This window comes from Cygnus atratus, chromosome 10 (assembly GCF_013377495.2).
Source record: "Cygnus atratus isolate AKBS03 ecotype Queensland, Australia chromosome 10, CAtr_DNAZoo_HiC_assembly, whole genome shotgun sequence".
In the NCBI taxonomy this organism is placed as follows: Eukaryota; Metazoa; Chordata; class Aves; order Anseriformes; family Anatidae; genus Cygnus; species Cygnus atratus.
The window spans coordinates 3,230,113-3,374,291 of NC_066371.1; the positions used below are offsets into that span (position 1 = coordinate 3,230,113).

At 40.8% G+C, this 144,179-nt stretch overlaps 1 protein-coding gene across 2 annotated transcripts; it reads right to left on the minus strand.

Moving 5' to 3' along the window:
- Positions 1–25,746: 25,746 nt before the first annotated feature.
- Positions 25,747–107,966, minus strand: CHL1 (cell adhesion molecule L1 like). Of its 2 annotated transcripts, XM_035546875.1 has the most exons (26): positions 107,801–107,966; positions 80,083–80,272; positions 77,832–77,937; positions 76,201–76,391; positions 67,516–67,638; positions 66,348–66,518; positions 64,713–64,760; positions 62,695–62,815; positions 60,168–60,352; positions 54,392–54,523; positions 53,815–53,952; positions 53,005–53,116; positions 52,084–52,250; positions 50,593–50,758; positions 49,432–49,556; positions 47,190–47,291; positions 46,783–46,980; positions 45,720–45,790; positions 42,895–43,117; positions 40,543–40,658; positions 40,175–40,379; positions 39,816–39,938; positions 38,611–38,790; positions 30,486–30,617; positions 29,759–29,831; positions 25,747–27,850 (listed from the first exon to the last, which is right to left on the minus strand). In XM_035546875.1, the coding sequence occupies exons 2-26, from the start codon at positions 80,171–80,173 to the stop codon at positions 27,634–27,636; spliced, it is 3,516 nt and encodes a 1,171-aa protein (XP_035402768.1). In that variant the 5' UTR covers positions 80,174–80,272; positions 107,801–107,966; the 3' UTR covers positions 25,747–27,633. The 2 variants fall into 2 exon arrangements, with proteins under 2 accessions (XP_035402768.1, XP_035402770.1); XM_035546877.1 differs by lacking the exon at positions 29,759–29,831 and having other exon boundaries at positions 26,410–27,850; positions 107,801–107,947.
- Positions 107,967–144,179: the final 36,213 nt, after the last annotated feature.

A 144,179-nucleotide genomic window follows, 5' to 3' on the forward strand; every position in this document is an offset into this window, starting at 1 on the left:
TTGTTGCACACATTACAATGGGGTGTTTACGCTAGGAAGCAATCAGAAAAAATCACTAACCGTTACACTGAGGAGTGGAAATGAAGAGTTGATGACTTCTTTATCTATTGGTAATCATTTTAAATAGATATCAAATTCCTGCAGCAGGCAGGGACCCCGTCTTTATGTGTGACTGTGCTCCACTCAGCACAGTCCCCCTCGAGCAGAGTAGGGACAGCTCACAAAAAAAAAAAAAAAAAAAAAAAAAGCAGCTTAATGGCCAGGTCAGGGCTGGGAACAGGAGATTTTGTGGTTATGGACATGAGTAAGACCCTCATGCCAGGGCTCTGAGTACCCTGGTTTGTCAGCAGCACATAGGGATCAGCATGTATGGCCACAGCCTGAAGCCAGTCTGATACTTGAACACCATTCTTAAGTGCAATGTCAGTATTAGTGCTGATTCAGTGGCACTAACGTCTGCAAGCATTGCTTTTGGGAGCTAACGTTTAAGCACAACGGTAGTGCTGGCAAGGTACTACTTGGCAGGATAAGAGCGAAAAGTTTGGCAACTATGGGCCGACATGGGTAGCAGATGTTTTTAATGCCAGCTTCCCTCTAATTGTAGAGCAGCAGCAACAGCACAGCATGAAAGGAGAATACCATAAATCTCCAACGTAGGGACTAGTCTGTGAGCACATAAATTCTGCCACTTGTTAGCAGAATTTGCTGACAATCTCCATGCTCCGCTTAAAAATGCGTGGTGTGCAGTCCCGTTTGGCTTCCTAATAATAGGCACAGCGAGCTGAGGCTGGGCTTTGAGACACAGGCTACTGTGCTATAGCACACCACAAGAATCACGGGGGCCAATCTGGAGTACGAGGCTGAATCTTGCATAGGGTGAAGCCTTGGTGCCAGGCATCTTCACTCAACAGTGGAGGATTAACACATACAATCAAAGCTTTTTTGGTTTTCAGGCTGCAGTGGTAGTAACAGGCTTTTCCCCTTGCCTGTAGATAAAACTCAAACAAGCTGTAAGGGTCAAGCCTTTGAAAAGGTTTTCACCCCATGAGTATAACTTTGGCTTTGTGCCCTCACTCCCTGAATGCAGCCATCTAACATCTGTTTTCCTCCATGGCACTGTAAAAATCCCAGCTCCCTCGTGGGACAGTCAGGGCCTCGTGGTGGGGGGTGGCTCCCTTAGGGACAGCAGTCATCAGCAGTCACTGCTGGCTGCCCTCGCCCTAGGTGCTCAACCTGTTAGGATGTGCTCTCATAGCATTCGGAGATGCTCTTTGCTCCTGCAGGTTTTTGTACAAGGAAACCCGTGTGATACTATTCCTCATCCTCAAAGCTGGGTTACCAGGCTTGCATGTTTTTGTCCTGGAAGTGTTAGTGATGTGACTGCTCCCAACAGGGACACCTGGGAGCACGTCGCTGCTCCTCATCCAATATAACTGTGCTGCTTTTGTTAAACAGCAGGGGTCAAACCACAAACATAAAAATAGTGATTTAGAGCTGACCTGGAAAGCAAATTTATGAAACATTTATTCACTGTTCTGACATCTGGAGGGAGATACTTCATTTAGGTCATGAATTTTTCTGTTTGGATCCAGGCCGATTGCTTGTGGTGACATCTTCCACCCTCTGCTTCTCTGCATCTTCTAGCCCACAAATAAGTTAAAACAGAGAAGGCTGACTATTAAGAAGACTTGCTAAATAGGCTGTTTCCTTTTCTTTTTTAAGTGGTGGGAAACAAGACAGTTCTCATGAAGAGCAAATGTAGGTAATGTTTGAAGAGTGAAGCATTAATCTGAAGGAAAGAAAACCTTGTACATTCATAAAAGTAGAATGAAGAAGTGTCCTCTTGAACCTTGCAGTCAGAGCAATCTGTTCTGAATGAATCAATCACCAAACTACTGATAGGGAAAGAAATGGCTGGTTGGCAAGCTGCTTGCAATGGGTATAGATGGACAGCCTAACATACCAGGCCATTTTTAAACAATTAAGGACAGACTGCCAGCTAATTCAAATCCATAAAGCACCATCCTAATCAATACAGCTGAGGTCCTCAGGCTACAGATATTGCTTGTTCAACTTTTATTGTCCTTAGTTTCAAAATTAGAGAATATGGGCTCGACATACAGTGGTCAATATTACTCCAAGAAATTTTGTTCCTTGGTAGGCAATGCACTTCTCAGCCCCCATAAATGTTCGCAGAAAACTGGAAGGGTATTTTGCAAAGGAAAGGGTGAAAACAGCCAAAGAAGTCAAAACCCATACTTCTGTCTATTACAGTACTTCCTAAGACAAAATCCCCTGAAGGAAGAGACTGTGTGAAAACCGGAGCTGCTTTTCTCTCTTGACAGAGAATGGATTGACAGATTCTGTATTTATTTTTAAAAAATGCCTAACTAAGCAGCATTAGTCACCCATCATCCATATTCCTATCTATAAATGAGAGTGCATCAAGTTATAGAGTCTCCAGAGAAAGAAATTACAATATTAATTTCAACTAAATGACAACTAGGAAAAAGAAAAAAAAATCAGCAAGTTTAAGGAGTTTGGTTCTTTTAGATCCTGATTATGAGAACTACTTCACAAACACCAAAAAACACCAATCACCCATATAATCTTTAAATGAGATCCCTGGAAGGCACTATGAAGAGCAATTTCCGTGTAGGAAGACATTTCAGCAGTAATGAATGTGCAAGCTTTCAAGTCTGTCAAGCTGCAAGTTTGACCGTAAAATAGGTTAGATCCCTGAGGTGGGTGAACCAGACACACAGGCAGCCCATTTACTTAGTTAGCTTTATTGGTATCTTTGCACTGAAATTCAAGGAGCTATAGTTTATGACCCAGCTCTATGGGCTGTCCCATGCAACTGGGTGTTGTTCAAAGCCTTGGTGAAGCCCTAAGTGACTCTTGCCTTGAAGGTTTCATGGGTGCATAGAAATTTTTGCTGGAGTGAACCACAAGGGATCATCATTTCCCCACTCAAAGTCAGCCATGAATTTTTCTAAATAATTTTTTAAAATCTCCAAGGATGGCAATTGTGTAGCTTCCTGAGCAGCTGGCTCCACTGCTGCTAGAGGAAAATTTAGGACAAAGGGCTCCCCATCCCTTCTCAGACTGGAGACCTGAAAGAAATCTTGTAACTTATTCCAGCTTTGAAAGAGGATAGAGGCAAAGTCACAGCAAGACAGTCAAAAGTCCCAAAGGGCTCTGGCTGTCTCCTCATCTTTACTCACTGCTAGCAAGGTCAGGCCAGTAACCTCTACACTCAGCTCCACTGCACTGTGTGACCACTTCAACACCAGTGAGAGCCTTTGCCCTAATTCAGATTTGAGGCCAAATTCTTCTGATGAAATGGTTTGAGATGACGCCAATATAATGATTGTCTAGTCAATTTACTTAATAATGGAAACCAATTATATACCAAGAACACTCACCTTGTGAGCTATTTTTCTTCTCACCAAATAGTCCTATTGGAAACACATTGGCCTCTCATCCTCAGAGTATCACAGAGTATTTTATCCCACTTGTACAGCTGCCAAACACACGCTAGAATGTGCTCCTGCCAACACTGGCAAGATTGATGGGATGTTGTGTTCTAACTACACTGGCTGTTTCTGGACATAGGTTTAGCTTTTTTTTTTTTTTTTCCTGGCAAAATATTTCACGTTAAAAACTGTAATAACACAATATTATAAATACATAAAATTGGAAGGGATCTTCTGAAAAATTCCAAGGGACTTCCTACTTCAAACCATCCTCTTAAATGGAGTTCTTTTTGTGAGAAAGGGGGAGTTGGTGATCGCCAAAGCCAGTTTAAAAGTTGTCTTCAAAAGAAAAAAAAAGAAAAAATCCTCCACTCAATAAGCTTCATTAACTTCTAAACATGCATAATTTGTCACAGAACTAAGTCTTTCTTCAGAGGGCTGTGAACACACCTATGTGCCTCTATCTGATGGGCTAAACTACACCTTGTGGAACAAAATGTCTGGGACATCATGCAGCTGGGAGTCTTTCAGAAAGACAGTATTTTGCAGAAGCTGTGTCATATTTTCTGTTGACTTGGAAAATAAGTGAAAGTGCTTCATTCTCTGTCTTTATCTTTGTCACATAGATTCACCCAAATGAAGATATGAATATAAGGAGCCAAATAGAAGCTGTATCCATTTTCTTGAACTTCTGCCTATGCTTTCAGATCTGACAGATTCAGGTTTCTGACCCCAGTTAAGCAGTTTCATCTCCATTCTTCAACCTAGGAAACAAATAGGTAGAAGGGACTCCCATATGTTTTGGTTTTCAGTTCATTAAATCCTTGATTGTGCAAAACCTTTTAAGAGATACTACCCCATAAAACTCACACAAAGCGATATTTTTTTGTTGTTTGGAAGAATCTTATTAAACACTTTCTCCAAAGAAATATTCCAACCTTTTGTGAATCAGCATGACACTTAAATGAATTATTCATGCAAGGCTCTGCAAGATGGGCAAGTTTCCTGCCAAGACTTGCACAGTGAGGGGTGTTATAAAACTGAAATTGGAATGTGGAGAGAACTGATGGAAAAGATTTCAAAGATCATCCCTGTTGAAAAAAATTATATATATAAAAACAAACTAAGACAAAAAAAAAACAAAAAACTTCAGACCTTTAAACTTGCTTCTTCACAGGAGAGAGCCTTTTAAATGTCCTGCTTCATATCCACACCCAAATTCTTCAGTTTTAAAATGTCCTCTCAAGCAGATACACACTTTAAAATGAAGCTGCTGAGTGATGTAAGTGCAATTTCTGAGGATCATTGCAACATTATTCATTTCAGCGATCCTTAAATGAGGCTTCCTCTCTGAAAACTCTTACAGTAAGATTTCCCTTGCCATCTTTATGGAGGTGCTACCCACTGATGCAGTGGAGATCTTCCTAAATTACCAAGTGCTGGACAAACCAAGAGCTTCCCTGTGCACACATGTACCTCCCTTTTCCAGCCCACCCACCCCCATTTACTTTGTCCCCAACAAGTGCACTGCATTGAATAACTAATAACTAAACCACATTTTAAATAATAGAGCACACACAAGAAGGGACTACTATCATTAATGCAAAGCTACTTTCTACCACCAAACACTGTCTTTGTGGCATTTTCACAGGGGAAAAAAAATAAATAAATTGTAAACATGGAAGCTTGACATAAGCGATTGTTGAGCGCATTTAAATAATTAATTCCACAAGTAAGTGAAGTCTATTTTAATTTCACCTTAGACAGCATTGCTATCTCAGTGAAGTAAATTGCAAGTCCTATTCTATTACCGTATCCAGCACTGACACTTTGGAAACGTTACAAAAGCAGCAGGAATGTAATGAAAAATATATATAGTGCTGAGATTTCTGAGCTATCCAAAGAGCTCTTTAAGATCCTGCAGATAATCTTCAGGGAATAATCCAAACAGCTCTGTTGTATAAAGTTACATTAAATGACTGTACATCATGCTGTGATTGAAAAGTCATGCCCCAAAATGCTGATCAGTTTGATTGGACATAGATTCAGTTCCAGCTCCTTAAAAGACCTGTAAAGAACAGCTAATGAAGAAAAATAACTAAAACCACCGAAGTGATCATCTTTGAATGTTTCAGTATGAAACATAATAGAATTATTTATCTGTGAAAGGAACTCCTAAGAGGGTCAGGTGAAAAATAAATAAATAAATAAATAAATAAATAATGTGTAAACCTCTGTCTCTCCTGAGCTAAGATAAAAGCTGCTTTGTCCTGTGCTTTTACTCCTCAAAAGTTTCTATACCAGTATCCCTATGGAAAATGCCACAATACTGCTTTGCAAAGCCCTAACAGGGATCAGTATTTTGTACAAGAAGAATCTCAGCCACAATGAGCAGGAGAGGTGCATGCTTCTGATAAGTGAATGTTTGAATTTACCCAGCTGCCTCCCACACAGTAAGGGTTTGAAATGCATCCCAATTTGGGGGTTAAATGTAGGCCCTCTTATCATTTATATGTGGTTTGATTTTTTTCCCCCCCTGCTTTCTTCCAAAGAGACTGGATTTCATCTTGGGAACTCTGGCATTTCTTCTTATCTCACACGTGACTCTACCCCAACGAGGAATCCCTGCTCCCTGGGGCTTTGTCTGCACAGGGGGGACAGCAGCTTCTTTAATGCTTTACTGGAGGAAGTTCTCTCTCAGATCAGAAGGAATGCGCTTTTGGAAGAAAGTTCAGACTTTTCATAAGTATTAGTTCTCAAATGTATTTCTCTGGTACCTGAAAATTCATGGCCCTATTCCAGCTTCGACAGAAGAATTACTGTGGATACAACATCCATGATGTATGTTTTACAAGAAAAGCTACTTTGCCTTACAATTTCTTTGCATTTTGAACAAAAAGGACTTACAAACAATATAACCCAAGAGACTGACTTATTATGTTGCATCAGGTACACATTTTATGCCTGCTACTCCGAAATGCTACAATTTGAAGTTATGCTCAGACCGTGCTGTAGATCTGCATACTTTTTCTGAGATAAGACCATTGGGATTTTTTGCAGATCAAGTCTCACAAGAAGAAGAGATTATAAACACATGTTACAGAGTTGTCCCAGCCTAAAGTATATTCAGCAAATACATCTTAAGGTTCTGTAAATAAGGTTACTACACATAATCCCACAGGTACCAGTATTATATGTACATAATAAAGCTTAAGATCTTATTCAATTTTCAGGTATTTTATGAGGAAAGATACTGACAGATTCTCAAGGGCCAAATATTTCATTCAAAGGCAAGAAGATATTATCATACTTTGAATAGATATAGTAGTTAGTTTGTACAGCATCTCATAAAAGTGTAATTTGCAGACTTCAGGAGAAAAAGAAATGCTTTAAGGAACACAGGGAATATTTATGTAGCTACACAAATTACTTGGTTGAGTGGGGTTGATTCTTCAGAATGATTTTAGAAACTGAAATTACTCCTTGCAATATGACTTTTGCCATTATTATCATCTCTTGCACTTAAAGATATTAAATCCCTGACTTGAAATTTGGTTCATGAACATGCAATTATGATTAAAGCACTTCATCTTTTTGGCCCATTAATTCATCACAATAACTAGCCAAATTCCACTGCATGCAAATTCTAGAATAAATGGAGCTGGCTTAGGCAACCTCAATACAATGTAGCAAATACAACCACAAGATGAGCACATTCCCTTTTTCTTCCAATGACAACACCTCCTCTGTCTAAATATGTATTTTTAAAGTGTAAAGAGTTGGTGTGAACAGCAATCTCAAAGTAATGACCCCCAAACCTGTAGCTAATAAGTTAGAATCCTGTTTCAACAAAGGCTTGTCATAAGACGGAAATAGGACTCAAATCTACAATAAAGTGCCCAAACACATTTGAGTATGTTTATTGCTATGTCATGCACTGAAGCCAATAATCACCCCACCACAAACACACACACTTGATTGCTACTCGTGCTCGCACGGGAAAACAGTGATTTGAAAGACTCGTGGGAATGTATCACATAACAACCAAAGCACAGAACAGCCATCTAAGAAAGGGGCGCTACCTAGAAAAAGGGAGATAGGGATTTCTGAGGAAAATAAGCAAAAAAGTTGCAAACTGAAAAGGCAGGGCTGTTTTCTGTAAATTAAAGGGTTTGGGCTGAGCATGTACAGTTCCTATGAAGTAGCACCAGAAAACAGCCAGGTGCATGTCCAGCTGCTGAGCCTCTGGGTCTCTCTCACTGATGCCAAGGGGTTCACCTGTATTTCAGGCAATATGCAACAAATAGCAGATAAACTGGGTTATCTGGAAAATGAAGTGACTTTCACATTTTCCAACTAATTGTGAAAATAAAATTAATAATATATTATTAATATGAAAGGGAAATGTTTTTCTTGCGCTCAGACAAAATTGCTCCAGAAGGTAGTTTCCTTCCTTCTCTGCTTTCCCTGAATGAGCTGTCTCTCAGACCTGCATGAAACATGTTAGGCTGAAGATGATATTGTTGGAAAACGTGTATTAGATAAGACTGTAAGATTCAAATCATGATATTCAGAAGGGCTCTAGGACTTGAGTGTTAGTATGCTCACTTTATTATTAAAGTTAATGAAGGCCATTGCTTCAGACAAGAAGATATGCCTATCACACTTGTATCTTATCTATCATCACTACATTTAGTCAATAGACAATGATGCTGAACATATCTGTGCAAACATACCTAATTTTTTACCCTGAAAGCTAATCAATAATATTTCTGTTAGCATACCTGAGCTTAAATATTGGAAACAATTGGCTGGAAACATGTAACTGGTATTTCCTCCTTGTCGCATATTTGTGGATACTAAAACCTTATTAAGATGACTTCTAAGCCTTGTAATGACATCTTTGTGTCATGGAAAAAAATAAACTAAAATCCTATTTTGCTGCACAAACATCCCCACTCTTCCACTCCTGTTCCCCTAATCTGTCGTTTATAGCCCCAAAATATCAGGGATACAAAGGTCATGACAGAGAGATGCTGCAGGTGGTCCTCTGTACTCTTCTGTGACTTACACTACTTTGAAAATCATGTACTGAAAATCATACTCTGCTAAGAAACCTCTGTTTTGTTTGTTTCCCCTGGCTGTAGTTCCTGATATGTATGCATGATGTTAAAAAAGGAACAAATCTGCTTATGTGATCAAAATTTCATATTAAGTTTCTGATACTTCACTCCCAAGGGACTCATACAGGAACCAGAACCCCTAAATGAAATTACAGCTCCATGTAATTCATAGCCATTTGCAAGGAACATGTTAGCACTAACACCAATGAAAGACAGCTTGACAACACTCAAGATATGTACATATTACAATAAGGAAGACTTCATTAGAAGCCTTGTAAAAAGCGACTTCCATGTTTCACAAAAATTGGATGTTATCTGCCCATTGATTGTGGTTTTGCTCAACTATGGAAAGGACATTTTTAAGTATTAAAATGATTAAACACTATATTTTATATTTTTGTAGGACATGGAAGCTGAGGACAATCTGTCAGCTGACCAGAAAACACATTTTTACCCACTGTAACTCCAACTGGCTATCATTTGACAAAACGAAATCAATTAATAATATTCTGAACATCGTTGATCTCATTAAAAGACATTGCAGTTGCATAGACACCCACTATTGTCAGTAGTTTCTTTAGTGGCAAAAGCAAAGAAGCGCTCATAATAAAAAAAAATGTTGATTTTCTTATTGTTAAGACTAAAGAGATAGCATATTTAAAAGGCATTCAATTAAGATCTGTATAAATGATGCATACTCAGGAAAAAAATATATTTTTTAATTGTTTGGGGTTGAAAGTGATGCTATTCTACTAGTTATATTCCATTGAGTTGAATTCTGTTGATTAGAAGTTAACCTGTAAATCTGACATGGTTCCACTCAAATCAACAGAATTCCATCAACTTGCTAGAGAAACATTGATAATCAGGCTCATTAACTTCAAATGAGCAGAAATTGATTTACCAGTCATGAGGAAGAACCAAATCAGACTCCCAAATATATGCTAATTCTAGTAGACATCCTCACAGACATTTTGTGCATGAAGATATCCAGTAAATATTTAAATAATCTTACAAATACAAGCAAAGTTTACAAGTCCTACTGTCCTGAAGAAAGAGGAGAAAAAAACAATTTAGTAAAAAGGGATAAAGAAAGTTAAAGGAAAGTCTGTGAATTTCTGGAAACAAGCATATTCTAGAGACTGCAGCAAGATGTAACCTCAGCACAGCAGGGGTGAGACGAATGGGTTGTCAAAGCCGTTAGGAGCCATTCATACTTTCAGAAGAGCCGTGTACTAGGATGATTTTCTGTTGCACTGAGGGACTTCAGACTTCAACTTCCTGAAGTGTTTTTTTATGAGTAGCTATGTCTAGAAGACAAATATTGGCCTATTTTGTGTGAAATATCAATATTAAACTTTACCCACCCAGGAATTAAATGAATGGTAGAAAACTTAACCTAGTGCAGAATGGTAAAAAAAAAAAAAAAAAAGAGAGAGAAAGGAATTATTCTACAAAATGAGAACTATAGTTTTCTCCTAGTGTAGGATTTGAAGGATTTCATTTAGTTGTGATCTTTCAAAAATAGAGGCTATCGATTTAAATTGCAAACCGAAACGTTTATAATTTAAATACTCCAAATTAAACCTTCACTTAAAAATAAATAAATAAATAAATAAATACCTGAAATGCTTATATTAATTGGGAAATTTGTCAAAAATATCTTTGTTCCCACCACAGAATATTATTTCCACATCTCCTTAAATCCAGGTGGAAATCAGGATAGTAGTAACCAAGACTGCTCTGCAGCCTCCAGAAGTCCTTCCAAACCAAGTTCCTCCAGAACTCTAGGAGATTTGTGACTTCTTCTTTTTTTTTTTTTTCTAAAGACATTTGTGATTATTTTTTCACATAAATACTTTATCAATGCAGCATAAATGCACAAATTGCATTGGTAGTGCTGCTAATGAAATCAATTAATTCAGAGAAGAAAGGAAGTTAGAAAAGAATCTGGACTGTGCAGGATTTCAGTCATTGTTTAAAATTCAGGAAGGTTGTGAGCAATAATTTAAAGAATGCTATATCTAGAAAATATTTTTAGGTTTTGCAGAGTCTGTAGACACCTGTGCATTCTGACTTCCAATGGAGGTGCTAAAAATAGGCTTCAAGGTAGATTTATACTGAGCCTTCAAAAATAGCCTTGTAGCTTGCATGGCTGTTTAGACAACTATAAATAATAGAAGAGCTTATGTAGGAATCACCTCCGAGTGTGGTGGTCAAACACATTTTGGAAACCCGAAGGGTCAATTTTCAATTTAATGTTTTATGGCAAACATGTTTCTTGTTCCTCTGACTCCAGAGGCCTTACTGTGAGATGCACCAAGGGGACACCCCCCCCGTGCCCAGGCCCACCAAAGTCAACAGCAAAGCTCTGCTGACCTGCGGTGGCCACCAGCTGGACCCCAGCACGCCAGGCAAGGACAGACACAGACACACAGACACAGATTTCTAGGTTGGAAGAGACCTCAAGATCATCGAGTCCAACCTCCGACCTAACACTAAGTACTCCACTAAACCATATCGCTAAGCTCTACATCTAAACGTCTTTTAAAGACCTCCAGGGATGGTGACTCCACCACCTCCCTGGGCAGCCCATTCCAATGCTTAATAACCTTTTCGGTAAAGAAGTACTTCCTAACATCCAACCTAAAACTCCTCTGTCGCAACTTTCGCCCATTCCCCCTCGTCCTGTCACCAGGCACGTGGGAGAACAGACCAACCCCTACCTCACTACAGCCTCCTTTAAGGTAACTGTAGAGAGCGATAAGGTCGCCCCTGAGCCTCCTCTTCTCCAGGCTGAACAAGCCCAGCTCCCTCAGCCGCTCCTCGTAAGACTTGTTCTCCAGACCCCTCACCAGCTTGGTCGCCCTTCTCTGGACTCGCTCAAGCACGTCCATGTCCTTCCTGTAGCGAGGGGCCCAAAACTGAACACAGTACTCAAGGTGCGGCCTCACCAGAGCCGAGTACAGGGGCACAATCACTTCCCTAGACCTGCTGGCCACACTGCTTCTTATACAGGCCAGGATGCTGTTGGCCTTCTTGGCCACCTGAGCACACTGCTGGCTCATATTCAGCCGACTATCAACCAATACTCCCAGGTCCTTCTCGGCCAGGCAGCTTTCCAACCACTCATCTCCCAGCCTGTAGCTCTGCTTGGGGTTGTTGCGCCCCAGGTGCAGGACCCGGCACTTGGCCTTGTTGAACTTCATACAGTTGACCTCAGCCCATCGCTCCAGCCTATCCAGATCCTCCTGCAGAGCCTTCCTGCCCTCGAGCAGATCGACACACGCACTTAGCTTGGTGTCATCTGCAAACTTACTGAGGGTGCACTGGACGCCCTCATCCAGATCATCGATAAAGATATTAAAGAGGACCGGCCCCAGTACCGAGCCCTGGGGGACACCACTTGTGACCAGCCTCCAACCAGATTTGACTCCATTCACCACAACTCTCTGGGCCCGGCTATCCAGCCAGTTTCTAACCCAGCGAAGCGTACGCCAGTCCAAGCCCCGAGCAGCCAGTTTCTTGAGGAGAATGTTGTGGGGAACGGTGTCAAAAGCCTTACTGAGGTCAAGGTAAACCACATCCACAGTGGGAGGACCAGCCAAGGTCCCTCCCAGTTCCTGTGATGGAAGATATTTTTATGAAACAAACAGATTGTTGCAGAGAAATCCAGTGGTGGAAATTTGCCACAATCTCAATTTATCCGGTCAGTAATTAATGACCCTGATGCAGATGAGCTTCCCAAGTCCAAGCTGCAGCCACTACATTTTCTGCCACTGTTATCCCAGAACATATTGTCAGAGACTGACTGGGGAAGTCCTTTGCCTTTCCTCTGCAGCATCAACAATACCATTTTTTAATGGCTAGCCTGTAAAAAAAAAAAAAAAAAAAAAAAAAAAAAAAGTATTCTGCTATTTTTTCCATGAGCTTCCTCCAAATTTCAGGCAGCTTCACGAATTGTGGACACCAGACCAGGACAGCCGCATTGCTGCCGTGGCTTCCCCAGAAACAGCGAGAAAGCAAGTTTCTCCACAAACTTATTCAGCATTCTCCTATTGTATGCTGCTCAGGATAAAATTTCCTATCCTGCAAGTATCAGCTACCTTCATTATTCTTGGATATATGACCTTACATTTGGTGGTATGAAACACATATTGATTGAATGCTCATCTGACAGGCCTGTAATTACTCAGGTCATCCCATTTACCCTTTTTAAATAATGGCAGAGCACGAGCTTTCTTCCAGCCTATTGAAGCTTCCCTAGTGATCCAAGACTTATTAAAAATAAACATTAATGATCCAAAGAGTAGCTCAGCTGGCTCTTAAAAATTTTAGGTGCCAGTTACCCAGACTTACCAATTTAACAGAGCCCGACTGCAGGAGCTGCCATTTTACTGCCTGCTAATCACTGCTGGGATGTAAATTATTCCCTCCTGCGATGCTTCCCCCGGGCCGGGAAGGACAGGAGCTCTGACAGCAAATGACTGGTGCATTTGTTAAACTTTTTTTCACTCCTGTCATACCTAAAGGACATTATAAAACAGGTTTAAACTTTCTGGCCGTATGTTTTCTCATGCCCTTTCACCGATCAATCTCACTATGCCCAACTCCCTATTTGTATTCTCTGCTATACGTTCCGAACTCACCTTTTGGTATAGATTATTTTGCCACAGGCAGGGGGGAAATTTGGGGAGGTTTGTTGTTTTCATCTCTGTGAAATTGGATCTTCTGGAGAACAACTAATAAATTACTGAGACTTGTTTTCCCCATTAGCACATGCTCGATATAATCAAATCATGCCTCCACCAAGCAACCACTACCTTTTCCTTCAGTGATCAATTACCCTCTTGCCATGGAGACGAGATCTGACATAGAGTTGCCTTCTTTTGGTTGCAATGCACCTACAGCTAAGGAAATGTGAACCATAGTTTTTAAGAAACACCCAGAGCAACCTCATCCCAACACTGGAGCCCTCCCACCTCCGTGTCTCGGAGGGGAGGACCCCGCGATGCCGGAGATCTGCTCCTCCATAAGCCCACCTCCCTCCCACCCTGCAAGCACGCACTGCAAAACAGAGTTAACAGGACTCTGGGAGATTTGTTTTCCTAGCAGACATGGCCAAGTGCCTTATGTCGTATTTTAGCTATTAGAAAACTGAGCTCAAACTCTGGTGGCTCATTTGTATTAATTGTGTGTGACTGAGAAGGGTAATGCACTCTGGTCTAAGTGCCATTTCCCTGTGCCTTCTGCCCGCTTCCTTCTTCCAAAAGAGCAGAAAGAGCCACTAATGGTTATATTCAATACTCTGTATTTCCTGCAAGCTATACCAATTTAATTAAATTTACACAGTTGTAAGTGACCAGCTACAATTCCTCTTGTCTGTTTATACAGGCCACTAGAATTGATATATCTCCACTTCATTGCTGACATCTTCATTTTAAGTGCTCCCTCAGTCCTTTACTGTGACCTTCTTTTTTTTTTTTTTTTTTTAAAGAGCTGTTTTCTTATTTTCTGGCCTTCACATGCAGCTACTCTCACTGCCCTAGCTGAGGCTGCTTGAAGTGGAGATCCTCTCCTTCCAGAGGAGGCACTGGGAAGTGCCTCTCTTCTAAAGCCATTCACAGGTGAAACCAGAGGCTGCAGTGCCTCAGCAGAGACCATCATCATCATCACTGAAGCCTGCTGAGACAGCACTGTAATGGCACCACTCTCCAAAACACAAGAAAACTGGAAAAAAAAAATATTCTGGTTTTAACCACCACCTCTTCAAAGAAGCAGGGGTTGCCTTTGAATGGGTGGAAGGAAAGAAACAAAACCAGGTTTTCAGCTGTGTATGACAGGGGGATGGGAGGGCCGTGGCCAGGGCCGGCAGCTCCAGTGGCTCTGCCCGGGGCAGCCTCAGGGCCCAGAGGGATGTCGTGGGACGGTGCCGCTCTGCTCCTGACCGTGTCCTGGGGGATGGCCAGCGCTGCTGCCCTGCCCTCACCCTCAGTCAGACCACTGCTTTTGGGCGCCTAAAGCTGACTGATGTCTCAAGAAGGTGACAGTTTTACAGGCCAGAAAAAAAGGGAAATTCTGTTTCACCGGAGCAACAAGAGAAAAAAAAAAAAAAAACGATGTAAATGGACATGGAGACAGGTTGAGGCCAATGTCACTGCTGGAATACTGGGGACAAGAAGCCGCGTAGAAAGAAATCTGGCTGTCCTCTCTTATCTCCCACTTGCCTCTTATAAGAGCTCATACCAGAACCCTCACTTCATCAGGGAAAGGCATGCAGCATCATCCATGGAAAATTTCTGCTTCGTGTATCCTGCCAAATTTCTGAACATAGTCATTAAGAAAAAGAAAAGTATAAACACTTTAATTTCAACATGTACTGATAATGAATGCATTGTGAGTGGACTTCTATTTTCTGTGGAAAGAAAGGAAGAAAGAAAACAAGGGAAGAAATCCTTTTCTGAAGAGTAAACAATAGTAAACTTATTGAAAAAAAAAATCCACACTCCTGAGCTGAGAGATACGCAAACTGACAATGAAAGTGCAGCTCAAATTAAATATATTGTAAGAATCCCTTTAGAGTTTGTGCCATGTCTAATTCACCTTGAATTGAAGTCATCACTTTTTATTTTTCATGAGAAGTGTAAGAAAAATAAAGGAAGTTTGGCTTTCTACGAAAATAGGGCAAATCTTTAGCACAATGGTAAATTATTTCTAATTCATTGCAAGAGAGTCATAAAATAAATGACACAGCTGTCAAGTAAAATTTATCTAAACAGCTCTACAAATCTCAGAGGGAAACTTCCTTCTTCTCAAAATATAGTTACAAGGAAGTTAGTCAGCTGTATAAATCTGAATGTAAATTCCTCAGTATACCATGACTGAATGAAACCATGAGGAAATCTCAGTTTGAATATCTGAATTGATTTATCTCTAATGCAGACAGCAGACTTGTAAGATCTGCACTAGAGGCAAACAGCTTCAATATAAGGACTTCTTAACATCAAGCAAGGGGCTGATGTCAGACCCTGATGCAGAAATCAGAAGTCCTCGCATCTAAACTGACCTTGACTTTGGACCAGCAGAAGATGGAGGATCTTTGACTCTCTCCAGGCTTGACTTGGATTCCCAGAGCATCTTTCTTCATCCTTACTTGCCAGCTGGATCCCAAGGTATGGATGTTATGTACAAAACCCAGCTAAAGGAAGATATATATATGCATTCCTTTATATATATAAATTCATATATATATACACACACATTTTAATTGCTGTGGTCTCGTTGCAGCTCTGTGCACACCTGACCTCTGTCAGAGCAACCCTCAGGCTATTCTCCCCAATTTCTGCTGCAGCTACCACGGGAGGTCTGCAAAGGCAAAGCACTGCAGGGGCTTGGGCCACTTTCTTCTCATCAGACAGCTTTCTCCTGCACTACCTGTAGCAAGGAGATTGTCTTCAGAGTCCTACATTCGCTGTGAAGATGCATTTGATATGGAGTGAAAGCTAAGCAGACTGATTATACCGCTGTTGCCATGTGTGTTAAGTCAGAGACAGAACTCAAAGCAGCCAAAAGGCAAATCTGGCCCAGTTTCTCCTCTTTCCCTCTGGGGAGAACTCAATCAAGAATTGATTAATGCTTGAATTCTCATCAAGAATTAATGAGTTCCTGATGTGGTGAAAATGAATAGTCTCAGAGAAGCAGCTAAGCTTGTTGTTTTGTACAGGGGAAAAAATATATTTGGCAACTCCAATGCAATGGCTAAGCAACAGAGAGGGGGAATTCTGAATTCCCCAATTGTTTATGTTTTTTTAATAACGTAATGAATGAATTGACTGAAGGCCAGTTCTCACAGATCACTTGGAAGAGATGGTGTTTCCACCGCTGATTTCTCAAGCTCATGTATGATGCTTAGACTCCCTGCACACATCTTGGGAGAGATCTGGGCCCATCCCTTTGCAACCATGGCAGAAGCTAGATCTTCATAAAGAGGAAACCCTGCAGCTCAAGATACCTTTTAAAAGTCTTAAATGTCATGTCTCTCCAGAGCTTTTGCATTTTACCGCTAGGCAAGAACAGTAACTAATGCTGAAAGAAGACTAAAGGAGGTTTTTTGTTATGGGATTTTTATCTTATTTTTATTTTTATTTTAAGCACTCTGATCTTACTGGCCATCTTCGCTGGTTGGAGCACTTATCCAGGAAGAGCTCTTCCAACCTCAGAGATCTCCAGGATGCACCTCCTGTCCCAAGGTCCTCGCCCCCAGGCGACCCTGTGGGGGTCCAGCCCCATCAGTATGGGCACATCTTAAGGACTGGACATGGTGTCCTGCTGCCCCAGCATCCAGCTGGGTCTGCCATGGTCAAACCTGCTCAACTGAGGCTGTGAGGAAGGAGGCGCAGCTGGCAATCCTTCCTCCACTCGTGCAGGAGGTGCTCTGTACAGTTAAGACTGAGAGCTTTGGGGTACACACATCCAGGAAAGGAACTACAGGGAGACAATAAAATTTAATATTAAAATACAGCTGTGCTTGTATACCTATGGGTGTCAAGCACTTGCAGGTTAGGCCACAGGTAAACAAGGGTTTAAGAATTGGACTGGGATGTGTTAGCTGTTTTGAAGGTCTAGTCTTAAATCCCCAAGCAGCAAGAGTTTCAAGAATAAAAAATAGATGGTGAAACACAGTTGAAACTCAAGAACTGGAGGCAGGAGAGTTAGAGCACACATTATTGAGGTGCAGGGAAGGCTGTCTTTCAGTCCAGGAGGGAGAAAAAGCAGGGAAATAATAATCTCAGGTGATTTCTTACAATCACTATGTCCTCAGATCCTTCCAGAGGACACAGCCAAGGAGGTTATAAAAGTTATTATCTGAAGAGACACAGGAACAAGCAATATCCCTAGCACAATTGCTGCTTGTAATTATCTTGAAGCATTTCCTGGAAGAGTCATCATGCATGTTGCAGCATCTGCCTATTTCCCCGGTGTAACCACAGCAACACTTGCTTTTCTGCTCCAAGTGGCAAAGAACAGAAGGGAGTTGGGATAATAGCAGGGAGCGGAAACGCCAGGTGAAAGCTGCAGAATATGAAACTCTAGAATACATTAGTTTGTATTCAGTAATTGGTTCCTCTTATGAAAAAAAAAAAGTTATCAGTTTGTGAGCATCTGAAATTAAAAAAGCCAAGAACAGCTTCTGTTTGCATCACCAGCAGATGTTTTGGTCTGCAGAAGACGGCGGCATGAAAGATAGCTGTGCTGCGCTGCTCTCGTTGCCAGCCTCAGATGTGGATTGCAAAACTTAGCAATCACAACCGATGATTAAAATTAAGGCAGAACTGAATAAAATACTGCTGTAAAAATAATTAAAACTCTATATCAGGTATCTGTTACATACAGGGGGAGGTTATTTTATTTTACTGCTTGCTGTTCATCTTGGAGTAGAAACCTGAAAGCAGATTTCTGTTTTATTCCGCTCATTTTCTTCTGTTGGTACAGGAAGACTCATTTGTGTACATGCAACAAACTCATAAACATATATTCCCACACAAACTCACATAATATGCTGAATTTCCATGCATAAAATGTGCAAAGGGGAAAAAAATACGCAAATGTGTGGGAAAGGAGATTGGGGCAGGGAGGGAAGGGCATACCGAAGCCCACTAGAGGTGACCGCTGCCTCCTGTCCCAGCTACTAAGCAAGCAGTGCCACAGAAAACAGCCAGTCTCCAGTCAGGGAGTCCATACAGGGCTTTGTTTCTCTTTGACAAAGGAAAAAGATGTGCCTAAATAGTTGATAAGTTGCAAGACAGAAAAGACATTTATATTTAGCCCTCGCTGATACGCGTTTTCTTTCATTCACATGAGTAAAATCAGAGCCGAAACTGCTGCGTAAATCCACTGCTCTCGCTGTACACAGAGCAAGGAACAAATAAAGCTGCACACGTTTCTGCATCTTCGCAGGGCTGTGGGTGTCAAAGTCAGCACAAATATTTCTTTTCTTCCAGCCCCAAAAACCATGTCCTCGCCATTTTGTGTGGCAAGCGTTTCTTCTAACAACGGTCTTGGAAACCACGTGTCCTTACCTCTGCCTTTCTCCTGCTGGAAAGCGTGGGTACCACAGAGTAAAGGGGTCCAACGCCTGGCCTGCTTTTTGCTCATGGATTTTTTTCAGGGACTTCACTACAAGAGGGTATACCCATGAGCAAACGTGTTTTCTTAAGCAGCTATGTGGAGACGCTGAAAAGGTGGTGAGCAACGCGAGTGGTTTATATTTTGGGAATGCCATGGGTACCTCAACCCATCACACTAACATCACACATCAAACCTGTGCTGTGAGCACCAGTTTCTTGAAGAGCTCCCCACAACCTTATAGGATGGCCCTAAATAGGCCTCCTTATATATCCCTAAGTATTCCTCCTTATAGTGGAGCCCTAAAGCAGAAATCTCCTTTTTGAGCCCCAGCCCAGGCTCCCAACCACATTCTTCAAGGCAGGGCAGTGATGTGCGTCCATATCCAAAAGCATACATTTGTAACAAAACGGACTGAGCAGTGCCCCAGCCTGACATGAACAGCTCCTTTTGGGAGCATTTAGGGTGCAGCAGCTCAACCACAGCGTGCAGAAATAGCCAACGTGCTTCTTGTGTCCGAAAATAGCTGTGGTCTACACCATTGCAGTAAAGCTCATTCCGTTGCCCAAGGAAAGATTCACAATATGGTGAAAATAAAGAAAACCACAAAACCAGTCAATAATTTTCTCATCAGAACCTCAATATACCTGTATAGAGTGGTTAAAAATGAGTCTCAGTGTGTACAGTAGGAAAGTGATAAAGATAAGAAATATTTAGTGACATTCTTAGTACCTTCTTCAGCTGCCTGGATAACTCAGATACCTCCCCACACCCCACCTCTACAAAAAAAAAAAAAAAAAAGAGAGAGAGAGACATGAAGCTTTAAGACTAATTGAACCAATAATCAAAGGCTGTCTCTAATTCCTGGACTAGGAGGTCAATTACTGAAATAAATTTGACAGCGGATAGATGGTAACAGTGTGCAATTACCATTTAAAGACTTGATAATTATGGCAAGAATTAGTCTGTATTTTCAACTGCAGAAAAATCCATCAGTTTTTAGTGGTTATTATCATGATTATAAGAAATGGCTCAGCTATGTCTTGTCAAACTGACAGAAACCTGAAAATACAATGGGCACTGATAACAGGCTGATGAAATGAGCTGGTTCAGTTTAAAGTTTCTTTTCCTAAAGTGGAAACTTAAATTGCAGATGTGAGAAAATTTTAATGTTCAGACCATTTGGCAGGGAGGGATGTAGACAAATTTACACTCATAAATAATAGGATTGAGAAATGCATATTTTTATGAGCTTTGCCAAAATTAGTCAGAACATGTGCTGCTCATTCAGAGAAACTCTCAATTTTGAAAGCCAGAGCCACAGTCACAGTCCTGCCTGTTTGAAGAATTCATGTGCTGCTCTTCCATTCCCCTCTGCTTTTTGAGCCTTTAGGCTGTGCTCTCAGGGCTCCCCAAGCTTGGAGATTAGGTGTGGGTTTTGGTTTTTGGGGTTGACATTTTTTTTTTTTTTCTTCCTGTTGAAACAAACCCAAAAGAGAAGAGTTAAGCTCTCCCTGTTATTCACGGATCCAAAGTCCTGGGATTCCTGGAGCTGGGAAGTTCAGAAAAGTCAGAGGCAAACATACCCACTTACAAAAGCATTCCTTAGTTCTCCTCCCTCCCTTTTCTTTACTTAAAAAAAAAAAAAAAAAAGTCCACAAAAGTTCAGAGATGTTGACCCATGGCACTGACTTTGAGCATGTCAGAAACATTGCCTAGGTCTTACTGAGTAAGATTTCAAACCCGCAGAGCTCATGAATTTCAGGTGAATAGGGCCGATGAGTGGGGCTGGTGGTATTTCACCACAGGGACGAATGAACGCCGCTGCATTTCAAGCTCGTTAACAGATGGTAAAAGTCTAAAAGTAATGACATTTTATTGTACTATTGAGGACAGAATATAAGATTTTAACATCAGAAATTATGCTCTGCACTCAAAATAATACCAATAATGGCAAATTAGTATTAAAAGCAAAACACCAAAGCCAAGAATTATCCCCTCGAGCCTTTGCTGGGGATGTGCAGGCTGGGTGCCACAGGGGCAGCAGGGCTGGGACCTGCAACCCAGGCTCCTGGCGGTGGCAGCCTCCACTTTGTTCTCCCTCCAGTGAAGCACATGATTGTAAGACTTTTTCTCTCCATTATGTTATTGGGAAAAGTATAAATCTCATTATTCCACAACATGAATAATAATGGAAGTGTGGAATGTCCTTGATACCTTCCTGAAAGGTGAATGCTTGTTAGCACGGTCCTGCTTGTTCCTGCATCTACATTGAAGATATTCAGGAGCTTTTGCAGGTGAAGAAAGCATTAGAAAAGTCCTGAAACCTTCCTGCTAAAGTGAAATATCTAAACACAAGAGAAAGAGAGAAAGAAAGAAGGAAAAAGAGAGAGAGAAAGAGAGAGATTGAGAGAGAGAGAAAGATGAGCATTTCTCTCCCTAATAAATATTCTCAAGATAGTACAGAAAACTCCCCAGGGTTAGAAGGCAGTGAGCAATTCATGTCTCACACTTGAGCACAGACTAGATCTTTCAGATTTCTGCTAAGGAGGTTTTTTTTTTGTTTTGTTTTGTTTTTTTTTTTTTAATGGATTTGGTAGCAACATCAGCTGTTACAGATTTGTCTGATGACTTTTAATGAGTTCTCAATAGCAGTGGTTTTACTGTTTTGGGGGTAGGACAGCTGTGACGCTGCCTGGTTAACTGTTCTCCATGGACAGGCAGCATGGAAATAAAGAAATCATACAGTGCTGAATATTGTGAGAAAACCAACCAAACAAAAACACACACGAAGGCAGGATAACCATTTTAAGACTTAGCAGCAAGAGAACTACAGATATTTTATTTTTCTAATTTCCTTGGGGGGAAAAAAAATCTTAAATTTCTATAAAATAAATACACTTAGATTTCAGACTTTTAGCATAATTGGGGATTTCCACATGGGAAGAGAAGGAAAGAGAGGGAATTACTAGGTTATCAACTCACCATTTGATAATGACCTTTAATCAGAGGAGCAGAGACCAGCCCTACTAACCTCTCTAGCTGGGTTCTACCACGTGTAGCTGGATCAGGAGCTTTCACCTCTGGTCAGGTCTGGTTGTGCTGTGGCCATGCTGTGCCAAATGTGCTGTGTGGCCAAATGCTGTGCCAATGTGGCTGTGCTGTGGCCAAATGCTGTGCCATTTCATTGCTAAGTGTATATTAATACTGGATAATTTTATTCTTGCAGGTATTTCACCTGCCACTTGGGTTAACGCTGTGTGTGCTTAGGAGGTTATGTGATGCTACTGACACAACCAGAGTATATAATGCATAATATACGTGCTACCGTTATAGAGAATGATAATTTGGTCCAGGAAGTTTTCATGCCATGCACCTGTGCCAGCAGTTCAGGTTCTGCCCTGCTTTGCTTTGGTGTGGGTCAGGGCAGTCTGTCTGTCTGTCTGTCTGCAGCCACACAAACCCAGCACAAACCGCAGAGGCTATGTATGGAGACTGGCAAAGAAATATTATCAAAAAAAAAAAAAAAAAAAACATCACCAAAATCACCACCATCAACACACACACAAAAACAAACCAAACCTGCTGATTGCAGCTAAGGCTTTTGAAGATTACATCAAGTCAAACTTTTATTAGCAAAGTTGAATTTCATGTAAAATGAAAATATCTTTTAAAACCATACGTGCACGTATGCATGATACAAACAGCCACTACAGTACAATACGTTTCTCTAAACTTTAATAAATGCACACTAATATTTAGCTCAAAAAGGAACATTAACGGTGACACCACATTTGCTTTGATCTTTTCTCATGAAATTACAAAGTATCTTGTTTAAAGTAAAAATAATAAAAAATGAAACAGACAGAATGCTTTGGCTCAAACCCACGCATTGTTTCCTGCATGACAGCTGAACAAACCAGTGCAGATCACAAAACTCACTTGCTTCATCGTGTAGTTGAAACTTTTACGTGAAAGATACAGAACTGCAATGTAAACATGTACTGGTACTCCAACATTGTTGTACGCCTTACTCTGAAACACTACACATTTAAAGAGAAGCAGCTGAGGGCTTGATCTGTTGTCAAAGAAAGGAAATATTCTTGCCGTGAAGAACCGTATTTATTTATTCATTTGTTTATTTTACTGTCCTTTCAGGTACTTGAACTAATCTAGACTTACCACTCACCTGCAAAATAAAAGCTATAAAAAGTTATAATGAGATTTCCGTTCAGAAGTGTCAAAGGATCAGTGAATGTCACTCTAATTTTAGTTTACAAAACTACATGTGGAATTACCGTAAAAACAAACAAACAAACACCACCCAAACAACCTTTGTATAGAAAGATTGTGCTAATATTTGTTTTCATTTCGAAAAGAATAACGGCCTAAAAAGTTTTATTAAAACCTCTTATGCATTGGATCTGACCCATTAAGTCAATGGAAGCAGCTAGCAGAGAAAAGAGCTACTCATTAAAATTTGTATAATAGAACAACAAAACAGAAAACATTAAATGATATGCTATTTAAATCCATTTTAACTTGCATAACAGAAGTTTTTATATTGCTACACATACAAACATTTTAATCCAGAGGGGAAAGCCATTTTCTGATTTGATTTTTAATCCTGCTCTTGCTATGGATCCAGCCCCAGAGGAGCTTTGATGCTCAGCCCCACATGCAACTCTCTGCTGAAGAGTGGCACAGAAATAGGGATTTCTTGTGATAGGTTTCCAGATTTTCCCATTTTAGTATATATATGTATTGAATAAAAACTTAGGTCTGAAATTACGATCTGTACAAAATCAATGATGCACTGCTCTGTGAATGCAAACTGTTGCTCACTAGCAATGAGCTTGCACAGAGGGTTGTTTTTTTTTCCCCATTAGTTAGGAGGAACTGATTTTATTTGCTTAATCTTATGCACAGTCAAATCCTTACAGCTTTTTGAGAAACATCCGTGCCTCTACTGCTCAAAAGAACTCTGCTTAAGTCTACAAGCGAGGACCTCTGGAGACAGGGAAATGCCTCCTCCTTGCAGGAGGAAACTGCATCCAGGGTTGGCGGAGACATCCAATGTGAAAGTGTCATTTCCCACACTCGTACTGGAAGCAAATTGTAGTGGCACAGCAGAGCCAAATGTAACCAAGTGAACACCCATGGAACCAGGGAATTAATAATTACCTATCCAATGCGGTCTACAGGCTCACACACTGGCCATGGCTGACTTCATCATCCCATTTTAATAAATACTCCTGGCCAGAGCAAAACTATGTTATTCGACTAATAGGCCATTTTGCAACAGCTGTACAGCTGGTGACACTTTTTATTCAACCTGCGTGGCCACATTTCCTCTCACCTGTAACAACGTGCCCTGGACAAAAATTGAACCCATCTCCTGGCAATCACAGAAATCTGCTCAGGAAAGTACAAGATTGCTCTGGTAGATTACTTCTGAAAACAAATCTCTGAAAATCCATTTGTATCCTACACTTTCCAAAATACGCTGTGTGAGTGCTGCCCTTACAATGTAAAATAAAATGACAATAGAGAAAAAAAAAGTAAATGGAAAAGAAATGATTGGAAAAGAGAAAAACGTTCCTGTGAGTTAGACTCCCTGGGAGTTTTAGCCATTTGGTTAATATTCATTGTGCATATTCCTCAAAAGTCAGCTCACACTGCACAAATTCCATTGCACATCTTTTTGTCACTGTATGATTTTTAGGCCCTGAGGCATAATGAAACACTAACATTAAGATTTAAGGATCTGAATTAAAATTTTAATCGAAAAAGCACTCATACCAGCACAGATGAGTAGCACATCATAGGAATGTCATAAACATCTCTTAGCAGCAACGGAGCAAGTGATAGCACAGGGGATTTATTCATTCTTCAATAATTTGACACTCGCTAATATGATTTGAAATTTGTGTCTGTTTAACATAGGTGTTTTCTGGGACAATGAGTCTGGTTGATCTGCATCGACCCAAGTACAAGAAAACACGACCATGACTGCTGATGGGTTGCATCCAGCCTTGCACTGAGGAGGGTCCTGGGTGAGGACTCCACGGGTGAGAAAGCTCTGCCTGTTTCAGCCCCTCGTGAGCTCTGCACAGGGAAATTTGTGAAGCCATGGCGGGGAGCCTGCCCTAATTTTATTCCTTGACTGTCCCTTGAACATCTTTGACTAATGACACTCTCTCAGTGTCCCTCCAGGAAAAATGCCCAGGGGTTTTGTAAGCTTATGCAGGTTTGGGAGATGCTAAGGAAGGTGAGGAGCAATGTGAGATGGAGCTGAATCCTTGGTATGGGCAGACCGGTTTTTTCAGGATCCATTTCTCCAAGGACTGGAGAAAGCTGCAGGTGGTCCCCTTTTCACCACTGGAGATGCCCAGTGGCTGGGAGAGAGAAGACTTGGGGGCTCACTTTAATATTTACAAAGTATCAGCAGAAATATCTCAATTCAAAACACAAAACATTTAAATGAAAATGACTGAGAAAACAAAACAATGGCTGCCTGCAATCAGTGTTGCAGTAGTTTGAGCTAGTGTAGATGATTCCTAGAGGAAATACCTTAAAACCAGAAGAACATTGTAACAGAGGGCGTCACAAGCCTCATCACCTCCTAGTCTTCATCTGGGTTGGGCTACAGCAAGACCAGATGAAGATAAAGATCCTGGTGGGAAATGTCTCTATTGACAAGATGCTAGTTTTCACATTTCTCCAGTTATGCCCTCCCTTCTTTACAAATGAAGGTTTTTATTTATTTATTTATTTATTTTTAAAATGAGAATGACTTTTGGACTACCTCAGCATTTGGACTGAGTGAAACAAACAAAAAAAAGCCTTATAAATAATAAAAAATGAATGACTCAGTCAATTCCTTCACACCATCACAGGGGTCATGGACATGGAACGGAACTGTTTTGGATTCAGGGTAGATTCCTGCTCATCCTGCCATGCTCATACAGTTGGGATTTAGGGTGTTTTTTGTTTGTTTGTTTGTTTGTTTTTGTTTTGAGGTGGCTGTTTGGGGTTTCCTTTTTCAAAATCGAGGCTGCAGGAAAAGGCCTTATGAAAAAAAAATAAAAATTAAAAAAAAAAAGAGTAACAGATATTCAAAAGCACTGAGCACCCAAGACCCCTCACTATGTTCAGAAATCACTGAGCATATCTGACAGTCCAGCTGCCCAGTGAGGATCCCACATGCGTGGTTAGCTGCCTGTGGACCATGGCCTTTCCTCTTCCAGCCAAGTACATCTATCTCTGTGTGTGACTAACAGAGCTTTAGTCATCGGCATTACCTGTAAACCCGTAACCATACGAGTAATCCTTGCTTCCTCTCTTTCTTCCACTGAAGTAATGGAGACCATGAAGGAACCATCAGGGATATTTCCCTAATTAATATCATGACACAAAATGGCTTTTAGGACCTCCTAGAGTAAGTTTTTAAAAAACATTTAACTTGAAGTGATGGTCACTTGTAAGTTCAAAAAGAAATGAAACAATATTAACACTCAACTCAAATAAGCATATTTCAAAATACAAATCTTTTTAAAGAAAATCAGGAGATTCCAATACAAAAAGACCAAAAAAATGTGCTGTACAGCTTTGCTGAGTTAGTGGTGGAAAGGACTGGTAAAGAACAGAACCAGATTCAAACCAGCATTCAGTAAACAAAATATAAAAGAAACTATACCATAATATTTTCTCTTTGCTTTTGCCTTTGTTTATTTAACAGTGAACTGGTGAAAATAAACGATCTCTCAGAAAGTCAGGTAGATCTATTTTATGGGACCGTAGAAGGAAGTAAGACTTATATGACCGGTATACACACAACTCTGTCAAAAACTAGTTTTGCTGGCTGAAACTCATACTGAGAAGCAATTCTATTCCTACACAGCTATACAGACCCATGCTAGCAACATGTCTCATTTCAAAATAAAACAAGGCTAATTTTCACTTGTGTCAATATTAATATCATCTGTACAACGTCTCCATGAAATGTATGCTAGCACACAAATATACAGATATGAGACGGACAAAAAGCGCTTTGCTTAGAAATGCAGCTTGCAGAGACTAAGGAAAATAAAATAAAATAAAATTCTTTCCAATGATGGTGGATGGGAACCCTGTTTCGCCTTGCCACAGGAAAGTTACTGCAGCTTAACTTATTTAAGGAAATAGTGCCAGCTACTGGACAGAAGATTTATCCACAAGGCCAGAGCTTCATCTTTTCAGAGCATATTTTCTGTGGATAAAGTTGCATTTCAAAGTACTGATAATTGCAGTCAGCTGTAACCACTAAAATACTTTTAGAATATCAAAAGCAAAGGAGTTTACGTATTTATGAAAAAAATTATATAATATATAGAATATATTTCTTAAGTAGTTTAAAATATCATTTTTCTCGTTAGGATGCACTGTGTCACTTTGCAGAGTAACCGGCCTTTTTGTCCACTTTCCTTGCTCTGTTCTGACCTCAGTAACGCTGCGGTCATGATACATGAGGGAATAGTATGTATAAATGTATGTACAAAGTGACAACAGCCAAACAAGAAAAAAAATATGCTATACAGAGAAACATATTCCAAACCTAAGAAACATGGCAAAGCAGTTAACTATACATATGTAACACTGAGAAATTCCGTTTTGGTAAGACTGAGTGACACATTTTGTATAATAAAGAATGTTTTGTTGTGTTTCAATTAGAATAAAACACCTGAAAATTAGGATGGAAAAGTCTCAGAAATCATCTCTTAGTGGCAGTGACTTTTTTTTCTATTACCTGGATGTCAGGTTCCTGACTGTCTCAACTGGCAACCTGCTTCCAATCACTTGTGGTAACTGTGGAGTACTAATCAAGATAAATAGCACAATTAAACATGAATCTTCTCACTAGTATTTTACGCGTGCAGAGGAAAAGTTGCCGTAGAGCTCCCAGTGCTTTCGACTGATCCTTTTTCCTTAGATCCAGAATAAGCTCCAATAAATGAACCATCTTCATTGAACATCCCGTGCTCCCCTTCTCCATAATCTACCAGACTATCAGCACTTTCGGTGGCTTTAATGTCCCCGTTAATTGACCGGAGGCTGCCTTTCAGCGGCTTTTCATCGCTGTCACTACAAAACAAAGAAATGCCTTTCCAAAAATCTAGCTTTTGATTGCATGCACGGAAACAGCTCTTCTACTGTGAAAACAGGAGGGAAGACCAAAGGAACATTTCTCTGTGGGTTGTACATTGAGAACAACACGAACATGAGTTCTGCTTGGTCCAGTGGATATCAGCCAGTTCATCTACACCGACCTATTGTATGCCTGAATTTCCCACAGGTATGATGTTCTGATTAACAGAATTAATAAATAACATATTAATCTGCTCATATAACGTATTTGTTTAATGGCAATTTTTTGGAAATGGACAAACCACCAAAACTAAGAAAAAAACAGAAAATTACATTATCTATTCATCCTAATAGCAATGCAGAAGAACAACCAAAGCAGCCTAACCTCTCCTGACTGAACATGACATTTGGTTGACCTTTACTTATCTCTAAAGAATTAAGAAAACGCTTTCAGCTAAACGCCACTTTTAACTTCCTGTTAAAAGGAAGTTAAAATTTTGCAGTGCCTTGGCTCACTCAATAAAAAGTGACAGTGAAACCCTTCTTAACTGTAGAGATAGGTCTTACAGCCATACATGGCCATATGCATCTCCCATGTCACTGCTCGTAATGTTTACCATCTCCTGCAAGGTGCCTTAAGCAGCTTTGGCTGTAACTGATTTCTCTGTAAATTGAAGCTGGTCCCAAGCAGCCCGCCATGGCTTGTATGGCTCCAGCATCCTGCACATCCTGCAGGCTGCTCACACACACGGCTAGAGTCTGTCCCTGCCTCTGCAGCCAGACAGGGGCTGAGGGTAAAGGAAACGTTCCAGATGTGTCTGCATATTCTAAACATGCTTTCAGCTCTCAAAAATAATCATACACAAAGGGGAGGGGGAAGGTAGATTAAAAACAAAAATCAGGGCTCTGAACTAGGTACATAATTACTCAGGAATGGTCCTTGCTAACACCAATTCAGTGTGAAAGCTTTGGTGATGTTATATAAGGAAAGACAGAGAAATGCACCTGAACTTTACCTCTTCAGCATAAAATCAACTACACGTATAATCTATACAGTAAAAATATTTGCTACTTTTCTGCACATGGCATTTCTATTTATAAAAAAGACAAGTTTGGACTTTGAGGGGAAAGGAGAGGGGGTTAAAGTTATTAACCTCAGGACTTTCTTACCTTTCTAAATATTTGTCCCATTAGAAAGCATTAAAAATTAAATAAAGATGAAATTATGCAGAAAAAAAACCTATTCCAGTACAAATAATGTTGTATATATAAGTGGGATTTCATCAGAAATTTCATGTCTTTAAGGCCAGCATAGCTCATAACAATGCTTTTTTCTTCATAACACACTTACATAATATTGTAAGTTTTAGATATTTTAAAGCAGCCAAAGTGATTATTTCAGTTCTCCTACAGAAACTTCTGTAGTGAGGTGTTTTATTTTGTTTGCTCATTTGTTTGTTTTTGTCATCTCTTACAGTATTTCAAACTTTTCTTTGTTTTATTCCACAAAATGAACATCCCCCATATTACATGATTAGGGCCTGACTGGCTTTCAGAAGCCCACTGAAGATATAGAAGTCTTTCTATTGACTTCAGTTGACGTCAGAGCAGGATGCCCAAATTATCAAATATATTTACATTATTCATACAATGCTAAATAATAATAATAAAAAGTGAAAAATGACCACTGATACATCAACATTTACTTATATCTCAACCTGGGCGGATTTAAGTATACTGGATATACCTGTATATCCCTACTATTATCCGCTCCTGTCAGGTTTGCTTTGAAAATGAAAAATAGAGTTACTTGCATGCTAGAAAAGTGTCCTAAATAATGATGACATCTGAAAACAAACAAAAGCCCAACAAACAGAAACGCTTGTTAAAGCAAGTCCTATTTACCTATATTCCCCAAAGATTTCATCTTTTATTGATTGAGCTTCGGGATCTGGATGCAAATCTTCTTTTTCTTTCACTGTACAAATAAAATAAAGCACAGATCTGTATGCTGTGTTCCGCTGTGGACTTTTTGTTTTGCAGGCACAATGGGAAAACCACCTGTCATTACCTACAGCCTAAACCTGAGGGCACCAGCTTGCCCTACGTGTCTGACAGTACCAAACAAGCATGCTTCCACCGAGAGCTTGGTGCCACCACTGAATTGTTAAGAAAGCTGGCAAGTGCTTACACATAAATCCTTACTCGTCACTTTGAAAACTGAAGAATTATGGTTAGCAAAACATCCTGTTGTTCAGCAGTTTGGCTGCACATGGAAGTAATGGCAGTTGTTAAGCAGCATTTATCAGGCTGCAGTGCGCACATGTTCCAGCCAAGGGAGGCTTGGAGGTGCAGCTGGTGAAAAGCCTCTATAGGTGGATTAAGCACTGAAAGATTCAACAAGCAATATCCAGGGCCTGAGCTAGATCTCTGACCAGCACATAGCACTGTCTCATCCAGAGAGCATGGTTTTACTTATATTCATTAAAATCCATTCAGTGGATATTTATCAAAAGCTACAAAACCTAATTGGATGTTTTTGCTTATGGCTTTGCAGCCTCCAGAGATAAAAGTCTGAAGAATGTTTGTTGTTAACATGCGAACGTAGCAGAAGGACAATAAATTCACTTACCTGAATATTTTCCTCCTTTATTTCTTCTGACAAAGCAAATAGTTAGCAGCAGTAGGGTGAGCAATGCAACGGCACACATCAGTCCAATAAACCACCCCTGGGTGGAAATCCCATCGTAAATGCCAGCGTAGGCTTCATGAAACAGAAGAGGAGTTCAAAAAACAAAAACAAAGACATCAATCAGAGGAAAATGGCAACGCCTGCCATTAAATGAATACATAACATTTTCTTCACTGAATCATAATTGAATCAGACTATCACTACTTATCGTGTTCAACTTAAAGAAATACAAGACAGAAATATGTCCAGAGCGTGACATTTTTAGACTTAAGGTGAATGTGCTGTCTACAGGGCACAATATAGACATTTTGGGAAGGTAATTCTGAGAGAGTATTTGACTCAAAGGATTAATGCCAAATAGGAAAGCTGAACAGAGAATTGTTAAGCCTCTCATGCAAAAGCAGTTTTGTGAAAGAAACAGAGTTAAAAGTGCACCTGATGCATGCAAAGCACTGGACTGGCACATTTAAAATGGGTTATATCACAGCAATACCCTTTCAAAATCACATAGGAGGTAAAGCTATGTTTTGTAACGGTTTGTAATTGTTCCAGGCTCTTGTGCTTCAGTTAAAGCACAGACTTATTTACACTCCTATGGGACTCAATTGCAAGAGTCAACTTAAAAACCACAGGACACATGATGCATTAATGTCTTTGGTACACTTTCACTGCACAATGTCACATGAAACGTCAACATTTATTGACATTCAAAAGAAATCTTTGTCACCTTGAAGGGCTTCATTTCTCACCTCTCCCCCTTGTCTCAATTACATCTTCAAAAATGCTATTGTTATCAACCCAATTCTTAGTCACTAGACGAACTGTATATTCAGTTCCAGGGTCAAGTGCCTCTATGGGGTGAAACTTTTGGGTGGGGTTTACTGCTTCTGAAATCTTGCCGATCCCTTTACCTATGGAATGTACATATTCAAGTCATATTGATTAATTGAATTCATTGAACAAAAGGCCCGTGAAATACATAGTTACAAATAATGCAAGAAACACAAATATGACACGTGAGGACTTTTAACGTTTGTCATCAAATAATCTAATTTTCAAAAACAGAGAGTAAACTAAAAAACATTCCCCCATTTGATTTCTAATATTCTATCAGATAAAACAAACAGCAGACTGAAATAATCCTGATGTTTATGAAGGGTTTTGTACATTTCCCAGGATGAAAGTTAATATTGATGGGGGATTATGGATCTGCTTTAACTCATGCGTGCTTAAAAAATTACAACTTGAAAAATGGGCTTGCTTCGTATAGATAATTTGGGGTTTGATGCTTCTCCCATTGAATGGAACTCAGCAGGGAAGCACAGACAGCTTGTTATCTGGAAATGGATTCTTATATGTCTCATGAAAAAAATTAACATTGGGATTTGTAACTCATTTCTCCCCTGACAGTGATTTTCCATGTCCTTTTAAAGTCCACAGTGCCCACAATGCACTGCTTTAGTTACAGCGGAAGCTTTCTTTTAAATCGACATTTAGGTATTTAAATGTTCTTGATGAGTTTATTATTTGATTAAGAGGCAGAAGAGAATTTCCAATAGGTCTCATTTTAGAGCCTCTTTACTTGCAAAAGGCCTGCTGTAACTTTAGTCTGCATTAAGATTGCAGAGTATTAAATATACTTTTTAAAAATATCATTTGTGGGTAACAGAAAGGACTTCTCTGAACATGAGCACTCACTTTGTGAACACCACAAACAGTCAATTCAGCCAGGCACGTTCAGACTTGTGTGTTCACACGAGGAATCTCTGTAGTTAACCAATGGGTACAATACACATGTGCTTGCCCTCGATGTCAGAAAAAAAAAAATTGGAAGCTACCACTGATAAGGGTAGCTCTTTAATTGCATTCAGTTGCCTAATTTGTGTGATTTATCTGGCCATCCTTTTGAAGTCTTTTAAATTAAGGATTGAGCCCACGGTATAATTTGGAAACTACTTGACCAATTAGCACTGAAAGTAAAACGATGCTCATTAATACTTAAACTAGTAAACAAGCAAAGCAAGAAGCTTTGAGAGATTAGGGCTTAGATGACAGCTGAAGGAAAAAAAAAAAAGATTAAGACCAATGTAAGCACAATCAAAGAAGCAGTTCAAGAAAAGTTTTCGAAGACAAGTGTACACGTATTGCAATAAGCAGTTAAATTAGTAGACCATTGGGACCCACAGGGAACACATACAGCTGAAAAACTGCTGATAGTGAAGCACAGCAAATTAGCATAAATTAATCCATCAACTGGTAGTTTTTGCTAAGTGAAGTATATGAAACTCAGACAATTTTAATCAAACTACAAATTAAGCAACAGGATACCACAGGTACATTTTAATTGCATGTTCTGAAATCAAGACATCACAAAAATACATTTAATGGAAACAGTATCCATAAAGTAATAAGAATTAATGTGAACTTAAAACCCATTGTGCATTACACACCATGTAACACATATGCATGCCAAGCATAAATGATAATCACATATTCCAATCTGCAAACAGCATAGGTCTCCTTGGGGTCACTGAATTCCTAGGAAGCAAAATGTTCAACACAGAGCTCAACAGTATACCACAGCTGTGGTTCATGGGCATTTTGTTACACCATTCTCACAGGTCCACATATCCCACCTATTTGCACCCCGCCCCCCCCCCCCCCCCCAGGGAAATGGGGATGTCTTTAAGACTGTCCAGTGATAAGCGATTATGTGATTTTTTTTCCACACGCTTTCTTTCTGGTCTGTGTTAGACAATCAATTTGGCACCTAAAGAGGAGAAAGGATTGCTAATTGGGACAAGTGTGGTAGTTGGAATAGAAAAAACACAGTGTACCATCCTGACAAATAAGGAAAAGCTCAACATACAGAAAGGTCAGTGAGCTGCAGAAATTAGCTTCAGAAAATTGAAAGCAGTTGGGTTAGGTTTTTAATCTACAATACGGGAGAAGCATTAGTAATAAAGGCATATCGCCAGCACTTCTCATCCTCCCCCACTATTTATCAACCATACCATGGGACTTACATGAACATTAAACACTGAACTGCAATTTTACAATATTCCTACTGGGCTTTGAGATTTATGAGAGCAACAGAAAACACTTTTTTTATAGAAGCTTATGGTATAAAGGGAAAAACAATATAAACTGCCCCCAAAGACTTACAAGTGTGCTAGTTCTCCAAAAGTTAGCACATCCGTTATAAAACACGCCTAACTAAATAAGCTGGCAGTCTAACAGCTAAATACTAATTGTGGGCAACATCCTAATTTATAACCATACCTTTCTAAATACATCTGCTGCAATAAATGGGAAGATGAACTTTCATTAGTTTTCCCCTATTGCCTGGCTATTAAAAGTGTATAAATATGCATCACAAGTATCCTTCATCTTCTGTGCTTTTTTAGTGCAGGAAGTAATTCATGCTAAATTGGGAATATTTTGAACTGTAGATTAGCAAACCTGCTGTGTGTAAAATTTATTGAGAAGAATTTATAGGTGAGGCTACTGAGTTAGCAATCAACTGTTTGTAGGAGAGATCTGAGCTCAGACAAGAAGAAAGGTTATAGTTTGTTTCATCTCTTGCTGCGTCTCTTTTGCACTGGCTGCACTGAGGAAGGCTGGTAGCAGAGAAGAAAGGAAGGCACAATACATAGGCAAGGCATACAGCTAACTGCAAATTTGCTTAAAGTACTCAAAGACTGATATATTTAGCATATTACATTTCATATGTTTATTTTTAGGCATATTAGACATCAAGCTTAAAGTGAGAGGGTTTTGAAGCAGTGACATATCACACCCTCCTCCTCCCTCTGCAGCAGGTGCCCCGGCTGCAGCAGAGGCAGCAGAACAGAGAGGCACAAATGATAGAAAAGGAAACTTGTCAGCAAAATTTCAAGTTCTCTTCATTATGACAAAACACGGTATGCTTTCTCCCAGAATCTGGGGCTTTGGTGGTAACAATGCCAGTGGTTACATACAGCTATGGCAGTTATATTTTTCTTCAGCTGTGCCCGTGGCAAAAGAGAACTAAAACCATATGTTTTGTTACAGATAGTTGCTTTCCTCATCTTATGATGTGTGCTGAAGGTTAGTACTTCTGGTCAAGATTCTCAAAAAGCCTGGGGGAGTTAAGTGCCAATTGCCATTGAAATATAATGAAACTGGTGAACTTCTATTCCGTGACTTCTGTGCAAAATAAAGCCACAGTTGTGTAGCTTCCTCTGGATGAAATTTTCATTAAAGCTTGCAATTTTGGACACACAGTAATCATTGTTAACATGTAATACATATTTGGTAATCCTTCAGAAACACTGGTAGTTCTAGATAAAAAGAAGCTTTGTGTTAAAAAAAGAACCGTTATATTAAATGATTTTTTTTTCATATATGTAAGACCATTATTTTGTGTTATACTTCTGAGAGCTAATGATCATTGGGAAATCAACATTTTCAAGTGGAAAATTAATTAGTTTGTAGGTCATTTAAGAAATACTGCCTGAAAATGAAAAATTAGAGATAAAACATTTTCTAAAGACAGCATACCTTCATCTCTGGAATGAAACCAAGATAAGTCCACAAAAATTAAACTATTATTTATTTTGCAGTACAATGCAAATACCCCTTTGCCCAGGTTCTTCGTGATTGCCCACAGTATTTTATCAAAAATAGATAAAGACCTTTGGTTCTATTAGAACATTTCATATGTGAGTAATTTTTGAATAAGTTTAAGATACTTCATAGGAAAGTGGTATTTCAGTTAAGGGAGTTTGCATTAGCTGCCAATGTGCGTGGTGTTTGGTCATGCAACAAGGATGCTATAAATGAAAGCTTTTCTATGGCCTACTTCTATTTCTCACTAATTTCAGTGGGTCTGCATTTAACCCTAGAGACAATATTAAACTGTGGTTTTCCTCTGTTAAATAATTACAGGGAGACAGCACCTTCTGACAGAGGCAGCGCTGCGGTGCAGGGGGTTCTGCCGCTGCTGCCAGGCACGTGCAGGCTGCAGAGCAGCACTGCTCCACCGAGGAATGAAGGAACAGAGATGTGAGCAGATGTTTTTCTTTTCCTATCACACCCACTCACTGACCTTTTGGTAAAGAGTTGCTAACCAAAGGGACGTGTAACTCCTGATCAACAAAAGAAAAAAAAAAAAAAAAGAGAGAATCTGAATAGTTCATTCACAGAAGAAGATGCTGCAACTGTAGTCAGAGAGTAGAATTTATCTGCACAGGGATTTATAGTTATTTAATTGGCAATTTTTAATTTTTTTCACTAAATTCAGTCATTCTTGCCTGTCACTGTCAGGAAATGGTTTACACAGAAATTACACGCTTGCAAAATTATCATTTAGAGCATAATAATTTACCCCAGTCAGACTTTTTTTTTTAGTGTTGATGCATACACACTCACATATGTTCATATAAAAACAAACAAACAAAAAAAAGACTTGTCTCTCAGATTCCAGACTATGCCAATAAGGTTAACTACAAAAAAATGAGACCAATAGAAGTGTTGAAGATCAAGTATATCAATGATAAAATGTGAATGATTTCATTGCTCCTACTTTGACATCTCCACTTTCAGAATGCAGAATGCATTGTGAAATTCTGCAATACCCCTGGCACAGCCTGCACAGGCCGTATCGCAGCAGTGGAAGCTATTCAGAGACTTAAAATGAACAATGAGAACTTTATGTTTTCATTACCAAAAGCGGGATGTACTGGATATGGAATCACTGAATCAAAACCCAAAGCAGCTTGGAGTCCTCTGTCATCGAGTTTCATTTCAGAGGGCACCACATTTTATATCTGTCATTTATGTGGGTCATTTTAAGCGATAAACTTTGACTTTTGAAATCACTCCATTTTTTCAAAGGGAGAGATTGGTTTAATTTTGAGCAATCACCTTGCTTCCCATACCACAGTTTAAAAACCCAAGAAGGTCACTGAAAAGTGTTTTTTTTTTTTTCAGCCTATCGTGTTTAGTTGAAAAATGTCCAAACAATTTAGCCAGCAAATAATGACACAGAACTCTAATGGCATTTCAGTGACAGATGCAGTGTCCTAACTTAAGGTGGCTTGAGAACAAGCAAATTTGTGCAAGGAGCACACATTCATCACAGAACTGGACCCTTGCAGCTTTTGCTAACTGTACTACTCTATTCTACATGTGTTCCACAGGAAGCAGTTGTTGCCTCTGCTGAAACAAAGCCTTAGGAAAGAAGAGAATGAGAGCAAAATGAATGGCACCATTATCATCATTTTCAACATGTCATACAGGGATGTCAGAAATCTGACAAGGTTACTTAAAGAAATAATAGACTTTCAAGTTGCCAAAACACATCATTCTGAATGCCCAATGAAGACCAGAAGAGGTACCTAAGAAAGTGAAATTGTATATTTTTAGCTTAAAAAAAAATCTTTTACTTTCCTTACTAAAGAATAATGTTAACCCATGCTCATTTTAATTCCTACCACAAATACCTGTATATTACAGCACGTCTGGAGTCTCCAGAACATTGGGGAAGGAGCTGACTTGTATAGCAAAGAGGTACCAAACAGTCTGCAAGGATGCAGTGCCTCACCTAAGGTGAATGGTATGGTACAGGCAGCCTACCAAGCACAGCCTCTGTAAGAGGGAGGGGATGACTAGAAAGCCTTGCAACAAAGGCAAAGGGGATTTACCATCAAAACAGCAGTTTTCAAGGTCAAAGTCTGTAAAATCTACAGAGAAATACAATGATGTAATTTGGGACTTGGACATTCCCTGGGATGATTTTCCACACAAGTCTCATAGAAACAAGTAGGGAAAGCCTGGCCCAGATTTTTTCACTATGCTCCAGCCTGGGCAGGGCAATTTCCTCAAAATAATATCTGTGGGACTGCAGGTGGAAGGGGAAACCACTGCAGAGGGGAGGAAATGCCTGTGTGACAGGGAAGAGCCCTGCGGTGCCCCTGCTCCAGCAGCTGAGGTGAGCCAGGACATTGATCCTTCAGTTTATGCATCTGTTTGGAGAGATGTGCAATTTCTAACTAGATATGGAGCAGAGAAACATATAGGGTAGCCTAAATTCAGCCAAAAATGGAGGAAAAAAAAAAAACAACAAAAAAAAGAAAAACAGAACAAAACAGAATCTTTGTTCCACCAGTGTAGCAAGCAGACAGTATTTAATGACTGGATCCTGATCTGGGACCTCATAAGTTAAAGTACTTCATACTTGTTTCTTTTGTACAGTTCCAGTCAACGAGGAGATTTTGCAGCTTGGAAGTCTGATAGGACATTGTGCAACAAGGACCATTTTTCTATTTTATATCAACATTGTTCCAGACTGTTATCATTGATAAAAATGATGAAGCCAGGGCTCTTTTGCTTATCACGTTCTCCTTCCCCATGGTAATTGCACAGCAATGGTTTCTGATTAATAGCAAGGACTTGTTCCTTGGTACCATAGAGTTTTCAGACTTGCTGAGTACAGTACATTTTACTTCATTTCAAATGTTACGAGAAAGATGAGCTATGATACAGTGCCTGCAGAATTTCCTTTAAATCACCGATTGTCAATGTTTTAGGATGTGGTAAAAGTGGCACAAAAATGTTTACTTCCAGTCTCTGATAAAATAATATAAAAAAATGGATTAAATACCCTACAGTCATATTTACGTTCGTACGGATTTCCCACGTCACATAACTGTCCCTAGTACACTTGGGAGTCCCCCATTTTCACACAAGGGCAGAATTTCTTTTTATAATATTGCTGAGGACAGATTTAGATCTTCAATTTTCTGTTCACAACTACATGCAATACGCTGATCCTAGTATAGCTTGCAAAGCTGATCAGCAGGGACAGAAACACCGTACTTTCTGGCAAATGGAGCAGATAAGCTCAGCTTTTCCGAAGAGCTGCATGGCTACATTAAAAACTTCACTGGTTGTTCTTATGGCAAGAAAAACAAATTTATTTCCTCTAATTCCAAAGGAAATGTCAAGCCTGGAATATTCTCAATATTGTTTTCCATTATTGTTAAAGCTTCTTCACATGAAAACATATTGCCCATTAACTTACTCCCTTGAGCCATCGTTAGTCCTTCTTCCGTGACCGGCTTTCCGCAGCCCTTGGCTGTGCAGGCCTTCACATAGAACTTGTACTTGGTGCTGGCGCTGAGGCCCGAGAGCCTCCAGCTGAGTGTGGACCGGTTTGCCACACTGATGTCACTCAGAGGCCCGATTTCATGTGTTTCGTTTACTGAAAGAGAAAGGAAAGTGAGGTCAGATCCGGCATCTAAAGCCTGCAAAGCCTCACAGTGCCAAGGGTGCTCCTGCTAGGGAGGCACCTTGTGGCACACCGCAGGGGTGAAGGCTCGATGAGCACACTGCACCCTCCTGCTGAGCACCAAGATGGGATCACTCCGGCCCATGCCAACCTCCCAGCTGCTCGGTGAGCTATCACTGATCTTAAAAAGCTCCCTGATTCTAGATATGCACACAGTGAGTGGGCACACAGTGAGTGGGAGGGAAGAATTACTGTCTCCTAGAACATTAATTATATACGAATTGCTTTTCGCTTTGCTTCCAAACATCTGCAGACTTTCACCAGCAAGTTAATGGTGGCTGTTGTGCCTCATTGAAGCTGGCAGCAGCAGCAGGAGGGGCTGTAGCTCCCAAACTGCCTGAATAGTTGGTCTGAAAGCAAGCCTTCTGTACATTCAGGACTTCAGATCTTACTCAATAACATGACTCAGGTGGCAATTACCTGCATTTCTGCCGAGCTACTGAGCAGGGAAGAGGTGCCTACTGACAAGATGTGAAAATCTTAATGAACACGGCCAAAGCGTTCTCACTATAAAGTGTTTTGTGTTGAACAAATTTCAATTCAGTAAAAAGCACTGACAATTTATTGATTTTCTTAACTACCACATTAGGTATAATTTGTAAATATGAAACAACTGAATTAGCTAACAAAATGTGGAATAAGGCATGGCAGCAATGTGAGCTTACTTGTATCAGTAACATGAACAGAAAACCTTTTGCTCTGGAAAATGACCTTGCCCTGCCCTCTAGCAGGCGGCGTGCACATCACAGCTCGAAACAAGCTGCTCGGATGCTGTGGCTGTTACACAGATAATGGAAACAGCCTTTCTCATCAGCCTCTGTTTTATATAGTTCTGCACATACAACACCCACCCCCACCCCCTTATTTTATTTTATTTTTGAAGAAACTAATAATGTTTAAATTCTAAAATCAAAAATCAAAGCAAAACAAGCACATACTTATCTGGTACTGCAAAATGTAGCCAGTAAGGTGGCCGTTGGCCTTCTTGGGAAGTCCCCACGACAGAGTGACAGAGTCCTTGTCAAAGTTCAGGATTTTCAGAAAACGGGGTTGTTCAGGGACTGAAGACACAGGGATTAGTTTACAGAGAGCACTGCACAGGTCTGTCTCTACATGTGCTTGTTAAACGAGAATATAGTTTAGCTCAATACCTGAAGTTCCCCAAACTACAGTTCCCCTTTCTAGTGAACAGTTTTATGAACACTGGCGATTTTACAACCACTTTAATTTACGGAATCAAGTTGCTTTGTTACATGGACGATTTCAATTTACTCCCTCCCATCCCACTTTTTCTTACCTCCTTCTGGAGTTTCAAACACCACAGGAGAGCTTTCCGGTCCATCGCCCTTGGAGTTGTAAGCCAGAACAGTCAAGCGGAATTCACTGAAGGGCTCCAGACCAGGAATCATCCCATAGTTTCTGTCTCCTACAAACGTTAGGAAGTGTTTCTCTGGGTGATGCCTTTTCCCATCCAGCATGCTTTTTGTTTTCCACCAGCTGACCTGCATTGAGATTGGCATTTCTATAACAAATTACCTTTGATGGGGCTGAATGCTATATTGATTTCTCTCATCTTCCCAGAAATGAGAGATTGTCATCTATCATTGACAGAGGATTCATTTAATAGTTTGTTAAACTGCATGCAATTAAAGAGAAATTCATAACCTTATAGCCACTTAAATGTCCACGAACTCTGTCCCTTGGTATTCCAAACCAGAAGACTTTGACCAGCGTGCTGTTGACAATATCCACTGAGACGCCGGAAGGAGCAGCATCTGGAGCTGTAAAAACAGGAGCGATGCATATTAACGATGCTTACGGGAGCTCAGTTTCACACCATTTGTATGCTACAGGGCTTGGCTTTCCAGCTCAAGCTGTGCCAGCTCATGCAGTCTTTCTGCAGGCAAGAAAAAAGTCATACCACCTGCATCCAGTGAGTGAAACAGGCCAATAAAGATTATTTTGCGGTATCAGAGCTTTCTGCTGAGGGCTGGAATACAGGTGCACTGGGACATATGAATTTCTACACCAGTATTTATGATTTCCTGTTTCAAGTAATGCTTACAGTAGTGAGAAGAATAAAAAAAAAAAAAAAAAAAGATTAACACAGCATTCAGAAAGGCAATCTCATAGTGTTTTTTATTTTTTTACAATCAATTTCATTTTATAGCTAAACTCATTAAACAGTAGGATTTTAATCACTGCACAACAGAGAGAGCTATTATAGAGCCTAAAAAAAGGGGGAAAAAAGAAAAAAAAAAGGAATCCACTGACAACTGAATAGTAAGGAAGATTTTCCACTGATAGAAGCAGATGTAAAATTAGATCCACCCTAGACACACAAAGCAAACACGCACGCTATGGTGTCTCTTTATTCTCGCTATCCTCCACCTCTTCTGTGATCCAGCAAATGGAGGAGAGGAAATATCACCAGGGCTCCCCAGTGTCTACCTCTCGCTGGGCAGGGGCTGCTCTCCAGCCCAAGGCCATCCCCAGCGCCAAAGCGTGATGCTGGTGAAACACTCAGGAGGTTTTAAAATCAAACTGGAACTTTTTGACCATTTGACATCACTTCGGATGAATGGAGCCACCTCACCACAGCTGCTGCAGAAGCTGCAGCAAGAGGAGAGGTGGCTGCAGCACCCCCAGTGACCACGGCAGTGGGAGTGCTGGCTGCAGGAGATGGCCGATAAATGCAGCTCATGGCCGTCTGGGCATCTCACTGAGCATAAAACACATGCTGGTCTTAGTAGGGTAAGCCACTGTAGACCTTCCAAAGGCTATTCAGTCTGTCAGTTTACTTCATTTTGGGGAAAACAGTTGAAAGATTTCAGATTCTGCATAGGATGAAAATTGTCTGCCTTTAATAAGATTAATTGGCAGATCTGAAAGGCAGAGCTCTCGCTGACACCCCTGCCAACTGTTCCCAGCCTCTGCCACTAAGCGTTTGCAAATGCAATAACCATTTGTATTTGGGATCAGGGAAGCTTGGCACCCCACACTAGCTGGCCACCAGGCTGTTTACTCCGTCAGTGATATAAATCCTTAAATCCTACAAAAAAGGTTCTTTTTTTTTTTGAGGTGGTGGTAGTGCTTAACTGGGTTGCTTCCTAAAGGGAGGTTGGCATTTCATTACTGCAAATGGATACATTTCCAGTCGCCCAAATACCTTCTGTAGCCATGTAGTAAACACCAAAGGGGAAAGGCTGCTTTCAGAAACGCCGGGATGGCCCCAGGAGTGCCATTATCCGGTGTCCCACAGATCATATAAGGGTTGTCACAGCCCCTGTGACACCAGCATTAATTCTATTAGCAGAGAAATCCTCCTTCATGCTCACCTCTCACAATGGGAGATGATTATTAAGGCCCACCATGAAATTGGAGCTCGAAGAGGACATGTAAAGGGTCGGTATCAGAAGTGGTGGCTGTGAACTAGAGCGGCCCAGGCAACTATTATCTGAACGTGGGTAGCAAGGGGAGAAAGCTGCTGTAGTTTGGCCCAGACTATGCACAGTTTGCAAAGCCCAACAGCAGAGGCGGACCAGTGCTGAGAAGCTCCATGGAGAGGGCTTGGAGCAGGAGCAGGCCCAAAGCTAGGCCTTGTGGTGGAAGAAGATTTCTCCAGAGACAGGGGGAGGCCTGTGGGAGGGGGCTGTGCCACCAGGGGGGCACAAAAAGCTGCTGGACAGAAACCCAAGCTAAAGGTTTGTCCTACTGAGCTCAGCACAACTACTGCTGCAATTCACAGGCTTCTTCATGGACTGTGGCCTTCAAATGACTAGCCACATTAAATCAGCACTGAGATGAATAAAATCACAAGGGATGTGTCCACAAAGCTGGAGTCCACTGTGCCCAGCACCAGAAGTGGCTGTGTCTCTGGCAGCCCAGCACTCTCAGCAGTTGTATTTAGGCATTTTGGCCGCAGGCTGCCCAATCTATTGCTCCCCATCCAAACATTTTGTATCACAAGACTCACTCACACAGCACATTTTTCACGGGAAAGTTCCTGTTACTTACTGTCCTCTCCCGAATATCCAGTGGTGACGTTTGGTTCAGGACCAGCTCCTAAATTATTTACTGCTTGGACCTTGATCTCGTAGGGCACGAAGGTGGGGGTGTTCCTCAGGGTCAGGGAGTGTTTCTTCACCAATTCCTCATTCCAGTCAGTTTCGACGCCCCGCTGCCGCCAGCTGACTTTGTACTCCAGCCCTGGCCCATTTCGCTCCGTGGGCTTCAATGGCTGCAGGAGAATGGGAGATGTTAAAAGAAACCCCCAAGTTGTTGGGGTTGGTTTATTTTGTTTTGCTTTGATTTTTTTTCTGTGATGTAAACTGCATGCCTTTTAGCGCAACTAAAATGCATATTTTGGCATAAGGCTATTTGTGCCTTTTAGTACAGCTAAAATGCCTTTTATCTTAGAATTTTATGTAGCACAGCAAGTTGGGTCATTAAAATTTAGATTTGTTCTAAATATGCGCCAAATGCTTGAAATTATGCCTGGTCATTTAATGGGCAACTGCTGTGCTATCAGTTCTTACTGATCAGCTGAAGACTTCGCCACAGCATGGTTCTCATCTAATTAACACAAATTTATAAAATATTAGAAGACATATAACAATAGCTTGTCATGAGACATTCTCCAATTGAATTTCTTTCTCTGAAAATGTACCTCTTTAATTAATAATGTTAATTGGTCACATGCACTACCCCAAAATGATGTGTGTGTGTGTGTTGTGGGGAGGTTACTAGTCCATTGAAACATCTGTGGGTATTTTCCACCACATAACCTACTCTTAAAAATATTTAAATGATACATTATACATATCAAACACATAATGCCTGATAGGTAGCCAAGCCACGCACAGAGCCCAGATCAACACACTTTGGTCAGAGAAGTGCAGAAGCCTGAAATGAAACCACGTCGACCGAGTGTCAGCAGAGCACCATGTCCCACCGACCAGCTCACCCGCTGCTTCTCATGCGTGGGGACTGAAGGCAATGCAAAGAGCATCTATAAAACTTGAACAGCCCTCAGCAAGGCATGCCAAAAAACAGTGTTGTTACATGGTGTTAATTTATCCTGTGAGTGGACTCACCAAAAACTCACTGGATTCTGTTCAGCTGTGGCAGGACAATGATAAGCAAACCTAGCTCTGGGGCATCTGCAAATTCCCTTTTACTTGCTCTGAGGGTACAAGGACCAAAGCCATGCACCCTTCCATTTAGGACCTTCAGGATGACTGTGGTGAAAGGTCTGGTATGCCAGACAGCTTTCTAACAGGCAGTGCTGGGTTGAAGCTCCTCCACGGCAAAGATCCCAGGGAATGGGATTTGCAAGAGAAGCTGGAGAAGTAAAAATTCCTACTCAAAAATAACTTCTGGTTTGGAATTAAATTTCAGCACTGCTTGACTCCTATTTTGATCTCCCTTAATGCTGCAAATCCTTGGCTGAAAAGCTAGTCACTAACGCTCATCTGGTCTCTTAATCCAAAGTAGGCAGATTAACATCATTTTGCAGCCTTTGTCTGCCAGAAATAGGTTTTTTTTTTTTTTTTTTTTTTTTTTTTTTAGCAAATTCAGTGCCTAGCATTTTCTCTGGAAAGCGTGCAGAAAACACCATAAATAAATGAACATCCTGTTTATGACATTTAAATGATTCAACGATATTTAACAAAGCCTGTCCATCCCATTCTCTCTCTTTAGCCTCAATTTTCACTTTTACTTTTGCCGTGTCTGAGCTGGGATTACTGGCAGGGAGGGTGGTTCCTTCCCTGCTCAGCCAAGCCTTCAGCCCACTGCTGGTCCCAGCAGCATCACCCACCCGTGGTGAGTACCACCACTCTGCTTCTCCTCCAAGAAGCAGGTTTATCTTCCCTGACCCTGGACTATGGCAGTCAGCAAAAATCCACTTTCAAATCCAAGTCAACAGATCTAGAGGGCCACCTCCTTTTTGGCATGATTATAGCTCAAAGTGCAAATTCGCACTGGGGAAACATTTATTGTTCTTTGCTGCGAGCAGCAGATTGAGAAGTAAATCTCATGTAAATTGTGTTTAATTCAAGCCACAAAAAAAATATGCTTCCTTCCACAGTTGTTGAAGCTTGTGTTAAATGGAGGAATATATATCTGTCTAAATTGTTGGCACAGAAGCTGTAAGCTTAAAAGCCAGAGAAATTGAAGTCTGGAAACCATCCTCAACATTTTTATATGATTCCTTTGACACATGATCAGGAACTGTATCTGCACTCCTTTAGCTTGTGGTGTAGAAATTCAAGCTCACATTCTCTTGGCCAAGGGATCTGAGTCATTTTCAAACCTCCAGGCTCAAGGAGCAGAAACTCTCTGCAAATGGTCCTCACCTGGCCCTGGCTGCTCCTCCTGCAGAGCAGGGTTAGACCACAGCTATTGCAAGCACTCCCTTGAATGCAAGAAGCACAGAAGAGGAGCATACTCTGGGAAATTCTCAGTGTACATGCAGGACCTCTGTATTTCCTTATAGCCTGGAAAGTTTTGTTGTAAAAAATTGCTTTTTGAAACAAAAATTAAACAAGGGATGGAAACTCAGATGTCATTTAAGTCAATGGTAATTTTACCTTTGACTTCAGTAGCATCAATGATTCTACCTAAGGAATTTGCTAGTGTTTCCTAAAAATCATTAACTTTTAATGGGAGGAAGGGGAGATAAAGTCAAGGGAACCATTATTTCTCTCTCTCTCTCTCTTTTAAAAAATGTATTTACATTAAAACAGCATCCTGATAAATTTCATGCTGCCCTCGGAACTGCTGCTTGAAGAGAGGACCTGTTCCCAATATTGTAGAATTGACAGACATGTTTGCATTACCTCCCATTTCATCACCATTTCATTTGGTTCAGAAGCTTCAACTCGGATGTTTTCTGGGTTCTTGTCAGGAGCTGGAACCACACAGATAATAAGGTTAGTATCCATATTTCTGTTTTTATTTGCACTTGTTATTTAAATAATAAACAAATATGTATTTATTAAATACATATTTTAAAACTTTTCTTGTTTCTTTATTACTGAGAGCGAAAAACACCTAAACAAAGAGTGTTCATGAGCTTAATTACTTGGATCAGCAAAAGCTGCTGTGAATGGAATGAGTTGTTTATGCAGTTTTGATTCCTAAGTGCTCCTGTGGTTGGAGCCACCAGCTAACATGAAACTGTGACTTTTGGATTTCAAAGCACCAGATGTAGGGGGATTATTAGGAAAAGCTTTTTCTCCCTGTGGGGATAGTAAACAGAAGGTATATTATTAGTGGGGCGCGCACAGCTGAAAATCTGAAGAAAGACCTGGAATTGAAGTGAAAGGGGAAAAAAAGAAAGAAAAATGCGGGGGAATGCAAATGCCAGGTTGAACAGTTGGCCTCTAAAATGACTTTCAGGGATACAACATTTTCTGTTATGATGAGAAATGCACTGTGAATGAACGCTTTTGACAAGCTTATAGCTGCTGAAAGGCTCCCCATAAATCCTGAAAATTCTCTCCAGCACCTGCTTGTCCATAAATGGCTGCAATGAGCCTTAAAAGCGCAAAATCAGCAGAGTTCAGGAAAGCTTTGTGTTACAGGTATGTGGGTAGGAAACACACTGCTGGCCATAGCAACATAAAATCCTCATTTTGGCATCCCCAGACTGATGTCGGCAGCTGCGGGGGTGAATCCTCTCTTTGGGGAAGCTACTGCCTTGGCATGCAGGACGGCTGGATTTGGCTTTGTGGTGTGCAGAGCGCTTTAGTGTTTCATCTCCTACCATGCCCATTGAGCAGAAAAAGTAGCACAAGCAACCTGACATCTTTATGCCCCTCAGAAGGGAAAGAGGGCAATGCTATTCCTGGTAAAGCATTAAAAATATTCACATAAAAAAAACTAGATGGCAGTGTTTACCAGCTGGAGGCGTTGCATAGCGCAGCGATGGTTTACTAGGCTGGCTCCTTCCAACAGCATTCACAGACACGACACGAAACTGGTAATTCATGTATGGGGCCAGGGTCAGAAGGGCTGTGGTGTCATTCCCCGGGGCTCGGGTCAGCTCCTGCCACCTCCCCGGCTCCCACTGACTCTCTTCATACTCTATAATGGACTCTGGGGAGGAGAGAAAACAAAGCAGAGGAAAACAGGCAGCACCCGTATGAACTGCTTATAAATAGCAGGATGGAAGTGAACTTAGAGCAAATTAACTGTCACAGGAAAACCGATTAAGGACAGCTTTGAGCACGGTTTGATTATTCTGACAGCCGTGATGTGTCATTATGCTAAAGGATGTAAGGTGATGCTACCAAAATCCTTCATACCATTAACAGGGCTGTTATGGCTGGCCCCAGCCTTCCAAGATAGTCGAACACTTCGGTTTTGATGTTCTGAGAGCTGCAGATCTTCTGGTGGATCAGGAACATCTGAGACACAACAAAGAGCTGTCAAGAGCGTGGCAATTATTCCTGTTTATTTGGTATTTTTGAAAGGACTGGAACGGCAAGCTCCAGTGAAGGCAGTTGTAAAACATCTTCTTATTTCAAAGTGGACAGGATTAGGAAAGTAGGAATTGCTTTTAAAGATCCTGCTTTGTTACAGAAAAACACACTGAGTCTTCTGATTCTGCTTTCTCCCCTATAAATGCAATATCCCTTCTACAAGTGTATTTCCATCTACTCTCATTACCTTGCTTGGAGCAACAGATTTTTCTTTGCAAATCATCACTAGGATTTATATAATCACTAATAGATATTGACACTGCTCTCATCAGAAAGTTATATTAGAATCGCTTAGATTTACTGTGGTGCAAACCAGAGTGCTAGGAGGAGGCTTGGCTCTCACAGTTATTGAACCTGGCTTTTAGAGCATGAGTGAAAGGATAACATTCATTATCCCAGCCATGGGGATCTATATTAAAAGGAAACAACAAAATTCATTACTTGCCAGCTCAATTAGTGCTGTCCAGAGAATATATCAAGTCAGTTGTGTAGCTCGTGGTTGGTGTGATAACTGCACTGCACCTCCTGGGGACTATCGTGGGACTACCCAAGCCTTGAGCACAGGACTATCCTGCTGCTGCTCTACACACACTAGAGCTCGCTTTTTATGTACGTGGCTGTCAATTTAAAATCTGATTATATTGGATTAGCTTGGTAATTGGATTGCATAAAATCTGATGTAAAAGAACAATTTCTTATTGCAGGGGGCTGATGGTTACCCCTCATCCCTCCAAAGTCGCACACACTACTCCTCCTTAAACATGTAGTCCTGAACACAAAACTACATTCACCAGGAAAACAATCTCAGAGCTTGTGCAGGAAAGCTTCCTGGGCATGAAGCTAGAGTTTCAAAATCTAAAAAATGTATGGACCAACGAAATGAAATTACACAGCTCTTGATGGGTGTTTGACCTCCTTCTGCCCCAACATTCTAACTACATTTTGGTTGATAATGTCATTTCTTACAGGAAAAGCATCTGGCTCAATGAATAACACTGTCCCTGTCATTGTGAAAGCAATTAGTAGGGACTAAACAGAGTTTTTAAAATAACAATCTTGAGGTTGTTTTTTTTTTTTTTTTTATATCTCAGGGTACATCAAAAATTTTAAAAGATTATGTTTGTGTGCTATGGTATATGGTGCTATGATTTTGTATTTGAAGACAGTGATGGTATATCTTTGAGGTATCCATCTTGCTATCTGTTCATTAACAATAGAACAAATACCTAGAAGTATTCTAACAGAATACATCTTCTGCGCTCATTTGCCCATATTTTCATATCTCCATCTGTTCCATGTTTAGTTCTTTAGTCATCTCACAGGTCTTTCATTGCAAAAGAAGCCTGAATTGTTTCATTTGGAAAATAACAGATATTGTTAATCCACCAAGACCTTTCTTATGTACAATATATAAGAAAAAAACAAGCACAAGAATGTTTTTCCCCTTCTGTAAATCAACTTTTTAAAAAGAAATAAAACGCTTCATGAAATTTTCATAAGTAATGTAACAGTTTACAAACATTTTGAATTATATACTACTAAAGAATACAGTACAGTAAATAATGTGCATAGCATCTTCTTAATTTACTATTTACTAAAAAATACCATTCATTTAAAGTGTGAAAACATCCTGAAGGTCAGATTGTCTTAGCTCCTGTTAACAATCACTGCCAGAAATAAACAAAAATATAAAACAAACAAACAAACCCTGAAATTAAAACAACACAAAACTCTCAGCAAAATAGCATTCTAGTGATTGTCTGATGTCCTTAGGTAAGTGTTAGAGGCTGGTGTTGCAAAGGACTCCACATCACTACACAAGTTCATCTCCTTAATTTTGAGCAGCCCTTCAGGACAGGAGACTGGTGGTAAGGATGCTCAAAAGCAAGGTCAAGCTTCAGACTCTGTGGGTCAAGTCCTTTCTCTGCTATGAATTTGCTGTTTGCCACTGGGCAATAATTTATTACTGAGGTTTGGTAACTGAAATGGGTAAAAGAACTAATTAAACAAAAGTGCACACACTATTGCACCAACCTGACTGCACACTAGGAAAATATTCTCTTACCAAGAACAATTAACCGTGATTCCGCTGCGACACTGTCTAGGGAAGTGCTAGCCACACACGTATAAACTCCTTGATCCTCCAACGTCACAGTTGAAATGAACAGTGTATCCATGTCCATAATTATCCTACAGGACAAGAAAAAAGGCACATACAATTAAAAAAATATATATATAGAAAAATATGTAAGATAAGCATATGTCTGACACTGTTCACTGAAAAACAGTTCATGAAAAAACTTGGTAAGGGAACATTTTGAATAACATAATTGCGTGTTAGGCTTATTATTTTAAAATGCGATTGTAGTTGTATTATACACTGTGCTGTAGACTATTAGTTGTATTTTGTAGCAATTTAGCCTCCATGGCTGGAAGTTGGCATGTCTCCCTTGATCTAAAAAGAGCCACATTGATATGCGTCAGCTGAGGGTTTAGCACATAGGGTTTTGGCACATCATTAATGAGGGAAATACACAGGCTTTATATATACATTTTTAAGAGGGCTGAGTAAAACCCAACATTCCCAGCCCACGTGTGTCACGTCCTATGCACCAGGGGCAGTTGGCCTTAATCCAGGCCCATGGGTTCTGTCAGGGTGAAGGCTGATCTGGTCTTTACCTGGTACTCTCTCTCTACCTTCTGTGGCCTCAGCAGTATCCTCTTCCACCCCTCCTGCACTGCAGTGTTTAGGAAATCACCTTTCTGCTGTGACTAATTAATAAAGACACCAGTGTGCCTACTGTGGGACCTTTCGTATGGAATAAAGTCTAGGCTCCATCCCATTAAAGGGCCAAACAGGTATAAACACAGGAAAATACTAGTTCAATCCAAGTGGAGAAACAAAATCACAGTTGACTACACAGAGTTTAGAGTTATATTTCTGGGTTAAACCAACATTTATACAGCATTATACGATGATAGTGAAAGAGAGTAAACAAAAACAACAGTAATAATAATTTTCCAGTCACAGCTTAAAACTCATACAGATGCATATATATTTATGTAGACAAAATGCAGATCTATTCATATATCGCATGAAGAATTCCTGCAGATATAAATTTGCGTTTCAAGCTATTAAGTTTCATGTTTATTAATACTCATGTTCCAGCACTATACAGCATTATTTCAGCTGAGCTCAAGAAAACTCTTGTTCTTCCCTGCTTACCTGCTGTCTTGCGTGCTGTTGACTGGCAGCTGATCTCCATCTTTCCTCCAGGATAATTTGAAGCTGTTTTTCAAGTGTGAATCATACTCAGACTGACATTTCAACAAAATCGAATGTGATTTCAACACTCGGGGGTTCTTCGGAGTAACGACAATTTTTGTAGCATCTGGTTGATCACAGAAAACACTTTGATTAGGAGAGAGAAACTATTACATCAAATTTTCACCAAGCACTTCATATATAAAAATCAACCTCAGGAGCAATGATCATATCTTCATCTATCTATCTATCTCTATATACAAACATTTCAAGCGGAGGAGGTTGGTTTTGAAATGGAGATTTGACAGGATATAATTTTATATCTTGAAAATTTCTATTTTAGTTCAGTCCCAACCAACATATTCAAGAAACACGCACGCAAACACACAAAGTCACAGGTGAAAATCCTTGTTAGCAGACTGTTATGAAATGGATGATAAAAAAAGCTTGAATATGATTTTTATGTCCAATTGTCATTTGAAATAGGCTTTGGCAATGACCCAAGAAAAATTACAAGCTTATTAAAGTCGAGTGAGAAAAAAATATTGCAATCAAGTTTGTTCTTTTAATTGACTCTAATCTAAATGCAGAAACAGATGAATAAGTAGGAAGAAAGCACTTGGCTGCACTTCTCTTTACAGTGAAATATTGCTTTGTGAGAATTTTATTGTACATTTTCATGTTTATTATAACTGTAAAACTTACAAAGCAAAGAGACTGGCTTGAAATAGAACACAAAAAGACTTTTTTTCTTGAGTTAGTTACAGCAAATCTGCATCTGAGAGTGCTTTTGAGGACTTTGTTAATTGAGTATTGAAGTTCATTGTTTTTTTCCTCCCCCCGTGTTAACAAATACTTGTCAAGCTGATAGTCTGGCAAAGGCCCACTGCAAAGCCCCCTCACTCATCCTGCTACAATGTGCTTGGTGTTTTACCAAGTTTTGGATGTACCTTCTGATCAGCGTGTTGGAAGCAGCATCAGGAGAGGAGGAAGCCCATGGCTATGGGAAAAGCAGCTGGGGAACCTGTCTGTCTCAGCAAGGACTCTACCAAGGTCATGTACATGAGGAGGGCTCTGAGCCCCAAGAGCCACCGAAGAACCTGCTCTGAATGTAACAAGGCTGATGGCAAGAAGGAAGGAAAATCCTTTCAAGATAATAAAGTTGAAGGATTTGGGAAGTAAGCTGCAAGTTTTTGGTGGCTTGTGTAGCTTCCGCAAGTGTCAAGAAGAAGGTAAACATCATGTATGAGCATGGAGAAATCACACACAAAAATAGGGACAATACTAACTGCTACACGTACGTGAGACCTATGGCAATTTTAGGTCTTAATGTACAGAGAATTTATAACCTCATGGAATATATCAGTATCTTGGACTGAGTTTTTACTAAGTACTTATTTAATGAAAAACTGTAAATATCAAAGGTCTTTCCGTTCATAAGTGAGATATTACCTCTTATATCCAGATTCGCTGTGATTGCTCTTTTTCCAACCGAGTTTGCAGCCCAGCAAGCATATGATCCTGAGTCTTCTTTCTTTGTTTCTTTGATCTCTAGGGTGCCATTTTTATTTAATTCGTAGCGTAATGCTGAGAGTGGCTCTATGCTATCATCCTTAGTCCTAAAGAGGATAATAGTTACGGCTTATTTCTGGGGTTGTAGGAACTATTATTCCATAGAAACATAGAATGGCTTGGATTGGGAGGGACCTTAAAGATCATCTAGTTCCAAACCCCTGCCATACATTTTCATATTTCATGGTTTGCAGATAGTGCAGGGGACTCAGGAGTCTGGGGTCAGCAAGTCACTTTACCTACATGCAGGCAAATCATAAAGGGACATAAGATTTCTGCAAACCTAAAATACACTGACAGTGTCTACCAAGATCTTTAAACTACTCTGGCTGAGTCTTTAATCCATAGCTGTCATGTGCAATTCTATTGCACCTGTCAAGTGCTATGGCAATCCAGTGATTTCCAACTGCATGGAACCATTTCCACGTGAACGTGCTCTGTAAGTCATTGCCTTTCAACCCCAGCAATGTGTCCAAACTTTACAAGTTACCAATGTTAAACTAAGACTGATGAAGCTGTAGCAGGATTTGGCTACATAAGGCATGGTTCTGCTTAATGAATATCCCAACACCTCTTCACACAGGTATTGAGGACTTTCATTAACTTTTTTTCCGCCCCCTCTTTAAATCAATGTGGCAAGGTTCTTGAGGAAGAGTACACTTTTTAAACAGGATACTTATACTAAACATAGTTTAGTTACAAATTGGTAATTCTAATTCCACAACATGAGCACATTTTTTAGTGTTTGGGAAGCCTGCATGAACTTGTTTCACTTGAAGAAGTCAGTTCTCAGTAGCTTACCATCTAATATCTGCTGCAGGTGAGGCAAAAATTTCACAGTGCAGGAAGGCACTGTAACCCACAACTGTGGCATAGTTTTCACCATCTGAGGTCAGTATTAAGGGAGCAATATCTGCAAAACAGAATGCAAAACAAGCAGCACTCAACTTCAGAACTGGGAATATAAATACAGTCCCTGCATCACACCCTTTTCCCACTATAGAAAGGTCAAAGGCTTGGTCACTTAGCAGGAATTTCACTGCCTTTTTGCTCCTGCACTGAGCAACTGAGTTCTCATAAGCCTCAATGACAAAGATAACAGTGGTTGACTTCTGGACATGTCAGACCATGAAAGCTCAACTCCAAGACAAAAAACAGACCAGTTTTGCTTCCTCTAGAGACCTCTCTTATTAAATAAATTCCCATAACAATCTGTCTTCAAAGAAGAGGCTCAGAATCACAACTGAAATTAAAGGTTAACAATACACAGTACATTTAATAATTCAAAAACACAGTTGTGGCCACAATCTAGTCCCCAGTGGTCTTAATACATTTGAATTCCAAAGGTTTTGAGCCTAAAACAACAACTACGTTGTTAAAATAAAGAATATATCAATGCTCATGACCGCACAAGCTAAACGTATAATATTGCCCATGATAAGGCTTGTTGCACTAGTTTGGACAACGTATTTCTGAAAATCCAGGGCCAATGCAACAGAATAGAGAGCTGGTTATAATCCCAGAACAATTCTGAAGATTTAAGAGGTATCAAAATGGGACGCTTTAATTACATCTTTCTTAATAAACGTGAAGAGGTGGGACACTACTCACTGAGGACATTCACGTTGGCGCTAGCAAGGATGGTACCATGCTTGTTGCTGGCCTCGCACTGGTACACGGCACTGTCCTGAAGCTGAAGGTTGGTAAGGCTGATCTCTCTGGCAGAGATTCTCCCTCTGAAGGTCCTACCTGGAAAGAACCAGACCCTGTCAATTTTCAGTTAAAACCAAACCAAACCAAACGATATAGGAGTTTCAAAACAGTAGTCATAACACCAACACACCTGGGAGCAGGGCCTGTGCTCCTCAGACTCGTTGTCCTTTGTGCTAATTCTGAAGCACTAAGACCAAGAGCCCTCAAAAGCACGCGTACCACCCCATATCCCAAACAGATGGGAGCAATACAGGGTTAGGTACTCACAGCCACTCCACACCTGCACCGCTTTCACCTCCTTTCAAGTTCATGTTTAAATAGAAGCTTTATTAATTAAATAAATATGAAAATATGTTTAAACAGATGTCACACAAGACATCATTTGGTGCATTAGGCTTTGTGCATTCCAGGGGCACAACACAGACGCGTCCTACCTGACCACCTCCTAAAGAAGGCTGTAGGACCTTGTACTTACTGTCAATGGGCATCCCGTTAAGTTTCCACTGAATGGTTGGCTCTGGGTTGCCAATCGCCTCGCACAGCAGCACAAGGTTTGTTCCTACGCTGTAAACACCACCTTCGGGCTCCTTAATCCACCGAGGAGGCTCTGTAAAGAGGGGACATGGCAGATAGCAGGTGACACAGCAGGACAAGTCTGACTGCTATTACCGTGGTTCTCCAGGAGATGGCAAACGCTGCCAACAGTTGCCACCAGCTCCTAGCAGCCCTTTGTGCACCTGGAGCGTACTTCTTGCAAACCAATGCTACAAAAGGTAAAATTAGCATTAGTATTCAACAATTTCTGTCCTTCAGGCTTTGTAAAATGCAAATGTCAGAGGGAAGAGTGTAGGAAATGGGCAGTGTTTACCGAAGTGGAAAACAAATGCAAAGAAGATGAGAGGTGAGAGGCTGGGGAGGGAGGTAAACCTAATGGTGTCAGCATTTTCACAAGGACCCTCAGATATGAGACTGTGGTCTCTGAAATGACGTGAGACTATTTCAGCAACTCAAACAAGATGCAAATAACCATTCAGCTCGAATACTCAGCAGACATGAGCAAATGGCTTGTATCGGCTTGCCCAGGAGCAGCCGGAGGGCAGAGCATGATGATGCAGAGGTGATGCTGATCACCTCCATCTGCTCATCTGTGGGTGCTGAGGAAATGCATTGTGCTTTTCAATATCCCGGTTTTCCACCCTATATTCAGCCCATATGCTGATCCATAACATATTTAGATATGATGAGACATTTTCTGACCACTGATTGAGGACCAGTCCTGAAAAGTCCCCCACAGGGTGGTGGTAGAGGAGCAGCAGTTTGCTGCTGCATTCCTTGTGCCCTCCTCTTTCCCCAGCACTGCCAGCTAAACCAGAGCAGCCCCTGAGCATCAGCTACTCAGAACTCACTGGAAAAACAAACAAAAAAACCACCGCAACCGTAAGGGAGGGAAGGAACAGAGAGGAAAAATAAATCATTAATCTCATGACAGCTTTCTGATATCTACAGACCAAATGCAGATCCCTGAGCCTGCGTACATTGCAGAGGGTGGCCTTAAAAACAAAACAAAACAAAACAAACAACAACAACAAAAAAAAACACAGCCTTGTATTTGTCATTACCTCTCCCTGAGAAGCAACAAACTTCCACATTTTAGTTCCAGACCTGTCACTACCTCTTATGCTGGCCCTAAGCAGATCACTGGACCCTTCCTCCCTGCCTTCCCTATTTGAAAAGATGAGCTAATGTATGGGATACATGAGGATTCATTAGTTAATGCTCATAATATGCTTTGAAGATTAACAGAGCTGTTGCTTGGTAATACATCTCCAGATGTTATCAGTGTGATATATTAAAATAAAACGTCATAGCTCACACAGATATATTAAAAAATACCTCTGATGTGTGATAAACGAGCTTCTACACAAACTCCACTATTTCCACAGTAGAGAACCCACGTAGAGGCATTGACTAGCAACAGCTAAAGAATGAATTAAATGTAAGACACCAAAGCTTATCAAAAAATATAACATCCTTGCATTTCGTTCACAGTACAGATTTCTTCTACTGCCTTCCTCACTGGAGAGCTGGTTGCCCTCCTGTAGTGCAGCACGTAACATGGCCATACTTGCTATGCTTCCTTTTATTTGACTCCAGGAAAAACCTGCATGCAGCAGAACATTTTGGGTTTGCAGATCTCTTTTTTTCTCTCTCATACATTATACATACATCAGAGAAAGACAGTCAAAGGCATGGAGGTGAAAAGGTTTCTAACAATCCTAATGAATTTTTTTCCCCCAACTACGTCTGCCACAAGCACTGTATTTGAGACAGGATGTTTTGGAGGAGGTGAGACACTAAGCAAAACCTGGATACAAACTACACTATAGATCCCTTCCTATTTTAATTTGTGCATACGCTTTTGAAAGTGAGCTGCAGATATATTACACTGCAGTATGGGAATTGCCGTGGTTGCCCCAAGGAAGTGATGCAGCTATGAAGCTTCAGTCAATGAGATTTTGTCGAGTATGAAATGTAATTTCACAGAAAGACTGAAGAACCTCTCTCCTTTGTGGCAGATATGCTATAGTACTTATAAGTAGATAAAATGTAAGAATAACAAAATATACATATACAGTCTAGCAACCACAATAACCTGTGGTTGGACAGACAAATCTGCAGTTAATCTGCACAAGCAAAATGCTATAGCATATGTTTCACTGCATAATGTGTTCTTCTAGGTAAGAGTTATAGATGTGGGCCGCCCAATCAAGAGATTTATGTCTTTATGGGAACATAATGAGAGGTCTGAAAACAAAAGGGATCTAAAATGGTCATCTAGTCCATACTTCTGCAACAACACAAGTTCACCTACACTTACAGTGTTCCTGATGGATCCAAAACTCCACAGCCTCCTGTGCTGTCTACAGCAGTGCTATCCTTTCGCTCATAACTAGAACAGACTTAATGTTAACCAAATTCACCTCACTGTAGTTTAGATCCATTGTATTATGCCCAGGGGAGACAGGGAATGGTGTGTAACTGTGAAGAAACTTTTGTGCTGTTTGAAGGCTGTTATATGTACCCCGGATTCATTCTTTCCTAAATTAAACATATCTATCCATTTATTCTCAAAGGCCATGTTTTTGAGATCTGTGACTACCCTTACTGATTTTTCTATATTGTCTTGAGTGAACCCCATTCTCAATGTGAAACTGGATGTGTTACGTGAGGCCTTATCAGTTCTCAGTAGTCTTTTTTTTTTTTAAAAAAACAACACTTTTCTTTAACCTTTCCAGGATGATTATTCTTTTTCTGCAAGAACAGTATTTCTGAGCAGAGTTCAGCTTGTGATCCAATACATCCTCCAGACCAGTCTAACCAGACATTTTCCATCCTGTGTTTATGAAGCCAATTAGTGCTGCCTGATGAGAATTTGCACTTGTGCTTACTGAAGCCCATCCTTTTCATTCCAGACCATTTTCCAAATTTTTCAAGATCATTCCAAATTCTCTCACATCTTCCCAAGGGCTGACAATCCATCCCACTTTGGGGTTGTCATCTGCAGATTCAGATACAGTTATCACCTTTCCCAGTGAAACACCGACAACTACAGCTTGAGTCTCATTAAAATAACCGGGCATGTATCTATATCACACTAGTTTTATCTATTTTATTTTTCTCTAACTCAGTAATGAAAGTAGCTGCAAAGGCCCTTAGGTATTCCATCATTACTATAATTAATCATTATATTGCAATTATTTCTATTAAACACAGCCCAGAAGCCTCAGTTAAGATCAAGGTACCATTAGAACAGGCACTATGATAGTGACAAGATGTTGAGATTGTATATACATTTTATATTAGGCTTAGGGGATTATACACAATAACCAAATAAACAAACATTTGAGATCAAGACAATTCGAGAGCTTGTTTTGCCTTTTTTTTTATATATATAGTTGATTCTCTCCCTCTAATAACAATAATAGGCTTTTTGTGCCTCTTCCAGTGTTCCAGGCTACATCTTTCCTCACAGAGAGAGATTAAAATGTTCAAGCAGTCAAGCAATTTTCTGGCTGAATATTTTCATATACTTGGTAATAATTGCCTGAATCTTTGCCTTCAGAGTACTGTAGGATTAGTAAGTGGGCTGCATGAAAATATCATAATTTCAGGCTGTTATTTAGAAGGCTGGGGTGTTGCTTTGAGATCCTCAAATACCAGAAACAAGAACAGAAAAAGTGAAATAGTGCAGGAACAATAACCAAGTCCTCACTTCTACTCCAGCACTAAATGGAGAATAGTTGGTGGTTAATGACTGAGGTATTTTTTCCTTCATATTTAATTTTCTTCTCCCTGCACACATCTTTTGAGAAGTGCCTATCAGGCATAAGGATGTCATACGACAGCATAACTTCCCTGAAACCAACTGAAATTAATGCTTACTTCCACCAGCTCAATACCTGCCCTTGAGTGTGCACACAAGAGTCACTACAAGAATGATGAACATACCCATCTCTGTTGAATGTTAATGACATTTTCTGGTTTGAAATTATTGAAAAAGATGGTATTTTTGCTCAGTTTTACCAAGATAATATGCATGTGATGACCTACTAGAATGAATTCCTGTTACTGACAGCATCCAAAATTAGTTACACAAATGGAAAATTAATTTAATAGGAATTACATAAACATTCTTTATATTGGAATTGTTAGAGTGGTTTTCTTCTTTCTTTTTTTTTAAATAATTGTTTGTTAATGAGTAGGAATAACAATTTGCCCAGAAGCCTTCCTCCCTCTAGAGACTGGGGGAGAAGAGGGGTCAATAATCTGAACTGCTTAATTAATGTTATTTTCCTGGTATTTTGGTATTTGCAGCTCCTGCAATTTCTTTGAAGGATTCAATTTTTACAGGCGAGAAAATCATAGCCAGATTGTTAAAATATTCAGCTAGAGCAGAGATGCTCCAAACCATCTGGAATGATTTCTAGGAGTCAGCACTTCCCCTCCATTGCAGCTGAAAACTTGCCATGCCCTGGTATCCCCCTCTGACTCACTTCCAGGAAGGGAAAGAAGACTACGACACACCAGGCTGTGTCAAGCGAAAGGGGAGAATTCTTCACAAAGTGGGAGGAAAGGCTCTTCCACAGCAACGAGTAAATAAAAAGCAGGTAGCTGAAAGCACGTGTCCTCCCACCACGACTTCTCGTGACCAAAGAGTGAGAAAAAGCACAGATTAAAATGAAGTGGTTGACAGACCCTGGCAGTTTAATATTGCCTTTTTTTTTTTTTCTCCCTCTGCAGAGCAGAGGCTGGAGAATTTTTTCATCAGGAAAGAAAATGTTTTCAGCACGTTTTTCAGCTGTGCTTCAGGATTCTTACTTTGCAGCTATTTATGGGGGGCATTACTGAAAGAGTCATGGTGGCAGTGATATGTCTGCAGGGCTTGCTTGTCCCTGTTAAATCTCACTCAAGCTTTGCTTTGCTCCTATGAAAGGAAGTGCAGGAGAGCAGCATCCACGCCTGCATTGTATGAAGTGTCTGGGGAGCAAGGGAACAGCAGATGGAAGAAGGAGGGAGAACAGGCACCAAGTGCCTCTACCTGCACTATTTGCAAGACACCTGTTATGAAGGTACCTTGGCTGGCTTCATTAATCTCCTTACTTCTACTGGCAACAAAAAAAAAAAGAACTCTTAGCTCAGGTTGTTCCAATACAAAGCTGATAGCAGAACACACAGAGGAGGGCAAGAGAGGAGTAGTACCATAGGAATTTAATTTTGGTGAAAATCAAAGAAAGAAAACTGAGATAAACAGACCTCTGATCTGGCCTGGTATGGCCATTTTCATATTTTTTTAAGAGCAAGTAGAATAATTACACCTTCTGGTCTGACTTTCAGATTAATACAAGACATTTTGTCAATATCTCTGCTTGACTAACTCTAACCTTAATGTATTGGATCTATAATTCACTCACACATTTGTACTTCTGCTCAGTGCTTTGTAAAGCCTTCATGGTTTAGGAAAAAATAACAAAAAAACATTAATTCTATTCAAAACCAAAACAAAACAAGAAAAATGATGCTCTTTTCTGCCAGCTTCCCAAAACTACAAGGCTGGTCCTACTAGCATAAATTGATACAGTTGGTTGAGTTTATGAATTATATCAAGTGATATTAGCAAAAGTTCTTATTTATTTCCCCCTGACTACCTATCAGTGTTCAAAATAAAAAGTTTAGTAAAACGTACTCCGCACCTTCCACATGAACATGGAATTCATGTTTTGCTCTGCCCACGGGGTTGCTTGCCGTGCACTGGTAAGTTCCTTCATCGGCTGCAGATACTTGTTCTATCTTCAGGATCTTCCCAAAATTTTCTGTTACCGGCTTGTCCTTGGGCAAGTTTCCAGTAACTTTGACCCAGCTTAGATGAGGAGTCGGGCTAGTAGCAAAGAAGAAAAAAATGATTTTGAGTTGCACAACAGGATGCTGTTATTTATGTTACAGATTTCATTTTAGCAGAGTCTCTTTAGTTCAGGCACATGGGTTGCAAGGAGAAGTTTTCAGAGTCTTTTGAACTCTTCAAAAAAAAACAAGCTATATTGCAGGCTATAGACTATTGTTAGTCTATACTGTTCTTTGATTTGAAGGACCCCTATGAATAAGTCCTTCACAGCCAAACCCAGTCTATGGCATGGGACTGCATTCCTTGTAAACATTGGCACGAACTGTGTCAGAGGGAATGGGGTTTATTTTGTCCGACTCCAAAAGGCCACTTGAGGACAGACAAGGAGGTAAAGACTTCAGTACAGTGACTTCACTCAGTGCCCTGCTGAGTTAGGAAGACGTCCAGCCATTGGAGATGGCTGAAAATGTTCCTTACATTTTTAGAAAGCAAGTGGCAGTGACACAGAAATTCAGGACAGACTGCTGCATGCACAGTCCCAGCTGGGATTCACGACCCCGACACCATACACTGTGTCATATCTGCTTACTCTTGTGTCCATCTGTCATTGTGGCAAAATGCCCAGGCACAAGCCACTCAAAGCCCTAGGTACCAAGAAATTATGGTTTTCCAAGAGCAGTGAGCATAACAGTACAAATGTCCTATTTCCTGCAAGGGTCCTTTTCCTGCTCTTGTACTGAAGTCAGGCACCGTGTTGCCTCGGTGTTGTACTGAGGCAATGCCCTCCTGACACTGGTGTTAGTCAGAATACAAGTCTTCAGAAACAACAGATTGGAAATGTACTTATTTCCTTATTTTGCAGTTGGCTGCCCCTGATATTAGTTACTTGAAATCTGGTTCAGTCTATCCGCTTCCGTGATTTGTGGACATTTGGTTGGATGGATTGGCAGAGATATAGGCAAAGCTGATCATTTTTCTGCTGGAAGTGGGAAATTGAACAAATATTTTATTTTTGTCTAAATGCTGTGGTTTCAAAGGGTTTCCATGGAAAAATATTAATTCAATGAAAGAACTTGAGAAATAAAGTTCCTCCTGAGAAGAGAAGCTCTCAAAGAAGTACTTTGTCTTCTTTCAAAAGTGACTACTTTAAAAAAAAATGCTTTTTGTTTGAAAAAAAAATACTGGAAAAATTTGAATGAAACTAAATTTTTTTTTTTACTAAAGACAGACTTTTTTTTTCTCTTTCTCTTCTTGTATGTGGTATTAGTTCTTGCACATGAAAATTCATATTTGTGTATTTCCATGGTGATTTGTCTATTCAGTACCTTGACAACATTGTAAACTCATACCCATGGATTTGTGGAGGTTCATGGGCCTGTGAATTAGCTTGATGGGCAGTGAATTGGACAAGGAAGTGCTGAAACAGGGAACTAAAACTCACTGCAGATACTTGGAGCAGATCCAGTGGAGACAAGTAATTCACCTTCTCTCAAAAGATGGCAACCAACTGCAGAGGCATAATCTTGCCAGCCCAAATGAGCAATGCCCTTTCAAGTCCACATGGAAAAACAAAACGTCCTAAACATGTTTGTTCAGGCAGATAAATATCCTGATTTTGGAATTTAACAGAGGGGATAATTGCACAGCCTCTAATATGAGTTATCTCTCTGCTAACCACAGTCTGCATTCACAGACCTGCAGCTCCACAATACAGCATGAGAGCACAATAATTTAAGACTCCATTTAACAAAAAGCTCTATCACAAATAAACCAGAAGCAACTGTGCTTTCATTGTGGGTTTAGTGGTTGCAGAGATTTTCGCTTTATCCATTTCTCTGGTGGCAACTCTTCAAGGGCAGACAATTGCATCTACAAGCAGATAGTAAAATTGGAAAACTGGACTGAGGGCATAGTGGGGCGTATTTCTGCTCTGAGCTACTGCAGCAGGAACAAGGTCCAGAGAGGTATTCACAGCTTCATTGTGAGGACTGCACTTCAATCATTTATTTAGCCATTTGCTTTCTTTACTTACCTTATTTTGTCCTGATACTTACAATAAGGAACAAAATTATCCTGATCCCATTTCCCAGCACATGCCATCTGCATGAACCCTCCCCTGTATTATTACAGTGATCACATCCTCACTGAGATATTCTGCCATGCTTAGGACAGACAGAGCCACAACTAGAGCTGTCAAAACTCTGTGCTGCTTTACAAGGAGTATGCATGCTCTAGAAAAACTTTGCATAAAGGTTCAGTTTAAAATTGAACAGATATGTACATACATTTGTAGGAGAATACTTTTTTCCTTAGCTTTTTCTTTCCTCAACTATGTTTCAAAAGGTGAATAAGTCTGTGCATTATTGTGCATTACTCACAGCCCTTCAGCAATACACTCGAGTAGCAGGACACCTCCCTTGATAACAGTGACTGATGAGCTACTGCCAGCAGATTCAGGAGGGATCAGCAGTTTGGGTTTCCTTTCCTTGATAAAATTTGCTAAAATAAAATAAAAATTAAATAAAAGTTAGATATGAAATCTTAGAGCCTTTGCTTATCCTTCAATACTGCTACAAACATTACTCCTGTCAGAAGGCTTCTGACATCAATTTGTAAATTTTCTTTTTGATTTATATGATTTAAGACCAATCCAGGACTCTCCTGTTTCTCCTTCTCAGCAGACAGAGGTACTAAGGAAGCTTCATTTCCTATGGTTTCATGCACTAAATTCCAAACATTGGCCCCTTTCTATCATACATCTTGGCCAATTTTTGATACACTGGTCATTTCAATCACTGATCTGGTGTGCACCATCTTTCTTAGCCCCTTTGTTCTGCATTGACCCCATTATCTTTTAAATCTCAGGTGGAAACCCATCTTTCCTGAATTGAATATCCCACAGAATTGTCCATCTTGTTATAATTATTAAATCTACAGTAATGGAGATACAATTTGTATCGAAGACTGTTTAAATAATAAGACAAGATTGACCTGCATTTGATTTCAACGGACCATTTGTTCCAGCCAGCCAAACAATGGTTTCACGACAAAATACGCATAGAGTTAAATGGCTATCCAGTTATCACTACAATAACAGTTAACACAGTAATGAATGTCCCCAGATGGTACTACTTCTACAAAAATAGTTCCGGATGATTTGGTGAAAAGCTACATGTATCTTTCTGAAAAATCTTTCGTCTTTTTTTCACCCCCTTGCTTTTTATCTCTACAATTCGGTGTCACAAGCTCCGAGCTTCAGCAGAACACTTTGGTGCCCCTGGACATGCTCACCTGCTTTCCATCTGCCCCCTGCCTCCTGCTGCCAAAGGCAGGCAGGCAGTCCCCCTCCCAGACACAAGAGTTCAGGCATTTCTCTGAGGCAAAACCATTTTTGGAGTGTCAGTCTCTCCACACAAGCCTTGCCTGTTCTGCTCACAAATGGCAGCAGCCTCCATGGGCAAAGTCTTGAGGATTTATCAATGCTTTGAGCTATCCATCCCAAAACACTCGGGAAGGACCCACTTTTCAAAAACTCCAGCGCTAGTCCAGCAGAACAAGGTCTTTCGAGAGTTTCAGATTTGGCATCTTAAAAAACAGACACTCTCAGGAGGAATTTAACCAAAATAAATCATCATCAAAAGTTAAATATGAAAACTCAGACTCTCATTCTTAAGTATTTTTAAACAGAATTAATGGGGTGGAGAACTGCAAGAATAACCACTAGCTGCCTTCTGACTTATCCACATTGTCTGCATAAACTTCAGCATTTTCAGGATATGGCTCCACAAAGAAGTAGGCACAAAACAAGGGAAGACGTGAATCCCCAGGATGAGAAGTGCTTTGCTGGAGCGCTTACCTGTGGTGAATATCAAACAGCACAATATAGAGGCAAACCATCTCACACTCACCCTGCATACAGCTACAGATGTGCACAATTAACATGGAGCAGCTAAAGCTCTGCAAATCCAAACCTTAAGCTTGCCCTGGAGTAAAGCAGCCCTTTTTAGACATGAATTCATGGTTCAGACCACAGCAGCCTAATATCAGCGTCTTCCTCACCACCAGAGGAAGATTCAGAGAATCCAGCTCCTGCTCTGAACTGATAACACAAGAAACCCAGGACGCCAGTCTCCTCCCTTACATTACATTATGAGATATGAATGTTTCTTTCTTGAGTAAGAAAACGACCTCTTTGTTAAAAACCCTTCAAATTTCTGTCAAAAAGTACAAGATGAGCAAATTGTACTCCACAGACCACTTAAATCCATCCCATTGCAATAAAAAGCCTTTTGTGATTTATTCTTTTTTTTTTTTTTTTTCTGAGCAGCACCTCACATTTCATTTCAGCTGGTAGACTCTCAGCTTAAAGGCTAAGTAACAGATACATTCAACTCACCCTTAGTAACCGCAGCATTAGGTGAGCCTGAGTCATTAGCATGCTTAACTGAAATAAATAAAAGTGACAACCAAATACAAACATGCATAGTTGATACAGAATGAAAAGAAGCAATAAAGCAACCAAAACAAAACAATGTCCCCCCCAATAAATTTCTGCCATAAAAAGAAAAAAAGAAAAAAAAAAGAATGTAAATCAACAGATGAACAATGAATTCCTGAAAACAAAGAAAGCCTTTAAATATATGCAATATTCTGCAAAATACTTCATGGGTGATATAGTCATCCTAACTATCAGGTGTAATAAAAAAAAAATCACTAAGCCCGATCTACCAAAAAGAAATTTTTTTTTTCCATTTTTTTTTTTCTTATTGCTTAAGCTTTTTCTGTGTATTTTTTTGGTATAGTCCCTCAAAAGGAACTTGGCCTGGAGCAGAGGGGGCAGTCCCCAGATAAGTTTACAAAACCTTGCAATTGCACACCTCACTTCTACACTTGCACCCGGTCTCAGGGATTCGATGGCAACATGCAGGCACTGCAGTCTTTCCTTCAGAGGTCTCGGAATCAAACCCTGCCCCATTTTTCTCTAATCTGCATGTGCATGGGTGTGGGACTGTAAAAGCTATGAAGGGCAACATGTCATTTTGCTATTTGCCTCACAGTTATTATCCCAAGATATGGTTTAAGCAAGTATTAAGACATACAAACCCATTATTAATCCTTTATCTATTTATCCCAACAAGAAACTCTCAAAATCATACATTAAAAATCAGCCTTTCATTCACAAAGAAAAATCTCCTTTGCTTTCTGGGCTACATAAGCCCCAAAGGTCAGAAGCATTAGTGAAACCGAAGACTGATATCAAGGGCACAGGCAGTCTTAGCTCATGCTACAAGCCTCACCAGAATTTATTACATCCAAAAGAGATTCAAGCGAAATGGGGTGGCTCTCTCCAGCTGGTGTAAGCTGCCTTAGCTCCATCAGCATCTGCAGGGCCTTGCTGATTTAATGCAGCTGAGAGTGCCCAAAAAGCATCCTGTCCTGCTGCTTTGGGCCATCACGGAAGTCACTGCTGCTGCTGAGGTCCCAAAAAGGAATTTACAAGGCTTGCTGCTGACTAGCATCCCATTTTTCGTTGGGGAAAAGGGAAGGGACAGTTGTGCCTTCTTTTTTTGTGATGCATGGTGAAAGCAAAGGCACAGAGGCCTCCAGGGCTGAGCCTGCAGCCTGGTCCCTGAGCGCTGTTCTTCCCGACCTCACCACTGCACCCAGAGCAACCAGGCCTGCACCTAGGGACAGGGAGGCCACAAAGTCCTCAAGACCCACTAAAGTCCCATCAGGGACCCACCGGACCACCGGAGAAGCAGATTTCCCTCATGCACCATCATCTTTTACTGTTGGGAGAGCAGAAGGGACAAAAGGGTGCATTTGGGCCCCCACATATGCAAAAAACTTTTAGCCATTGAATTTAGTGCTAGAACAAGGTTAATAATGCAGGAATAAGCACGGTAGAATGCCTTTTCTTCAGAGGGAATCGCATCAGAGACACAGGGCACACATCTGCATTCACTGTTGCCTGGGGAGCTAAAAAAGAAAAAACAACAGAAAGCAAGAAATAACCCAGCCACAAACTTACAACGGGAAACCTTCAGTGTCATTGGCATTTTCTGAACAATCGTCCTCAGTCTTGGAAATGCTGCAAAGCAACAATAATCACTTCGACTGTCATTTTCTTCCACATTTGCGAAGTAGAGATCTCCCTTAAGGCTCATGGAGACCCTTTCATCTTGCGGAATGTGCTGCAAATCTAGCAAGAAAAAATAATTATGATATGGTAATGATACTGAGCTGTTTCACCAATATGACTACTAATGCTCTCTTGTCATATGTTTGCTTCCAGATACAGAATTTAACTTTGACGCGAAAGAGGCAGAAGGCCCAGCCCAACCCATGGGTTATTTACCAATATTCTATATACAATGCCGAGGGCACGGCTCCTGCTCAGGTCAAAGGAAATGACCAGCACCTGCCCCTGATACAAAGGCCTGCGATGCTGGTACGGAGGTCACCATTTGCAAACGTCCCCTATAACCAGTCTCCCCAGCACTTTGCTCCTCTGTAACTACAGATTAGGGCAGGACAGCATTAGTATGGACCGAGGATGCTGTACTGTCTCCTTGTTGATCCAGCCAAATGCAAGCCTGTGCTAAATATGTATATCAGGAGTAGCGAGGCTGCCTCATAAGATCAGAGGTTTAATCTGGCACCCTGTCTCTGCAACTACTTGGTTAGTGTCAGAAACAAACCCTTCATGTCATGGTGCTACTTTGCTTCTCAAGAGCCAGAAATTCCTACAGAATACAAATGCTGCAGATGTGATAGAAAACCACAAAGAAAGAGTTGTGCATACCTGGCACAGATGTTTTTTTCTTAACATAAATGAATCATTAGTTTATGCAACGAAGAAAATAGTAATGATAGACATGATATATTGACACATTTTACTCTCTGCTGTAAATGCAGTAGGCCTACTTACTGGTAAATTTATTTACTGATATTTAAGCTTTCTGATATCTAGTATTTAATAATATATTGCATCACTGTACTCTACAATTTAACTTTGAGTTATGTAAAAATATAACTCCATTCCCAATTTTTCAATTTTGTTTTCCAATATTCAGATCTTTTTCCTAAGCACTTGCACAATTACCACTCCCATCAGTTATAAACCTGTAATGAAAGTGTTCTGGAAGACAAATGTTTTGAGTCTCCTCATATGAATTGTGTGCAAATTGTTTACTTACCAATATTCATCCAATAGATATGCAAAGGTGGAATGCCTTTTGGGGGGTTACAGTGCAAGATCACAGAATCACCATGCTCCACATCAAGGGGCTCAATTTTTTCCTTTGGGAATTTTGGTACACCTGTACAAAAGCAAAGTTCCTCTTTTATTCTTACCGTTTGAAATTTTCCCCTTTAATATGGTCCTTAATAAGATATTTACCTTAACATCACCTTTTGCATTCTCTGCCTTTAGTTGCTACTATTTTTAACAAGTGATACAGATTAATAATGCATTCTACTAAGAGCAAGATTTTTTTGCTAGTTTTATTCATTCCTGAAGTTTAACATTTGCCTGTGATACCTATGAGCTTTGTTTAAGATTTATTTTAATGCATTTACTTTCAAATGCTTTCTACAGTTCATTTATTTGCACTAAGAGGGACAAGTAAAGGCCACAGAGAACTGAAGTGGGATCCTGAGATGGGCATAGAGGAGAGGGCACAGGTGGATCCCTGGAGATACGAGATCAGTCTGGGAGTACAGCATCTTTTGCGAAGTCCTGGCTACGCAGTAGCTCCCAAGAAGCCACTGCAAGTCAGTGCAGGTGAGCACAGACACCAGGCAGCTAGTCTGCCTTGTGGCAGGAGTCTGTCTGTCTCTTATCCCTCTCCTGAATTAGATGAAGCAGAAGGCTTCTGTAAAGACAATATTGCCTCCTCACCCCCTCAGGTGTGAATTGTCTGCTGTGCAGACCTGCAGCCTTTCTCAGCAAGGCGCAGGTACAAGCTTTGCACAAAGGAATACACAGGGGTGCAAAAGGGAGGCATTATTATTAAATACAGGTTCAATAACTCATGGATTAAGGACTCAATTAACACCTTGAGTAAGCAGACTATTCAAAGCCTGAACAGCATTTGGTAAACCTGATCAACCTGGACAGTCTCGGCAGCCCAAAATGCAACTGGAGCGCATCCGAGCAGAGAGGAAACTGAGCTGGGTTGGAACCCGCCCCAAACCAAGCACTTGGGAGGCTGCAGCTCAGACATTACTGCAAAGAAATTAGTCTGCAGAATGCAACCGCTCCTTAAATGAATTTAGCTAAGACAGTTTCTGGGCGGACACTGTCTTCTGATTTCATTCCAGGCAAGTTTAAACTCGTGAAAGTTTCAGTTCAGACAACCGCATTAAACAGTAAAATTAACAGCAATTAAAAGCTAAGGAATGAAAGCATCCTGGCTGTGCAGAGCGAACTTGGCACAGCAAATATTGCCTTCCTGGTGTTCGAGTCATAAGAAAGAACTCTGATAGCAAATAAACAATTTAAAACATCAGTGGTCCAGCATCACTGCCCGATAGCTGCAGTGTCACACAGCAGAAGTCAAACCAAAGAAAGAGGGTGAGAAACACAGGCCAGGACTCCGAGGAGCCTTTATTCATTTAGGATTAGTGAACACAAAAAGAAGCAATCCCTATAATGCTGATTGCCTGAATGCAGATTGGGCATAGATTTTATCGCCGGAAGGATTATTAATACAATAGGAATTCTTAGGAGAGACAAAATGGAGCTAATGAGCATCACACATTCTGTAGGTGGTATTTCAGATAAGGGAGGGAACAATATGTGCAATAACCTATAATCTTCAACCCTTGCAAAGTGCATCTACTGACTGCAGGGGAGGGGGAACATTTTCCAGTAGGAAAAAGACAATTTGTTGATCTAAAGCTTGCTTACTTTTCCCAAAAGTACACCACTCTCAACAAAGGTAAGAAAGCTGGATCAGGTGAAGGATAAGGGATTTCTAAGGGACTAATACAACAAAACCAGGAGACCAGCAAGTAGACCGATAGGGAGATTACTCATCCAGGGCATTGGAAACTGTTATTCAAACCCATTTTCTGCCTCAATTGGCACAACAACAAAATATGGGTCTCCAATATCCCAATTGGGTGCCATAGCCACTGGCCTTTTCAGTCAGTTTCTGTAGCCAATAATTACCTAATTAAGCAAGAAGATAGTAATTCCCACCAGAAGACAGTGAAAAATCATTGTCTTGGAGTCAATAGCTGGCAGCGCAGGTATTCATCTAAATGTATGGCCCAAATGTCCACTTTGGTCCCTACTAGGTGAAGCAGCACCACGAATCCCAGTGTCTTGTATCTCTAATAGATACTTGAACCATGAGGTGGTTGGGGCTCCTGTTTTTTTCCATGCTGTTTCGTTTCACTTCGTTCGTTGTGAAAAAACATTCAAAAACTTTGATTTTCCCTCAATGCGTAACTTGGAGTGTTTGTTTTGAACTCTTGAAGTTTTGCTAGAGAGGAAAATTCAATTTTCATAACAAATTCCTGAGTCAAACCTCCTGACAAACATATTTACTTGATGGTGCCCCATTGGTCTGAAAGACTAGAAAAATGATTGCTTCTGAATTCCGCATGAGGAGATTTATTAAGACTAAGAAGCTAATATCACATTAGGCTTCAGCTCTTGCCCATTAGTCTTCAGTACATACATGCAGGCAACATATTTTTTTACCATGCTCCTCTGTTTTAATTAGTGGACATTTCAGAATCAATCACTACTGATTTGTGGCCAATCTCAGAAACTATCACAAGCAAATTAAGCTAGAAAGTAGCATACAAGATTAATAGTATCATGAAAATGTTTAATACTGTATAGAGTTATCAATGCAGCACATGGACACTGTAAATTTACAACCAATTGATCTCTTTGCAGTGATACCACTAAAAATGTCGTGTCAATCCTTCATGCAATTCCCAACACACAGATATAATGAGAGAGGCCAGAGAATCCAGCATAGCTCCAAGTGCTACATCACACATATCCATAACACAGGGGAGAACAACGTTATTTAATGACTCCAAGAAAGGCTTGCTGAAGTACAAGTTGGAGGACACTCACGACACAAGCAATCAAGTGGCATGTGTGAAACAGCCACAGGGCAGACAAAACACCTGACTTCAGATATGGAAAAATCTTCTAAAAGCACACCGTGTTATATAAGGTTCTCAAAAAATATTGGGAAAGGCATTACTGCCCAAGTACTTTTTTCTGCCAAGTCTCTATCTTGAATGATGTACAGCACTCAAAAAACATAATCACAGTGCTTTGGCAGCATGTAAACCATGGAAATGAAATATTTTCAGTTTCCAGAGCCATTTGTGTAAGGAACCAGGCTCTGTTAATCCCTGGGGTGACTCAAAGTTTAATGACAAAACCGTACTTGAGATTAGGCTGAAATACCACTGACAAATTAGTTTGGCTGAGAGAAATTTCAGAAAGGAGACTGGGTCAGGTCGCTCCCTCCTATTTCTTATCTGTTCAGAAAATGCAGTATCTCAATGAAAAGCAAACAGGAGGGAGAACAATACAATGCACTATAAAATGTGAATTTGAGTTTAGCTGTATAGAAATACAACAACCTGAGTCATGGTACACAGGCACCAGCAAGACTGCTGCAGATTTATTCACGTATCTATTAGCATGCTTCATCCTATAGCTTAGTTCCTGTCCTACTGCCACAACTGCAGTGACTTCACCCAACTAAAAACGTACTGAGGATGTGAATTTACACCAGTTAGAGAATTGAGTGCATTCAGTCTGGTATTTTACATGTTTCTGGGAAAAGCACTGAGAAGCTGAACTGAAGGGAAAAGCATTCTGCAAGTAACTGTAGAAGTCCTTGGGACCACTGCATCTGGTTCCTACCAGTATCTGATGTAAAATAAGAGTTGGCTCATTATAAGTCAGTAATTAGCATATATTTTGGGAAACCATTGCAGGAAGACAACACTGTATGTGAGGTCTGTTTTTATGACTTTCTCTGTGTACATTGTTGGAGATGTGTCCTGGACTAGATGGATGTTTAGTCTGATCCATCGTGGATGTGAAGTTCTTCTCCACAACTAAATCTTTAAAAGATATAATGGTGAGGAAAAGTAGAAATAGTCAAGAAATTTCTACATCCTGGAAATTCCCAGCTCCTCAGACACTTCATTAGTAGCTAAGCAATTTGTTATACATATTTATATCTTGTGTAGTGAACAGTTAAACATATCAAAGAATTATAAACATCACTTACAATCACCAGCTACATGAGTTATACTGAATGCAGCCTGGCAGCTCCCAATACTCATCTCAGTACATCAATTGTGATTCTGGTCCATGTTGTACAGGCAGTAGTTATATCTGTAATTTTCATTGTAACCTTTGTACAGTTTATAATCTGCTTATTTACATATATATTTTTTTAACTGCTGCATTATGTTGAAAAAGTTAGGAAAGTCTGGCTGTCAGGAAGACCGTGGCTGTCAGTCCACTCACTCTCAATGAAGCTTTTATGATGGAATCAGTGACAGTCTGTTATTCTGTGTAAAACTCTATCACCCTTTCCAAAATGATGGTCACTGGCTACAGTGAGAGTGATCCCAATGATTTAGTTGGCCAGAAAAGTTGTCAGAGGTACAGGACACTGATTTAGGAGGCAGGAAGTTTAAGTTTTAGTCCCACTATGTGAAAATTCTCAGCAAATTTCTCTCTTTTGTTTTCTGTTCTATAAAATGAGTATGCTGTACTGAATGCCTTCACAAAGTGTGTTACTGAGATCTCTTCTTCTAGTATCAACTCAATATCTTCTGATTACTTCACTTTTTTTTTTTTTAATTATTATTATTTCTTATATTAATATAGGCTTGGATTTCCTTTGGAGTGCGAAACTGACACCCTTGCCTTAGCATAGGCTGCCCCTGGACAATTTTATGTTCAGGTTATGTTTCCATCCTCAGATCTTTGGTCTTTTAGAGCAAAGGCTTTAGAAATACTGAACATAAATTTTAACGGTCTACCATGAACAGTCTTTTACACTACAGTTAATTAAAAAAGTTGAAACCCTACTTTTTCTCCTTTTTCTGGCATTGGACCTACTCAGTAATTCAAGCAATAGATTCCCTAAATACAGGAGGAGGGGAGCTGAAGTCTGTGTTCTCACCATTTAAATTCATTTTCTTTCTGCATGTATCTAGTAACAATCTGGACTTTGTAAATCTTGACAATCTTGATACCCCATTTTTCCCCACTCTTCTTAATGTCATCGTGTAGGGGAGGTGTGGTGCTTTCATTATGTTGGTGACATTTAGTGATCATTTCTGCTGACATTTCTATTGCTTTCTTGGAATGATTACTGTGAGTAAACAGTCTTTTGTTCTCCTTTTCAGCAGCAACCTCACTTTCCTTACAGACCCAGTATTCTACTTCTGTGCAGTGGAAATGTTATTTATGAAAAAACTAACCTAGTCTGACTTGCTGGGTTTTTCTTCACTTCTTTGGCATAGTGACTTGCCAAGTAGCTTAAATTTTACTTGAATACAGCTGGCAAGGCACTGCAACCTCTGCATCATTATCATGAATGCATGTAGTGATCTCACATGTACCAGTCTCCACTTCAAAACTTGTGGGTGAATAGAGGTAATTTTTCCCAAACTCTTCTTTGTCTGATTGCTTAATTTACAGCAGTTCTGTGCACCAGCAGATCTCTTTCACTCGAGCAGAGCTGTAGACTATCCAGCACTTTAGAAAATGAAAGGTGTCTTCTGTTCTCCCTGAATCCTGATTTAATTTGCAGTGTCTACATTGCACAGTCAAATGAAAGAATTAATGGCAGAGAGTATGAATAAAAGGAAACGTGCCTTAAAAGGTGTGGGGGTTGGTTAAATACCTTTAATATATTACCTGCACAATCTATTTATTTTCTGGATTTAGAACTTTGCATGTGGTAGCACTGAAAATCCTCTCATATTCATTAACAAACATGTTTGGAACTTCTCAATTTGTTGCATCCTACCTCCAGTATATTTAATATCTATTTAAGCTGGTATAGACAATTTTTTATTAGAAGGAAAAATTATCTGCCCTAGGTACAGATTCAGCAGTCCCAGATACAAACATCAACCAGTTCCTGTTTTCCCTTTTTAAGCATCTGGTGTGGTCTGATAGCAACGGAGCCCTGGGCTGTCAGTGCTGCTGCTGGAGGTGACATACCTCCACTGAAACATGACAAGGAGGTCTTTAACTCTTCTGACAATTAATGAGTCTGAGACACTTTGCTTAATATAAGAAGCATTAACCCCGTTGCCCTGGCCAGGCTCCAAAGTAAATAATTATGTCCTGTCCAAAGCTCTGAGTGTCTGCATTGCTCTCCTGATCCTGCCTGAAAATCCAGTTGTCATCTGGTACATAGCTGCATTGTCCTACCTGTGGAGACAACGTAGATCACTAGTTCAGTAAACTTTAACCTACTGTCCTAAGCCTTGTGCAGCTCTCTTCTGCACCAGGAATGCTAGTCCTTTAAAGCAACTGCAAGTTAGTGGAGACAAAACAATACAGCAATATACATACTCTTAATAATTCCTTACCAAATGTCAAGCATTAGGCAATACTATGCAACACAGTGCAACATGAAATAAACTTCCCAAGGAAAAAAAAAAAAAAAGAACACATTAAACCATCTAAAATGAAAATAAATCCTACCTTTCATGCTCACAACAATACATTTACACATTATGCTTAGCAGCCCTCCCACAGGAACAATCCCAGCCCCTGCAATGTTTTTTACTTTCAGCACGACCACAGTGCCACCACTCCCCCCTGCCTGGCTATGCCTAGAGTACTTCTCAAAATTATTTACAATGACAAAAACATGCTATAAATGATTATGCATGTTTCTTATAGCCCGTTTCATCTGAGCTGAGTTGCTAGACATAGGCTTTTATAGCCAGGTGGCCATCTGTCACTGCAAAGCATGAGAAGGCAGTGGAAATGCGTCCCTGTGTGGGCACACCAACTCCACATGAGCCTGGTGCTTTCAGATCCTTTGGTACCAACATGTTGTAGGAACTTGGAAATGTGTGATCAGTGGGAGACTGAAAAAAAACCTCCCCTGCATCGTTGGTTCTCTCTCACACACCTACACCACATATCTACTTTTATGTGCTTACCCTGCTTCATCACATAGACACTGAAATTTCTTGTCCCTTCTACTCCACTGAGAAAGTACTGCCTTAAATTTTTCTCTTCTAATTTCATGAATTTCTATCCAGAATTTATGACCAATTGTGTCTTTATTGTCCTCCACTACTCCCAAAATACAAGTGATCAAATTTCTTGGTACAAAGCCATTGTAACCATATTGTCCTAACCAATGCCCAGCAAGATGACCTTAAACTTTTTACCAGTAAATTTCATCCCACTTCCATAACCCCAGTCCTGAAAGTCACCCAAATTCCCCTTTGCCTTCTATGCTAACGATGGAAGGACACATTTCTGTGATCAGTAATTTTAACTACTATATTTTTGAGATAATTTCCCATTCACTTCCAGGACTTTAATATTCTCCCCTTAAGTATTTACACCATACCCTGAATGCTACTGACATCGGACTAATGAACTTACAGTTGATTAGATCACTTTCCCCTGAGTTTTCAAACATTTGCATCGCCTGCTGTTTTGCAGTAATATGCCATTATTTCTCCCATCCTCCCCCCGAGCTCCTGATTTCATGTTCCTTGTACTGAGATGGAGGCCATACTGTCTTCCCAATTTCTGGTCACTCAGTCATGGTTGCCAAGCTGAAATATTATAGTCTTATGACTCTTAGCAGCTTTTGCTTTCCAATAAACATTTGGAAAGTAAAAACGTCACACGGTTCCTAATTCTTTATCAAACACATTTCTCTAGTATTAGAAAGATGACTTCAACTCAGAAATTTCCCCCAAATTTCTTTCCTCAATGAGATTTAATTCCAACCAGTTTTGTTTTCACTGACAATGACTTCCTATTCCTTTATTGTTCACTGTTTTTAATTTTTAATGCATTCTTTTCACGATTTCATGATTTATGCCATTCTTTCTTTCTTTCTTCCTTTGTCCCTACTTGTTTTCTCTCACCAAATATTTTAATTTCTATATATTGATGATGTGCTGGCATCAGATCACACACAAATATTGTCTGGCTAGATTAGGTAGAGAATTTATCAGACTACAATTCTCATGAATATTTATGCTTTCTTCTTTACAGCAAGAGCAAAGTATTACATGTGGAAGCATCACAAGAGGAAGTAGAGGCTTTAAGTAAATACAAACTAGAAAAGAATTCTTATGGGTTTTATGGAACAGGCAAAGCAAGTGCTTTATAAAAGCTTTTAAATAGCCAAGTCAAAGCAAATAATTATTTTGTCACTGAACACCCAGTTCTCCTGAGATGGCTATTAAAAAGTTTATGCTAATTTACCCATTAACCCATCCTCTAGAAGCAAACTGTGGTAGAAGATACTCAGAAAGCAGAAGTAAACAATAAATGTTTTCCAAATTAATAGATCTGGGAAAACATACACAATTTACTTAGTTGCTTTTGTGTTCAATAAAGGTAGTAAGGAGCATCGGTATCAGCATTTGAAAACCTGCAAGACCAGTGTTATTGTCTGAACTCCTGCATTCAGATTTTGTCATTCAGATTTCTGGCCTCAAAAACTGGAATGAAATAAAATTATTACAGGGAGGACAAAGTTTTCCTTCCAGTATTCATTGAATTACAAACCATACACGTTTTGCTATATATTGCATTGGTAACTGGTCCTTCCCATAGTTTTTAATCTTAAAAAGCATAATGAAAGTAAAGCAAAAGCCCTTACTTGGAACAATTAGTTCAATTTCTTCTGACATGGCAGTTCCGAGCACGTTGGATGCATAACAACGATATTTCCCTTGAAAATTGGTGATGATTCCATGGTTCTGAATCACAAATGTCCCAGAGTTGTTGAATGTAATTATCCTTGGATCAGACAATAAATTGAATGGTTTTCCATCCTTAGTCCAGTTGAAGCTGAAAAATAATACAAGTGTCACAAAGGACCAGTCACGGTAGAGTGCACTACAGTACAAAGCCACTGGTAAATATCATTCCAACACTGCAGTGTCAAAACAAAAGAAAAAAGCTTGAAATAAAAGGAGGTGGATGGTAAAATGAACTCAGTGCTGCCATAGCTTGTGCAAGCTATTGGGCGTGTCTCTGTTATTGGACACTTTACTTTTGGGTAACTGATTGTGACATGAAATAAGAATAGAGAGCTTAAGGCAAGGACAATAAATGAGAGATGCTATCTGTGAAAGCAAGAGCCACACTGTGGAAGGAAGTATAGGTCTGCAAAAACAAACAAAAAACACAATACAACACCAAATAAAACAACTCTATCTGTAGGATAGTTGGAACTTTTGGCTGGCATATGTAGTAGCTCTTCTCACCATCTACAGGAGGTACCATCACCAAACCCAGGAGAAATTGAGGAGACTACTGAGTTTCTCCTGGTTTTGACATCGAACACACAGTTTTGTTGCTACTGGGGTGTGATTTTGATGAATGCCTAAGTATTGATCACAGCTGATGTATCTCAAAGTCTCAGGTAGCTTGAATGTGGGCTAAAACTGATGGGCTAAACTGATTCAGAATCTGAGACAGCTGGAAATTACAGTATAATAAGCATTTAGTGAAATGTATGTTTGTCAACATTTTTCAGTGTTTAAAAATAGCAACTTAATGCCAACAGAAATGTATATTTTGGCTCTTCAGCAGTACTGGCAATAATGCCTTGCTACATTGCAGAGAGGAATATGGGGTCCTAATGCCTGGTCAACTCTATCACATATATTTAAATACACTGGAGAACTTTTCACTGATCCACTGACAAACAGTCAAAGGAAAAGGAAATGAAGAAAAATTGTTAAGATACAAATCTCCAATCAGAAAGAAAAGAAAAAAAAAGAGGAGGGGAAGGATTAAACAGCAAAAATTACATGCGAACCAGTTGTTAATTTAGCCCATACACCACTCAGTAGTGAAAGTCTCAGGAGGAGCTTTCATTATGTTATTTTTATGTTTTTGTTAATCACAAAACATATTTGGTATTTTTAGGGTTGCTGTGGAAAAGGCAGAAGAGCCACTGCACACCACTTGTCTTCTGCAGCATAGCCCAGCCCAGGCCATGAGTATCATGGGGTGAATTTGGCCTGTGCTGGAGAAGTGAAACACCACCTAACAAGAAAAAGGCATGTTAATATCTAATCATGTAGTGAGTGAAAGAAGAAAAAAAAAAAAAAAAGGCTGAATGGTCTAAATGTAAACACAAAGTTTAACCTCGCCTTGCAATTACGAGCTGGTTCCTGTACACCAGCTGTTCCTTTCCTCCTCAGAAAAGGAATAATGTTTGGCAAAGGCTAAAAGCAAACCCAATTTCTACTTGGTTCTCCAAGTGAAAGCAGTACTTACGTGGGCTGTGGATTTCCTCTAGCTTCACATTTAATTGTAAAGTCCTCATCGAAAGGGTAGGCAACCTGGGTGTGAGATTGCTCCGTGATTGTTGGAAGCTGTGCAACTGAACACAAAGAGGCAGCAGATTAAAACCCCTTTCAAACAAAACTGCTGAAGGCCTTTCTCTGAAAGGTACAATGTCAGAATTGCCTTACTGCTGCAAAGACTGAGGCTTGCTTTAAGTAAAGGATGATCATCATCATCTTCCTGGCTTGACAGTGGTTGACAGCACTCTGCTCCCAAAACTGCACACTTTCATGCCTCGGCCGCATGAGCTGGAGCACTGACTGCACTTGGCCATGCCCTCAGTGAGCACTGCTGGTGTCTGCTTCCACGTATAACCATCCCATCCAAACAGAGAAGAGTTTGGGCCATGCTAATGCCAAATCCAAAGCCAGAGCAGAGCTGGAGAGCAGGGCTACAGCAGGACTGACCTTTCAATAACCAGCTGCATGCCTGACGGTGCAGCTCCCAACATGTACCACACACTTGTTTATAAACACAGCAACTCAACAGCCTGTGGCTTTCACCATATGGAAACTTGTTTCAGTAAGAAATTATGAGGCAGAACTCACCCCAAAAATATCCCCCATGAAATAAGCCCACATGTGTATGAATATCTTGGTTGCCAGAGCACTACCTTGCCTCATGTTTATTCCATGGTGAAGTTAATAGCCGGCTTTGTAATACACAGACTTACAGACACAGATACACACACATGAAGTAGCAAACTTGTCTCCATCCTGGATAAAATTACAAGGAAATCTATTGATAAAATTACAAGGAAATCTATTGGCTGCACAGACGACCTAATGCACCCTCCAGAGCAGACGAGCCACTAGCAGTACCGCAGTTATGCAGTGATGTTTCACTAACTTTTCTTTTCCTAAGGAAATTAAAGTGTTGCAAATGTCTGTGTAACAGAGCTGCAGAAAGGAGGATGCACCCTGCTGTGGAGCAGGGGATAATAGGATCATCATATTGTTATAGGCAACCGGGAAGAAAATTAACATCTTTGGTTTCTCTTTTAAGCCCAAGAAGCTCAAAGCTGAAGCAAACCAGGGTATCATACCATACTGTGTGGTCTCAAAGCCAAGCACTTCCAAGCCCACCAGCTCCACTGATCAGACATAATTCCTTTTTATTAAAACATAAAGTGCTTCATTAAAGTACATTGAGGGCTCAATGGCTCCCCCGTGTAGGTACTTAAGGACAGTGGTTGCCCAGACAGTTTGTCCTGCGCTTTGCAGTCCCAGCTCCACTTCTGCTCTACTGAAACACTGGGAGCCACTGTGGTACCTTCCTTCAAAACACTTCCATCTCCTTCACTGGAGTTTGGGTAGCTTTAGGAAAATATGCTAGAAACCTGCTTGATCATCATCTCCTTTGCAGCCATGGATCCCGGCAGCAAACAGCCCGTGGCAGGCCCACGCAACGCCCTGCAGAGGGCCCATGTCCTGCTCTGAGGCCGCAGCACCTAAACTCCTGCAAAAAGCCTACATTTCCTTCTCCCTCAGCATGCTTCATCCAAAACCCAGTACTGCTGAGTTTTGTTGTACCCCAAAGCAAACTGTAATCTGTAATCCTTCTGGTTCCCCCGGGCTTTGGCATCCACAGGCTTTCACAGGGTTGTCCCATACGAGCCTCGTCCCATATTTCCCGTGTACTGAACACATAACAGCCATGTAAAACAGGCAGTTTGAATGCTTCCCTGTCAGAGATGGATAAAGCCAGTGCTCCCCAGGGTGGTACGTGAGGCATAGGAAATTCTTCTCTGGGGACTAATGTACTCTCTGAGACATACACCTGCTCCTTCTTCAGGCTGAGATGGCAGGTTGTGAGACAAGTAAATAAGGCTGCGTGTACATCATCCAAGCTTCAGGGAGATTTAGAGCCAAAATGAGGAATTTACGTGAAGGACAAAGCAGAACCCTTGGAGCTAAGCGGTGTGTTGGATCTTGAACATCAGATAGATGTTATTAGACAAGTTTACTGCTGCATTTAAACAAGTCCAAACAAAGTGTCTTACATTTTTATCACTTCTGGATTTCCCAAAGGCCATGTTCTGGCAGAATTAAATTCAAAATAAAACAACTGAAAAGTAGGACTTAATATTTTTTTTTCTTCAGGGAAAGGTAAAAATGAAAAAAAAAAAAAAAAGGATACCAAAACACAACAGCAAAGTGTTCAGTAAATAGCTACAACTCACCTGATAATGGTATTTCAATAGCTGCTGCCAAACTCAGTACAAAGAAAAACAGGCATATGGTGATCCTTTTTGTGTGTAATAGCATCTCCATCACTCTTCTGTAAACAAGGAGTCCAAACAGAATGAGAGATACCTTATGCTTCCTCTCACCATCAATTCAAATCAGATGTAAGTATGGGAAATTGGACGTCTAGCAAGGAGAAGAAAGAGCCATATTAGCTTGCAATATTAACTTGGTTCTAATGAGGTTACTAAAGTAAAGCAATGCTTCAGGATTTGCAGCTAAATTGCACAAAGTGGTACAGTTTCCTCTCTTCTCCCCCGACCCCTTGGCTTTGGGAAGGCTCTACATTAAACCTCTAACAAAAAATACTTGCAAAAAAAGTACATATCAATTATAGCACAGAACTATAATTATTTTTTGCTTTGCAATTAAAAGCAGGGATGGCTTAAAACATGGTATATTTGTAATCATTCCAGTTCATAAATTTTTCTAATGAGAGTTGTGCAAGTTGGAAAGTAATGTAACAGACCTAATGAGAGAAATTTAGTACTTTAATGACCTTACTCATAAATCTCATATGTCTTTTATCTTTCATTTATGTCTAAAAAAGGAGGCTTAATCCAATTTAGTTCATTAATAAGGACCAGAATATGAAACCTCCGCTTTTACTCCATAATCCCAGAACTACTGCAGGTAGGTTTTACACAATCCATTGTACATCATTAGGCTCTGCATTACAAGGCAAAAATGCCGGGCACCAGCCAAAGGAGAAAAATTTCAGCTCTAATTAGTGTTTAAGTGCAACTCACAGAGGAGTAAAGGAGAGAGAGCCCTAGAAATGTAGGTGCATGGAGAGTTTCAGTTATCAGCACCATTTGCAATATCTCAGTGAAATATTAATGAGCGCATGGTATGTTTTGTATCTGCTAACTCATAGCACTTACAGGACATGCGTCATGAAAAATTTAGACTTCAGCTGTCAGGATAATTTTGCAGGAGCAGTTTCTGAGACAGGGCTGCTACGATGCAGGGACCACCCGATGCATCAGCTGCACAGCCCCTTCAGCTTGTTCAAGCCAGGGCCCTACAAAGCACAGAGCTGAGATTTCCTTCACCCAGCACATTCCCTCTCATGTCAGCTCTCCTTTCTGCAAAGGTGCTACCAGGATAACTTTTATTCCTTCAACCTTCCTGGAAATCAACATCTTTGAGACCAAAATCCCAGGTTTAAGATTGAAATTGGCCAACGAGAGGACAACAGACAGACATGATAATCCCATAAGCCTCATTTGTGTAGAAATGAGGCTTAAAAACAGATGTCTTATAAGTATCTTAGGCACCAAGCATTCGCTAGTGGAAGAAGCTGCTGACCTGCTCAGTGCCTCGCCGGGCAGAGGGGAAAAGCACAGACAGGGACACGGGGACAGGGACCCACTAGGTGCAGCTAAGGCAGCACCCAGCAGCAGCAGCAGCACACTCTGGTTTGTGGCATTAGAAATTTCCTTTGGCATGATTCCTCCCAGCCCTGACTTGCGAGGAAGAGGCCCTTCCAAAGCTCTGTTACTGCAGCCCAGTGTGTGGTGGGCACACGTGGCCTGGAGGCACCCTGATCCCCCAGGTGCCGATACCTGACAGCTGCGCAGCCTCGGCCTGTGTGGGATTTCCTGGTGCTCACGGACCCTCAGGTCCAGATCCACCCCCGTCATTCACAGTGACACAGAAGCTCTGACAGCAATCCCCCAGCCACACAGCTGCAGTTTCTGTTCACAGAAGTCCGACCAGGCTTGCTGCTCCCAAGTGGAGCACTGATGGCAGCAAGGCCCTCTTCTTCCCTCACATGCTGAGGGTGCTCTGGGGCATAGAGCAGCGGCCACTGACATTGCAGAAGGCAGGCGGTTTGCTATGGCTGCAGACTGAGGAGGAGGAGGGAGTTTCCTTTTACATGAATGGCACAAAGCGTTATGCAGCTACAGATTAAACTCAAGATAAAAAAAAATGATGGCCCTCAGCGGACGGACAGGTGGAGACATCCCTCATCAAGCCAGTAACCTCAGTTAGGGTGACATGCAGGCAGGGCCGGCAGGCACCATGTGCTTTGTACGACAGTCATGGTTTGGCTCTCCCACCAAGCCTCAAGCCCACAGCTCAGATGAAATTGCCAATTCCCTCACCCACTCACAGACCTTCCCCCCCCATATCCAGCACCCAAACACCCCCTCAGCCCCTTCCCAAATCACCAACCCCGGCCATCTCCCAGGCTCCCCCATCCATCCCAGCCTCGAGCGCTGCCACGTACCCAAACAGGCAGCATGATGCTTCGCTCCTATGATGATTAAAACCCAAACCAAAATTTCTCATCTCGTGCCAGTTCCTAGCAAATGAACAATTTAACTGCTTAAGCAACTTGGAGAAATAAATGAGGTAGCTGCACAAGAACTTGGCAGCAAGGGGCAGGTTTCGGTCTCAGTAGTGCCAAAGCACAGCACTCTCCTGGGGGCCAGTGTGAGCCAGATAAAAACCTGCAAAATCTTGACCTTGGTAAAAACAACTGCTCTGCTCTGCAGGAAGCTGGAACAGCCCCGCAGCTTGAGTTGGATACCTGTTTTTTTTCCCAGGAATCCCAAATTCTCCTTTGTTCTCCCTAGGAGTTAGCTGCAGCATCCCTTGCACTGGGGTGGCAAAAGCTGATGGGAGAAAACCTTTCCTCAGCACAATGAACAAGAACGCTGCAAGAAACGTTACATTTCTGATCCCTTCTCCTCCTTTTTCCTTTTCCCCTTCCTCCCTATGTTTCCCTCTTCTGTCAGCCTCAGGCTTAACTCAAGTAATTTGAATTCACTGCATATACTTATCTGTAGTTCCTTACCTGCAATTCATTATTTACTGTGCTGTTTGGTTAACAGTAAATACTGATTGCTCTAAGGACAGCTCATTTGTTTGTTTAATGAGCTGCCTTTTACTTACAGTGAACGAATCTTTCAAAATATCAGTATTTCTAAGGAATGATGCCGTTCCAGATTACATTATTGTATACCATTGCTCCCAGAAACATGCAATATAAATATTGGACAACTAAACAGCAAAAGTAAATAAATAAATAAATAAATCCCATTTATCTCATAAACCTAGTGAACAATTTTCCCTACATGTAATTACTGCATTAAAATTGCTCATAAACAGTAGCAGAATGACAGCCAAAATTCCCAGATTAGAGGTCTAGTGCTTCCAAGAGAAATTACATTGTACTATTAAAAAAGGCATCAATCTCAGCTATTTGTTTCCCTCTTAAAATATGCACGATTTGGTTGCTGTGTAAGTTCTGTAGAGTGCAAATATTAATGAAAGTACTGAATCCCCACAGCTTAATATTTGGTACATTTCTGAAGTGACCTTTTCATTAGCTAGAATCAGATTTAATTTCTCAGTGACATATATATTACAAGATTATTAAATAAAAGCTGTTGGTAATTAGAAGTTACAGCCTTCAGGGGTGGCCCCAGTCACAGAACAGCAGAACAAAACTCGGGAAAAAAAAATATATATATATATATACACACACATATAAATGTTTCCTGGTATGAGAAATGAAAATTTGGTTATTTAATTAGACCATATGTTGCAAGATAAGTGTCTGTATAGCACAGGAGTTTAATTAAGTACGCTAATTCTTGGATACAGTCACAGATAAAAAAAGAATCCCAGCCTGAGTGACAGACTTCCCCCACCTCAGAAGACCAGCAGCTTCTCTAGCTTCCGATTTTCTTTATCGCCTCCCACCAGGTTGGCAAAGCCACCCTCTGGCATCCAGAGCACTGACTAAATCCCACTGGCTGGAAGAACACACCTCTGCGCTCTCCCATGCCCTGAGTAATAAAACCTTCCTGCTTCGCTAGTTAGCTGAGACGGGCTGATATTTATGCTAGTGAAACCTTAAATGTAATGCTACGACTGCAGCGTTTATGCTGCTATAGCGCTTTTTATTTCCCTGAAACACAACAAAACAAACAAAACACAACGAAACACAACACCGCCTGCAGACTCATTCATACGTCTGGATATATTTGGAAAGGATGAGGAGGAATATTCATAAGGACCCATCCTTTCACTTCAGGTGTCAATGTTATACACGGCTTTTCTCCTAAAAGCTTTTGGATGTCTCAGTGCATGTAGCAGTGAGAAGACAACCTTCACCTGACTCCATCCCAGTAGCTTATTTTTGGAAGTTGTTACTCCTCAGGAAAGTAGTCCATGATGCAAATTCTGGAGGTGATTAAAGTAATCATCCAAATCAGAAAGGGTCTTCCTGCTGTGGTAAAATATTTCCCAAGCAGGTACTAGGCTGTAGCATATAGACATGAAGACTTTTTTTAGATGCAACCTCACTCCCAGGAGGTTTAGTGAGAGGAGCCTGGGCATTATTTATCTTGCCAAGGACTTTATGAACATTATTGGACAGCACAGGTAAAGTACTAGCTTTTATTGCACTTAGACAATGTCTCAACTTTATTTTAGAAAAAGCGTTTTGAACATGATTTCAGCTTTTGTGCCTTCCCAATTTTGGAATCTATTAGTCTTTAGATCTTTCAACCACCCAAAATGAAAACTAAAATGTGACGGAATGCATATAAAGATTAAAGAAATATGCACGCAAGGCTGTGAAACGTTTTACAGCAGGACAAGCAGGAGAAACACCGTTGATTTAAGAACCACTGTAAGTAGTACCACAAATTTCCCTGGGACAAAGCTTTAGGAAACAAGTAGGGGTGTGGGGAGCCTGGCTCACCAGGTGCTGTTTAGCTGGAGGAGAAGCCAGGCAGTGGCTGGGAGCGCCAGACGTGATCTCACCGGCAAGGTGAGGCTGGGAAATGCCGCACATGAGCATCTCCTGTCCCACCGCCTCCCCACAGGGGACCATTTTTGCACATTCCCTGTCTACTCCCAGCTGTTTCCAGCAAAATCCTAAAATGCTATCCTCCCAAAGTCTCCGCACAACACACCCTATGCTTGCAAGCCATTTACAAGCTGGCTGTGAATGGTTAATGCTTTCTCTTGGTCATCACTCTGTCTTTATAATTGCCCAGCATCTGACAGCTCTGATTTAATTTGTTTCGTACACCTAGCAGCTGAAGAGCTGTACTGCTAAATCATCAAGTACAGGCATCATATTTCTTAAGGCCTTACACATCTTATACACGCACACAACGACTGGAAACTACAGAAATGGGGCTTCTAACCAGTACATGTGGTCTGCTTGTTGGTAACTGCTTGTCAATGCAAAGCCTCACTTCTAGGATCTAGAGGTGTCTGTGAATGTGAGATCTTCAGGCTTTTCTAAAAAAATAAAATAAAATAAAAAATGATTCCCTATTGCCATTTCACCAATGTGATTCATGTAACTTAGGATTATCTGAATAAATTTTTGCTTGCATTTCCATTGTGCTCTTTGGATGGCTCCCTTCAAGTCTGTATGAGTTTGGTTTTACAACCAGCGTGGAACTGGGCAATACATGGTATTTGAACTGAATAAATAATACATCAGTACCCATTTAGGTCTAGCTGCTGAACCCACCTAACGGTGACTGAACGCGACCTGGCCCTGCAGAGGATCATTTGTAAACTTAAGCTGAGCAACCTTAAATAAAACTCCCCACCCCTGTATCTGCTCTCCGTGAAAATTGTGTAAGCAAGCTTAAGACCCAGAACATTTAATAAAACAACAGAATTGATACAAATTACACAAAAGCTGAAAACAAAGTTCCCGTCTGAAGCTGAGGATATTCATGACAAAACCTACTCGGAAGTTGGCTGCCCTGCGAGGCCTGGGGGAGCAATAAAGGCTCAAAAACAAATGAACAAACAAACAAACAAACAAAACCCACAGAGTGAAAATCAATGTCTAGCTTAGCTTACTCATAAGCAAAGAAATAAGTATTAACTGTGAACAGTATGTTGTTTATGCTAAATACATCATTAAACTTTAGTTATAGCATCATGGACACAGCACATATAAGTAAGTCGAGATAACTGCTGGCGGGGTCATTCCTACAATTAGGTGCGTACAAACCTAAATGCCCCATAGCCAAATGCTACCATTATGGATGTTCTTAAATATGTGAATAAATACAAGCATGTGCACTGACTTATGGAGAGTGGTGGCGTTCACCACTGAGCCGAACTCAGGTGACTCCAAGGCCTGATCCTGCTGATGGGACCACATGGGTCAGCAGCAGCACTGCAGAGCACTGCTCCCCAGGAGCATGCATCCTGCTGCTTCCTACAGCTGTGGAATGACCTTCTGAGACAGGTGGTGCACCTAAACTTTTGTCCATAACAGCTACTAATGGGTGTATCTTCCACAAATTTAAGTACCTTTTTCTTTTTTCTTAAATGATGATGTATTTTGATCCCCATCACCTGAGACAATGAGTCTCTCATTCTGGGCTCTTTCCCCAGTTCATTTTCAAAGTGGGTCACCTGGTTCGCTCTATGTGAATTGCCACGCGTAGTTTTTAGGAGCCTTGGGGACCAGCCAGGAGCATGAGGACAAGGGACTATTGCTGTCTCACGCTCACATCTTCCCATCCTCTAACATCAGCAACCAGGACATGCAACACAGACTTTTATGGCCTGACATAAAAACATTCCTCTTGTGGGCTACAGAATAGCCCTCATTATTTTACGCACTTAGAGCCAAGAAAACACAGAAAATTAACGGTTATGAGTTGAGGGACCCAGAGGGGCCGGGCAGAGCTGAATGGGGACCTGCACGCAATGTGCAGGGCAGAGGCAGCAACTCCCAGCTACAGGAGCACAGGGGCTCCCTGTAACAGGTGTGTCTATAGGGATGAATTTGGTCCTTTCCTGAGTAGGAACCCATCCGTACCTTTGCCCTTAACTCCTTCTAGCCTTCTTCTAGTTTTACTATGGCAGCAATCTCTTTATTTCAAGGGAAAATCTGGATTTAAGATAGTGTACTTGAGCTGTATATACTACATCCTGCAGCATAAATTGCTTTTTTGTAAATGCTTTACAAACTTCTAAGAGATCTACAATTATTTAATTAGCAAGTTTTTATGATATCTAAAGTTAAAATTAAATTCAAAGTATAGGATACTGTAATTTTAGACTATATTTCTCCATCGCATTATAAAGCACAGTTTACGTAATACTTGCACAAGCCATCATAAAATAATTTAAAAATATATAAAATATATAAATATATATATTTAAAATATAAAAATATAATAAATATAAAAATAAAATATAAATAAAATAAAATATAAAAATATAAAATATAAAAATAAAATATAATACAAATTAAAAATAAAATATAAAAATATAATAAAATATATAAAATATGATAAAATTATAATGGTTTTATATACGCATACATTTACAGAGGTAACAGCAGTCTAACCCCCCCCAAGTGTATCCCTTGCATCACCTTTTCCTAAAGGCATGGCCATACATTTATTCAGTAGTTGTTAACCAGTGGAATCAGCGTGCCTACTCCAGCACCAGCAGATAAAGCTGTAAGGGAGGAATGTTGTACACATGGCTTTTTCACAAGCCCACAGACACACAGTGACAGTCACTCCCCCGTGCTGGTAGCAAAACAGCAGAGATGTGAGCTTTAGGGATATAGCTGAAAGCACACCAGCTGGTTAAAAATTAAACCATAGTCTGAAGCTTTTATTATTATTATTATTTTAAACTTGAGACACAACATGTCCTAAATGACCTTACCACATTTCTGGCTGAAACTAGTTTCATATTACTCAAAATTTTCATCAGCGATTAGCATTTCAGCTCATAGGTCAAGCATGAAGCCCAAAACAAAGTACAGTAGCACCAGGGCTGAATGACTGGAAATGACGGCGTGTCAGCCGGGCACAAAGGACATAAAAGCAGGTTGCGGTCTGTTTTCAGATGAGACTGCAGAAGACAGCCTCCTCGAGTGGAGGCGATGCAAATTCTCCTGGTTTCACAATGAATTTGTGGCAAAGGCACTTCGTTCTTTCGCACGCTCATTCTCCTTGTTTCAAAGCGGAGAACAATGGGAAAGTCATGAGCTTTCTCGTGGCAATAGCAACAAATGCCTTATAGCAAAGCAACGCCTCCGGGAGGATCCCTGCCTCACCTTGAGACCCAGCTCGGGCCAGGGGCTCTACAGAGCCCTGGTGGGCTGGAGGCATGGGCAGGGTCCTGCCCCGCAGCCCCAAGGTTTAATGAGATTGCTCATTCCCCATAAAACCCGGGTAAATCGGCACATCCCTCTCCCAGTCTCCTGCTGGGAAGTTACTGGAGAAAGGCTGCACTTTATCAGGTAGTAAAAGAGGGGGGAAAATTTAGAGCACCCAGGAGCTAATGGGCTGTATGAAGAGTGTGGCATGCGCGTGGTATGGGGGCCATCCCCATGGCAGGAAAATCACCTGACGGTGACAGAAACCACTGCAGAGCGATGAGGTTCCCACCTTGTGTAGTGATTTTCACAGCATGGGTCCATGTTTACTTGAGAGTTCCCTGTGCTTGTAGCAAGGTGACAATGTGCACAGGGAAAAAAAGGTATTTAACTGCAAGTGAATTACCATAAAAACAGCAGCAAACAGCAATTATTCCTACTAGATTCATTAGGGATGAATTGTTTCTGATCCGTCCCTGACAGGTGGAACTGCACCATTCCTTCCCTTGCCCCAAGTGTGTTCCCAAGATCCCAAGAGGAGAATCCCAGCAGCTTGCACGCATCAAATCCTAAAACCAAAGGAGAACAACCACAATGATCCCTTCTGAGGCATGTGAGAAACTGACAGGATGAGTTTTTGACTGGGATCTCCAGCGAGGAAGAAGTTCATAATCTTAATGGAAGAGCCTAAGATATTCTACTAAATAGCATAATATTACAATTTATCAGGTCATCATTTTGCTTTGATGGCTTATGTTAATGGAAATGTTTTGTATCGAGGTTTTCAAGGGAACGGGGTTGCTGATAACGTGAGGATTACTTCTGGTCGTGGGCAGCAGGGACTGAAAGTTTTCTGCACTTGCTCATGCAGCGTTTCTACAGTCATACTCTACAACCAGAGGAGTTTTTAGCTGCAGCACTTGCTTCTCTCCATTAATGCCTTTGTTCAGAGTAGTGAATCAAGACATCAATCAACTAAAGTGAAGACAGTTAGCTGACAATATATTGAATGTATCTGCAGCAGCTCTGAAATAAAGGAAAGACAAATTCTGTTTCTCTTTTGGATCCATGTTCATCAGCCCTTTCACTCCTGAGAAGACAGAGAAAAGCAGTTTCCAGTGTCTGCATTATTTTCAGGTGATCACACAGAAAATCTTCATCCAGATTTGAGTCCAACTAAGGTGCCTAGGTACACAATAATGAGGAAGCAAAACACGCAGCACACACACCATCCAGACAGTCTAGAAGCCATTAAATATGTATGATTACCCATCTATTTACCAACAAGTACACGGAGATAAGGAAATTGTGGGTAAACCGAGTCTGTTCCCTCAGCTAGCTGGTAGGAGTTAGGTAAAGCCTCTCCCAAAACCACAGGACAGAAATACAGATCAGAAACACAAAGGCACTGCCCACTAACTACACACAAGTGTGGTTACAACAGTAATGTTCCTTTCTCTTTTCTTTTGGTGTTTTGCTTTCCATGGGAGCAGTAAGATGTATACAACTAAACTGCACTGCCCACTGCCAAATCCTTGTTCCAAAAGCCGGAGCTGCTACCATTTCCCTGGGACATGACTGTACCAATGTCATGCACAAACGTACCATATTTTTCCTTATCCCATTTTTAGAAAAATCTGAACTCCATCTCGCTTAAAATTAAAGCGAATAAAAATAAATTAGAAGTACAATGTAAATAAACATCCATCTGAAATGGAAAATTCTGCTTGAATTATTACAATCTTTTCAAGTTGTATAAAACTGTATGGAGGACCTTAATGTTAAATATCAACAATGCCGAACCATGGCCTTCGTTACCCGTTCAGCCCATAACATGATATTCTTCAGAACAAGTGTGACTTTCGGTCACCAGCCCATCCGCAGATGTGTTGTACTAATCAATTACATGCACATTGGGAATAAGCGCTTTCCATGTTGTGCACGTGAAAACTGTATCATACACTTTGCACAGAGCTTCTATAAGCACCGTCAGCGTTACGCCACCTTTTCCTCTAAAAGCTGAAGAAATCATAAATACTGTTGATCGTGTTGTTTTTCACCTCATTTGTATTGCACCACACGGACAGATCCATCTATTGCCCTGTAATCCTTACCCATAACGCACATCTCGCTATGCACCTTAGAAATGCTGATCAGAGAACAGCTCAGAAAACCACAGAGAGTCAGTTATTAAAAAGACAAGCACTGCAATGTGACCTTCTATGCACTTTATTCTCAAACATCTCTGACTTGGCTTCTGCTTCTTTGTGCTCCCCTGCACCCACAAAGCTCCCTAGGGCACAGGAGAGCCGAGCATAGCTTTGTTCCTTACAGGTCTGAGCGTTTCAAGCAGCTCTCCGCAACACAGACAAATTTTCACTCAGAGTGTGGTAGGGCACTGGAACAGGCTGCCCAGAGAGGTTCTGGATGCTCCATCCCTGGAGGTGCTCAATGAGAGGCTGGACAAGGCCCTGGGCAACCTAGTCTAGTGGGTGGTCTATGGCAGGGGGAGTTGGAACTGGATAATCTTAAAGGTTCCTTCCAACCCGAGCCATTCTACGATTCTAGGAGTCTCTGAAATGCCCCTCCACCCTGTGCTCTTCTTGCTTGTCCAGCACCTTTGGTGTGTTCATCATGTGCACCTCCTTGGGGTAAACAACATCAGTTATTCTATGGCTGAACCGCGTCTTGCAGCCTGAGGAATGCTCTTGGGCATTGACTGAGAAATGCTGATCTATTATAAATAATATTTCGTGTTAGGTGAATAACATGGGTCTTTCAGAGGTGCAGGCCACAGTGTGCAAGGTTGAGAAGGCGCAAAGAAGACTCACTCAGAGACTGCTACTAAATACAGAAATGTGCCCGTGGCCAGGGCAGCTCCCTGGCGTGAGGGCGTGAGGTCGAAGTGGCCACAGGCCCTAGAGCAGGGCTGCGGCTCTGTAGTTCTGTCAGAGAACACTAGAAAGGAGCAAATCTTCTAGCTACTGAAATAGAATACTCGAATAAAACTAGTATTTTATTCCACTTTGCAGAACAGCCAGTGGGAGACTTCCTCATTAGAGCCAATATGTCTAAGGCATGGGAGAGCAGGAGCTGCGGGTGATGTATTGCCTGCCTTCACACTCTCCTCTCTGCTCTTTGGCAGCGGTGTAAAACCCCCAGAGCTTGTGGATATCGTGGTCTTCCAAACAGGCAGGGAAGTTGCTAATGGCTAGTAAAGACATTGCAATGTAAAAATGAAAACTTCTTTTGCAATTACAGTCCATGCCCTTTGAGCTTTCTCCTCCACTCTCCTCTGTCTTTTATTTAGCTGCAGTTATTTAAAGCATTGATCTCTGTTTAAGCAGCTGCTGCCACAACTAGTCAGCCCAAGCAGCTCTTTTAATTAAATATTTGCTGCTGTGCAAGTTTTCTCTCCCCTTCCTTCTATCCTCATGGACATTTGTTCTTGCAGAGTTAACAAGTCTGCTGAGCACCCTCTGCCTGCGCCTGAAAGGTGTCCTGCACTCCAAGCAGCCCAAGTGATGCAGTGTCTCCACAGAAATGAATTTTGATATGCACCCTGTCATTTGCTATCAAGGGGAACCATTAATAATAAGGAAAAGAAATAAAACTTGCTGGGATTTAGTAATCATTATTAAATTATGTCATTTACATAATTATGCTGTAGCTATTACACCAAAGTTTCTCATTTTATGGCATGGTAAATTGGCAGAGTGCTTCACAAAGTGATTTTTTTTTTCCTTCTATCCCGTCTTTCACCTATAACTGCAAATATAAAGTTGACCAGGTAAATGACGCTAAACCACAACAGACACTAAGCACGTTTGCCTACAGAATGGGAAAGGAGATGAGATTCAAAACATGAATAAAAGAATTCTCAAGAACACTAGTTTTCCAGCAGGTTAGAAATTTCTCTCTTAGAGTTTCTTCTTAGTCAGCAGAGCAGGACCCTGTGCACAGCCAGGTACAGCAATGCCTCCATGATGCTTTACGTGCCTCCCAGCCAGGAGCAGCGAGCGCTGGATTCACCCCTGCAGAACTGCCCCATGCGTTGCTCCCACAGGTAACCCCAGGCATAGCACCCGAGGCAACCGGGTTGAACAAATGCCAATAAAAACTTACTTTGCTTGGGCAAAGGCTGCTTTGGGGCCGATGGCTCACAAAGCAGACACCTGCCTTGACTCATCTCTACGTGGTTGAAGCATGACTCAGAGACTCTCACTGCTTGCAGACAGCAGAGCCAACTTGGTGCGACCCCCCCCCCTCCTTTAAGACCCCCCACCCATTAAGACCTCATTTGACACTGGAGATAAAACCGATAAAGAGGAAAAAAAAAATGCTTTCTGAGCCCAGATGTTTCAGCAGTCAGCATGGATGCTCACAGTACCTGTTGATGCAGAAACAAGAGCGCAGCACAGGCTGGAGCTGAAGGGGTGCAGCGCTGTGAAGCCACACAGACAAACATGGGACTTGGAGCATGCAAAGGAGATGGGGAGATAAAAGTTTATGGAAAAAGGAGGCAGCAAGAGGAGAATAGGAAGAAATTAGACCAGACACCAACAAGCATGATAGAGCTATGCGGGGCCTCGAAGCAGCTGCTGTTAGATGTAGATGAGAGAGTGAACAGCTCCTGGGAGAGAGCAGAAACTGTCAGAATAGCAGGGAATGCAGATGAGTTTGGGACCAGCGCTGCACAGAGACAGACAGGGCAGGGGCTTGGGAGAACTCATGCTTCAGGAGCAGGAATGCACTAGGGAAGAACTGAATGTAGCACCAAGGACCACGTGTAGGACCACACAGGTCCCAAAGCACTGCGTGGGGAACAGGAGATGCCGCAGCGGTGCCAGCGGTCTGTGGGGAGGGGAGAGGAAAGCAGCTCACTGAGGCACAGCAGCAAATGTTCCTTCAGTGCAGGATTTCAAACCCGCTTGATCTCTCCAAGTGGAGAGACACAGTGGGAATTTATTTCAAATAGAAAGACTAATGGCAGCAAGAAAATCTCATCTATATTCACATAAATAAATATAAAATGAGAAACATTGTGAAATACAATATTGTACAAGTTGTTCAGTAGCACTTGCTCCAGAGGATGCTGATCTGCACCAGGCTGTATCCTTTGAGGTCAGGATAGAGCTCCTGACTCGCTGCACCTTAACTGGCAAAACCAACCAACCAAATAAATAAATAAATAAATAAATTGATCTGTTTCTATGGGAAACGCATCAAATCCCACTCATGTGTACCAAATCTCTTTCCCAGACTTTCCAGTTAGTGGAAGCAATTAGTAAAGCAAAGCAAGGTTAGGTTAGAGCCAACTTCTGTTACCTATTGTCAGAAAAACCTTTATTGGACAGCGAGTGGAGAGTGCAGATTTATTAAAATTATTTATATGAGTTGTAAAATGTTACCAAATGTCTGCAATTCAGCCTGCTTCCTGAGAGAAACATAAAAGGGCAACGTCTGAAATCGTTGTTTTCCTCTGATTCATTCTCCAGTAAAGCCCAGTTCCTTAGCACCCTGCTGGGCACCAGGCAAGTAAATGCAAACACCACAAACAAGTCTTCCAAATCAGCAGAGTTCCGAGGAGGGCTTGAGAGCTATTATAAAACGCCATTTACATTTAGTAGCAGCCAGAAAGTTAAAAATAAAAATAAAATATTATTTTTTTAAAAAAAGAACAGTGATATCTAAGGGATGGATTCCCACCTCTACCAGACTTTGCCAGACCCTGAACACTGTCGGGCTGGAAGCACCAAAGTCAAGACAAACGAGAAACGAGTTCCTCCTTCAGAGGTAACGCCTTCTGCAGCTGCTAATGAGCCCCACTTAAAAGGCATCTTTCTGTTTCCTAATTTTCTCTGCTTTCTTTTGTAACACCGTTTCCAATTTTGAAACTTTGCTTTATGAGCGTGAAGGTTGTTTCCATTCTCAACTTGTCTAATGTTCAAAGCTGGCTCTCCGAACTTGTTGGGTACAAGGAATACTGCTTTCACACCCAGAAACCAGTGTTTTCCACAAAGACTTTAAGCCTGCATAATCCAGGACAAGTTTGGGCATCCCAGCCTTTCAGAGGCAGCTCTCACTGTCTGCAAAAGCATCTCCGGGGCTGCTACCACCAGGATGCAGCCAGGAGGATCCATCTAGGAGCTAGTTGTTATCTCTAGCACCACTTCTTCTTGAAAGGGACCACCCAGGACTCCACAGCACCCCAGACTGGCACACAGTGTGGCTCCTCTCTTTCTAGACCTAAGGGACTTGCAGACAGGACCAGTGCTGATTAAGATGTCCCAGCACAAAGCAGGCTGGGGCTAACCCAACACCTGCTTAACATGCCAGGTCAGCACGCTGTAAAAAAGCTGCAGGTGCAGCATACACCCTGCAATATTCAGCTCAAACACCCCGCGCTATTGTTTCACCCCTGCTCAGGGGCTAACCTTCTTAACTTGAAAGACTCTCAGCAGCTCTTTCACAGCAAATAACAAGGAGTGAGATTTCAATTTCGTCACAAAGATGGCACCACCTTTGCTCCAGGCTCTGCAGAGCTCAGGTGCCGACACCGAACCTCTGGGAAGGAAAGACCCCAACGGCATCCCAAAGTCCTTCCAGTTCCCTGCTGGAGTCAGAGCTTCCCGCAGCAGGCAGGGCCCAGCAGCCTACATCCTACCCTTGCACATCAATGTGCCACTAATCCTGAACCACAAAAAGGCTTAAAATATCTGTCAATCACGCTCCCTCCACGCAGTCCTCACAGTCTTGCTGGTAGAACCGTGACTGCGGGCTGGAGCGCGGCGCGGCAATGTGCTGCGGGAAATTAAAGCCCAGCCGGGGAAACAATTGCTGCCATAACGCGTGTAATCAGCAGGAGATGGTACGGATGTTTGCAATTCCAAGCCATGGAAGGCATTTTTAAAGTGCTTTTAGTCTCATCCATTCTCCTTTAACAGTAATATTTTGCTCCCTAATAGTTGCATTTTATATCTAGGTCATAATTTTACGAGGCACAAACTTCTATGGTATATGTCAAGCTATGTAGTAAAGTCAAGCAAACGCTTGTAGTAATTACATGCCCAGGAGATTTCATAACGTCACAGAATTAACAAGCAGTTTAGTAAATTATATATCACTTGATCTGCAATTGCTACATCTCCAGCAAAGAGCTCCGCTCCGTCTGCAACGGCAGTGACACGGCACGTCGGCGTGGTGCGAGCCTGTCAGGCGGTTATCGCGCACTAATATTAGCCTCCACCTTATCTCGTCACGTTTCTCTTTGAAGATTTAAGTATGATTTTCTTGCACTTTCTTTTCAAGAGGGCAGTTTGCAGATTTAAGAGCTTCTGCATTGGGAAAATGAGGTTCTGCTTAACAGAAACATAATCCCAACCCGCAGAAAGAGACACATTTCTCACTTCTCTTGATTGGCACTAGAAATTTTTTACACTTTCCTTTCACTACACAGCAACCGTTTAAAGGGACTAGCTCCATACAAAGGTGACTAAGTCTTAATTCAAAATGGGTGTCTTGACACACATAAAGGCTACACGGATAAGCTGAACAGGGACGCAGCCTTCACGCTGGGCAGAGCGGTGTGCCCAGCCAGCGGGAGCAAGGTTCTTGCTGCAGACATGTTACTGAAGTCACTGGTCTGGCACAAAGCTCATTAAGTGCCCCGACAATCATTTTGGTAAAGAATAAGCCTCTACTCTTAGAACTTAAGAGTTCTGCTCTGCCTCTACTCTTGAAAACTTAAGGATCTAGGATGGTTCAAAAGATTTCAAATAAAGAAAATGCGGGATATTTATTTTTAAAACATTTCTTTCTAGACTACTTCAGTGATGCCAAGGTTACCAAAGGGATTACAAACAATCTGTACAAGGACGTATCTGAGCGCTGCAACAAATTGCCCAGGCAGCCATTTCACTTCAGCTCAGAGGTGAGCGCCCTTCACTGTTTGCTTAAAGGGATTTCCTGCAAACCCTGCATCATTTGTCTGACACTAAATGGGAAGCGTAATGCATTTAAAGAACTCACAGATTAATCATCTGTTAATTCTGTTTTCTGAACAGCACAAAGCAGAGAAAGTGGTCCAGGATTGACTCCATTCATAACCAACACAAATTTCAAGGCAGACTACTTTCTGCCTTGCATGTGGCCTACTGGGGCATCTGACCTCTAGACAGGCTGGAGTAAAACGACGGAGTAAAACCTGCGAGGTGGGAAACCTGTAACAATGGTGAGCTCCGTTCTGACACAGGAATTTTATTTTATATTGCTGGCAAATTTGATCGCAATTCTAACCCTGTTGGTTGAATGGCCAATGCACTGGAACTCTGTCTCCAAACAGAGTTGACCTTACTGCTCGTGTATTGTTTTCTTTAGCAAGTGACTAATCTATACTGTGCAGACCTAATACCTCAGCTGTCTGCCAAAAGGTGTACAAACAATCCACATTGTAACCGAGTCTATTAATATGTATTAAAAGTCCTACTGCAGTTGACATGACATTCCTGTACATGAATATGAAAATACAACTACTATATTAAAAAAATTCAACTAATCATGCATCACTGATTTTCTCACTGTGAGTTTATAATTTAAACTTTTAACTGTATCACAGCAACCTCATCAAGCCACGATTTCTTATGGCTGTAGAACCAAGAAAGCCCATTACAGTAACAAGAATAAAAGAAAGCAAATACAAACCTGTTCTTGAAGAAGAAAGAAAGAAAAAGGAAAAATGAAAAAGAGTAAAAATGAAATGGAATTTTACATCAAAGAAAAAAAAAAATCAGTGAGATTGTGCATCTGCTTCCCCCATTGTTTCATATTCTACTGGTCATAATAGGAACGTGGTCTATAGCGTAAATCTGTCTAAAAGGGCACAGGCCAGACCCGGGAAATCAGACATCAGATCCAATCCATCCATACAGCTTTGACTTCCACAGAGGGCAGGAAGCATTACTTAATTCTTATTCCACTCATAGGTTTAAGCCCTTTACTCAGCTCAGCTTGCTTAAAACCTTGGGACTCGAGAGCCTGGAACCTCCAAGCCCTTGAAGCCCAACACAGGAGCAGCAGCTCCCAGTTCTCTCCAGAAACAGTTCCCTCCAGGAAAGCAAGTCCTTCAGGCACTGGACATGATTGAGAGGAGGATTTCAAGCTATTCGGATGCTCTGTTCACATTAATGTCATAAGTAATCTCTGCACAATCTCTAGGGGTAATTTGAAAATCCCAGTGTGGGTTTTGGGTTTTATCTTTTTGGTTTGTGTACTCTCCCCACGCACCGAGGAAGCAGATCCACTTATTAAAGCATTTATTAAATTTGCCGAGCTGTCTTTTTCCCCCATCTCTGAGCTACCCTGTGTGAATGCTAATCATTGTCATTACACAGTTCATCCTCAATGAAATGCTTACCATGATTCCCACACTGACCCCAAAAACAAAATTAAAAACAGCTCAAGAAAGAAAATAAAGAACACAAGCCTAAACCTGGAAAATATTCAACAAAGATTATTTTCCAGAGTTCCCTATCCCTTCCCCTACGGGCCACATTCCTCATTTCCAAACTACTGACCACCTCTTCCAGTAATTGTCTTCAAAAGCGATCCGAAGAGAGCAAGCAGAGCTCTTCCCCTACTGGGTGGATGGGAAACTGAGGCACAGAGGAGGTATTTTTGTGAGCAAACACAGCTTAGTAAAAGTACAAAGATTTCAGGTAGGCGGAATATCTGAAGCCATTCTGCAGACATGCAAGCTCCTGGAGCTCCCCATCACAACAAACACGCACGTGGAGGTAGATAGGCATGGATACATGTAGTTATGTATGCATGAATGTGTAAAAGAGACCGACGTTACATCAATGAACTCCTTCAGTTCACTCCTTATCAGCAGAAAGAGTTGATTTCAGGTGTCAAAAGCAGTGAGGCAAGAGCCCTATCAGGCACTGCTGCTCATCTGCACCCTCTTGCAATCAGCAACCTCTCTGGGGCCAGATGACAACACCCAAGACAAGGACAGAGAGTGGGTTTGAGCTGGAAGAGCTCTCATAAGTACCTCTCAATACACAGGTTGTAGCATGCGGAGATGCTCTCACAGAAATCACACCACTTCTTTCAACATCCCTCACGAAAGGAAAGTTTCCTAGAAAAGTAATGTGCAGGAGAGGGCTGCTGAGTTATCTTGTCCAAGTTTACCTTCTTACCTCCTCCAGACCTTTCTGTGCACCAGCACAGAGCTTTGAAGCTGATCTCATCTTACCTCAAAAGAGCCCTGAGATGCCAGGAATTCTGGTAAAACTAGAGGGAATTGGGTGTGTTTCAGTGAAAATAACAGTCAAAAAAAAAAAAAAAAAAAAAAAACCTTTCCTCACAGTAATTCTATATTGATTTGAGACACAAACCCCCTCTACATGTAAACGAGAGCTCTGAACTTGGAAAATCACTCATGTTTTCCACCCTCTTGCGTGCCATTGAAGCCACGAGTGAATTGCAGCTCCCCAGCTAGGTCTCATCTTCAAAACTCACTGATAAAAAGACCCGCATACGAGAATTTGAGAATTTTGCAGCATGTACAAAAACAGCCTTTGGGGTCCTGGAACTACTCCCCAAGCAAGTGTCTGAAAAGCAAGAGAAACACACACCTCAACCATGAAGGAAATGTTCTTTGTTCCTCTCCTTTTTGTAATGCTGACTGTGATAAATCTGCCTCCTGTTTTAATTATCTCAACAAGGTCTTCTAAAAGGACCTGCTTCCTGATCTAGAGATGCTTCAAAATCTAATGTAGAAGATTAAGTAAATGATAGCAGTAATTAAAGTATTCCATTAATTTAATTACCATTTAAATCTAATTTCTCATATTATACATCTAAATCTTGATATCTTATTCTATTCAATGAACACTTTTAGTGTGTAAACCCATTACAAATTAAATATATGAAAAAATATTTGAAATATATGATTTTTTTTTTCCTAGCAAATCTTTCTCTTGTGTTCATGTGTGTGCAAGTCTGTAATTTCAGAATAAACCAGCTAGAACAACAGTCCCTTACCCTACTGCATCAGGAACAATCTGCTGAAATTTCAGTTCCTTCCTCCCCTCCTTGGCTGTCTCTCAGTTTCTGTGCCCTGCCTGGCAATGAGTCACACCTTATGTGAAGACGGACTCGACTCCAGATGCCGGAGCCCTGGAGGTCAGCGTGTTTGCAGAGAGCAAACAATACACGCTTGTAATGTGAGCCGTAGCAAAACAACATACCACTTACAGGGGCAAACTACAGTGAAAACCCAGATGATATCAAACACGAGCGCCAAGAAGCAGAAGAATTTAAATGCAAGCAAAAGCCTGCGAGTCTCTGGATCCTCTCATGAGTCCAGATTTTTACCCTTGCCTTCCTTCAGAAGTCACTGAATATAGGACTAACTATCAATCTCAAATGCTGCACGAAAAATACTGCATTTAGAGCTGCCAGGAGCTACTAGGAAAGGGGACAAGGACAACAGAATTTTTTTTTCTAAGGACCTGGAGAACTTCCTTGTTTTTGAGACTGAAAAAATTTTGGGGGACTGAAAAACTTTTGAGACTCCACTGCTTGAAACTAGGAGGTTAGAACTACCTGGAAATTAATGTGTGTGTAAGAGTCCAGGCTATAAAATAAAGATGCTTCCTTCCCATTTGCTCATTATTCCAAAATTGTCTTGAGTAGTTTGTGCCCTTCTTCCTCTGGTGACTTTGTACCTGCTACATTTTCCAAAGTGATTTATATATCTCTTAATTTGGCCATTTTCTACTGAATGTAGAAATGTGTCATTTTCCACTCAGGCCACTTCGGACCACGGAGGCTAACATCACACCCAGTTTAGTACAACCAAAAACTTTCAGCTCTTTCCTGTAGCTCCCTGGCCTCTCACTTTAGCCATTTCAAATGGGTAATAACCACCCTGACCTGCAATGCACAGATGATTTGGGACAATTCGCTCGCATCTCCAAATAACACAAAAATATCTGCAGCTGTAGCTGTGATATGAGAAGGCCAGAGGACTGGAAAGGGAAAGACAGAAAAACGAAACAGATGATTTCCTCCTGCAATGTAACAGGCATTGCCCTTAGCAAGAAATGCAGTCCAGGAAGGAATTCAAACATCATATTTCCATACTTGAGATCTATGAATAAAATTCATGAGAAAACTGTAATCTTCCAGCTTTTCGAAGTGTTTATACAAGTTATAAGACTCAAATACTACAAAAAAAATAATCTAAAATGGAGGTGTGCTGAAGGATCAATGGAGAAGTAAAGCTGGAGTAATCACCAAACATCACTTAGTAAAACAAGCACGGGGCCTCTCCTCTTGCTCAGCTCCTACACCTGAAGGAGCACCTTCACCCTCCGATCTCACGCACCCTAACATCACCCGTGGCCACCACCATGACAGGGCACCCCCAGCTCTGTTGCACAAAGCAGCTCCTGAAGTAAAAAAAGCAACTCCAAACGTGGATTAATAAATAAATAAATAAATAATAATCATTTCCTTCGGAATGCATTTTGTTGCAGATATTAAAGCTTTTTCCCTGAATGATTGTAAAAATGTAGATAACACCCAGGAGTGCTTCCCACATCTCTTGACTGACTGCACACTCGCTGCCGTTGAGGTGGGTTACAGAAATCTGTTCTTTCAGGAGGTAGACTCAAATTTATCACTAGGATGCCTCCAGATAGAGAGGTGATACTATGATTAATTTTAATCCATCAGAATAATGTTTAATTATTAACAACTTTCATCCCCCAGCTCACTTGAATTATTAATACTTGATTATCTATTAATTGATTGTATTATTTTTTCATCAAGTGCTGGAGTTTCTCTCTAGGACTATTTTTGTTCCAGCTCTCTCACCACACTGAAATCGTCCATAGCCCTGCTCAGGGTATTAAACACACACCTAGCAGTGAGAAATTAGCATTTGTATCTCATCTGTGTCAGAAGCTAGACTTCTGAGGAAGTCCATTTCTATGAAAAGAAAATATCTTTCATTCCAAGGCTATTATCAGTAGTGGCAGCTTAATTTTATTACTTGGTATACTACTGCATACAGACAAAATCCAGGCCATCAGAGAAAAGCAATCATCTCTTACAAGGCAAATGCCTGCTGTGTTGCAGATGTATCATTGTACAAACTTAACAGTTTGCTTTTCTTGGTAGCAAAATATTTAATCACACAGAAAGTAAAATGTGCAATTTCTTTCAAGGGAGATTGTACATCTAATAAAGAATTCTTTTTAACCTGTATGTGAGGAACTTCATACTTGAATATGCCCAGATGCAACACAGCATAAAGCCATAACATCATAGTATGCGTGTCATTAGAGCTCCAGTGCAACAAACTGCATTTAGATTATTAAAATGAAATTATTATTTCACCAGGATCTTCTGATCACTGCCTTCAGCAATGCACAGGAAATGGACCGAAAAGGGCCATGAGGAATCTCGAGGTATTAAGGGTGGTACTGGGAGGGCAGCAGCTGCTTGCTCAGCATCTGGGATTACGCTGGTGGCAGGCAGAGACCAGGACCTGTGTGCAGAGCCTGTGCTGAGCACTCACTGGTAGCTTTAGCAGGACAGTACAGGTGCCTTCATGCTCTAGCAGCTGAAAACTCAAGACTCCTGATCCACAGGATGCAGCTGGTACATTAAGAAGCTTGAATTACAGGCCAGCTTACCCCATTGTATTTATTCTTAAGTATTGGTTACTCATGAAAAATAAGACCAATTTTTGTATCTTTTCCCCATCTTAAGAAGCACTTTGTTTTCCACACTGATTTTCACTTTCTTAGCTTGTCTTCATCAGCAGAACTAAGACCATTCTTACACAGACATGCAGTGGCTTACATACCCAACAATTATGGTATTTTAGTGTTAGCCAATATGGCTTGATTGTGACTGGGTTCTGAGTAGCACTAAGACACAAAAAAGACTTACTACACAGCCATACCAGTTCAGCTCCTATTTTGCAGAAATGTCACAAAAATGCATACAGCATTCCCATTCAATTCTTATGTAAAATACTTGACTCAGTCCTTTCCTTTCCTCCTTCTTCCAGTCCTTCACCTTCCCACCACACTGGTTTACGTCTGTACGAAGGTGCCCTCCCACCCAGGCTAAGCATCCCTGGGGGCAGACAAACCCACACCCGCTTTATGCTGCCTTAGACCCACAGCATGGCTCACTGGTCCCTCGCGCTTCAATCTACCACTGTCACATTACAAACATCACATTCTCCTTTTTGCCTCCTGGCCACCACAGTGCCATACATCAAAAGCCTCTGGGACACCTCCAGGACACCATGGACCACGTGTGACCATCCTTCTACAGAACACACTGAAAAAGCAATTATTGAGGGCTGCTCCAGCTTTAGAACGAGGTTTGTTGAAAACCAGTGCACGCCAGAAGTCAGATAACGTTCTGATGCAATGTGTACGCCACCCACCAGGACACATGACGACACGTTGCACAACCAGAAGCCACAAGGGAATGAAATGGGCCAGAAGCAACACTTGGATGACCTTTGCACTCGTAAATTAAAATGGGACAAGTAGAGATCAGAGAGAAGACTTTGACTGACATCATATTAAGAGCTTGCTCACGTTAAATTCATAAGAAATAATGAACATTTAACTTCAGTTCATATTAAAAAAGAAAACGTATTCATGTTTTATTTTGTCGTCCTTAGTGAAACAAGAAAGCAGGCTACTGATTCCTAATGATATATATGGTACACCAGCAAAATTACTGGACCTAAACAACTGCTCTCCTGAGTAAGGGCTGGCAGGAGCTGGCAGCTGAGACCTGAGGCGAGCACTGTGCCGAGCATCGGTCTGCATTTCGGACGGTACCAGCTGCATCCACCAACCAGCACTTCTCCTGCACTGAAACAAATGCTTGCAAGTGCAGGATGTGATAGGAAAGCCTATGGGACAAACCCGAATTTCTTATGAGAATTTTAGTAACTTGGGTTCAGCTAACAGAAGTTTTCCTGCAGTGCACTTCCCTGCCATATTTCAGCCATTTACTACAAGACAGGACATATGTGTGCAGATCTACTTTGCATATGCTATTCCTTACCAAGAGCATTTAGTAATAAAACCCTCTGGAGAACATTTTATGGAAGATTATGGACCAATTTGGCCAAAGACATCCCTGGAGAACACGAGTGTTTGGTGCAGGAGATAGACATGACTGCTGCTAGGGCCAAAGATAAAAGCGTCAAGGAGGACCAGGGAAAGAGTTAAAGCTTTTTACACTGGATTCTCTACAGACTAAACCAGTTACTAATCCTTAATAATTTAATTTATTTGCAATACCTTACTATGGAGTCAATATTTGTTTTAGCCAATTGCACAAAATAGTCTGAAGTGTTTCTTCTAAATCTGGTTCAATTTCATACCTTAATGCTAAAAATAAGCTCTATTTTTTTTTGCTTAGATATAGTTCACAGTGTATCAGTAGCATAACCAACATTTCATGCTTATTATTTGGGCTCAGTCTCACAATAATCAATTCTAAAAAAGCTACCACAGGGCCCTAGTCAGGGTGCTTAATCTTCTTTTTTCATATATGTGGTGCACCTCTGGTTTGCAATGGATTTGTACCAAGCTGATTTGTTTCTATTATCATGCATTCACCTTTATGGTAAATTAGAAGAGAAAAATAAATGTATCATTGTCTCTACAAATAGAGTATTTATTTCCTCTCCATCTTAATTTTTTTTTCCCATCTGCACTTTATGCCTGTGAGCCACAAAATACAGAGCAATTTTCAAACATTAAGTTTCTGCATTTAATCTAAATTAAGCCCCATGTCCAATTTGATAACAAATCTCTGGAATGTAAGTATTCGCACTTACTAAATGCAGCATGATTGTAATTACATACCTAAAAGTCATCATGTGATAGTGTTGTGCTTCAGACCAGATTTTTCTACCATTCTATACATAGAATACATCTGATACTTCTATATGTGATTGGTTTGCTTGGCCTTAGGCTAGAAAATACAGTCAATTCTTTCAACCTATTTCTTCTCTTTATAACTGTTTCTACTGGGGAAATTGAAGAGCACTTTCTTTCTCATTTGAAAACCTTTGAATTCAAGTCACAGAGCAAATAAATATCCCTTGCATTTGCTTATTTTCTGGAAATAGCATCTTGGCTTGTACTGCAATGTGGATCACCCTTAGAAGATGATGGGGGGATTGGAGCATCTGTCACGCAAGGAGAGGCTGAGAGACCTGAGCATGGTTAGCTTGGAGAAGACAGAGAGGGAATCTTATCCATGATTCTATGACTCTATGAACGTATATAAACATCTGAAGGGAGAGTGTCAAGAGGATTGGGCCAGACATTTCCACAGGAAATGTGGGACATCGCTCCCACAAGTGCACACATCATGGAGAAAGAATGAGGGGAGCATGAGGGAATGAGGAAAGAATGAGCTTTTGCTGTAGAAGCACACATTTAATTGAATCTGTGCACAATTTACAGCGAGGGTGCTGATACCTGTGTTTTCAGTGTTTTCATCATATATGATTTTTTTTTTGCAAATGTAGAACCAGTGCAAGAAGTCTTAAAACTTGCTTTCTACAAGTAGACATGCAAAAAAAAAAAAATCCTAATTACATCAATGTTCATGGACCATAAGGTGAATTCTTTTAGAAAAAAATAAAAATAAAAATCTAATTTAGCCACTGAATTCCTCACTTCTCTTTTAGGGATATTTGCTTTACAAAAGGCCTGACGTGGCCTTCCACAGATAAATGTCAATAAACCATTGACCTAAAGGCACAAAAATATCTCCATTAATATGAAAACCTACATATGCCAGTGTGGAGAATTTTAAAGATAGTTTTATCCTCCTGCATCTTGTTATCCGAATGGAGAAATGTCAGCAGTGCAGTAAGCAGATAGGAAAGATGAAAGACTCATTAAGCCATATTTATACTAAGAGAACATGCAAAATTGAATGTTTTCCAGGATCATTAAAATAAGACTTAATTACAGAATTCAGGTTTATCTATGTCACCCAATGTCACAATACTTCAAGATGGATGATGAGGGAAAAAGGCAAAAAGATCCTCAACCACCGCATTTAGTGCCACAGCAGCATCTGCATTATTCATCATCACTTGTGCAATGACAGATCCAAAATAATTAGTATTACTCACATTAATTAAGTTATGCAATTCCCCCGCCTAAAAGAAGATTCATAAAGAAACACAAGGTAATTATATGCTGGTCTCAGGCTCTGTTGCTGATGCGCAGCCACCTTGGCCTAACAGTGCCACAGGTGGCTGCATGGGCTGGAGAGCTGCAACACCCCAGACCTCCGGCTTTCACGAAGAAGGAAGACCAAGGCTCATTCACACATTATAGTGACAAAAAATGCAGCTGTCTAAACAAGATAGTAAACTAATTAAAAGTTCAGGTGTGTATTTGCAACTCAATCAAACCTCCTGCCTGACATTTTAAAAGATAACTTTTTTTTAATTCTTTTTAAAATTGTCTCTTTCCTTGATTGCCAAACCTCAAAAACACGCATCTACCTTAGAATATGGAAATTCACCACCATAATTGTCTCTTTCCCTTCTAAAGGCAGCCAATGGAGACTTATTTCCACAATTTAGAGCACTGACCCAGTACTGGAGACGTAGGAGTCCTGCACCGCGCCAGGGAAACCCTTGGGGCAGCACCCCTCACTGCGTCCGTAGATTACCTGACACCATTTGGCAGTGCCACCTTCAGACCCCAGAGCTAGGACAGTCGTGCCTTCATCCTGTCTTTTCACAAAGGCAGAGAGGAGACAAGGAAGAAATCTGACACAGACAGGGAAGGGCTCAGGATGGGTCCATGAGAGCTGCACAGTGCACTTCACATGAGACAGAAAATCACATCAAAAGCAACCAAGAAGTGTAGAGTCTACCATGTGTACATATTCTGATGGTTTTACTGTGTTTGGTACATTTTAATACTGTACTTTTTTTTTCCTGTTAATTTTCCTTCGGCTGCCGTAGACATGAAAATTGACTCACATCTTACAAGCAAGACAGATTTCTGTTTTATCTTGAGATACAAGCCCCGAAGCATTCCTGAATGGGTTTTCCCAGAGAAAGAATTTACCTGAGGCAAAATTACTCTGCTTGTATTTCGTAAAGGAAAATATTGGTTTACCACTGCAAAACACACAGCTGTGGAACATAGAGAACTTAAAGACCTGGACTTGAGGATGGGAGACAGATGAGAATACTAGTCAACTTGTCAGAGACAAAAGTAATCAATGCCTACAGAGAGGATTGATTCTGTGGCTGTAAGTAGAATATTCCCATTTTTCCCCCAAACTCAGGGCAAATAAGGTCACTATACAAACTGTCGAATAAGCCACAGCATTTCTTCTACCCAAACACACCTTTTGAGCCAAACATAGGAAGACCACTAGGGTAACATGAAAGTTAGCAGAAAGATTCACGTTAACTTCAGCTGAGTTTGGATCCTTCTTCCATAAGGAATTACAAGAGACTATAATACAGTATATCCAAAACCTGAAAGCGGATAACTATTCTTTCTTTCTTTCTCCCCTATCAAGGTTCAAAGACAAAAAAAATGAATAATTGAACACAGGAAGCCAAAATATATCTGTACACCCAACCAAACAACAAAAAAAAACAGTAAAGGTTCCTCAAATGTGGATCAGAAGCTATGCAAAAGAACCATGAGAGATGCTGCCTTGATGTGCAGCTCCCTCTGCTTATTGAAAAAGACAGAAAGAAGCTGGTTACACTCAGAAAGAGGCAGGGAGGCAAACAGGCTGCCACTCACAGCCTGGCACAGACCGCAGCCACCGAGCACAAGCTCGTTAGGCATGCTGGCACGTTCCTCCTGGCTTCACCCAGCTGTGCCAGCTGAGGCTGTTCAGGGCTGCAAGTGGTTGTATTCCCAAGTCAGATGAATGCTTAAAAGGATCTGCTTTTCAGCTGATGAAGTTAGTGTTTTCTGAAAGGTGGGTTCCTACGGAGTTCCTGAATTTAGGGTCTTCAAAACTGAAACACTCAGTCCACTATTGTCAGGGAAACAGCAGAGAGAGACTGAAAAAGCAGCTTTATTGGAGAGAGGGGAAAAAAATCTGGGCTGAGAAATAAATTCAAAAATACAGACTGGATAGAAAAAAGATTCTGTTCTCATTGCCAAAATGTGCAGTAAACAATGCTACATGACACAAAACAGCAAAGAGATCAAAAGAATATGGAAAGATAGACCTTGGCACGAAGTAGTTACTACAGTTCATGCATCAACAGATCACAAATATTTCATAAATGTGGTCTCATAAACCCCTGTGCTTCCCGAGCCCTGCCTCATGCACTGTAAGTGGCACACTGGGACAAGAAGACAGTATTCCAGGTACGCTCCTTCATGGTGACCCAGGTAGCCAACCAGCTGATTAGCACCCAAACCCTGCTTCAGATCAGCTTTTAAATCAACTCAGAAATTTCAAACCTTATTATGGGAAGCCTCTGTGTTCCTCCTCCTCTCTGCTCAGGCTGGCGGTAGCAAGGCTGCTGTCACCTCTCTGCCACCCGCTGTGCCAGGACCTCAGCCCTGGGCTGCCGCAGCAGCACTGGCTCTGCAACATGGAGCTTCTACAAGTAATCATTGCTATTTCAGAGAATTTAACCTGAAATGCTCTGCAGATGCAACGAATGGCCATTTGAGTAGTGAGTCACCCCGTCTCAGATCCTTTTAAGGAACTTAGCTGGCATATTTTCAAGGCATATTTCTTAATACTTAGTTTTGCAATTTTCAGGGTGATGCATCCTAGAGCTGGAAATATGGATCATGTGCCAGCAGAGCCACGTTTGTTGGGGAAAAGCATTCAGTACTTTATCTTCCTATATGTGGTACTTGCAGAGCCTGATCTTTAGGACACTTGAGTTTGTCCTCCTGCCTACTATTCGATGAACTCATAAAAGTCAATTTAAATTGAGCAAGAAATATTTTAAATTCCATCCTCCATTACAGCTGAGTAAATTTTATATATATATATATACATATATATATATATATTATATATATAAAGTAAAATGTATTCCCAAACTCAGCTTATTTCTGTCTTTGATTGTCACAGTAATCTCAGGCTTTAACCTTTTCTGTTTTCCACAGCTACCAGCATCCTATATCTGCACACGCTTTCCAGGAGGGCTTCTAGCAGAATCAGCTTCAAAGTGGGACAGTTGGCCAAACAACCTGATGAAACTACTGTATAATTCCTGTAACATTTAATCCAAAATATTATTTTACACTTATTATTTTCCACAGAAAAGTGGCCATTTTTCCAAAATATTTCTCTTCAAGTGACAGCACTGCTCTGATTTGCTCCCTGACGGCACCATCGTCCCCTCCCGCCAGCAGCATTCAGACTGCAGCTGTTGACTCCTGGTGGATCCAGTGCAGCACTTTCCATCAGACACAGCACTCTGAAATGACAGGTCACTTGTTCTGGAAGTGTGAGAATGACTCTGAACAGAAAATGGAGTGAAGAGAAAGTGTAGCTTGAGTTAATCCTTACACTAAGCAACCTTTTCTCACTGGTTTTAATACTTCATACAAGAAGGAAAAATAAAGTTCCAGGTCTGGACACTGCCAGCAAACTACAGGGAGTCCAAAGGCTACAGCTCTAAATGGGAACTTCAAAAAAATATGTCAAAAGCATTAGCAGTTTAGAGGGAGACAAAAGGCGATGTTTGCATTCAAGCCCATTTGCTAAGGAAAGCGTTTAATAATGAGCGGCACCAAGGGCTGGTTTCAGCTATTCTCAGTTGCAAAGTAAGCAACAAAGTTTTGCAAGGGCTTTCTTGATGTCGTTCTTCCCGTGCTTATCACAGCCCTCTGATGATGCCAATGCCCGGGCAGCTGGGATGAAGGCCCTGCTTCCCTGCACGTGTGTTCCCCGGGGATGCATCGCCCCAGGCTCCATCCTCGCTGCCAGCCCCAGTGTGCACCCCTGAGCCCAGGAATTCACCCGCAGATAACACCTCCAGCATAAACCCATCGGAGAGAAATGAAAATCCTCTGTAATGAGCAGGTTTTGAGCAAAAAAACCGCATTTGGGGGATAGAGATTATAATGTTGAAATAGATTGGTTTGATGAGAACTTTCTTTTTTTTCTTTTTTCTCTCTTGGCCAAGAAAAAAATGCCATTTTCTAGGACAGCTTTTTGAGAAAATAAGGTTTTTATACTTTTGCGGTCTGTCCCATCTATCCAAACCCCTCAATCACCGATGAACGGGGAAGTTTCAAAAGAAAAATCTCAAACTAGCACCTCCACTGAGAAAAAGGACACTATAAATGCTGTTTGAGAGCAGCTGAATGGCAAATCCCAATATATTCACTGGCAAGCCAGCCTGTATATAATCTAGGCTGTGACTAACCCAGCATTATCTCCTGCCCATTGGAGAAGACAGAAATTGCCTGAGCGCTGTTCTAAGATGAGCAACGGGCAGTGCAAATCAGTAGGAAACCAAGTCAGGCTTTTGGGTTCAGAGCTTACAGAGTACCTTGTTTTGTTAGGAAGGCTTGATTTTCATTTATCATCAACTTTCTACATAAATCTGAATTGTGAAAAGGTAAACCAAAGCTGGTTACTGGAAAAAAAAAATAAATAAAAAATGTAGGGACAAAACAGATCAACAGATGATCAAAAAGATCTTTTGCATAATTAATTTGAATGATTTCATGATACTGTATTCAAAGGACCTAAGAGTAAGTATTTATTGTAGGCATGAAACATCCTTCAGAAGGTTTATCCCCCCCCAACAAGTAGTTTGCCCAGAACCAGTGCACAGCAACAAAGACTTCCTCAAATATGAAACCAAATCATTAAGCAGAAAGCGCTCGGTGGGAAAGCAGCTCTCGCCTGCTACAAGGGGTTTCATAGCCATCCCATCTGTAGCCTGCCATTTGTTCATTAATTTTCAAATGACAGATTATGAGCATAGACAGTGTGCCTTTGTTCTCCAGCACAGCACATTGCTGACACAACGCAGGGTCCCTTATTAGCGGCTGTCCTCTCGCCCCGCGCTCGCAGACAGAACTCTGGTGTGCCGGCAGGAACCGCCATGACCTCCAGCCGACGCAAGCTGCTTGCAGCCAGCCCACAACAAGTGTTTATTTCACAGCAGCTTCTCCCGAGCTCTGGGTACGTGCAAAATCCCCTGGGGCAGCATCCCTGACAGCCCTTCTTCGGCATTTGTCAAAGCTGCGACACTCGTTGGATGCAGGAAGATGCCGAGCATCTGTCAGGTGTCTGCGTGTGCCACGCAGCACATTACAGAAACGCAGCCCTTCGGAAAAAGCATGCCTATTAAATCTAGAGGAGGGCTAACAGTATCCAAGTTCTTGGATTTAATGAGCCAGCTCGCTTAGGCCTGACTCTTGGTAAATGTATATAAGGGAATAATTCCCTTGTAATGAACTCGTGTGGCAATTGGCTTTGCCCTTTCTGCGTGCTAATAATAATGAATTTCACCCAAATTATTTCAGGCACTGGGTAGCTGGAACACTCTACTTACCTCTAGCCCTGTGTGCGAGGACAAAACAACAACTACACTAAAGGGAAAAAGGTTCATCAGGCCATATAGTAGTAAGGTTTTTTTGTTTGTTTGTTTGTTTTTGCTTGTTTGTTTTTTTTCTCTTCTGCCATGCTTGGACATGATCAGGGATTTTCTGCTGGAATATAAAATACTGAGCTTGGACGGGAAGTGCTTAAAAGGAAACAAACACACACCTCACCCTCCCTAACCCCCCAAAGGTAGCAATGAAAAAACACACAAAGTGGGGTATCTTGAGGAGGTATCTGCCCACTTGGCAATCCTGCCTCTGTGCAGCCGAGAAAGACGACGCAGCCAAATAAACGGATTGCTGAGCAGCAGCTGTCAGCACAGCAGAACAACAATCTCTCTTATAGGTACATAGGAATAACTTCTACTGCAACAATTTTTGAACTAGCATGACAGGATGGGTTTTGAGGAGCTATCTCAATAGCGCAGCAGCATTTAAAGAAAAATCCTAAGTAATCTGTCACGTTTCTGTCAAGACAGATTCAGGTCTACAAGTCATTCTGTTACACATCATCAGATTTTAGAAGTGCAATCGCAACTATTTTCAAGACTGAAATCTTTAACTTGTTGCTGATTTGGTCAGCTAAGGTGTAATTTCGTGAGTCTCCTTGGCGTGCACAAGTGGCACGTAGAGCAGCAGTCGTATGGGCACGTGTCGAGCATCCTCAGTGCACGACACTGACGCGTGAGGAGCAAGCAGCAGTCCATTCACCACTGACCTCTGCAAACATTTCCCCATTGCTACCTTAAGTGGTTGTCACACGCAGGAAACACAAGCACTCTGTGAAGCACATGGGATTTCGGAAGAGAAACCGAGGGCTGAGCCTAACACGAGCTGACGTGCTGCTGTGGCTTGAGCTGCTGAGGAGGGAACGCGCGGGCACCACCTCTGCCCGCTCCTCCTCGGGGCGATCCCTGCGCAGCCTTGTTCTTTTGGGGAGAATCATCACTTCTGTTAATCAAATCAAGGCTGGAGACGGGTGTCAGAAGCAGTTTTCAGACTGTCAGAGGACAAAACAATTTCTCACTCTTTACAGGCTGAAAGAGTTCCTGCCATCTGAAGACAAAGTACTGGCAATAGCAATAACAATATGGTTCACAGACTAGAACTCTATGCAATTATTTTGCTTTATAAATTTCTCCACAAACCACATTTAGAGAAAAATATCATGCCATTTTCCAGACTGATCATCATTTTAATCAATTTAATTTTATCATTTTACCTGAATAGTTTGAGTGGGAACATGATAAAAAAAAAGCGAGTACAGATTTTTTCTCTACAATAACTCTTTGGGTTTGTCCTATTGACCCCATTGGCATATTGGCACATTAGAGTTATTTGTGTCACCTGTCCCCAGACTTTTCCTAAAATAAATGCCAGTTGTAGGTTTATTCTTTAATCCTCTTTATGTCACAGGATGTAAATCTGTATATATAACAATTCCTTGCCTACTCTTTACTGTTAATTCTTACATTTTTAATCACTTTCCATTCTCTATTGCTTACTTACACTAGTCTGTCAAAGAATTAATTTAGAAAAGGAATTTAACACCCTGTCACTTTCAGAAAAATAATTTATCCTTTCATTTCATGGAGGATATTGGTATTTTTTCTAAATATTTTCCTTTATTCCAGACTACAGAACTGTAGGCAGCCAGTTATCAGACCTGCCTCAGAAGCGGCTAACCGGAGTACGGCTTTGCAGAAATGGTGGCTACTCCTCTTAGCAGAAAGGAAAATATGAATACTAACATCTATGGTAGCAGGGCTTAGAAACAGAACAAACTAGGAAGAGCTAACAAAAAATAGGCTGTACTTTTTCAGGAGATAATCTCATTATGTGTAATTTATCCCATCTTTTAAAAACAATTTATTATATTTACTATTTATTTATTATTCCAGTGTCTACTATTATACACTTCTACTATGATGGACAGAAGCCTCAGAGAACTGCATTGTGCTACGCACTAAGTCTACACCTAACTGTACAACTAATGCATTAACTTATTGTGTCCGTATTTGTGCTGTAGCAAAGCTTCAATATTATACACATTCCACACACATACCCCTCACAAAACATAGCATGATTTTTAAGAACGTGCTTTGGAACAATTTTGGCTTTTAAATGTTGGCCCAAACCAAGCTTTTATCATCTCCTCAGAGCAGAGGGCTGGGAAGGACTTGCAGAAGCCTCCTGGCAGATCCCACCATGGCTCTGCTGCTCCGGGAAGTGCCAAGTGAGGGCTGCTCCTACCCTGCCTCAGCACCCTCGGGCTGGGCTGGCTGGCTTGTCATCAGCAAGTCTCTTTCCAATGTCCATCCTCACTTATCCTTAGCAGTTTTTGGACTTCCTTCCTATCCACAATGGAATTTGGCCCTTATATTTGCCTTTTCCACACCTAAGGACTTGGTCCTTCACAACCACGTTTCCCTCTATATATATTTTGTGAAGAACTAATCAGGTCAACCCAATTTTTTTTCTTTTTTTTTTTTTTTTAATAAAAGGATAACTACCCTATCATAAAGGAGTTAGATACATTTTGATTAGCCAAAAATATTCTACCACAGTAAGGCAGATCTAACTTTATTACTTTATTTTTTAACTAACAATAAACACACTCATAGAAGAGCTTTCCACTGCTCACTTCCAAATTGAGAGAAAACACCAGTGCATCTCCACAGGGGCTGCGCTTGACCCAGTTATTCATGAATGACTTTGGTAACACAAAGATACCAAGTGTGGAGAAGCTGTAAGCACTCAGGAGGACAGCACCAGCATGCCAAATGATCTCGACATGGAGGAAAAGCATCCAACATCATGAACACAATTAGGTATAACGGTACACAAAGTCCAGCTTCTTTTGGAAATAATAAAATGCAAACTTTAAGATGTGCTTTGTAAGTAAGAGAACATAGAGGTTAGGAAGGATAAAACCTAAACATGAATCAGCAACGCAAGTCTGCTGCCAAAGAGACAAGTGGTGTTTTGGGAAATATAAACAGATGTTAACCACAGGACATGGAAGGTAATTATTCATATGAGATTTAGAAAACATGACCTAGGAAGGAGGGTATTTACTTGGTCTATAAAAAAATAAGGTCCAAAAAGTAGATATAACAGCTATCTCCCAATATACAACAGACTTTAATTAAGAAAACCACAATTATTTATACTTTGTGAACAGAAGTGAATGGCTTAATTCGCAGTAAGAAAAATTAAGGACAGATAGAATTAAAATTTTCTGAACTATATAGACAGTTAATCGTTTGAATACGTTTTCTCCAAGGAGGCTCTTGGGACCCCATCACTGGAAGCCTCTTAAAAGGACTCCAGATGAACATCGCTCCTGGAAGTTGGCTCTGTGGTGCGATGAAGCAAGTTCATCTCGATGACCCCTCGAGATCCTGGGTCAGATTTGCATCCTAACACTTGTCAACACCACCCAGGAAATAATATCTGCATTATCTCCTCTGGAGCAAAATAACGGTGAAAGTATCATTTCATTTGGCACCACAACTGAGTACTGCTGCTCAGGACATCACCAGCCTCATATTGTCTTTAAAATTCATATTACATACTTGCAAGTGAGGACAAATATGTACATTCAGCTATCATACTTCAGAGTTTGCAATGACTTCTTCCACAAAGGCGCCTTTTATCCCAGTGCTGCCAGTTTTATGTTTTCTCAAGAATCACATTCAAATAAAACTAACGTAGGAGAAGCTACCTCATTACACTTCTGCTTTGTGTCCCTGTATACACTGGTTTCTTAACACAGTCTATCTTTAGGAAAAGGGTGGTATGTAATATACTTCCTTCATTGCAATAGTTTGTGTTGCATATTCTTATTCATTTTTCTTAATTTACTCTGCATTTGGTTGTCCCATATGGTACTTTGCAGGAAAGCTTATTTCAACATCAAAACTGAATTTTATATTTCAATTTACTGAACTAATACATGAACTTTGCTGACGCTGAATTTATTCTACCTTTGTATTTTTACGTAATTTTATTAACTCTACTTTATATAAAGCTGAATCAGTCTCTTACCAATCTGTTTTCTCTATGTCTACATGTATATAGTAATATAGTAGATACATTCGAAATAATAGGAATAACAAAAGTAGCATTATGCACAATTAGAGCTAGTAGCACACAAAATCAGACATTGTTAATAATAAATGGCAATATTATATAAAAGAAATACCATCTGAAAGCTGATTTTACACGGCATATTAAAGACTTGATGGCTCAGGAGATTGGTAATAGAATAAAAAGCCTTTCATCTCAAGGTCATCAATTCAAATACAAGTCAGACTGACAGCAACTGAAAGCCATTTGATGAGAGTGCTAATGAACCTAGTCTCATTTCTAAAAAATGTAAGAATAACCATAGCATTTAGCCTTTTCTCCTGCCTCTGACAGCAGTCAATACAGAAATAGCATGGAGGCACAGAACCGATTTGGCAGGTAGAGCCATATTCCCCTTGTTATATGCTGCCAGCCCCAGGCCATCACTATTTTAGCAGATTCCTAGCAGGTACCTGCTACAGGTACCTGTTTGCTCTGTTCCAAAATTCAGCATTTTCAGTGCTGCCAACTGTGTCTTTTATTGCTTGGAGGGCTGAAAAACCAAACTGGGCTTTAGCTCCCTGCATGACCACGTGATACACAGGCAGAAGTCTGGTCATTTGCTGGTGCCATAACAATTTGGAACACTAATGCATTGCCTTTATTTGATACCTTACTCTTCTTTTTCCGGTATGTATCGAATAAACCAATGCTCCAAAGCAAGGCAATACATTAGGAAAGAGAGGAATCCCAGCGCCAAATAGAGCAACCGTTCAGCTCCCCTTGTCAGCCAGCAAATAAAGAAAACCACATATTGTGAGAATTCACAAGCAAACTCAAAATCTTCTGGTATAAAAGCCCTGGTATCATTTCCTTTGATCCAGTACAATCCCTCAATGCCTATGCAATTTACTACTGGCTGTAGTATTAACATGATGCAAAGCACTGATAAGAAAACAACTGATGTCCTTGTGACTGTCTTTTTGCGCTAAGTGACATTTTTGCTTTTTAAAATCATCTTAGGATGAATTTTGCTTTTATATCTTCCATGGACAAAGTTTGCACATGCAAACTCAGTGCCCAGAACATCTACAAATACTTGCGTGTAGGTGTACACAGGGACATCCAGAAGCATCATTCAGTGAGATATACAGTAAAAAGACAACTTTTGCCCATAATCTGTACTTGGAACCCATTGATTCCTTTCTGAACTGAGGCATCCAGACAACTCCCCCAGGTACCTTCCAGCCCAAATTATTCTACAAATTACCAACCTCACAACTCACGTAACCTCCATCTTCAGTAGTCCCCAGGCTTAGGAGGGCTGTTTGGCTTCTCAAAAGTGACTAATGGATTAATTTTAAAGGTGACTAGGTGCCTAAAGATGCCATTTACAACCAGCATGGGCTTACAACAGCTGGGTAATCAATTCCCTTAATGCAATTTTTCCCCAGTGCAGCACAGGTGCCTAGCAGCCATTACAAAGCCAGTCCTGGTGCAAGGCAGGCAGTGGAAATCCCCAAGCTCTCCTTGTATGGTAAGGCTGTGCTTCCACTCAAACCTTCCCATGGAGCACAGGAACAGCTCCATCACACTACAGAGCATCACGTTTGGGATAGCTCATCTGCAGGTCTGGGAGAGAGAATTTGCTCATGACACATACAAAAGTGAGCTTTACCCAAAAGCTTCAATGTCAGGGAAGCTCTCCATGTGATGGAGGCAGCATGTATTCCTGGACCCCTGTCACACGAGCCGAGTGTGTCCCCACCAGTGTTGTACTGGCCATGGTGCTGGACCAGTAACCTGAATTTTGTCAGGTTTGGACCTACTCCAATTACTTAAAGATAAAGCTGGAGATTCCCTTGTTCCAGCTCAGAGGTACGTCCCATCTTGCCACCTCAAATGCCTCCACTTATCCCATGTCTGTCTAGAAGACTGCCAAGAGTACAGAGATCTGGACTGAAGTGGACTTGGGAGTGTGGAGAGCTCTTGAATACATCAGTTAAGGTCATTAACTCCTGTGACACACCTCGCCGATGTCAATTTTCAGAGATAAGTGTGTGACAATCTGACTGGAGGAATTCTCCTGTAATGTATTATTAATCCATTTATTATTACAGTTATTATAACCTTTTTGTGGAGCACTGTAGCTCAATTTATTCTATGGCAGCTAATGTTTTTAATGAACCCTTTCTTCTCCTCAGGATGGGAGCCTCCTTCACCAGACATTTGGCTTTTAAGCAAGTAGAAAATGACACAAAGGTGTATCCTATTTATAAATGCAGCTTCACATGTCAAGCCCTGAATTTTAAATGCAAAGGAGTACTAACTTTCAAGTCGACAAGTAACTTTTACAAGGTAAGACTTACAAACTCTAAATATATGAAGGCTTACAATTAAATTTATCACACAGTTAAATGCAATGAAATCTTAATGACAATTCCCCTAGCTGAGAAAGAGATGTGTTGAAATGAAAAGGTCCTGTGTACATGCACTTATTTTGCGGGGCAGCTGGGGGGCATACATTAACTTAACTCCGAACCCTGTCTGAATGGGTTTGGGTTCAGATTCTGGTCAGGCCAGGCGAGGGGGTCACGGTGCTGAGCTGGGGAGGAAAGGGCACCGCAGGCAGGGAAGGGGGTGTGTGGAGAGCTGTCAGCCCCAGGAAGGGGAACAGCACATTTCCCAAACATCCACAGCTCTGACGCATGGAGAGCCGAGCGCACAGCTGGTTATAAAGGCTGCATTACTCCGTGACCTTTTCTGCTAAGAGCGAAGGGCAGATATAAAAATCTGCTCAAGTTTGCACTCAGAATGTTACGCCTACACTTCCAGTATTTCTCCTTTGAAATGGCAAAGCCCAGCCCATGCGGCAGCCTCAGGGAGGAGACCGGAGGAGAGTTTTGCTTGTTTGCTTGGTTTTGTTGATGGTTGGTGGGTGGGTTTATTTATTTATTTTTTGGTGGTGGGGTTTGTTTATTTTAGTAAAATGCATGTGTTTTAGGGGGTAAGAAGAAACAATAACATTGTGTGTCCACCCCAGTGGAAACAAAAGCAAACCAAACCAAACAAAAAATGAGTAAACCCTTATTCTCTTTGCTCATGCAAACCTACAAAATAGGGGCAGTCTTCACAGGGTGACCCTTCCAGATGGCTGGTCATGAAAAAAAGAAAGTTTCTAAGCTAACTTGTAGACTGACAAAGAAAGTGAGCTGTTCAGAGCTGCTCCTAAAGGGACAGGAATCAAAACATAATCAGATTTTATAGAGATCTAGATGTACACAGCATCTGAAACCTACTGCTTGATTAGCTGAGGTTCATCAGAAATCAGAAAATTATTCTCTACTTGAAACCATCACTGGATGTAAAGAAAAACATATTTATCAGCTGTATAATAAAGGAAAAAAAAAGTTTTACTAAAAAGAAGTCAAAGCAACATTTAGACAGACTAAATTTTACCAACAACTTTGTCATTAAGAATTTTACAGACCACAAAAGTGTGCAAAATCAAATCCAGCAGCAGATACATAAGAAGGATGTTCTCAGCCCTGCCCTCCATGATAGTAAGAGACAGGGATCAGAATACAGGGAAACAAAAACAACAAAAACTATCTAAAAAACATAATAATGTTAAGGGATACATAATTCACACTATAAACAGAGCTTTAGTCTTAGAGCTCTCATTAATAAAAACTAATGAGAAATGCATATTTAAGCTCTATGCAGCACATACTCCCTGTTCATCAGCCACAAACAAGAAACAAAACACAAAATTATAATTGTTTAGCAAATAGGATTAAATAAATAAATAGACAGAACCCCCTTGCCAGTGTGCTTATTTTCTCCAAGCACATCTCAGGATGGGTCCACAGGCACTGGAATCCCTGGTGGGAAGCTACCCAAGAGAAGCCACAGGCGCAAGTACCCCGAGGCTCCAAGTCCTCCTTCCACTCCACAGATGAATGCATCTCAAAGGCCCTGCTCTTTTCTCAACATGCTCCAGGGCTGCTTTAACTGAAGGCAAGGTCTGGGGCTTTGCAGCCAGGCCCTCAGGTGCCTGGGGCAATGCACTATCACTCCTACCCCGACGGCCACCACCACCAGCTACTGGAAAGCAGGATTGTAGACGTGCTTGGAAATAATCAGGGTAGAATGGTTACACCGCCTTTTCTGTCAGGTTGAAAAATGAAATAGATTTGAGGTTTTTGTTTGTTTGTCTTTTTAATATCAAATCACAAACTACTTAGCAAGAAGATTCTATTACAGGATAAAGCCTAACGTAGTGTTCAGCTATATGTATAATTATTGACTGTACGCTTAACTAATAAAGAGCTAAAGACAAACAAGTCCCATCTGAAGTCCCAGAGCTTTCAGACTTTGAAAGTATTTCTGTATACTTCAAGCAATTCAAATCATAAGGAATTATTCCATAGCTAAATACATGCATAAATATATGTAAATGTTTATGCTATTATAGAAAGCATATTCAAGATACAAAAGATATCAAATAGGTATAAAACAGTTATAATGAATTTAACTGTTACCATTCGGAAATAAAGACATTAAATAAATAAATATATTCTAACCAGTACATGCAGCTGTTTCTTCATCAATGCATGGTCGATTTGCAGTTTCACACCTGAATCATTCTCCCCACCTTACTGCATCTAGAGGGAAAGAGAAATGTGTGAGTTGAGCAATGGTATGTCTGATGTTGACTTTATCTAAAAATAGCATCTTTATCAGTCCAATTCCTTTGTTTTCTTTTTCTTTTTTTTTTTTCCTCCTCTCTACATCACTGTGTTTGTCTGATCTTACTCTCTTTGTCCTCTATTCAACTAGGAAAGGACAGTGTTTTCCATATTTGAATAACAAGTAATGTACCCCATGGAACAGAAAAATCGGCTGAGTCTGATTCTAATTCTAAATCTGGTTTGTGACCTTGGAATGAAGCACTTCTCTGCACCTCTATTTCCTCTCTTTCTTTGCCTTTCTTGTGTCCTTAGATTACAAGCTTCATAAAGCCAGCTAAGTGGTTTATATAGTACTAAACAGATAAGACTCAGTGACCACTGAAACCACTAGATAACACAAAAACAGAAACAATAACTCTTATCAATCATTACTTGCACAATTGCTCTCCTATAGGCTACTAATGTGATACAAGACTTCAAAATGATTTTCGATACTTACTTTCATTTAAAATAATAAAAAAGTCTCATGAAAGAAGGGTGTATTCAAGACAAAAAAAAAATCTTAATTGCCTTTTTTTTTCCCCCAATAATATATCCCCCTACTTCAAACATGTTGAAAGAGTTACATTCAAGGAGTGACATTTCCGTATCCCTCTCAGGTGGACGTGGACACGCCACACCTCTGCTACTGAGCAGAGGCCTCCTGGCCTTCATGACCTTCACCATGGGAAGACCTGGGAGCTTTAAAACCACTTTTCTTGCTCAAAGACCTCCGGCCCCAGAAGAGACTACACGCACACAGTGTAAATCCCAGGCTGTGCTCCTATGCCACCAAGAAGCAAAAGTAGTACACAACTGCTTTCCCCCCCGCCTTTTTCCTCCTTTGTGGGTCATCTTTAAAAGTGAATTTCTTTCAAGACTCTCTGTATGAATGACAAGATATTCAGTGAGATGTCTTAAGGGAAAAGAAGTGATAAAGAGAAATTCATCTAACCTATTTTCTTTCTTGTCACTACTTGATAATCTCTTTATCCGGACTCATTTCACCAGTTGCAGACAGACTTATTTCCCCACAGACAGACCCTAACCCTTTCCCAAAGCACACACATGCACATGCACCTCCTTTCCCACAGCATTTCAAATTCATATTGGAACATCTCTTTGCTATTTTGGAATATATAGCCAAATTTAGCATACATGGATGTATGTCTATGCTTATTGTCAAACACATCTCTCATCTTCCATTTAGTTTCTGCTTTGTGGGCAGATACACAACATTTATATGAACCTCCCTGCCAAAATAAGCATACAATTTCACTGAATCACAATTCACTAGCATATGTATTTTAGAGTTTGTTTGTCAATAAATTATGGTTTCTGACATGAACAGATAACATTTCCTTAAGCTCTACAGTGATTTAGGAACCTCAGTTCTACTTCCAGCTGCACTGTAATCCTTCTCAACACCTACTGAGACTTTAGCTTAGAAATGTTTACTTTCCTGCTGGCAGCACACTCAGCCCTTTATAGCATCTTTACCTTCCCAAGGAAATGCAACTGCAGCTTGTGATGCCAAACAAAAATTGGCTGATCTGCAGCTTGTGCCAGCTGGGTACAGCCGAGCCAAGCCCAGTCCAAGGAGTGTGAAACGTGCCTCGGCTAGAAGACAAAGCAAGCCCAAGCCCAGCCCCATGCACACTCACCAGGGCTTGCAAAACAAGAGTAGAAAATCCCTACTTTGTAAAACAGTGCAAAACAGAGGCTATTGCCAAGATTTCAGCTTATCACAGGAACAGATTCAGAGTTTGAGACCAGAGATGCTGTTATTACATCAAGTCTAGACTTCCTGCCATTACATTTTCCCCAGCTACCTCTACATTAAGCTAATTCACTTGCAATTGATTAAAACAGCTTCTCCAAATAAAAAAATCCACTTTTTATTTAGAGACACGAAAAAAAAAAGAAATTCACTACTATTTTAATTACAGACTCTGAGGGAGGAGGAAATTACAATTTCTCCTCTCCCCTCCTTTTTTTTTTTTTTTTTTAAATCTAATTCAAAAATCACAGCAGAGAATAGTAGCTCAGATGCTTTATACCAGCCTTCTTTTTAATCAGCTGTCTCCAGTCTTTATCAGCTGTTTGTCCGCTTCTCCCACTTACATGGTGCATCTTGGACTTATTGATCTAGTAAGCTTTAAATTACAGCTATCCATGAAAAAAAAGCAGAGGCAAACCATAACAGGAAAGAGCAGGCCTGATAAAGGAATTCTGAAGGGCTACTCACTTTTGCTCAGAGAAAATCTTAATAGAATTTCCTGGAGAGAAGGTCTGGGGGACTGAAGTTATCAGTGGAGTTTACGAACAGAGGAAGGATAAATAGAGCTCACAGGCTGAAGGAAAGGATTTATATAAAAAAAATTCTTCCAGTGAAAAATATAGGAGAGCTTGATAAAAAGAATAAATAAAATACAATATTAGGAACCTATCTATGCTGCTTGGTATTTCTTATTGGGTTTATCAGAGTCAGACAACTTTTAGCTGTTCTTGTTGTTTCAGGCGTAGTATAAACCAACAGTGAGAATTCAGCGTTCCCCAAACACACAAAAATAAGTGTTTAGAATTAGAAGGGCAGAGTACAATCAGGGCTACTTTCAGTGCTCAGGTGCAACTACTGCAGCTTCAGCTCACAGACTGCCAAAGGGTATTGCTCTTGATTTTCATCAGAGAGCATCAGGAGCGTCCTACTGAAGGCACTAAATTGACCATAAATCCCAACAATGCTGCTCCACCTCAAAGCCACTATCCCACGCAGTAACACTGCTGTTCCCAGCTCCTGGCAATGGGCATCATCTGGGGAATGTGACCTATCATTTTGCCCAAGTTTCTTCTGTAAGATGAAGGAAGACTCACGAGTTAGTGGTCATCGTCCATCACCCCCAGGCTCTCCTGTCCACGTGATGCTGCCAGTAGGAAAGCTTTATCGTTCCTCCTGCGTGGCAGCTACACAACAGGCACTGATGCCTCACGCTTCCCTTGCTTAGGCAAAGGCTGTTCAAAGCTGCAGCAAATTTGCAGCTACACAAGTCCTAAAATGACTGAATTTAGCATTACAGTAGAAAAGAAAGCATTAGTGAAACAAAGTATGCCTTAATGAAAACAAATGTCTCATGGTCTACACTGAGAATTTAACTGGTCGTTTGTTTTTTCATGCCTTCTGTACTACAAGGGAAAAATAAGCAGCCTTATAAATTGGGATTCACGACAATTGTCCTAGAGACCTTGTGGCCCAAATCACAGAGGTTAGGTGCCCTGGCCTTGTAAATCTGCTGGGATTTTTAAAGATGAGAAATAAAACTAGGATATTGTTTCCTCTGTATGCGTGCACAAAGGATCTGCATGTCCATCTGGATACCCAGTGTTGCTTCTGCCTCGTACTTCCCAATGGCATTTTATTGTTATTGCAGTCTGCAAGTACAGTCACTTCGGCCTTCCTGTTCTCCAGAAGAGCTGACAGATTGCCACGTGAGGGAATGCAGTTCACACTTTTATTCATTCAGCTGGTCCCTTGCTGCGCTTGACATTGAATTTCAGCTCGGTGCAGAGAAGGGGAAAAGCAGCAGGGCACAAAAACAGCTTTGAGTCATCTCTGTCCCCTGTGCCGAGCTACTCTGTGGCTGCTCAGTCTCTGCACTGCCCGCTGCCTGCGGTCACAGTGCAGATGGCACGGACACCTCCCTGGGCTCCTCCGCTCCTGGCTGGAGAGGAGGAACAGGCTGGGGTAGGGACGTGGGGGCCCTGCTGCAAAGTGACCTTCCTGCTCAGCCATCCGTTTCTCTCTAAGAGACGCGTGAATCGATGAAGTACCAGCCTCCGAGCCAGAGTCCGTTCTCAAAAAGTGAACCTAAATACGGAAACATTGCTCGAACTGTGCCTGCTGCAGACCCCCACCTCGCTGAGGGGAACCACGGCCAGCTTTGGCCCAGAAGACTGGGCAGAGCAGCCCTGTGTCAGAAGAGGGGAGGGCTGCTCAGGCCAGAGCTCCAAGGCAGCCTTGGCCACTTCCCTGCAGCAAAGCCCCACCGAAGCCAACTTGCTCACCCAGCAGCATGCTCGTCACATCTCATCTGAGCCCGATCGATCAGTGCCAACCACAAGCATTTATCCTATTGCAGAACACGGTGTGTGAAGCACGAGTGGCAAAAGGATGAAAGGACCCAAATCCCAGCCTGGCCTGGCCAGCATTCCCATCACCCCACTGCAAGCAACAATGAGGAATAAGCTCCAGTTCTGCATATTAACAGCAAAAGGTTTGGAGGAAGAAGGTTTTTTCCAAGCAATAAAGAGATGCATTGACCTGCTTAGAAAATATCCCAATATGAAATGGACAAAATGCAGTCACAGCAAAAGATTGCTGTCCTTGGAGTGATTGGGGGCTGGATTCCACACTAGAAGCACATGTACTGCAATGACAGCTTCAAACTAACACCAAGTACACAAATTTGATATGAAAATTGATATGAAAAAAAAAAAAAAAAGATCGAGAGAGAGAAGGAACTCTTAACCATTTAAGAAAGAAACATTTTTAGACATAATTTTACCCTTGGGCGTTATAAATACAACGTAACAAAGCTGTAGCACTGTTGAAAAAAAGCCAACACAACAGTAAGTTTTCCTCCTTCTTAAATAAAGCCTATTTCATTTTTAGCAACAGTAGGAAAATACTAATTTCACAGCAGCGAACTTTAGATGTTCAATTTAGAAGACCTGTTTTGCCAATATTTCAGTTTTCCCACTAGGGAAAAAAAATAATAAAAGTCAAAGAGCGCTTTGGGTCAGTCTCACCGTTAGAATATGGTTGCTCCCAATTACCGCAAACACAACATTGCAAGTTTCTCAAATATCTATTTATTTATTACTGAAGGGGCTACCACAATATGAAGAGAACCCTGAAATACCAATCACAGCTGTCTGAGACCATCACACCATGTTAGCCAACAATTTCTGTGATTTACTGTACCTATAAAAGAAGGCAAGCATGAACAAGTTTTCATAAATCAAGCTTATTGGGCCAGATTCTGGCCCATGATTATTCAGGCACATGAAACACTACAGCTCGTTACTAGTACATAATTCAGCTCTGTAGGGATCTTAGCAGTAGAGAAGTATGGTGTTAAAAGCTGTTACAATGGTCACCAGAAGAAAATCAACTTGGCTCTAACACACGTGTAAGGGCTGATGCATACACATGCACTTTCTCATGGACTTTTCACCACATGATGGATATTTGTCCCTAAAGAAAACATCAAGGCCTGTAAAAAGCATTCAGATCTCATGTACAGCATTGCCACAGGATCACAGTACGTAGATGTTCAGCGGTTAAACCCCGTGCCATGACACACATGAATGTATTGATTTTAAATTTACAGCGAACACCAGGTGTTATCGTCCCTTAAGGAAAATTGTGACTGCTAGGAATCACCTCTGTCAATATTTCCCTCCCGGGTCACTAAATCCTGATAGTCAATAAAAGTCAGTGAGCTCAACCGAGCTATCACAAGAGCCTGCACGTACCTTGGGGTAAAATTTGGCACACTTAGTATCTGCTTATTAGTTAGAATGATTTTGCATTTAAAATCCCCAAGGCATAGAGTGCACTCACACTTGATTTTAATAACCTTCTAATACACAACATCTCTCTGCATTACAACCTTTCCCTGGGCTCTTCAACAAGGCATATGTGCAATTGAATGCCACGCGAGCTGAAAAAAAGATTTCTCCTAAACCGGTAACACAGCATCACAAGTACCTACATGCCAGCTAAAAAAAAAAAAAAAAAAATCCATTATTTTTCACACAACCCATTTATTCCTAACACAACACTGGAGTTTCAGGAAATAACACATCTAAAACGATTAGTTCTGTGTTTTCCACATTAAAAAAAAAAAGGTTTCAGTTTTGCACAGTCAAGTGCCAAAATACCCAGTCACCCTCAGAAATGTTGGAGCAAGTCTTCAACTGGAATAAATCAGCATAGTTTTGTTGAAAGAATTTTTCTTTACATCACCTCACAAACAATCTCCCTAATGTTTTCTGGCTAAAAATTGTAGGCAGGCAATGCACAGGATTCTTTTCACCACTACAACTCAGTTATAGGACAACTGTGGTGACACATGAACTGAGAATGAATCAGACAGGTTTAACACGTGAGGCTAACTGCAGACAACGTATGAAGGTTTTTGAATTTTTTTTTAAATCAGCATTTTTTGCTGCTGCCCTGCTCACAACATATTTAGAGGATAATTTTAATGAAGAAAATTCATTTTTTTTATCCTGTTGTAAAGATTCTTCATTATTAATCTGTAGATTTCAATTGTTCTCCCCCCCCAAGAAATGCTTTTTGAATGCAACTGAAAAATTGTCCAATATTGATATGCAATTCTATGGTCAAATTTCTAGCAATCATACAAACTACTAAGCAACTTATTTAGCATTTAAAATAAGTAAAGCAATGAAAAAAAGCAAACCAAGAAGATTTCCAAAGCCAACTAGCAAATGATGTACAGGTTTAAAAAAAAAAGTCTCTAGAGATCGACTTACAAAAATTACTGACTTTCAAACATAAAGATAAAATCAACAGACTGAAGTTGTTCATTATAACCAATTTGTTGAATTCTAATCCTGTTTTGGTCATCAGCTCTCTGCTTGCTTGTAAGATGGTCAAGCCATGGAAACAAAGTGATACTTGTTCCCATAACAATATTGAACCCTTATATAGCACTTTTCGTCAGCAAATCTCCAAGCACTTGACAAAGAAGGAAAGCTTTGTTATCCCCAATTCAGATAGAGAAATTGCAGCAGTAGGATAATTGCAGAGCCAGAAATAACACTTCCGAGTCCCAGGCTAATGGCCTAACTAATAAGTAATAGCATAGGGCATTTCATTAACACAGGAGACAACTGAGGTCACGATGGGCCACTTCAGTACTGCTACTTTTGAAATGCTGAAAGTGCAAAGAGAAAAGTGCAACTGAAAAACACATCAGCCAGTTCAATGAGTTCTTTACATTGACTCTTAGGACATAAAGCATGCTATTAACTCCTTCCGTCCACAGATATGCATAAAGACTTCATGCTGACAATTCTCCACCCAGAAAGGTTACTAAGCTTATGTTTAAGTTATTGTGGTACCACAAATGCTTAGAGTTGAACACAGTTTCAAGCATGTTTGTTTTTCTTTTTCTTTTTTTTCTGTCTATCAGGAAAAACATGTGTTTCTGCTGGAAAATGAATAGCAGAGGATTAAAAACTGTAAAAGCCCATGCTCAAAAAACTTAATTTTTCTCAGAAGAAAGTAATGAGTGAGATTTATTTTTCAAGACTTTTTTTTCCACTGATGTTAATGCTCAGAGTCTGCTGTGAAACAGATGATGGGGTGGTTGAGAGTTAATGCTTATGTGTCAGCATGCGTCAGAAGCAGAGAGGCCAACAAAGCTACCGTTGCTGTAGGTATTTGCTGCCAACTACATGATCAAGAACTGAAGGAGGATACAGCTTTATTTGGCCTTCACAGTTCAACACCCTGATCATCATGGGGGCCTTTAACCACCATGATATCAGCTAAAAGGGCAACTGATGGTGCACAAACAACCTAGATTTCATAAGCATATCAAAGAAATATTGATGCTTGACTTCAGAAGAGCAGAATTTGGCTAGCTCAGGGAACTAGCAGGTGTAATACCAGGGACAACTGCTCTGGGGAAGAGTACTGGGGAGCTCCTTTATCTTCGAGGAAAACCTCCTCGAAGCACAAGAATGATCCACCTGATGAGCAGGAAGCAGAGCAGACGTGGCAGAAGGCTGACTTGGCTGAACGTGGAATCCCTGGCTGAGCTCAAACACAAAAAGAACGTGAACAGAAGGTGGAAGTGAGGACAGCCTGCCCAGGAGCACTACACAACCCTTGCCCAGACCTGCAGGGGTAGAACCGGGAAAACCAAAGCTCAGGCAGAGTTGAAACTGATAAGGAATGGGATGGACAACAAGAAAGGCTCATTCATAGGTACATTTGCAGAATAAATAAATAAATAAATAAATAAATAAAGGAAAAAGAGAGTCCCTCCTGAATATGGGCAACAGAATTACTGACAAAGGGTACAGAAAAGGATAAAGAATTCAGCGACTTTTTTCACTCAGTCTTTACTGGCAAGTCCTGCTCTCAGGTGAACTCATGACCATGACCTTTAATGACCATGGCTGAATAGGAGTCTTCAGTGGATTGATGAACCAAAAAAAAAAAAAAAAAAAATTCAGCAGAGGGGACCAAGATGATTGTGGGCTTCAGCACATAACGTATGAGAAGAGGCCGAGAACTGTGTTTGTGTAGTCCAGAGAGGCTAATTACTGTTTTCAACTGGACAAAGCCCTGAGCAACACAATCTAACTTCAAAGTTGGTCTTACTTTCAGCACAAGGTTGGACCAGATGACCTCCAACAGTCCCCTCCAACATTAATTATTACACTATTTTAATGGTTTCTCCTTCACTTATATTTATTGCAGGGCATTCACTTGTAAAGTAGCATTTGGAAATAATTATTCTGCGTTTATGCAACATTTTCAAATGAAATAAAAAATTCCATACATATTTGAGAAGCATCCGACTGCTGGTGAAGAATATCATGGCCTAAAAGCCAGTCAGCTGGAGCCAATTAAATCGTGATCAACCTCCCATGACACCAAAATGCCTAATTGAACTTGTGCCGTCTGTGCGAGATGGAGATTTTGCCTTCTTCACAGAAGCCCAAAATGGGGGGTTCACTGTTGTGTCTCTGTAAATCAAGATCATTATCAAAAAGTAACAATCAAAACAGGAGATGGCTGCATTGATTAAAATAATGCTATTCCTCTTCTAAGAAGTAAAGATGACTTCTCTTGCAAAAAGACAACCTCAGATGTTTAGTCACAAATACCCATTTTTACCCTCCTGGCAAATGGAAAATGTGAGCAGGAGCAAGTGATGCACATGCATATTTAGAATTAAACTTCACAAGCAAGTGCTTCATTAGTGGAATATGATAAAAAGTAAGACGTGTTTGAATGAACAGCTATGGTTTAGTAAATCCTGACTTTGGTTTTAAAAAGAAGAGAAAAACTAGTGTATTTGGACTCAAACTTACAATAAAAATCAATTTGTATTTATAGATACTGAATAACACACTCATTACTATTCATGCTCATTACTGTTCATTTTGCTACTGTCACAAAAAATATGGTAAATGACTGACAGCTTTTAAAATATATGGATGTCTGAAGAACCAAAACAGCTGAAAGATCTGGAGTTTTGAATTCAAAAACTGTAGGCACTGCCAATATTATACTAATCTAACCTGATCTTAATTCTTTTTTTTATTTTATTTAAATCTCCCCAATCTTTTGAGTTAATTTGAGTAATCTTTTTTTTCTTTTCTTTTCCTTTTTTTTCCCCTCCCTGAGAGGGTTCATGTTTCACTTCTATTTGGTTTCAGTAAGCTGTGAAAAAACCACTGCACATCAGGAAAAAATAGAAGCAACATTTTTCCCTAATTAGTCCATAAAAATGCTAATTTTTCTAATGAATCAGATTGAAATATCACAGGAGCAGGTAATAGTGCAAATACAGAGGTTGCATATGGGGTAGGCTTTCAGATTCATTTTGCTAATCACTACAGCACGAGGCAACTTACAAAGCCAATATTTTAATGAGGTTTGAGAGGCAAAATATGCTTATTCAATTTTTGTGCAAAATAATGTTAGTTATATGCATATGCACCTACTCACTGCAACCATGCGTTCAGTTATAGGTGTCAAAAACCAGACCCGCAGTATTTACAGCCTGGTTCCTCAGCTGCAGTGAGCCCTTCTATCCCCATTACAAGAGCTCCTCTGCTTGTTTACTCAAGCTGAGGATGTGACTATAAATCTTTATTCTGCCCAATTTTACTGTTAATACAGTCCATTTCTGAAAACGATAAAATAATACTTTCTTTTTTCATGGACGAGTAGCTAATAATATCTCTAGTCTGAATCAGACAAGCAAGAAAGTGAAATCATTGTCTGTCCACTCCACAGTATCTTTATTTTTTTCTGCCCTTACACTTTTGCTCCTGCCTTCTGTGTTGGCACATACTAAGGCACTTGTATCCAAGCTGCAGATCGAGGAAGGAGTGGTCTTTTTTTCAAGTCAAAATCCAGTAGAATCAATGAGCTCTTAGAGGAAATCTCCTAGGGCTTGACCTTCAGGGTGGCCTTTTGCTCTCTAAACCCCATGTAAAACCACGATTCTGCCAGTCAGTCCTTGGTAAAAGATTTAAAGAAAAGGACTGTTGCCTGTTGGTGCCACCAACAATCTAAGCAGGAATTAAGCAGCTTGAAAAAGCCTTTAAATTCAACTTATCACTCTCCCATAGCTCCCCATATATTCTTTATGACCCTGTGTTCTCTTACCCCTTTGATCATTTTATATTGAAGTAGTCTCTTGTTTAATATGTAGCTAAGATGACTGCATGATAACATCAAAACAGAAGGGAACATAAAGAACATGAAAGAATACGAAGTCAATAGCTTTGCAAATCACAACGCATAAACAGGCCTAGTTGAAAGCTGCGGTAGTACAGTGCTGCTTTTATGCTCTCACAAAGTTGCACGCAGTGTTAAGACCAACTACAGACTGAAACTAAAGATTAAAACTACATTGGGCTTGCTTTCTTCTTGCTTTGATTGTTCATTCTCCTCAAATGGTATAGATCTACAGATTCAGCACCTGTTTTTGTCCAGCGCATCAGCTGATTGAACTGTTCCTCTGCTGGATAAAAGGGTTTCCAAGCCAGTGTTTCCTCAGTGCAAAGCTGCACAAGTCCACAAAACATGGTCCTTCACCCTCATACCACTATCCTTACAACACAGCCCAAGCCATCTCCCAACCTGTTCCAACATTATTTTTGACCAGAAGCAAAAAGGGAGATATTCACCAAAGTCTCACTCATGCTCTTCTGAGAGTATTAATTCCAACCTAACAACAACAAAGTCTCTTAACAAGATTTTGTCTTCTTGATCCCCAACTTCTTTCTGCTGTAGTGTTTACATAAAACTACGTGGTATGTGTCAGAGGCCAGACAGACTGAAAAGTTGATGCTTACTGTCTAGGACTCATCTCACACTTGGTTTTCATACCATATTTCTTAGCTGCCTACACTCATGCTAATCTGCTAAAAATCATTTTATCCACTTGGAAGACGACATATCACTTGTACTCAGTTCTATTATTCATCAGACTACCAGGATGTCAGCTCTGTGACTGAGTGCTAATTATCCTTTCCCACTGAATGGCAGAGGCAGTTGCATTTTCGGCAGCAATTTATTCTTCTTCCCATGGAGTCAAGAGGTGGAAGCTGAGACCTATTGAAGTCAGTGACAAAAGCCCCATTGACTTCAATTGTGTCGGGAATTCATCTTTTAATGGAGAGAGACCTGTTTAAGCGTTATTTAGTATATGATGTCAACACTCTGAGATAACAATTGACACCAGAACAATATGCACATTACCAATGGTGCCAGGACGGGACACAGCACTCAAAACCTCTGCACGCCATCAAATCCCCGTCACAGGACCAGACAGGATGGTGCAACACTCACGTTTCAGGTGCCTATGAACAGGGAATGACCTCTCGTCTGGTCAAGCCCAATGCATGCAACGTGTCTGGTCCTATCTGAGAACAGGCACGCTTTGCTGGTGTGATAGAGACAGCTCATTCACTTGGTAGGTTGGATTGATACCACAGCTAGTAGACGGGCTTTTTCCTATATGGTGTCATATGGAGATATAAGCTCATCTCCAGAAGTAATCTGGAATAGCTACGGTGTTACAAATTCACAGCGTACACTGCATCTTAATGTCTGTAATAGAGGCAAGAGCTAAAAAGGCAAGGAACGAGGAGGCAAAGTAACTTCACCTTTCACTGACTTCCTATTTCTCCCCTCCAAGACATGCTGGCAAGGAATATGGCAGCGTTGTTCAAAATGCTCACTTTTAACAGGAAAAGCCCTACTCATCTTGGAGAATGTTTCATGTGATAATAAATGAAAGGCAAAATCCAAGTGTTGACATGCACACCATCTGAATTACGTGCTTTGCCAACACTTTGTTTTCTACCCCCTCCAAATAAGCTATCCCAACCTGCCCTTTCATTCAGCTGGTGCCGCTGCCTTTCTCTCCATCACCTGCAGACTTGTATTAATCCAAGTGTCTCACTTTCCCATCATTCCACTCCCAGCTGAAGGACCCTCTTGACCTGAACTCCCAACCTGAATGACGGGGACCTGCACTGCTCCTCAGCCCTCCTTCCCTCCCTCCCTCCTCAATCCTTCATCCGATAGAAACAGGGGATGCTTTAATAACCCATAAACTGACCACCACATAGATAGCAGGTACCCAAGCAGCCACACAGATACTCTCAGGACAGGACTTTTCTCTTATTTCTGCACAGCCTCCTATAACCTTCAGGTCTTCTCTCTTCCAGCTGTCTCCGGATTACCATGTTTCCTCCAGCTAATATCTAGTCTGTTCTCACTGCCTGCCTCCTATATTGCTTCCTAGCCATCCGTGCAGAAAGCTCTCTTTCAGTTATCAACGCCCACAGCTTCTCTCATTTACACCAGGTGAGGAGGTGGCCACCAATTGCTCTAGCCAATGTGTTGGTCACAAGTGAATACCGATAGCTTCACCACAGCTGTTTGCATTTTGTGACAGCCCACGCAGAGCAAAGTCATTCATTCCTTGGGGTGAGCATATCAGCAGGCTGCAGGAAAGCAGCCAGGTCCAGGGGGTGAGGAATCAGCATGAGCCCATCATCATCTCCTCCCCTGCATGAGCCTGAGCAGGTAAGAGGATAGCCATCTCCTGAGGACAACAGCAATGACAACTCAAGCTGGAAGGCAGTTTTTAGCAGATGGTTCAGACCAGCAGTTGTTTTAGCAGCCATCCTGCCCAAATCCAGCTGAAGAATATTCTGCATTGCTCCATCTTTCTCACGCAGCTAGATGGGATGGAAATCTACTGTTCATGTGCAAATCATATTTCAAGAACTCCACTTTAGAAAGGCAGGCTCAGATACATTTAAAATCCTGTTCAAGCCAAATTCACAGCACAGATTTTATTCAAATGCATTTCTATATGCTTCTGCATCAAGAGGCTGCAACTCGCCATCCTTTGTTCTGTGCAGGCTCCTGCTCCTTTTACTGTTCCTGTGCCACAGCCACCAAGCTCACCTTGAGACAAGGCAAACCTACTCTCCCTTTTCAGCAGTTGTGTCCAAAACATCTAAACTACAGAAGCCTAAAAAAAATAAATCTGATTTTGCTTTTCTGATGCATCCTATCAGTCATTTTGTTTAAATACAATGCATTATTTTATATATATATATATATCATATATATAAAGCTTAAATTAACAATCATTCATATATGGAAGGACAAAGAAAAATAAGTGATACTTCCTACGCAATTTCATATGACAAAATGGTATAAGTGAAGACAGAATGTAAAAACTATTTCCAAATGAGAAGCAGAATCCATGACAGCAACACACAGAATTAAAAATAAATAAATAAAAATCAATGTGCACTGCACTGGTTGCTTGCAAAATTAGACAATTAATTCTGTGTAAACTAACCTATCAGGAAACCACACTGTGGGGATCCTGATAGCTGTTATTGCAGTACACTATATTAAGAAAACAGCGCTTTAATGAGATCCCTGGAGAGTCTCCATGGACTTGGATCTTCCTCTTGAAAAGACCATTTTTACCCCATTTAACTGCTAGTACTTTGCACCTCTGATACACACATGAACAACAAGAAAAAGCTATTAACACAATTATCAGTACCAATAATCATTGTGCTTCCTGGGATCAAAAAAGACATTATGCCATTTTCAATATGTAAAATCCTTCAGAAATAACGTCTGCATATTGAAATCCAGTGCACTTAAAAGCACTTGCAGCCAGCATAGCAGAAGCACAAAGGCAGCTTTTATACAGGTGTTGTAAGAATACTGGTTTTTTTGTTTGTTTGTTTGTTTTGTGGTGGTGGTTGTCTTTTTGTTCTAATAAGTATGATGTGATTTAAAAAATAAAAATAAAAAAAAAAATCTGCAACATGACTTCTATTAATATCTCAATTTTTCTCTAGATAAAGCTCTTGCGCAGACCTTGCCAAAATACAATAAATGCACCAGTTTAGCATCTGATTTTTCCAGTAAGTACTGGAGAATATCACTTTTGCACCAACTTCAAAATGGCTGTATGTCTAACTGATTTCTGGCTGAAAAACAAGAGCAAGACAGAATATTTTGATTAAAAGTTTAGTAATAGGGTTGGAATCTGTTCTTCTATATGCAGATTCTCTGAGAAAAAAAATAAAATAAAAACACATCACAAAAACGGTGTAACCACTTTTACAGCTTAAATCTGAGCAATCAATATTCTCAGGTTTCAAAAAGCTTTTCCAGTGAAGCCTGTGTTTTTTTCTCATCATATTAGCTGTTTAACAGAAGTGGCTCTGCTAAGTGATGCCTTAGATTACAGAGGCAGAAACTGTAAAATGGTTTTATTAATTGCACTTACCATGAAGTGCAAATAAATAAACAAGCCAACAAAGAAACTCATAAGCCTTTAACCCACCCTGTAAATTTAGATGAATTACTCCATTTATTCTCCTACAATGTTTTAGACCTTATGTAAGATATATCAACTCTCTACGTTACTAATATAATGGACTGGACATTACTAATATAATGGACAAAATTATGATACCAATATTGATTTGCAATATTGTCATAATTCAGCAAGTTAATGGGTTAAAAAGTTAATGGAAATGCTCACAGATCAGGCAGTTAATGAATGCAAACCCATGTGCTAGTATGTGCTGTGTTATTATTGTGTGGCTGCCATCTTACCTAGGCTAGTTTATGGGGCATCCTCTGCCATCAGGACTCCTGGCTGGATGGTCCAAGACACGTTACAGCACCCTGGGCTTAGGTGGAGTAAGCCAACCTGCAGAAGCTCATCTATGGACAGCCCCTGCTGAAGTCGGCCCTCCATGATGAGGAAGCTGACTTTAGCATGTTTCAGGCCCCCCTAATTGATTTTATAGCACCAGGAAATGGAAAAAAGAGTTCAAATGCAATCTTTCAGTCCTAATATTTACACTGGCAAACATTTGTTTATCTCCCAGCTTTGTAATCTCAGGGCTTCTGGAGAGCCTGGGACAGTCTCCTAAGTAGCTTCCTCCAATTTGATTAGTGGAATTCATCACCAGCCCTATAAATATTCCTAACATTTGCACCCAATGGACCAAGTATTTTGTTGAGCAGACTAATTGGTTCACAACCCCTGCTAAGTATCAGCCATATCATCCCTAACTGCCATAGGCGACTATCATCATTAGTCGAGTGACAATCTCCCAGAGAATTTTGGCTCTTTAATCTCTGTTCTCCCCGAGGACATCAGACTTATTACGGGTTAAACCTATCAGAGTTCGCTCCTGTTCCCTTCCTATGCTGCATCTCAGCACAGAAGAAAAAACCTTGTGAACACGGCGACACAAAGGAAGCAAATGTCCACATCTCCCAGAACGGGCCACAACAACGCACAGACCTTGGGGCTAAGGCAGCGGGCCAGATCCTGCCTGCTTACAAATCGAAGCAGCTCTGTCGCTGTTTTCCAGGAGTCTACGTGGAGAAGCATGATTTAACAGATCCCATGGATGAGGGTCCTTGATCCTTTTACTGACACGGCGCTAACACCAAAATGCCACGGTCAGGATTGTCAGAATTTTTCAGAATTTGTCAGAACAAAAATTGAAAATGAGGCTAAAGGTGGGAAGAATGAAAGACAAGCTCAAGGACAGATAATGTAGTCAGAGAGCCAGAACCCACTCAAAGGATGCCAGCCTCAAACAATGCAAAACTGCTCCCAAACCTTCATTATGACTGTGCCATAAACATGGAGATTTGGGCAAAGAATCAATGTTTCTTTCCCTTTCTTCCAATTCATTATTAAAAAAAAAAAAAAAAAAGTTCTGCTCTTAAACTCAGGAAAATCTTTAAACTACTTGAAAGACCTGGAGTGTTAAGGAGTATTAAGGTCTCTCACTTCAAAAGTCAGACACATCACAGACACCAATAGCTCACAGGATGGTACTCAGAACTATAGATGTTCCTTCTGTTAATTTTTCTGAAATAGGGCAAAAAACACAGTTTCAAAGGAATTCCTCTCCTCTTTGCACTGCTCCCCTTTCAAAAAGGGAGAAAAGCAATCATCTTGCTGCAAAGTCCTCTGGCAGTCTTCAGCAGGGAGCATCCTCTGGATTGCCTGCTTTCAGATCAAGTTATTTGTCATCTTAAAAATATCTTTAGCTCGCTGATGCTGCAGATTTACCTGACCATTTAAGACAAGTATGGAAAACGAGCTTTTTAGCCACTGATCACAACCCCAGCCTAGCTGAAGGCAGTGAGATGCTCACTCACCTACCTGCTGACTATTATTTTTACATGCTCACACATGGCAGTGACTCTTTTCCTTGGTTAATCAATGACAGGACCTCTTTAGCTCTTCCACTGACATCTTCCAATTTTCATTTTTATTCTTCTTATTAGAAAGGGAAGGAGCTGATAGGCTTTGGAAGAAATTCAATAACTCATGAAATAGTGAGAAGCTCAGGAATCAGCTAGTGGTCAAGGATCTCACAGGGCATACATGAAACAGTCAGATCCCTCGTGTCTTTGGGTCAGTGAAAAAAACACCTCTTCCAAGTTGGCGTTGATGATGCTTACAGAGGCAATGTTTTATCAAATATTAATATATACATCTTGACCTACCTAATATACTTGTGGGTTTTCTTTACAAAAGGCTTCCCTGCTTCCTTCTCTTCCAATCCCTTAAGCCTTGAAACTATCCCAAGGTTTGCTTTCTTGAAACACAATGACTTTCCTCTATAATTTCTGGGGGCTGCCAAAGAGAGGCATTAGGAAAGCTGAGAATTCCTTGCCAATTCCAGCCCAGACCCATTCACTATTTCCTTCACATGTTCGGCCTCATACAATTTTCACATTGTTTCGTCTTCCTCCTCACTTCTCCCCCTCCTTTCCCTATACTTCTTGACCAAAACTAGTATTTCAGTACCTTCTTAATTTCTACCCTATCTGTGACACCAATTAGGAAAAAATTAACTGAAGTGGTCAAAGCAGCAAGTGCTTGAAGGAAAGTGGTTATTAAAAGAACGAAACCAAAGCAGATCAGTTGCGGACACTGACTCTCATGTCCAAATCTGTAATAAAGCAATAAACTATGGCTTTAACCGCCAGAGATACACCGCAGCAATAACCCCCACCACAGAAAACCATCAGCATGCACAACACTTTTTTTTTCTTTGAGTCATGCTGAGAAATCTCTGCAATTTGTAGCTTTGGAAAGCCTCCACATTCACATTCTAATTTGAAATGATATCTCCCCTGTCAAAACATGCCTGGGGGCAAGCCACTTATGAAGGAAAAAAAAAAAAGGGGGCAAAAAAAATAGCAGTCTGAATCTTCTCGTCTGCTCTGAGTCATAACATCTGCCATGGCAAGGTTCTGCAGCCAAATACAAGGAAGTTACTATTCTACAGGGAGGAACCCCCAGATAAGGGCAATACCCCAAAATACAGGGAAACTGAATCAGTTCTCCAAAGCTGTGGAGGCATAGCCATTAGATATTAGGAAGCAGCAAACATTAGCGTACAAACTTTCCAGCTCTTCCCAGGTTCCTGCACAAGACAAAGATATGAACTACATACCTATATCAGTAGCCACACGTGCACTTGTGCGTGTACTCATGCAGACGCACACATTACAGATGGATAGTTTCAAGTTCCAAAATTCACGTCTCCACAATAAATCTAAAGATCTTATACCCTCCATATTGAGCTTCCTCTGTTTTGTTTGTTTTCCTCCCAGTCTCATCAAATGCTGCCAGTACTCCGATTACTTTCCAGGAAGTTGAAGTAATATCATATTCTAAAGCCTAAGGCAAAAGCTATTGCCCATTGCACAAAACAGTTTGGAAAAATACATATGCTGTGAAGACCTGCTTCCTCCCAAACTGTTTTCTTTTTTTCATGAAATGCCAGGATAGTTAAGTAAGTCCATGCAAAGCCATACCTAAACAGTAATCAGTTTAAGTAATATAGATATATAGACACTATTATGTTTATATCCACTGTATCTTCTAAACACCTTATCCACTCAAACAGAACAGTCTGAAGAAACAGCCAGAATATTTGGTTTGAAGGAAACTGAGAAACCTTGCAGGAGGCAGTTACAGGATCACCTACCCAGGGAGACATTAATTTCAAACCCCTACATTTGGAAATGACTTTTGATCTGAAACATGAGAGTTTCCCAGAATCATAACAGATTTGTTTCATTTTATTTAAGTAAAATTAAATTCACCAAATAGCCCCTGGCCTATAGAAGGCTGAAAAAAAAAAAAAAAAAAGAGTGCTTCTATTAGATTTTTTTTTTTCCAAAATAAATAAATGTATATATATTTAAAAAAAAATAAAAAATCCCTTCCATAGAAAGCATCTGCTTAGCAGGCCAAGGTGGTCAAGATGTAACTGAGATAGGAGGCTGTGTACAGAATACATTAGAAAGGACTAAAAATAAGTATGGTGCAAAATTAGCAATTTAGATCTACTGCTAATATATTCTTACCTTTGACAGTAAGTATAACTGCATTCAGAGGTCATTCAAGGAATTATAGGAAAGACCAAACAGATCAAAAATAAAGAAACTATTAAAGGGCCCTTTAAGAAAGGAATGCAAAGAATTGTCAGTTAATATTTCATTTATCTATAAAATGTTTCAAGGAATGAACATCACGGACCCATATAGGTATATATGAAAACAGGTGAAATAAGGTCAAATAGTCACTTTAATTATCACGCTGGAATTAAGAGAGAGCAAATTTAAAGAGGAAAAGAAAATCATAATAAGTAATTAACTCTATGAACCCTCCGACAAAATATTGTCATCATGGTTAGGAAAGCGATTGGATGTTTGAAGTGCTAATAATACTTTCACAAGGCAGGATAAGAATTTACGGGCTATTGATCTCATGTTTCAGGATGGAAGTCAAACATTAAGTGCTCAGTAAGAGGGAAAAAACTTCTTTCAGGGATGCATTGTTCCTTAAATGTTATAAAGGGAGTTTAGGGGAGGAGGGAAGAAGGAAAAGTATTGGTTTTTTTTCTTTTCTTTTCTTTTTTTCCCCCTCCAGGATGTTGAGTCATCTAGTACTAGTTACTAACAGAGATAGGTTTCTAAGTTAATTAGATCTTTAATCGGATTGAATAGGGTAATTCCTACCTCTCTGTGTTCCTAATGGATGTCACAATGTCACGAGCTGAACGCTGAAGTGCCGCTCTGATTTGAGAACAGCTTCTAGGGAATCCTTAGGCAAAGACAATTATTCAGATGCCCATTTGAAAAAGAAAATGATTGTCAAGGTCAATATACTTCCAACAGTATTTTGGAATAATTACTGCCCAGTTAGTCGATTATTACAGGTAGCGAGGACATTCCTGCATGATATTTTTCCCCCAAGAAAACAGTTTCTTACAATTTATCCATCCTGCTCGTTCCAAGGAGAATATTACCATAATAAGACCAGGTTTTAGCACAGTCCAGAAGATACCCATAGCCTAGCCCAGAAATAAGAAAATTGTTATTCAATATTTCTGGCAATGTGTAATGTTTACAGCCATAGGAGACTAACATTGTTGAATTACCTGCAGCTCTGTGTAGGTCAATGCCCTAATTGGTCACCAAGAGTTTATGCTTCTATTAAACAGTGCAGAGGAAACATGTTGCTAATTTCCATTGAAAAAGTCCAAGAATAATTATTACCTTCAAATCCTAAAGCAGCATAGGAAATGTTGCTAAACAAAAGTAATAGCTTTGTGATGGCATTGTAAAAAATAACATATGCAAGCTATCTCTGCATAACAAGTACAACGATATTTTCTACCGTGGATGTAAGACAGTGGTTATGAATATTTTTCCAGAAAAGCTATTTTCAGTCCTGGCTAAAGAGCTTCCACAACAGCAAAGTGACTTACAACCTTTACAGCACCTGTTTCACTTCCATTATAGCTGTAGGTCCAGACGGAAAACATGCATTTGAGCAGTAAACATGCCCAAACCATGATCTTGACTCAATCATTTCATTTTCTCATAGAAGAAATACAATATGACATTTAAATTAATGATTACCCAGTTATCAGGCACTGTGAAACAAGCCATGCTTCTCTGGAGAAAGAAGACAATCGCTGATATGGTGAAAGTATTTCATGAGGACAAACACATATAAAGATGTCACACATCAAAAATAGCTGAGACCGCATAGGTTTCCCTGCTGGATTTCCCAAGAGTTTGTTTTAATGGCACAAAAATGGGGTTCTTTTAAAAGCATTTAAAAGAACCTTTTAAATGTATAACATTCGTGTCAATAAACTGAAGGGCACACAAGAGACCACAGTGACAGCTTGCTGCTGATAAGGTGAAGCATGCCGCAGCCCAGGCAATCCATGACATGCCCTTCACTCCTGGGGAACACTGCAGGGCTCTCGTGGTGGGAAATGGCCCTCAGCTCCATCACGTCTAAACAAAGTTGATGGTGCTGTCGACTCTCATAGCAGCAGAATAGGGAGCCAGCGGTGCCAAGAGCCCAAATGACAAGTAGGAGGTTTCACCATCATCATTAACAAAGCAGAGAATCCAAAATTGCCATTTTGACTATGAAACAGATGACTCCAGCACTGCCAATGCTCAAGGTGTTTCCAATGCCAAAACTCACTTTGCTGCAACATATGCTCCCAAATTCAGAAAAAAATTTACTCTTTTCAGACAAAATTCATCTCTTTGTCCTTCCTTTGGTTTCACGTCTCCTTTTTATACTTCCCATGTATATTCTCCCTTTTTGCTTAACTTTATGTGATTGCCCTTTCAATGCCCACAGATTTGAAGGCATTTGCACCCTTCAGTACTTTTTCTTATTGCCTGCAAATTATATCCAGTAACCTGTATTCGACTGATCCTATCACACAAGATATCAGGTCATGATTTGAACACATCATAGTGCATTCCAGCGGTTAATCACGGATGAAAATTTGTGTTTAATGTCTAATTTGAAATTGGCTGCTTCCAGCTATTGGATCTTATTATTCTTTTCTCTTCTTGATTAAAAAACAGGGTATGCTTTCCTCATGAAAATACTTGTCCCTGTAATCAAGTCCCTTCTCAATCCTCTTTTTGATGAGCTAAGCAGATTTAGCTCTCTAAATCTCTCACTGCAGGGAATTTTCTCCACTCTTCAAATCAATACTGTGGTTATTTTCTTGACTTCTCAGTTTCGTAAACTTTTTAAAACTGTTGACATTAAAACTGGCCATAGCTTTCCAGTATTCTCATGTTCTTGGATAAAAGTCATGCTTACGAGTGCAGCTCTTATGTCAAAGGGTCCCACTGGTCCTTCAGCCATAGCATCACATTGGGAAGTCATCTTTCTTCATCCGTTATGACCCCTCCATGCCCTGTCAGGGTGACTCCCCTCACAGATACACACCCCCAGCATGTTCATTTGACTTGGACCCCTGGGAGGTTGGGAGGAGGAGAAATAGCTTGCCAGCCAGTCAGTCTGTCCCTTGTAACTTCTCATTTTCACACTCTTAATATCGCCTCATCCACATCTTTGGCAGCAGTCATTTAATTTTTATGTTGAGACTATTGATAAAGATGTTAAACAGATTCAGGACCAGTTCTCTTTCCAGTGAAACTGCACTAAAAGCACACATCTTTCAATAGAGAATCCCCATGGACAAATACCGTTTCAGCTTTGTTGGCTGAATCTTAATCCATTAAACGGGAGCACTGTTAGTACTACATACTTTTTTTTTTTTCCTTGAACTGAAATTTCATGAGATACCAAATCTAACACCTGGAAAACTCCACCACAACACTTAGTTACCTGTACCTAGCAAACCTGTAACCTATTCATCAGGAATAAGCAGAAAGCTGTACTAACTGATCTTAATTCCCTCTCTAAACTCCATATTAATTCAGTCCTTTATCAACTTTTCCACTATTTTTCTGGGATTGACCATCCCCTACCACATTCTGCTTTCTCTTTTTGTACCCACGCTCCTCCAGTGTTCCTGCACCATGACACACAAGAAGTCAACATCTGAGAGCAGGAGGTCCCCTCCGCTCATGCACGCGGTTCTGGCATAACTGGTATTTCTGCCTGCTGATTTGGAAGTGTTTAACCCTAGTGAAAGCTGTCCACGATCCTTCTCACATTAGTAACAGGGCCAAAAATACTTCAGCATCCTTGTACGGTGCATCACTCTATCTTTTCCAAAGATACTAAAAAAGGCTTTCTGATAGACATGTCATCCCTTTGAGCAGCCTTGCCTCTTGCAGCTCCACTTCCATCTATCCAGCCCAATTAATCCTCCCCAGCTTTGCCAGGGACGTGTTGCCTCACTCCACAACATCCTTGTGAGTCCCCGCTCCAGAAACGCATTGAGCACCAGACGGTAATTGAGCTCAAGCTCCAGCCCAGCAATCAGTGATCTTAAGTGGACTGGACACATCTCCTCTCAAAGGTGTGCTGCAAATTGTCATATTAGCACCACACAACCCTAAAGCGGTGAAGCATTTGGAATATCAGCTGTCTGACACTATTTACCTGTAGCAAAGTTACAGTTCAATTACTGAGGTAATATCTCATTCAGGCAGAACAACAACAACAACAAAGTATGCAAAGTAGTGAATTTAAATCCATTTAATTTAAAGGCCTAATTTTTTTTTTAATGGGCCATTCGCTCTCTAGGGACATTTGGATTCAGGGATTATAAGAAACATAAAACTATAAATGGTTAAATGGATTGCTGCTGCCTGAGCTTCAAAGCTTTGCATACATTATTCTTTTCAGTAAGTGCATTATACAAATAACACTGAAAAATGTAGTACTCCTTTCTATAGCAGCACGAGGTAAGGATAAAAAATTTGGTCAAACCATGACCCATTACAAGGAGCTTTGTGCACAGACAAGCTTAGCATACATTTTGGAGGATGACAGAGGAGCAGGTTTGTACAGAGAATGCTGCTTGTCTGCTGAATATAAAGATTATTCCTTTTTTTTTTTTTTGGTGATACACATGATAAAATTTGTGAATAGCCCTTGATGTTTGCTGCCCGTTGTTTTTCTTATAAATGCTGAGGCATAATTCTTATGCACCACAGATGAGATTTTCATCTTGCTGCACTATGGAATTACATGAGGTTTCACTGCAGAGATACCTGACAGCAGGAAGGGCTCACAATGAAGATTTGCTGCACTGGCAGGATAATTAGATACAACACTCAGAAAGGCAGGATCCCGCACACATGGAAGTAAATTGGAGAAACTTCCTTTTCTGAGGCTGGCTGCACAACGAGGCGGGCTGTATTACTTTCTGGTGCCACACCAGCCTCTGCGCTTTACCTTTAATAAAGCAGTGTGCTATAACGTAACTCGAGCAGATCTCAATTCTCAGCAGTCCCCTGGGATGCAGCAGGAAGCTCCAAGTGCTTGGCAGCAGGTCAGCACAATTTGGGCAGGTATCAGCCCGAAACCACCTGCCAGCAGGGCAGGTACAATCACCGCTGCATGCTGCAGAGACACAAACAGCAGGGACGCTGCAATTCAACACGATAATCAGAGATGATCAAAATCCCAGATTTAGGTGAAAGCCTAAGTCCAGCCTCATCCCATCAATAATCAAAAGGGGCATTTGTCCCACAGGTAGCAAACCCTGAGCAATTACTGTGGATTTCAGTGGCAGCTCCATACATTGAGCGCAGTAGGCATGCCTCCGCTTGGCCCACCTGGGACAGTCCTTTAATCACTACTGTTTTCTAGCTTACGGCACAACGTTCATAATTTGTATGACTCAGGAAACAGAAATATTCATTACTGTCTGCTGGTTATTTGTTTCCGGTCAAACGTGGGACAAGAGTACGCCACTTGACAGGAGGCACTGCATTAAAGCTCACCATACGTTTGTTTACCCGCACACACAGCCTGTTGCAGCAGTGCTGATGTGCACAGCGAGACCACATGGATGCCTGACACCATCCTCCAGAGGCCCAGGTGGTGGCAGCCAGCGTAACTCAATCAGCCCCAGCCCAACCGCGGTCATTTATATCAGTCAAGGATCTGAGCCATTACGCCTATTTCTCCAACTGGTTAGGTTGTAAATTAGATTTTCATCACTCTTGGGACAAAAACCTGACTCTGCTGAGGTCAGAGGGAGTTTGACCATCTATTTCCGTGGCGCCATGACTTCACCATTGGTTTCTGTGTGATGTTAATCCC

Excerpts from the sequence above, each read along its gene's own strand:
- CHL1 (XM_035546875.1), bottom strand. The coding sequence starts at position 80,173 with ATGGAGATGCTATTACACACAAAAAGGATCACCATATGCCTGTTTTTC. Across the intron at positions 53,953-54,391 it reads TAACGGGATGCCCATTGACA|GTAGGACCTTCAGAGGGAGA; the intron begins GTAAGTACAAGG and ends GGTTCTTTCCAG. Across the intron at positions 53,117-53,814 it reads CGCCAACGTGAATGTCCTCA|ATATTGCTCCCTTAATACTG; the intron begins GTGAGTAGTGTC and ends TCTGTTTTGCAG.